Source organism: Plutella xylostella, chromosome 21 (genome assembly GCF_932276165.1).
Source record: "Plutella xylostella chromosome 21, ilPluXylo3.1, whole genome shotgun sequence".
Lineage (NCBI taxonomy): Eukaryota > Metazoa > Arthropoda > Insecta > Lepidoptera > Plutellidae > Plutella > Plutella xylostella.
Window position 1 is genome coordinate 7,224,886 of NC_064001.1, and position 118,790 is coordinate 7,343,675.

Genomic DNA, 118,790 nt, shown 5'->3' on the forward strand with positions numbered 1-118,790 from the left:
GAAACAGAGATTAGCCAAGTGAACAATGATGGGAACTATTGCTTTAGAGGCACTTTTTAGAAACATTGCAGGAATATCATCCCATCCAGAAGCGCTCTCTGATTTGAGTCCCATTAGAACTGTGTGCACCTCTTCAGGGTCAGTGTCTAACAGTACAAAGGATGACGACTGTGGTTGGTCTTTAAAGCAGGAACTGAGGTTGGGCTGTGAGTTACTTGTTTGAGTAATAGCATCTGCGAGATTGCTTCCTATGTTAGCAAAGAATTCATTGACGTGGTTTGCTGAATCATGTGGGCAAGATTTAATATTGAGCAATTTGGTGTTATCAGTTTTAGACCTTCCTGTGTGTGTAATAGTTTTTATACTATTCCACAGACTTTTAGATGATCGTTTTGAGTAATATAGTAACTTTCTCTCATAGTCTCTTCTCTTTTTAATTTCTTTATTAAGTTGTTGCAAAAATTGCGGTATCTTCTATAGGTGAGTTTTAGTATTTCATCACTGGTATTAGCCCGAAGTCTTTTTTGCATGTTATTTCTGTTCCTAATACAACGTAAAATCCCTGTAGTTATCCATGGTTTAATGACCCGTTGTCGCTTTGGAATGTGAGCATCATAAGTGTTGTCTGTAAGAGATTCTTTAACTTTATCAATTAACATTTGAGTGAGTAATTCTGGATCATCACAAAACAGCAAACTAGTTAAATTTTTATCAATCAATGACATAAGTGCCTTATCGTAATCTACAATCTTTTTAGTTTTATGAGATTTATTATTAAATTTTTGTTTAGCAAGACACAAAAGAAACGTCACTAGTACACAATAAAATACAATATAAATTTGTCTTGGAGTTACACATACATAAACACAAAGAAACAGACCAATATAAGAATACATACCTACATCTAAAATTAAATTAGGTTATATAATTTAAAAAACTAAGAGAATGCTTCGTAGTTAACTTAACCTTAACATTGTGATATATCCTCTACCATAACCGTTGCCACTAAGCCAGTGATGCCACGAAATTACGAACGAATGCCGCCCTAACAGCCTTGAAACTGCTGTGAAAGATATCGATATCGTTGGACTCGCACAACCTATTGACCATGATACTAGCCCTTACTACAAAAGAGTTGTGCCTGTAGTTCGTACTGCATTGAAGCACATGCAAGATGTCTTTTTTACGCGTCAATCTCTCTGGGACTCTAAGTTTAATGAGCTGCAACAACTGGGGGCAGTCTATTTCACCTCTGGCGACCTTAAGCACAAATATAGCGTCTGCCACAGATCGCCGAAGTTCAAGAGGTAAAAGGTGAAATCGCTCGCACCGGTGCTCATAGGGCCTATAGGGGACCTTAAACTCTTAACTTGACCTTTAACTTTATGGGAAGATGAGTCTTCGGAAAAGGATGCTCATCATTCACTAGGTATTCGCTTGAACTTCTGATGGTAACTCCGAGATAAATAGTAGCCTTAGAGTTAAGTTTACCATATTTTTTTTAATCTTATTTGCAATCTTAAACGATGGATCGATTACTTAATAAGTTCATTTTTCCATCGGCTCGTTGGTGTTCAAAAATAACTGACGCGTGACATCGACTTGGGTCGATTGGCAAAGAATCGGTGCGTCCACGAATACTATTCGATGCACTCTCGAGAGGTGAAAGTAGTTGTTTGAATTATTGAGGTCATAGGTTGTATTCAATGGGTGTAGCTAAAATACGCCTGTAAGATATTTATTGATAATGTTCCTGTAGTTATCCTATCTACGTTTTCCGACTCATACATATAATCCATGTATGTAGGTATATGCCATTATATACAGGGTTATTGGTAAGTAGACCGGATCTTTTCAGGAGGTGATAGAGGAAGGCATTTCCAGTCGATTGAACCCTATAATGCATTATCCGAAACTTAACCATTTACAAGATATTTAATATTTAAGTTTTTTTTAATTTTTTGCCAAAATTTTATGTTTAAAACCGAAAATAAAAAAAAACTAGCCATATTTCAAAAATTGTTTTGCATAAGTAACACTTTAATAAACTAATTAAAATAAGCAAATGTGCATTATTCGACTTAAATTAGACACAATACATCAAAATAATTAAATATTTTTTAAAAATATTCAAAACGCAAAACAAATAAATTAAATTAAAAAAGAATTTCATCATTTTGTGCACTTCAGCTTAAAAACATTGTCAACTTATAAGCTTTCAAATAAGATAATTCAATATCAAATTAGATTTAGATATCACCAAGATATGGCCAAAATAACCAGCACAGACGTACAAAATTCAACAGGAAAAGTAACAAAATTTGCCCAATTTAAAGGTAAAAAGTGTGATTGTTTTCAGTCCTGTTAACTTTAGTATGGGAACCCATGTTGAGTTTTCTCCGCTTTCTATGGTTGTTTTGGCTATGGTCGTTTTTGCGTTTTGAATATTTTTTTAAATGTTTAACAATTTTGAGGTATTGAGTCTAATTTAAGTCGAATAATGCACATTTGATTATTTTAATTAGTTTATTAAGGTATTACTTATACAAAACAACCGAAAAAAATATTTAAATGTAACAATTTTTTTTATTTTAGGTTACAGACATAAAATTTTGGCAAAAACTCAAATATTAAATATCATAGAAATGGTTAAGATTCGTATAATGCATTATAGGGTTCAATCGACTGGAAATGCCTTCCTCTATCACCTCCTGAAAGGATCCGGTCTACTTACCAATAACCCTTTATAATTATGTCCAGCGCGCCCTGGGCAATGAGCGACTGACGCTATTCTGACTGGCCTTTCACGACAAACCCTAGTCGAGTCTCGTGTTATTTGTCACCGCCGGTACGCAGATAATTAATTGTTTGGGGTTGTTAACTGAGATAACATTTTTCAGTAAAAATGTGTAAACACAAACATTGCAGGTATAATAAATTTATAACAATTTGCCATAGACCTTGACTCACGTGATGACGCCAAATATTTAGTAGCAAACATGTATTTAGGTGAATTGATTAACTTTCTAATGTTTTGTGAATTTAATTAATACATAGGTACAGGTTTTATACAGATATCCTATAGCTGATTTATATTAATAGGGCATAATACAATTATGTCTACCTATTTTATTTTCAATCGCAATTAGGTAAATAAAGTTACTTTTCATTACAGAACTTTATCTTACATTTAGTTATTATCACTTCAAACGATTTCTTACTGAAATACATTTTTTTTTCTTAACACAAACGAAAAAGTTAATTGATTCCATAATCTTGTCATTTTCCCATGATAGGGTATTTAATAGTATTTATTAATAGTTTTATCAACAACATATGAAGACAAAAGTCTTCAACCAGTGCGTCCTGCCAGTGATGACGTATGGTTAACGTGACCATACGTCCCGCTTTGGGCGGGACAGTCCCGCTTTCAAGCTGTGCGTCCCGCTGTCCCCCGCGAGGGCAAAAATGTCCCGCTTTCATAAACAGACCATACGATACCTAAATTTTGTAACTTCACCCATATTTCCTTTTTTTCTTTTAATCACTTGAGACAACTACCTATTTATCTTCTTATCACTTACTCACATAGACTACAGGGAGTAATATGAGTCCGAGTTTCACCGAGACTAAATTTATCTCGCTCACCTACCGATTCCTAACAAAGAAGATATGCGTGGAAGTGCACGTTTTCCTAAAAAGTAATCTGTTTAATACAGAATGAATTCTTTTATCAATGCGAAAATAATATTATATTAAAATATATAAGATGCACTATTGATAAGAACTTTAAATTAAACTACTCAAATTATAAAAAAAAAATCTAAGTATGATGTTTGATAATTTTGTAGCGTCTGGTATGAGAACACCAAAAATTTTTTCCGTATTTGTAATACCGACTATGTACCTAATTTACTAAATATAGTTATAACGTTTTTTTTTAAGATTGAATAGATATAATAATCACGAAGGTTTGTTTTTACGATTGTATATATTGTATACGATAAATAAAATACAGATTTATTATATCACGAAAATATCAAATCCGGACCGAAAATATGGTAATTCGTGATTTGTCAAAAAAGAAACGAACGTTTCAAAATCTTTAGAACCAAAACCTAAAGAAAGCGTTTAGGTGTCGAAAAAGAAAGCGGAGCGAAGCAAAAATAATGTTAAATTGTTAACTAAGTTACATTCGGGGATTTGTGTTTTCGGAATATTAAAACTTCGGGATTCGTTATTTAAACAGTTCGATATAATAAAAAAAACGTATATTTAAAACATCGAAATTATAACATTCGAAAAATTTACTTTGGTTGTTTTAATAAATCTGTTGTTTAAAATTTATTTTATCAGCTTTTCGTAATTCGGAAACTTAAAATTTACTAGAACTATGAAATTCATAATTTAAAAAAATCTTTATTTTCATATTCGTAAAAAAGTAATTCGGATTTATGTAGTGTACCCGTCTGGTATATTTATAAAAAGATAGTAAGCACCTAACTATACCAACTTTACAAATATAAAAAAATGGTCATTCACCATTCATGCATCTCTTTCACATTTCAGTGTTTCATCGTAGGGATTGAACTTTCAATTTATGCACTGAGCAAACTGAGCAAAAAGATAAGAAGATAAGAAAGAAAGGTAATATATGGATATGAAATTCCGCAGGTGTCCCGCTTTGACAAAAAAAATAAATGGTCACGTTACGTATGGTGCAGAGACGTGGACACTGACGGTAGGACTGGTCCACCGATTTAAAGTCGCTCAGCGTGCTATGGAGAGAGCTATGCTTGGGGTTTCTCTGATGGATCGTATCAGAAATGAGGTTATCCGTCAGAGGACTAAGGTTACCGACATAGCTGTCAAAATATGCAAGCTGAAGTGGCAGTGGGCTGGTCATATCTGCCGAAGAACCGATAACCGTTGGGGTAGACGAGTTCTCGAGTGGAGACCACGAACAGGCAAACGCAGCGTGGGACGCCCTCCTGCCCGCTGGACTGACGACCTTAGGCGGGTGGCGGGTAGTGGTTGGATGAGGAAGGCCGAGGACCGAGTGTTGTGGCGCTCCTTGGGAGAGGCCTATGTCCAGCAGTGGATGACTATTGGCTGATGATGAATAGTTTTATGATTGAAAATATAATTTCAAGTACAAAAAATAACCGATATTGTTAATATTACTGGTTGAACTTAGGTCCGATACATTTTTATATCCTAAGCTGTGTTAAACAATAATATACAGACCAGTTTGATGAGTAAGATGACCTTTTGTCGAGTGATACATACATAATACATATTTTTTATCAAGTATATTCATTACTTACAGGACCGGTTGCATTTAGTTTACATTAATATTAAACGTACTAGGTATTTATTTATAGCCGAAACAACTTCTACTTGTACGCAGTACCTTTTTTATTTAATAAATCTGTAACGTTAACTTTCCTTGACCCGAAGTTGGATTTATGAAAATCAATAATTTTCCATGAATTAATACAACTTCAAAGGAAATGCCAATTTAAATAAGCACTCTCTCAAGTACCTACGCCGCCTCCGCCACCGGAACGAAAATAAACCTTGATCTCTACTTACAAGTAGATCGCAATGAACTTTGACATAAGTTGATCAAACTTAACAAAATTATTATTTAATCTGCGAAATCCAAACTTAGTGAAACATATTTTTTTTACAATACCATTGTCAAAACTAGCTTGCATAGGCGATAAGCGCATTGCCCTCAAAAAATTGTTGCAATCCCGATAATTTTTTTGTACAGCACATGCTGAGTTAGAGCCATTTTACTGGCACAATATACAATACAATTATTGTTATTATTATCTTCTTCTATAACTTAACTGTACCAATTGATGTTGTTTTGTATTTTTGATGTGTATTTTGTGAGTAAGTAAGGATGTGTCTCTGTCTATGTCTATGTCACATTGGAGACTTTATATAACATTAAATGTACATTATACAGCGTAGAACAAGAAGTAATATTTACGAAAACAATGTAGTATCTCCATATATGTCCGAGGTAGCCGAAGGTCGGTCGGGTCGCAATGGGTTTTCCGTATAATATCGTAAAAGGTCAAAATACGATTTGTAAAGATTATCGCTTACATTGATTTATCGCACACATGGCCAGTAAAGAATGAAGTGGCTGTTTCTATTCTACATATTAAGCTGCGTACACACCGGGCCAACGAACGCCCAACGAACGCCAACGGTTATCCCAACGATGGATATTTATCATACATAATACAGGGCAGATTGCAGAAACGAAGGCCCGGTGTGTACGCAGTTTTATAGGCATATTTATTATACCTACGTGAGGGATGATTGAGAGTATTGAGACAGCTGAAAAACATCCTACACCCACCATTTGTGCCTTTAAGTAATGTTAACTCAAATACATTCCATATTAACACAAAAAAATATTGTACAACCATCACAGATGATTGAAAATGGACATGATTATAATGATTTTGGCAGCGTTTAGCATATATCTATAATATCTAATATAGCTTTCCCGTGGGAATTCCGGGATAAAAAGTAGCCTATGTTTTTTCCCAGGGCCTAGACCGTATGTATACCAAATTTCATTCTAATCCGTTCAGTAGTTTTGGCGTGAAAGAGTAACAGACAGACAGACAGACAGACACAGTTACTTTCACATTTATAATATTATTAGTAAGGAGATCAATGGTACGGAAGCCCCATTGGTAGAAGATCCAAGAACAAATACCAAAGAAAACCATATTTGATAAGCTATAAGGGACCACTTATTATAGGAGTTGTTCGGCTGATAATTAAAGGATATGTTAAACAAAAGAAAAAAAGGTATCGCATTATAAATCAATTATGCTACGCGAGCGGACAACAGCATTATCAACATCGGCCTATATTTACCGCCATTAGTGAGTGACGCATTGGTCACACCCACTATTATTTTCCTCTGTATTTAACAAAGAGGTGTCATTGGAGTAACAAAAGGCAACATACAATTCATACATCATTCGATCAACTTTCACTTACACATTGATGATGTGTTTTTGCTGTTGTTCATACGTATTGTGATTAAATTATGTACCGAATTGTGTTACTTGCACGTATGAGTATCATTACCATTAATGAACGTCATCATCATCAGCCCGAAATCGTCCAATGCTGGACATATGCCTTTCAAAACGAGCTTCACAGTACTCCGTCCTCAAAATTCCTCAGCGAGCCTTTGTATTTGAGTTAAACTAAAGCTACTGACCTAAGTATGCTATGACCTAATACGTTGTGATAGGTTTGAAAAACTAGTTTCAAAAACATGTTTTTTTCTTCCTAGGTGTTGTGTTTCAGTCACGTTCTATTGAATTTTTAAGGAGTTCCGCAATGTTCAGTTTTTTTCATTATTTTACGCACTAACCGCTTTTTATATGCTCACGTTTAAGTATCTGAAATACGATCTTTGTATGAGCATAAGGTAAGTATTATTACTTGATTAAATAGAGATAATTTAAAAAATACAGCTGTAGAACATTATTAACTTGTATAATGAGCACCACACATAAACTGTTCTACTGTTGCAAAATATTTATTTTTGAATATAAAAAACCTACTCCATTTAAACATAAAAATATATTTAAACATCTTTATAAATAATAGTAATATGAATGGTAATGATAACTTATCATATCACTTTCAATATGGACTATACCTACTTTCAATTTGGATCACAATTCATTTAGGTACGAAGGTGACAAAATTCGCAATTTATTTCAGTAATCCTGATAAGTGTGATAAAAAATATGGCGATTAGATATATATATTTTTAAACCCATAAATTTAAGAATAGAATACCAATAGTCGGCATGAGTTGGCACGAGGGCGTAGCATACTACCGAGATGAAGATCTACTTTTGGAGGCCTAGGATCTGATTTGTGTTATCCAGATTATGATGAAATCATTACATAAATTAGCTGAAGAAAATAAAAATAATTATACTCTGTCCATTATATTATTGGATTTTTGACATTCGAAAACCAACTTTACTTACCAGACTACCAGACATAAGGAAACGTCAAAAATACAATGACATAGTGGAAGCTCTATCTATAGTGTCAAATTCAATACATTTTGAATCTGAAAAACTTTGTCAAAACATGTTTGCGATAGGGGGCCTGAATAGTCGGGCCACCCCACAACCCGTCGCATTGTCAACAGTCATGAGCGAGTGTGAAGCTGAAAATAGGTAAAATTTATAGGTATTTTTTATAAACAAAGATTTTCTCAGTACTTACTATAACTATCAAGCAATTTAAATTATAACTTATTGTTATATTTATACCTGTTATTTCCTTAATTTATGGGTTTCCATTATTATGTTTTATTAATGGAATGGTAAATAGAATATTAGTTAATGTTAGATCGAATTTCATCATTTTTCTCGTTTATCGAACAACTAGTGGGTAGATACTTAAAGATGTCGTGCTATAGTTATTTTAATAATCGTAGACTATGTTTTTTTAGATTACCTAGGGATTATATATTTATATTTGTTTTTAGTACATACATACATTACATACATATGCACTCACGACTGTAATCCCCGAAGGGGTAGTCAGAGGTGGCTCACAAGCGAGCCACCCACTTGTTTTTAGTAATGTCTTCATATTCATTTTCTTTCGATATCTGGTTTATAAAATATGGTATGTGTATATCGCGAACTACTGTGAAATATCTAGTTAATCTACCTATTTTCGTGTAGTTCCAGAAGAACAAAACAAACTTTACCAAAACTAGTCAACATTGAAATTTCAAACAATATGAACAATATTCACACACAAAATTATACGAATTCAACTGCAATGGTTTAAAAAATCGTGAGAAATGGCATTGACCCCCATTAGTTCACGCTTTGTGCTTTGCAACCAACTGAAGCGAGCAGAGTAGAGCTATACATATATTAATACTATTTTTTATATTAAGCCCCTGTTTCACAATGCCTGGTTAGTAGCTACCTATAAGATAAAATACATGCTGTCACTCTCTGTTATTACTTTTTTGACCGTGACAGCATGTATTTTATCTTATAGGTAGCCACTAACCAGACGTTGTGAAACAGGGCCTAAATATTCAATCGACAAGCAGCATTGCTTATCCAACATTTTTTAACATGAAATCATTACGCAATAGACGTGAGATCCATGACCTTTTATTTCTTTATAAAATTATCAATAATCTTATAGACTGTCCTGATCTTCTTGAGAGTATTTCCTTCCCAATTCCTTTCAAATATCCGAGGTACCCAATTAAAAAACTAATGTGTGGACCTAAACCGCGTACAAATTTAGGCTCACATTCACCAGTAAATAGGCTATGTGATCTACATAACATTTATAGCAACAAATTGGATAATGATAATCTTGACATTTTTCACGATTCCTATTATTGTTTTAAGAAAAAAATTCAATGTATGAAAAAATGTTCTTAGTACTTATCTGATTGTTTGTTTTAGTTTTAAAGTATAAATATTTGTGTTCATACTGTGATCTCTGTACTTAGTACTTAGAAAAACCTTTTATATATTTTATTTAACTTCAAAAATTGTTAATTTTATATAAATTTTTATTTTAAGTTGTCATTGATAATTTAAGAATGTTGTGTACACCTTTAATTGGCTTGTACAACGAAATTATAATTTTAATATCTGTCTTAAAAATGTTAGTTGTATAAGCTGCTGGTGTTCCAGTTTAAATAAATAAAATAAAAATAAATAAAAACAAATCTGACGTAACTTGTATGGATCTGACGACAGTCGCTTGTGCTGGATAATTGCGCTAATGTGACGGTCGTAAGGTAGCTGTTGTTGTATTATTCATACATATCTACCAGTGGAAAACGAGCACTTTAATTAAGATACACATTACTTAGCCTTTAATTATTTTAACTTATGCACATACAATGCATGTATTACAGCACCGATTTATTTATTATTTCGTAATTAACTAATTTCGGGCATGTACCTGTATGACCTCCGCTCTATGCTAATGTTACAAATTCATACATGTTTTGAACTAACTGTAGCTCTATGTAGGGTCTTTATCGGTCGTAAATAGATGATACATGGGAAGTTACCCTGCTATAAAAAGGCACAAAATGTTGAAGCAAAATGTTTGATACAAAAACTCACGGGCAATGTAAAAGTTCCACTCACAAAATGCCGACACCAAAGGACCCCAATTTTTTCAAACATTTAGTTTTAAATTTGAAGAAAATGCCGTTTTTGTTGTTTATATGCTGATGCTCTGTTAAAAGTAATTCAATGTTGCAGAAGCCGTCATTAAGCTAGCCTTTTCCGTTTAGGAGTAATTTGGTTTTCTCAGTGGAACCTTTTCATTGCCTGTGAGTGTATTATATTTGTATGATATTGTATTAGTATGCGTGTTATTTACTGTTTTCTCACAAATGTATTGAATAACGTCGTTTGACACTAGTGCAGAAGGTCATCACAGTCTCCTACGGTAGTAGCCTCACCCATTAACTGCTGACTCTAATGATTCACTTTCCGCACTCGTATCACACACAGAGTACTATTTTCCAATCCTATTCCTTGAAAATTACATGCCACTATTGTTCCGAAACTCCTAGTATCGACACTTTCTCTACAAGCAGAAAGTGAAATTCATTCGGAGTAAAAGATGTTTGTGTGGGAGGGACCGACATTTGATATCAGCAATTGTAAGTAATGGGAAATATCATAGGATAATGATGCTAAATAAAATATTACTGTGTAAACGATATCGCCAAAGAGAAATGATTGTAGTTAAAATATTCTATGCACCATAGCAACACAGTCCAATTCATGGTAAGATATTTTATATTCGTTATTTAATAGAATTATACCTACTGTTGTTACGAGACTCTTCATCTTCCCTGCTGAAGACTGAAGGAAAGCCTGGTTGGAATTAGAGTTTTGTTCAGAAATGTTATATTAAATCATTTACATAATCGATTATTGTAGAATCTTGGCTACATACCTATCCGCTAACCGCATACCATAAGTATCATTACAGTTGTAGTAACGCTAACATAATAATATGCCTGTATTAGGGTGCTTTTCCACCAGAGATGTGCTATGCAGCTATGCTGCGAAGATGTGATATCTACGCTACGAAAATATGTGACCGTTTCCACCAATACTACGCTAGGTAGCTGTGCGAGGAAGATGCGCTACGAAGATGCGCCGCCGCAAAGTAGCTGTGCGAGAAAGATGCGCATCTCGAGCTATGCTATGTATCGATAGTAGGGAAACGACGGGGGCGGCGGCGCCATAGCTACACCACTCGCGATGGTCCATAGCACATATCCATAGCACGCATCCATAGCACACATCCATAGCACGCATCATTCCATACAAAAAACATATCTTAGTTGAATCCGTTTCCACCAGTGCTAAGCTATGTGCACCAATAATATGATTGGTGGATATCAAACGCATCCATAGCATCGTAGCATAGCACATCTCTGGTGGAAAAGCACCCTTATCGTGCTTTTCAGTTCTGAAACGCATACATGTACGTAATCCATCATTCATTCGTTTGGCATAGTTCCTGACCGTTCACTTGTCACGTTTAGAAATTGGAAAGTAATTTGCTGGTTCAGTTCAGCGCACGATATCTTTGCGAAGCCCTGACCTTGTAGGGAATTTGTTGTGTACTGACCTTGTTGGTAGACTAAAGAAAATTCATGTTTAAGGATAAAAGTAGGGTTGGAGGGTGAGGTAGGGGTATAAGGGTGGGGGTTGTTACGTTATTAGATATAAAAAATATATTTGTTTTACCGTCTAAATATTATTATTTATCACTGTAGGAGATATTTCTTTGAAAATGCTCAGCTATTTCATCATACATCTACATATTTTAGAACTTTCCTACTCTTCAACCGTGGCTTGTGCACAGCGTGCATAAATGCAGTATTTCATTGCTCAACATAAACATAAATATCTAGCGTGTAAAGATAAAGTATAAATTAGTTTGTTCAGTTGCTATTGCTCCATAGCAACGTATACTCTCTCCTCTTTCCTCTTACGTATTCGAAGCCAAGCTTCAGCTACCCATGTATAGGTACCTATGTATATGTTCCAAATACGTCACCATATTATAGAAGCAATAGTCTCATTCTGCTAACTATTATTCGTGGTAGTCGTGGTTGTCAACATCACTGTAGTTTTCGGATCGTATATCTACCTGTGTTTAGAAACTTCCACCTAACTGAGAAATAAGTTGGCTGGTAGAAATTTTTGATATCCCTGAAGTACGGAGTGCTCAGTGTAAGTTGGCCGATATGTAGCTAAATATAGTTGGCAGAATCGAAGTCTAGAAGCCATACCATCGTAAAAAATGATCGCATCACGCAACGCCTCGCGTCAACATACTCGACTACCTACGTAATGTACTACTTATGTTATAATTTTTTGGTGTGTGGTGCTAGACACCGAATAAAGACTTTTTATCTTTTATCTTTATCTTTTTTACTTGTGCACTATTCGTAATACATAAAACGTATTTTTTGAGTATGCTACCGAATTGACCATTTAAATAAGTAGGTACTGTAGATAGAATTAACTATCATCATCAGCAGCCCGCAATTGTCCGTTACATGACTTCAATAAATATTTCGCCTAAATACTACGCTTACTGACTGGCAATGTATTAGATTTAGTAGGATAAAATAATAATTAAAAAAAATTAAAAACCGACTTCAAAAAACCACTAAAATGTAAGAAATAATTTAAGGTTTACACAAATTCTACTCGTATGTGACAGTACAAATATACCTAAGCAGGAACTGTTCTTTTTTGATGTTGGTGCGGTGACAAAGTAATCTAAAGAAATATGGCACCAACTTCAAAAAAGAACAGTTCCTGCTTAGGTATATTTGTACTGTCACATACGAGTAGAATTTGTGTAAACCTTAAATTATTTCTTACATTTTAGTGGTTTTTTGAAGTCGGTTTTTTAATTTTTTTAATTATTATTTTATTTTATAGTTTTTAGTTTATTTGCAAATAATTTTCAATCAAAAGTAAGGTGCAAATGATACCAAAAAGTCCTACTAATCAATACGAATCATTCAAGCCTAAACACGAAGTATAGTTGCTATATACCGTTGAGGAGTTCCCCTGACTGCCTTCCGTTTCCATCATCAGATCAGCTCAAGGTCACCATCATATTTTTTTGTTATAAGAACTATATTTACGTTCTTAATTTCATTAGAATCGGTTAATATGTGCCCAAAATGGAAATTCATACCCTGTTTTTACCCCTTTACCCACCCTTGCGGGTGAGATAAAATTCTGAAAAAAAAAATGGGACCACCTGGAAGCTCAACCCAATACAACAAAAAAAGAATTTTCAAAATCGGTCCATAAACGGCGGAGTAATCGGTGAACATACATAAAAAAAAATATAAAAAAAAGATCCCGACGAATTGAGAACCTCCTCCTTTTTTTGAAGTCGGTTAAAAACTTAAATATAAATAACATTACAATAAACATTACCGCAAATCTCCATATTAGGTATGGAGATTTCTCTCATTCTCAAAAACATTAGCGTTAGACGCAGTGTGGTCTTTGAAGAACAACAACAAACTTTATCTGACATAAAAATATTTATTTTTTGTCATATCCAGTCAAATACTTCCCACAAGTAGGTATGGGTATGACGTGTGCAGTACAAAGTCTTCCGCTTCTAGCATAGTAATCTTAATACCTCGTTGCATAAGTCTCCGAGCTGCCTAGATACTTAACTACTAACTCTCCTAACCCATTATTTCCATAGTTTTGCTATATACATATCTATACTATGTTTCCGTTTACGTAACTGATTGAAAAGAGTTCTTGAGCGAAGGGAAGTGAGTTTTGAACGTGTCAAAGTGTAGAAAGTCGGTAATTGAGGAAATTTCAATCAAGATGGTTTCCAATTTAAATCGGCAACAAAAATAAGTTTTTAATTGTAACTTTAATTATTTTTGTTATCTACCAATAGACACAAGTTTCGCCAGTTTATAAACATTCTTCATAACAAAGGATTCTGTTCTGAACACAATCGACCTCTACAGAAATCATTTAAATGTTTAGCCCAATGCTGCAAATATATTCGCCTATTGGACGCTCCAGATTGAGTGCCCCAATAAGAACTAACCGGTGTGGAAAAGTCGGAAACTATAAAACATAAATATTACGCCATTTTAAACATATTTTTTTACATATTTAGAGCACTAAAGTAGTAAACAGGTCGACGACGTCGTAGTCTATTTTTATGTTCATAAAGTATGTTTTAACAAGGAAAATAATATGGTTATGATAAAGATACTCAGAATTCTAACGCTGTTAAGAAGATTAATATCAGTAGTGTGTTTCCTGTTGTTGTTAATTTAAATTCTTACCTATATTCCGAAAACTCTGTGACTTGGATCACAATATAGGACCAAGCCATATTAACTAAATTATGGCGTCACTACACTACTCACTATATTGTATATGTCTAGTATTTTCCTTTCGCAAGTGGTCATTACGATTGACGGTATTCAGTTCTGGAGAAATCAGGCGAAAGTGTTAATGCAGCGCGCAAGGCGAATTGTCCAATAGTTCATGATATCTGTCGTAATATTCGTAACAGATCATTATATTTCGTGGATAGAATTATCATATTCGTTTAAGATTTATGTTATTTTCATGTAGTCCCTAACCTACCCTATACTTCAAGAGCCTATAAAACGAGGTCAATGTCTAGAAGACTGCCATCTTTTGTACGCCTCAACCACCCGAAGAGAGATAAATTCACAAAGAAAGTGCCTCATCATGATTCAACCTATTAAAAAAAAACATGTGTATTTTTTGGTATACCTATATCTGATCTGAACTGCCATACTACATAGTAAATCATTATAAATAGGCCCCATGCCACTAATCTTCGGTTTGATTCTATTTGTAACACATATAGTATTTACTCCATTAGCATAAAAATCTTTTGACACGTATTTTTTAAAGTGATTCTTGTGTGAAATGATGTAATTGTGATCGTACCCTCCTGGGAACCAAGTTTCGAAACAGAAAGCCAAGCCGCAGTGATCGATTGAACCAAACCGAGCTAGGGACGAGAAAGTCTCGGAAACTGGGCTACTAGGGTACTCGGTGGCTCCTCTCCATGTACGGTACACTTATTCTTATTATTTCTAGTAAGATTATGTTACGAAGAATGTGCTAAAAAAGGGCCTGAAGGCAGGCGTAATAGAGGAAGAGCAAGGAAATATGCGTGCATTTATGGGAAAAAGTTAACTGTGATGTGAATGAGAGCATAGCATAGCAGAGTACATTGCGTGACATAACATAATCACTCGAAAAGCCGTCCCTAAATAAGGATTTAGATGTGTTAAAAAATTCAGTTATCTTTTTGGCTACTGGAGATAGATCTGTCTCCTGAAGCGTCATGTGGTCACTCTGTCATCAGACATCCTCATCCGGGTAATAATACAGGGGGGTCACCATATTTTATGACGAAAAACTAAGTTTCGGAGCACTGCTGCGCGAGCCACGACTCTGTCTGACATTGTATTAGGCCTGGGTCTCCTATTTACGCCGTAGAAGATCGCGTCCAGCGTCACGCCGTAGGCCGCGTCACAATGCTCATTATGTCTACGCGCCAACGTCGGCGTGTGAGGGAGACCGCATCAGTACATTTCTATAGTGAGCATCGTGACGCGGCCTACGGCGTGACGCTGGACGCGATCTACGGCGTAAATAGGAGACCCGGGCCTTAGACGTGCCGATTGCACCACAGCTCTCGTTCGTTCGTTTTTCAGTAGTGTAGAGTAACCCCCACCCCCAGCTCTAAAGTGAAGCAGAGGGCCCGATAACTACGTTTGCTCATTCGACCTCTACACTAGAAAATGATTTTCCTCAACAGTTACCGGCATTGCTATCACATAACTCTGAAAGACATTGAACTTTGAAAGACAGCGCTGTCCAATGGCTATTGCTTTGGTGGTATCACATAACATTGGTGAATGGTAGAGTGAACGACTGGCTTTGCCAAACTGAAAGCCATTTGACCGTAAATACACTTGTGCACTTTTTGTTTTCAGACATACCGTTGCGTTTTGTTCTCAAATTACATAATAGTTTAGATAGAAAAAAATCAGTCCAGAATAAATTATATTCATTAAATCCTTAAATAAAGATGATATCGAGCGATTATTTATCTTATAGATACTATAAGATAAATATTTATAATTTTTTTACGATAATAATTTATTTTTCTCAACATAATTATTTATAATGGTTAAACAAACCGCTTTACTAAATGTCAATTACACCCAACATAAACAACTAAGTTTTCGTAAATTTTCGTGTTTTCTTTTATCTGAAGTGTTTTCCACGTGTTTTCCTCTTTGTTTGAAATATATACGAGTAGGTATTTACTGCCGGAGCCGGATTTTATGCAAAAAGTAAGTAAAGTTTAGTTTGTACAACATATTTTCATTGTAGAATCATGCTACCTACTTTAATATCAAAATCACTTAAAATTACATTTACTAAATAACTTTCAATAGTGCACCTTTGCCTACCCCGTCAAGGAGCAGAGGCGTAGATGTGTCTGTTTATGTTAAGTAGGGTTATAAATACCTAAGGTATTTCATTATTATTTTTAAAATATGCTAGTGTCTGCCCTTTGATTTGAGACGAGCTAGCTCGGATTTTATGTGGTCCATTAAAAAATAAGTAATGTAACATATAATTTTTATTTTCAGCTGTTGGAAGGGGTTGGTTAGGCGGTACGTGCTCGGCTCGTGGAGCTGGAGGAGCGTCGGCTCCGCCAGAGGGATCGTCGCATCGACGTTGAGGAGCGTCGGCTGGCTGTGGAGACGCAACGAGTCACCGTGGAGACGCAACAACTCGCCGCCGTGGAGGAGTGACGAATCGCCTTTGTTCAGGAACGCCAACTCGCCCCCTATAACATGATATAATATACTTACTGTGATTTTTATTATTTAATTGTAATATTGCTATAATATACTGTGATTTTTATGTAGATCCAAGGTAAATTATTATAATGACTGTTTAGATAATAAATACAACAAATTAATACATACTTAACTGTGATTTTTATGTAGATCTAAGGTAAATTATTAAAATGGCCATGTTTAGGTAATAAATGCAACAAATAAATACATAATATTATAGGTACATTTTTATGCGAGAGGCCTATATAGTTAGGTGATACTAGGCCCAATTTTTTTCTGGTAAGTACATTCCATTCCCATAAAAGGCAACAGCAGTAAGAATCTAAAAAAAACAAAAAAATATTAAGATATGTTAAACAGATTTAATATGTTCCAGGGTTCTAAAATATTAGTGAATCGGTGACTTTTAACAGTATACAGTTGGGCAAGGGTTGAAAGGAATAGCCAGAAATAGACGAAATTAGTCTGTTTCGCGCCGATAAAATATAAATAACAATAATAAACAAACAAACACTCACGCCTTGTACTAATGTACTCCCTTGCGGGGTAGGCAGTAATATAATTCTATGAATACGGCGGAAAAACTTGCCTAACATATACGCACCTTTAAATCAGCTGCTTATTCGCACAACCTGCTAAATTGTAGTCGGGTGAGCCTAATTTTTTTTCTGAACTCCTCGTTGGGTAGATTAAGTGGCTCACTGCGTGCCCTTAAAATTTTCGGTTTATTGCCAATTCCCTCTTCAGCTTTTCGTTTTCCACCAACGCTATCAATAATATACCTATGTGCCATCACAACACAGACACAATCCAAACACTTAGTACCTAAATATTGAAAAATATTTGTTGAAAAACTTTGAAAGAAGTTGGTCAAGAGCAACTTCCTTCAATGGCAGAAATCGATGGAAATAATTCTTTCAAATCCATGGATATCAAAGACAGAATTGTTACGTGATACGAATTACTGTCAAAAACCGAAAATCGTTCATTCTTTTCAATGCTGGCTTTCCGTATTCTGGCTTTGCATTGACCATCATGTTACGTGATACGAAATTGACAGTTGAAAGCAAGGATTGCCTTCAAGTCAAAGACAGTGAAGTTATGTGATAGCCATGCGGTTCCTTGGCAGATAGCTAGTAGCCCAATATAAGTTTTATGTTAATTTTTCTCTGCATATCTAATTATGTTCTGGTAAACTATCCTGTGATAACATTTTATACGATTAGATCCTTCTGACGACAGTCATTTGCTATATGCTTGTTTACATTATTGTCATAAAATTGTTGAAATATATTCCTTAACTTCGTTTAGTTGTTGTTTGAGAACAATATTTTGTTGGGTTATTTCTTCATAGTCTAGATGGCATTTTAATTGTAACTCGTTATGGAAATCTTGGTATATCCTTGTAATGTAAACACGTTAACTTTGCGCACAAATTATGATTATAACTGGACCGTCTATTTTAGTTATATTTAACCAATAATGGACTGTTTGGTAATCATTTCACCGCCGACCAACCGCAATTACCTATAGAAATAGACTCCCATTGGACGCGATCAGAAGTTGTTGGCATCCAATCGATAGCAATGGAAGCTGGAGAGAGTATTTTTTCTGCAGATGATCGATGATTGTTATAGTTTTACTTTATGGAAATCATGAAAATGTATACAAATAACAGTAATAACTTAACATCTGCCATTTTAAAGAGCTGAAGGGAGCTCTTTAAAATGGCAGTATACTTCTTTACAATACTTCATACGTTTATAAATATTAATAGATCCTACCTACTATAGTAAACTAACTATTAAATTACTTATTGATTTGACATCAAACAACTTGGCAACTTACGTAAACATTGATTTATCGCTTCTGGAACGTTCTAGACTGGAAGGTGTGACTCGATGTTATCATTACGCAGAGGTACTTAGATATTCATGTTTGTTGTTGTTGTTTTTAATTATTCCTGGACAAGGAGGAATGTTTGTTTTGGATTACAACCCACGAATTACTGATCGTACGTCAAATCCGATGTAGGCATATAACTGCTACTGGCATTCCACCTGACAGCTGGGAAAAAGCTGCCCACAATCGCAACGAATGGCGCTCCACAGTCCACTCCAGAGTAAATGAGTTCGAAAAAGCCCGACTAGAAACTCTTGACTCCAACCGCCTGCAGCGCAAGACTCGGCCGAAGCCCACTGACAACTACACCTACAACGGCCGTGGCAAACTATTCTGCAATCCTTGTAACCGGACCTTTGCCACGAAGCTGGGTTTCGCGAGTCACATTCGCGCCCACCGCCGCAGAAGTCCTACTAGCCCCTGAGGTCGCCGTCATCGGATCACGATGAGGAGGACATCATCATCATAATGAGTCCCTCACTGTACAGGAGGGTTACTCTATACTGACAAAAACTAACGAACGAGAGCTGTCGTGCAATCGGTACGTTTTATTCAAAGAGATATAGGGGCTCACGCAGTAGTGCTCTGAAACGTTTTTTTAGTGTTTCGTATTATAGAGTGACCCCCCTGACCAAACATTGCTCAAAGTGTAATATTTCGTGTCCGTCATTACGATACTCGTATGTAAATATTTCAGCGTGCATTGATTGATTAGAATCAGTTTCGGCTTGCGATGTTGCCAGCGATAAACAAATGACTGTCACTTTTCATTTTGTTATGTTTGTCTATGCAGGAACGAGACGATTTTTTATACATCCTATCCTAAATATAATATTATAAATGCGAAAGTAACTGTGTCTGTCTGTCTGTCTGTCTGTCTGTCTGTCTGTCTGTTACTCTTTCACGCCAAAACTACTGAACGGATTTGAATGAAATTTGGTATACATACGGTCTAGACCCTGGGAAAGAACATAGGCTACTTTTTATCCCGGAATTCCCACGGGAAAAGTTTTTAAGGCGAAGCGAAGCGCGCGGGAACAGCTAGTACCTAATATATTATAACTCAAATTACAAAACATTGTGTCAAACTACCACTAATTATTGGCAAATATCACTATACAAAGGCCGAAGGATGATATAAAGTTATATTTCAACAAAAACCATCATTAAATAAAGTAAATCACTACGGAATCTGAATTTTATCTCAGTTTCCTTGTATTTGGGAAAACCAAAATGAGTTCATTATTTAATTAAATGTTAATCAGATCCATTCGTTTTCACCGTTTTAAACACAGGTTTTTGTAAGTTCTCATAATAGTTTCCTTATCGCTACACTATGGCGGTTCTCACACTAGCCCAAATCACGCTCCGTTTTGCGTGATAGCGTCCGAGTCCGAACGTTGCTTGTAAGGTAGTAAGTATCACCGTTTGTATAGAAAACACGCACTGAAAATGGTTTTATGTACATACAATACATGCGTTCATACAATTCACGCAACACGTGAACGTGATGCGGGACAATGTAATAAGATAACCGCCTATACATATATACTATCCCCCTTATTCATAGAAAAGTTACAAGACGTTTTAACTAATAAACTGTTTTGTCCCTCTCTGTCAAAGAACAAATTGTTCTTTGTCAGACAGGGACAAAACAGTATTAATTAAAACGTTCTGTAACTTCTCTATGAATAAGGGGGTAAGTGTGTAGGTACTATCTTTTCTTAACATGGTACAGTGTAATCCTTCATGCTATATTTGAATTTATATCGCACTTTCGTTGATATCCAATAGCCACTGCTGGACGTTAACCCCTTGGAGGCTCTCATCTCCATGTATCACATTTTTTGTACCCAGTCTACAGTAACTTTTCGCATTATAATCGCATAAATAAATCATTAACGAAATCTCCTCTGTACCAACAAAATGTATTTCATGGCCATTTTTTCTTAAGCTCAATTTGGGTCCTGTAATTGAATTTGTACTAAAATATTTATTTATTTATTTGGTTGCTATATGCCACGCCCTACGGCAATTTGTTCTCTTCAAGAGTCATTTAAGTGGGGGCGTCCTTTGAGATTCCTAAATTAGGATTGGATCGGTACGCCGGCCTATATAGTTACAGGGTCTAATTTCGTTCCTTTTGTAATTCATCAAACAACGAATTGAATTTTATCGAAGAACGTCTGAAAATAGTCCGGATCGATCAGTGGTTTTCTCGTTGTTTTAATGACTATAGAATGTTTCATTTAAAAGTGAATTTTCTTTTTTTTTTCAGGTAAGTGTCGAGTTGCGCAGGCTGTGCAACAAAATCATTAAAATGGCGAGCAGTTTGATTATGTGTTACATCACAGATAATCAAAGTGAGTACTAATTTAACAGGCTATATTGATGCAAGGAACACTTTCACTTATCGTGTCCTTGGCCATTTCGGCCGCATTACGCGAGTCCGTGAATGTGTGTCATCTACATAAAGTTCATTGGCTGCCGGTCGAACATTAACGAAAAAGAACGAAGTTTTTAAATCTCGAACGTTGCGCCATTAATTTAAAAATAGAACCTAAAAGTTGATGTTCTAAATTTAAAGTGTTATCAATCAAATCTAATAACTGATTTACATACTCGTTGAATTCGAGAGAAAGGGGGTCAATAATTATTGATCCGTGTTTTTACGTGTGTTTATTTTATAGCAACATACCGAATACGATACTTTGTAAATACATACATTTGCAGGCGCTCTGTAGTAGTTGCTTGAATATAATTGAAGCCCAGTGCCTGATCTTTTGATTTAGCTACAGACGATTGAGTTACTCGGTCAACGATTTATTATCAGGCGCTTCGTTAATACTGGCTCGAAATTAAGTTTTGTTATTAACAGATAAGCCATTTTTCGAATGAATGTTCTTCTTAGTATATCTGCTGTGACAAACGCTAGAGCTGGACTAGCGTTTGATCGCCGTAGTAAAAGTATTAGGTAGCCACTCAAATTATTTAATGTAACTTTATATATCTCTCTGTATCTGTACACTTACACTTGCAAAACAATTTATTCAAGTACTAAGGTAAATCGTAATAAAAAATATAAGTAATTCAGCAAACTGATTAAGCCTCAACTGACCCAACAAGTGTTACTTGCCAATCTGCAACCTCAAGGCTGCGTTGCGACAGCGTTGCACCCGCGGCGCGGCGGCGGCGGTCATCAAACCGAACATTTCGGTGGAACGTTCGTGTTACGCGATGTTGTCACCATTTCTTCATTATTTAATCGGCTTGTTTTCGTTTTTTTTTCGACATGTTGTTTTCAGCCTGTGTTATGAACATATCGGATCTCAAGACAATTACAATAATTGTTCATTACAAAATATTTTTATTGCTTCTCAGAAATCTGTCTTATTCATTAACATAAGGATTCGAAGTTTCTGGCAAATAAAGATCTCATCCTACTACATACATAGGTTTTAATTGCACTATTTAAAAGCACGCAAGCTATGAACTATTCAAATATTGCATCTGCAGAGTCTGCCATAATCGTTTGTCTATTTTATTTTAGGTTTAAGTTGAGTGTAAATGCAGATACTGTACTTCTGATTGAAAATAACTATTATGGGGGTCGAGGTATGAATAAATTTTTTAGGCATCTGTATAGTTTTCCAATGCTGTTATATATATTTTTAAGTGTGATTACGCATATAACGCAAATTATCCTAATCGAATTGAATTTTGAATTTTGTATACCTAGAGGTATTAATCCACTCTGTCTAGTATCTCATTTCGGCAGATTCCATCAATTACTTTTATGTAAGCAGTAAAACCTCTCAGTTGCTGCTAATAACCGCTGTGCATCGTACAGTGACCGTTACAGAACATCGAAAAAATGCAGAACAGACTGGACATTACATTCTCTACATTCGCTGTTGCATAAACCACATTTAAAATATATTTCCTGCACTGTAAATTAAAATATATACGTAAAGCTGTAATATCTATCCATAAATCGTAACGATAATTATATTATAAAAGCGTATATCTAACTTTACTTAACTTCTACAGTTGAGAATTCATAATCGTTACGTGTGCTTAATATAATTATGTCTAAGCCAGTAAAGATATCGTACATAAGCTTCTCCGGAGGAGTATTTCAGCAGTATGTAGTTGGCCTCCCTCATCGAACCACCACCACTTGTCTAAAAGTCCTTGGTCCAGCGGGCCTAGAGCCCCTAGCTCCTGGTGCCGTGGTAAAAGGGTTAGCCAATCGGATCAGTTGTCCGTCGCTGATAGCCCAGGGTGCTCAGGGTGCATGAACAAACGAGTACCATTTTTTTACTGCTTTGCTACTGGTCCACGTAATTTATTACTGCGTTGCTATTGGTCATAACAAAGACCCATCTCATTCTGTCAATATCGGTAATGTGCGAGATACATACTCAATACTCAGTACCTACATGTTTGTTAAAAAATAGACTAGATACAATTATAAAGCTGAGTTGCCAGATTAGATGATGTGCTCCATGCATCGCTGCGTCACAACGATCCGGCTGTGAATGCTGATGAATCAGGTGATTGTCTCGTCTGCCGCGTGTTGCGTCCTTGTCAGCTTCCTTGTACGCTTTGTTATAATGATTTAACAGTTATCACTATCGCTGTTGCTCCAATTTCTTTATTAGTGTTGTTTAGAATGTTTAGATGAACAGGCGGTCTTTGACCCTATAGTGTAGTGGCGTTTCATGTGGTGACGAGCCTTTATCTCGTCACAGACATCGTCATATTGTATACTGTAGAATAACTATTTATTAATCTATCGAAGAACTGTTGTAAGTAGTTTTTATTACATGGAGTACCAGGAACTAGTTCATAATTATTAGTTTATTCTGGAAGCGTACCAGTCATCAGATAACGATCTACGTAACGCAAGTCATTTCTTCCTTTGTAATCGTAGATCGTCAAGCTAATTAATTACTACTGTGCTAAACGTTTTATTTTATAATTATGGTGATTAATACAGGATAATCCTTAGTTATTCAATGTCTTCAACCTCATTAGTTATGATCCTTGTAAATTGATGTTGAAATATTTTCCCATTTCATGGCAGCTTGCGGCTCCATTTCCGTAAATGAGTCGCGTTGGTTTCCTTCCTTGTTCCGCCGTGGAGAGAAACCTCAAGAGTCGGCGGGCAGGTTAGGCTTGCGTCAGGCCACCCGATAGGCCTGCTTGTGTATCGCATGCCTCATTTATTATTTATAAAATTATAAGCACTAGAAGGCAATTATTATTATGCACTGTTGATTTGAAATGGTAGTAATCTGACGTCGCTCTTTAGATCGAATTACAAAATCAATCTCAAATCAATTACCATTCATATCAATGTTTGGGCACAGAACACGATAAGACAATTCAACAATCAAACAATGGGCACCAATGATGTAACCCAGCAAATACCGAGCCTAACATTGACAACAAGAGCCGATCAGAGAGACACAAAAGCTCCCGGTTACGTCACGTTGCAACTTTCAGAGGTTGTGTAACAAGTGGTCGGGTGAAAGAGGCCCGCGGCCGGCGGCGTCCCTCCACTCGCTGCACGTTGCAACAGCGCGCCAGTCGACGCGCTAACGTGACGCGGACCGAACGCAGCCCCCCGCGCGCCCGGCCCGAGCCACCCCCGCACTGTGCCCTCTCACCCACCCAGTGCCCAGTATTCGGAAACCCCACCCCGTGCGTTCGAAACTCCTACGGTTCACATACGTGCGATAGGTGAAGCAACAACTCGGATTCAAATGTTATAAACAGCCGCGCGCCGCGGTGAGAGTTCGTGAATGGCCCTGACCGTTATATTCATCCTTGCCTCATGTACTTCGAATGTTGTTTACAACAGAAGTGCATTGTGGGTGCTGGACGCGGCCGCGGCGGCTCGCTCGCCGCTGCACAAGGATGGTTTATAAACCAGTATGAAAGCTTCACTTCAAGGATTTACCGCAACCAGTTTTCTATTTTAGAACGTCCAAGTTGAACCAACTCGGCCGTTTTATTGTTTTTCAGTCTTTTGTTTTCAGTCAATGGAGTTCGTAAAGACTACGTGTTCTCTATTCATTAACTTTTGGTATAGGAAAAGTATTTTTTTAACAGCCCATTCGAAGGTGACTGGTTCTGCAAGTATAGTCTTAATGCTAGTTGTTATAAGAGCTACGATGCCGCTGTGTATGTGTTTGTTGTTGAGAACCAGGCATAATCGACTAGTTTTTCGAAGTTCGTGTTTGCGAATGCTGTGTACACGTGTGTGTTTACACTCCACGTCATAGCCTCAAATACACATGGTCAATTGCTATCTAACGTTTTAAAGTTATCGGATTTTCAATTCATATTTTCGTTTATACGCCGTAAAATTGCGTTCAACCTGGATTGATTCACACCATATCTTCCACGTATTTGTAATCGTCAGTATCGTTCACGGGTTTCCCCAGGTTTGATTCTTTATAATGATTCACAAAGTACCAACATACATTTAATAAATACTTTACAAACGTAAGGTTCTGGAATTTGTACCTTCGAATGCTTAGTCAAGCGTTGCTGACTGGGCACGCAACTAAAGATCCTCCAATTGGTTTTAGTTAAGTTTGAGCTCTACACGTCAATACATAAGTCAGTATTTTAAATGCTATCCTGTTTTTTCGGATGAAACTTGGTCAATAGAACTCGAATTATTTAAATTCAGCAGTTTAGACTCGTTTTTAAGAATAATTATTAAATTTGTTAGCTATGGAATCGATATAATATGGAACAATTTGATTTCAACTGCATTAATAAATTCAATCTTTATAATAATGTATGTATTATTATATTTTTTAAAACAACAAAGTTTCCGCCTTTCCCATTGCCATGCTTCCTCTTCATAGGCACTATTGTTTTACTAACTACAGACTTATCTAATGTTATTTATTTCAATGGAAACTCCATCTCTTTCGGATTGCTAACTGTTCACTTATACGCCTATACGATGTACTATCTCCACATTCCTTTCCACTAGCAGACATTTTGATATTGCAGTCTTATTAGAGCTTAAAACTACGGCCAAAGGATGTATCAGCCTCCTCAGATTTTATCAATATTATGTAGTCATTTATAACCCGTGCATTCACTTAATACCAACAACTAGTATGTATTTGATTCGTTAGGAACCATAGAGACCTCATAAACGCAGCATTTATAAAACTCCTTGTGAGAAATTCCCATTAAACAATAGTAGTAAACAGTGAGATGCATTAATCTCATTAATGCGTAGATCTAATCTGATGTAGAGCACCAAGCGGTACGTTTCCACGGGAGGGCCGCAAACGTGACTTTCAACACACGTGACGAGCCACTGTAGATCCCACTTTAATTGTACACGACATGCACAGGTTACTGTTATCGACAGTTTTTAATACTTCTGTTGTAGCCGTGATGGCGTCGTTTCACAATCTGCCGCGAATCTAATTGCCAATTGCTTTGGCTGTAACTCTCTAAAACTAAGATCTGAGACTAATGGTAGAGGCTGAGTATTTTGGGCATCTGAGGCTCAGCATAAAATAACAACTGTAACCATGAATATGCATACCTGCCATATTCAGTTAACACTGTAACAGCTGTTGTTCCATAAAAGTTAACAAAACCATTTGTGCCGCCAAGCTTTCACTCGAAAGCGTTCAGAAAAAACTTTAAAACCGAAGACATAAACATCAATCATGTAATTTCATCCCACTGCTGAGGATCAAAGTGACAATGGTGGCTTAGAATAGATGCCGATGCCGACCCGCGTCGAATCGAAATAAACATAAATATTTTCTTGTTGTAACAAGTTAAAAACGAATACACCGCTCATGAAGTCTATTTTTGGAATGCGTAATAGTTACTGTTGGAATTAAAATAATCGGTTTTACAATCCCCGATAGAAGCTGCTCTCCGTTATGTCATAGAGAAATTTGTTTACACCAACGTTAACCATAGACTGCACTGTTTATTGCTCTGGAAAATTTTGCTGGTAAAAATAACAGGTTCAAGACAGTTCAATAACTGATTTCGTAATGGTTTGATCTGTTGAAAGAGTCGTGGTCGCGAGACGCAGCGTTTTGACGGTGACCGGCCAGCCGGCGGCCATTGGTAGCATTGAACCATTTCCTAATATTTTTTTGTTGATTTTCCTCTTGTTAAATCCGAAATTTGTAACAGATTATGTATTTTAAGATTTGAAATATCTGACCGCAACGTTGATCCTCAACTCAACAGCATAAGCGGCTGATGACTTGTTGAGTCATCGTTTGAACGATTTGTTTGATTTACATCTTGTGATTTGCAAGTCATGTTCCATTTAATTCCACGAGTGTTAGCTACTCGAGGGAGTATTAATTGATCTCTTTATATTTCCTTGGAAGTATTTTCTCGATTTCTTATCCTGTTTTTGCTTTACCTAATGCGGCTAGCGGTGTGTTGTATAACACGATACTGTACACGTGCCCGGGTTCCCGGTAACGAAACAGACGTAACATACTTGCGGCGTTTCCATTAGCATCCATAATGTATCCTTCCCGAGATCCGCCAACACAAGTTTGGTCGAGGAATTCCCTGCGGTTTCCACGCCACTTAATTGACGAGATCTTTCTTGCAGATGAATTGTAATTGCATGAAAGAATTTTTACAGCAATCCTTGGCATTACTTTTAAAATGTCATTGTAAAAACGAGAAATTATGCGGTGATTAAGTTAACATTCTTGTCTACATCGAGATAGGTTAATTCCCATATCGGTGGGTTGAAGTTGAAGCTTTCTCTTTGTATGAATCATTTGGTATTTCTCAAGCGTGGTATATTTGGCCTTGCCGCTTCCTCTGGCAATATTGCATTCTGTGTGGTTCACCTTTCGCACGAACACGTCTGGCAATAATTAAATTTTATTCTTTTATTATCTGCACCGTGAAGTTTTCGAACGCACTTTAACAACCTCTTTGGCACAAGCAGTTTTTTACCACGGAGTCCGCAGCCACCAACCAGCATCTTCGCGTCGTTCTGAATTTGAAAGTGTTCCATTGTGGATCGGAGGAGTAGTGTGTGTTGTGATGTTGTGGTGACGATGTCCAGTGTTGTGTGGGACCTGATGCCGGCGCGATGCCGCTGGATCGAGACGCTCCGCCACTGCGGCAAGACGCTGCTCCGTCGCCAACGGAGACTACTTAGGCGAATAAAAAAGGTAACTCGCCACGACGTGAATGGTACAGCAAGATAGCTGTGATTAAATGATTCGTACTCTTTGTTTTTAATACGATTAGGTAGTCGTAGCACATTTATAATTAGTTCGTTGGCATTTAATGAATTGTGAATTATCTGAAATTTTATGTTTGTATAAATCCAACACTTTATCGACCTTATTATGTGCCTCACTATATTTTTCGTACATTAAACAGCGTCGAGTGCATTGTACAAGTTTCTTTATACGGCAATGTCTGCATGGCCGCCTCCAGCTGTGATCCCCGATATAACCGTTATTCTGGTTTGCACCGTCGGTTCATAATCCGGCCTCAGTCGCCCCCACAGCAGGCATCTCGTGACCGGTTGCTGTATGCATTTCCTGTACCCTTAGTTGCGGTTTTGAGTTCAAGCAAATATGTAAGCCAGAACCTCACTTCGCCTTATGCGGTTTACTCGTGGAAACTCCTGAATATAAAGTATAACATAATACATAAACAAACAACATGCCTGGGCGTAATCTGTAATCCCAACATTTGCAATTTTATATTCACCCAGCAGATTATTAAATGGTTACAAAGAAATAAATATTTGCATTTACGCTATTATTTTTACCTAATACAGAAGTAAGATGTTTTAATTTATCTAAGTATCTTCTTGGTAGCTTTGTCTTCAGTTAACATATCTGAACTAAATAAGTTTTTGACTGCATCGGTAGCTTTTTGGCTTATGCCTGAACTAAATACCGCAATAATTTTTCTAAAGTCCTACTTTTTCTAAAAAAGTTGTTCATTGCAATTACATATATAGGAATTGTTTTGTTATCAAGTGCATATTTTAAGCACAATGTACAAATGTACATGTGTGTAGGTACTGTGCATCGCATGCCGGACGCCCAAAGATAACTATTTTCAGTTTGTTGCCAAACAATCGCGTGAGTTTGCTTAGAGAATTGTATTTATTGGGCTTCGCATCTCTATACATTATACTAAACAATATAGATACTTAAACTAATTTATGAAATAGTTATTAGTATCAAGCAGTAAAATCTTGTTTTGTGTAAATATATTTACTATGTACCTACATACCTTATTAACTATATTTTATTGATGATTCCTGAAATGCGATATACAGGGTGCTTGATTATTAGTGGCTATCCTGTTGGCATAGGTGAATGTACTCGACATACTGTACATTCATACAATCTCTAGGTACTTCTAATCTACTAAATTATAAATATCTACTTGATTTGAATTTACACATAATACTTCATGATTTTCACGATTGTAGTTTAATCATATTTAGTATATTGACCTCAACCTTTCAACCAATGCATAAAAATTATAAAGGACAGCATTACATGGTAAAAAACGGTGGGTCAATGCCCTGGCAAGGCGTCGGTTGATTGAAGTAGCATTTTACAAACTTTACCTAAAGGGTTATTTATTTATATGCGTACCTTTATGTAGTTTCTCGATATTAAAATTACAAGTCTCAATATTTACAATATTTCGATTTAATAAAAATACTTTTTGGTTGGAATAGTATAGTGTGTGTGTCTGTGTCGTTAAAACAGTATTTAAAATATTAGATTCTTGTGATTAGGTATGTATAAATTAATCTAGATTTTCCGGAACTTAATGCCTGTCACCAATGTGAAGGTCTGACAACCAAAGCTGTCCAATTAACATAATTATATTACTCACAACGAAAAAAAACCTTCCTCTGGAACGGCCTTAAATATTTAGAACAATTGAACAGAAATAGATATAATGATCTCGACATTGAACCCCATTGCGACACAAAATCGAACCCTCGGCATTACTCATTGTCTTACAAAGAACACTGAACAATACAGATTCTTATGAAATCCGCGCTAACCTTACTCTATCGTGGCCTGAGGTAGGTACCCGACTGTCTTAGCCGGTGTGGTTATTTCTCAAAGATATAAGAGTCAGATTGTGTTGTTTCTCGTATCAAAACCTTCCACCTTGACTCTGCGTGGTATTGTATAAGGCGGCACCAGACCCGCGACCGGCGCGGCCGCAGACTCGGGCGTCGGCTTACTTCAATGTTGCAACATTCTTCGACGCAACACCAGATCTTCAACCAGAGCAGTCCGTGTTCTGCGCAGGCGCCTCGCGGTCGTCCGTGTGTGGCGGCCTTACCTTCCTTGTTCCGAGCATTTAATGCAGTGATATTTGGCCGCGTGTGCACAGTTATCGGTGTTATCACGTTATCAGTGACGCTCGTGTTTGGATCGCGGTGTTCGAATTTTAAATACACGCAAGGAGGTTCGTTGCACTTTTTTGTCATTAAAAAAGTTTATGCTGTGCGGTTGATTATTATCTTGTTTGATAACGTTAAATTAAATCGTTGTTTTATTATTTCACTTTCCAAGACTAATGTAAGTCAATGGCATGTTATTAAAATGTATTTAATATGTACGCTCTGGCCCATCTAATACTTATAAGCAATTATATTGTCATTGTAGGTTCCGGAAAAGTTCGATTTACTTTCTAGTTACATCGCTCTATGTGACTATGATGCATGAGTACATTGTAATAGTACAGATTTTATAAGAAATATAATGTGACGGTGTCTATGGTTATGAAACTTATGACATAATATCGATATATTTACGGTATTCTGCTCTAAAGATTTAAAGTGTTGTTTCGTAGACAAAATCAGCTTCCATTTGATAGAAAGCCGCACCATTTCTAATATATGAAGCACCTCTAACTGAACTCAAAGCCTGTAATTGTCCACTGGAGGACTGTCCCAAGGAGGGCCATAACAGTCTGACCATGGCCTTCCTCATACAGCCACTATCGGAATCCTGCCTATAAGATCGTTAGTCCAGCAGGCCAGAGGGCGGACTAGAAAAAATAATAAGATGTTATTTTGTAAAGTTATTATACAGTTTGTTATCCCTAGATTCAATATACAATTCTGTGGTACCGTTTCCAATGAAATAAAGTTACCTTAAACCAGATTTCCAGAACTCTGCATCAATTATGATTGTGGATGTTCATTTTATGAAGTCTGGTGAAGGTTATTGCTTTGTAATGTAATTTATAGTGCACTTTGAACTGCACCTTTATTATTGCAAAAAAAAATCAGCTTTTCATTCAATCAGGACTTCAATAAATATACATTTAATAAGGTTATGCATTTTTTTATATCATAAGTAGGTAGGTATCATATTTTTGTTGCGTTGAGGGAAAATCTTTCAGATACTAAGCTCGCGAGGTATAATAAAAAAGCAGAATATGTGTAAAAAGCAAATCAAGGTTACTTACGTTCTGTGCACGAGATAATTTGTGCCATTTTTGAAATACACTCTACCGAATATGAATGGTCGTGTATTTAATAATAGAAGTAACTGTTATCAACTGCGTAGCCGAAATCTGTATCACTAAAACAAGCTGACTGTAAGTTCATTCCGACTGTGTTAAGATAAAGGTCCGTTTACAATAATTTACTTTTTTATTTAATAAGCACTAAGGTTAGCTGTGATTAAGTGCATACGTGCATATGTACATACGTACGCTTGGTGCAACCCTAAGACCTTTTGGATCACAAAGAATTATTTTAACTTGGGTAATTACAGTAAAACCTTCGTAATGGTTTTTAAATATGTATTTATTTATTAGAATATCAACAGATGATACACTTGTAACATACTTCTGTTGCAGTGATACAATAACATATGCCCCAAAATTGAGCGAGCGGACAACATGTAAACCGAATATTATGTTGATTTGCATAGTGGGCGTGTGCTGTGTCCCGATTTTTAAACTTTTGTTTAAAGTAAAGTAAATGAGTCCACACCGAATACTCGATTCAGTCCACGTAAGGCCACAAGCTCAGCGCAACGGTTGTGGCACTGTTTATAAAAAAAAGTTTACACATTTTGTACATACAAACACAATGGAGAGACGTTTTTTTGAAAATTCTGTAAGTAGACCATTTATTTCGTAATTACCTCAATCAAAATCTATTGGTTATAAATAAATCTGTAAAATGAAATCAGATAAATTATTTATCATGACTAGTGTGTATCTAATTGACCTAGGAGATTCTTGTTTTTTTTATAAATTATAAATAAGTTCCTAAAAACTTCACAGCCTCGTTGGTAATAACAAGATCACTTCCTTCCGTTTTGTCAGTGGTCGCAAATTTAGTATAATATGTATTAATAGAAAATGTCCGGAACTCATTTTGAGAATTCTAGCCGGTTTTTGTATCGATTGATTTATCATAAGCGGTAATTTAATGTCACCATGGCTGACCATGGTGACCTATTTTAGTTGTTGTGTAGGCAAACAAATGAAATCTTTGAAAAAATTACATATTATTTTTGTTAGGTGACTTCTATTTGTTTATCTTGATTTACATGTTGATTTTAATAACAATAAACTGTATGAAGTAGTATTATCAGTTTTAAGATAATCTAAGTCTAATCACGTTTACTTGAAAACATAATTATTGTTTATCATAAACAAACAGAAAGAACTGCGTAGTTATTTATAAATTCACACATACATAAACATTTATGTATTATACATTAAGTTCGATAACTCTTAGCGCGTGCCCGCATTTTGACCGTATGGTGAGTCAAACTGTGTTGTTGTTATTTCCTCACACATAGATAAAACACTACGTAAACTTGTAAGAATTATCAAGCAATAACTTTCTAACAAATTATTTTCCTTGGGTTATGCAAATGTTACAAATTACAATAATTGTTCATTTAATATGCCACCAAATGGGTTCAAAGCGCATAGCATGAATAGCATCAAACAAAAACATCCTAGTCCGGCGGAGGGCTGACATCAGTTTTCCACCACCTGTCGGAATCGCAACATGACTGTCATTGTATTTCCAACTTTCAGCAACTCCGTACTGATTGAATGAATGGTCTTCTTCTTCTAGCTCTATCTGTGTTTGATTTAAATCGACCTTTATAATTATGTAGTACTAATTTAATTATTTATTCTCGAGCTCTCATAATATCACAAAGCATTATGGATATGGATTACCGCACAGACGCCAGTTTTTGCACGTCCGCGTCTGATTTGAAGGTGTTAACTATTAACTCATCAATCAAACATGGAAATAAATTATTTCTTTATTATTTGGTTCATTACTTATTTGTCGGTCACGGTGTCGGGGCACGTGTGAACTTGTGGCCGAGTGTGGTTGCGTGTGTTTCTTATTGAGTGTTACATAAGGTTGTTTTTGCGACGGACAGATTGTGGTTTTGCAATGGCCACTTAATGTCCAGTTGGGTAAGGCCGGGATAGGATTGCTAAATGCCCTCACGTTGTTACATCGGCATTGTAGCCTCAACAATTAGTTTCACTATAGGAATTTGACTTGACTTTAATCCTAGATTAAGATTGTGTTTTTTCTTTAATTAGGTACTAGCTTTTCCTTTAAAATTCATTGACAGACTTTATTTAGAGTGAGGTAACGCAGCAAAGTTAATCCATTTCTCACAGTATTCTTATACTCAATCCTTCGCATATCACTCTACTTGAAGCTATTTGATCTCATTAAGATAAAATAGTTATAACCTCGATCAATCAGAATGGAGCTGCTATTTCGGTCAGATCTTAAGTACCTACATAAATAAGGTAAAGGTGAACTGAAAAAAATACATTTCTTTCTTCACTTCGTCTTTAATTCCTGCCGTAATTTTTTCATCTCTGCTAATTTGCGAGACTATTAAAAACCGGTGCGAGTGCTTTATGGAAATGTCAAGGATTTCTTATTCTTATTTCACATGTATTCAATATCGCGTATCTCCATTGGTTATCGCGTTTTGCACTCAACATTTAATATTGACTTATTGTGATTGGAATTGGTTGGTATTACACGACAAGTAGTAAAGATCTAGAGATATCGTGAGGATAAATTCAGCATGACTTTATACGATAACAGTATGCTCGGGCCAAGCTCCTTACTGGCCAACTCGTTGGAAATTTACAGCATGATTGACTAGCCCGCTCGTAAGTTTAAAGCATTATCCGACTCCGCCGATTAACGAGCTTTCGTAGTCTAATAGTGCTCACATCACGTGTCTACACATTGCGAGTTACGCGGGCAGCATCCGAACAGTCAATCTGTTCAAGTCAACTGTGCATCTGTCAGTCCCTCTGTTCCCCAGATTATGTGTTTACGCGTTATGAGTAGCATTCTTATCTTGTTACATCCGCTCAAGAAAACGAGTCAACATCCAATATTAACCACCCCCTCTCTTCCCCCCAGGTGTACCTACACAGTTGGCGCTCCGCAGATGAGCTGAACATGTTGGTGGGTGCGAAGGTGGGCGGCGCCACGCCGCTGGTGATCGCGTGCCGGAACGGGCACTACGACGTGGCCGAGTACCTCATTGAGCGCTGCAAGGCGGACATCGAGCTGCCTGGCTCAGGTGAGGAATATGTGGGGACATCTCACACACGGCCATCCGATCCCAAGCTTGGCAAAGCCTGTAATATGGGTGTCGGACAGCTGATATATCTACACAGATTCATAGATAGATACATATTAACACCCTAGACCCGAGTACGAATATCTGTCTTAAAATAAATATCTGCCCCGGTCGGCAATCGAATCCGGGACCTTCGGCATAGTAGTCAGGGTCACTAACCACTACACCAGTTGGTCGTCGGATGTTGAGACTTAGGGCTTAAAGCATGAGAAGGTGGGCGACGTCATCATCTGCTGCTGATCGCTTGTTTCCTCGTCGGACGGTGTAAGGTGGTCATTGCGGTGCTTCTGTTGTTAAGGTTTCTGAGGATGAGGGTTAAAATTGAAGGTGCTTTGTGCATCGTCGTACGTTGGTGATGGTTGATGTCCATGAACAAATAGTTAGCTCTGCTCATATTATTATAATAATTATTATTAAGCTTATAAGTATTGTATACTAACTAGTATTAAGTCTTTTTTTGAAAAGATGGCTCAGGAGTTTCTTGCCTCCGTTCTTCTCCTTAGACAGAAAGAGCCCCCCTTATCGGAACGGAGAGTAGTTTGTAAAAATTGACGTTCATCAGAAAATTTTATATTTTTACGATGATAAAAATTTTTGAGTTTGAGTTTGAACGTGCTATGACACTGCCGTCAAGTCTATATCGGGCATTCTAGGGGGATGGTAACCTCGGGTTACTTACTTATAGTTATTTCTAGAAAAATCCACCAGTATTAAAGTTCAAAATATATGAGATGAATGACTGTATCGCGTGAATCACTCTGTATGTACAATAGAAACAAAACAAAGAGGTTATAAATATTCAGATATGTTCATTAATTGGGTAACCCCGCAGACATATTCATCAGTCGGCAACTTATAAATAAATTAATGGTTCTGCAATTCGAAACATTACTGTGCAATTAGTTATATTACTTATCTTTCACGTGAGAACTAAGGAGCTGTAAAAACTCATTTATACGAGATAGCAGAAATTGATATGGTAGTCAATTAAATTTTAAATGGCTATCTGCAGTTTATCCTCGGAAATGGCCACCACTCGCTTTTGAATAATTCAATGGTTTTAGATGGTAAATTCTGATAACTGTCTTAATGTTCCTATTTTTGCACATTTTACAAAGTCACGCGAAAATTTGATTGTACTAATTCTTTTGACGATGCATGGGCTGGCCAATTGTCCATGTAGCACAATCAAACCTCACCTTTACGTCAATAACCTCAAGCCTCCAACAAGCCTCACATTCGACGGCAAATAATGTTCCAATAAACACAAATTCATCATAGTATTTGGCCAGAAGCAAATCAATCCAGCACATTCAAACCTAAGCTCTACGCCAATGACTAACCCGAAGCTTCACATTCCAATCACGTTCAACGGCAATAAAATTATGTTCCTATAAACTGATCATTCGCATTTGCCACAAGCTCATTCAAACCTCACCTCACATAGTGATAGTATTTAAGTTATTGTCATGTGTATGTACAAATAAAGAATATTCTACTTATCTCCGCCAATAACCGCCACCTCCCTCATTCCAGTGACATTCGACGGCGAGACAATCGAGGGCGCGCCCCCGCTATGGTGCGCGGCGGCGGCGGGTCACCTGCCCCTGGTGCGGCTGCTGGTGCGAGCCGGAGCCAACGTGAACTCCACCACCCGAACCCACAGCACGCCGCTGCGCGCCGCCTGCTTCGATGGACACTACGAGATTGTGAAGTTTCTCGTGGAGAATGGAGCAGGTGCGTTGTTTTTTGGAGTGACTTGTTTTGATAATAACTGTGATGTTTGGCTTCAAGGCTTGACAGTGCAGTTAAGGCTGTTTTTAACAGCATGCGGATTTGATCACGCACGCGGGATTGACCCGCACGCGATCATACAAGTATTCATTATAACGCGTGGAATATGCACGTGTAGGGACGTGTATGATCCGCATGCTGTTAAAAACAGCCTAAATTAATCTTGCAATAAATACAATAAGTACCTATACCTACAGGAGCAATTCATGAATAAGCGATCAACGTTTGAGCTGAACTCCGATGAATGAAAAACGCATAACATGAGCCCTCATTTTCTCAAGAAGCGCATAGCACTGTCCTCAGATTAACTCAGCGAGAATGACGATGGTACATGTAGAGTCATCCCACGCTACGTTTAACCATTTACCAACTAATGCTACTAGCTTCCTTACAACCTTCTGAGAAAGTTTCCACTGCCAAACACTAATCCAATCCTTGTCTCTTCTCCGCAGACATAGAAATAGCGAACCGGCACGGGCACACATGCCTCATGATCGCCTGCTACAAGGGCCACATCCGCATAGCCAAGTACCTTCTATCCCTCAACGCAGATGTGAACAGGAAGAGTGTGAAGGGAAACACAGCTTTACATGATTGTGCTGAGAGTGGCTCGCTGCATATACTCAAGATGTTGCTGGGGCATGGCGCGACCATGGATGTGGACTCTTATGGTGAGTCTTTGGAGCTGTTATTGGTTGTGTCTTGATTAGGGTTGACAGCACATACATATTGACACCACAATTGCACTCATTTCTATGAGAACCGGGCGTGCCGAAACACTGATAATGACAGCTGGACAGAACTAAATGTATGAACCAAAAGTTGATCATAATTACATGCGCAGTACGCAGTACTTGGGAAATTTAGTTTCATATATGTATGTGGTTGACAGTGTAATTAAGATGTTGAAGATATATTTGTTAGACGATTAGTAATGTTTGTAACAAACGTAAATTGGCATCGGTTTGGATAAAGTTAGTTTTGTTAGTTCAAAAAGTCCTAAGAATATTTAATTTAGTAGTTCTACAGCTCAGTTTTTATTTAAAGCACACTAACCTACCTTATTTAACCTAACCTACTAACTTGCTAAGCTCAATTTACTCGAATGTCTGGTCAGTGCCTCCCACTCAATACATTAATTAAGAATGGCATGTTATGTAATAAATACTTATATGGTCCTCTTCACAATACGCAATCAGCATGCAATATTCTTTGCGGTCGCTACCTACCACTCATTCAAATGTCAATTCTTATTTAAAAAAACTCAACATTATTCATACTCAGTATTATAAAATGTGTGTGGTTGCGAAACAGTGACATAAATAGAGCCACAAAGAGCCTGTTTTACAGTTTCTGGATAATGGCTACTTGTGTGATAAAAAAAATGTAACTGTCTAAAACATTGTTTACAGAGATAGACGGCATGTCTTTTATCCCACAGGTAGCCATTATCCAGGCATTTTGAAATGTAAAGAAAAACCGTTTTATTAGCGACTAGCTGTGTTAGTAGTGTTTAGGTAGTCCTAAGGAACCTACCGTTTGGGCTGTGCGTTGATGCCCAATAAGTCACTATCTTCTTTAATATATTATATACATAGATAAATAAAGTAAGCCGTTTCTTTTCCTTCTCATAAATTTCAAATCGTTTTCAAAAACTAACACCACCTTAATCATTCCCTCTCTCCCTTCACAGGAATGACCCCGCTCCTAGCCGCGTCAGTCACAGGCCACACTCACATCGTGGAACACCTGATCAAGTGCGAATACGGGCTAGTTTCCCGTGAGCAGCGAATCGCGGCTCTCGAGCTGCTGGGCGCCACGTACGTGGACAAGCGGCGCGACATGGTCGGCGCGCTGGCGCTGTGGAAGCGCGCCATGGACGACAGGTGAGCACTGCAGTAGAGCACCTAGTGTAGTGTGAATACGGGCTAGTTTCGCGCGAGCAGCGCATCGCGGCTCTCGAGCTGCTGGGCGCCACGTACGTGGACAAGCGGCGCGACATGGTCGGCGCGCTGGCGCTGTGGAAGCGCGCCATGGACGACAGGTGAGCACTGCAGTAGAGCACCTAGTGTAGTGTGAATACGGGCTAGTTTCGCGCGAGCAGCGCATCGCGGCTCTCGAGCTGCTGGGCGCCACGTACGTGGACAAGCGGCGCGACATGGTCGGCGCGCTGGCGCTGTGGAAGCGCGCCATGGACGACAGGTGAGCACTGCAGTAGAGCACCTAGTGTAGTGTGAATACGGGCTAGTTTCGCGCGAGCAGCGCATCGCGGCTCTCGAGCTGCTGGGCGCCACGTACGTGGACAAGCGGCGCGACATGGTCGGCGCGCTGGCGCTGTGGAAGCGCGCCATGGACGACAGGTGAGGGTCTTGTTCAGATCAAGAGTCAAGGAGAATCATCTTATGGCCATCCAGACCTGTTCACCTTTTAAAGACATAAACCAGAATCGTCTATTCATAGAAAAGTTTAGAAGGAGTGGCTTCGTACTCGTAACTAGATGAACCCTAAGTGACCCATAAGAAGTCATTTTTTTCATCAACATGACATTTGTGTGTTATTTTTTTATTGCGGATTTGCAGCATTAAAAAATGGTTTAATATGAAGCAAAAACGCATTATACCACTATACTAACCCCACAACCCTGCCAATTCCAGATTCCCCTCCGACGGAAGCCCCCCAATCCCGAAGCCGAAGGACGTGCCGCGCATCCCCGCGTACGAGCTGGCCGCGGAGCCGACGGACGCGCGCCAGCTGCAGGAGCTGCTCGCGGACCCCGACGCCATGCGCATGCAGGCGCTCGTCATCAGGGAGCGCATATTAGGTAATAATAATAATTATATGGACATCTCAGCTAGGCAAGACCTAGACCCCAAGCTAGGCCTGTATTGTGGGTATGGGACAGCTAATATCTCTACACAAATACATAGATAGATACATATTCATTATAAATATCAGGTGGTTACATAGAGACCCCGACGCCATGCGCATGCAGGCGCTCGTCATCAGGGAACGCATATTAGGTAATTATATCTCCCATCCTACACATACATATCGCTCCAAAAAGCTACAGTGCAAACCGACCCAACAAATATCACATGAATCATACTTGGCTTATGCCCGTGTGGTTCATTATACCAGTTATTTGTATAAATACCTGAGCTGAACAAAATCAGAATCATAATAATAATATGTGGGGAAGTCTCAGCTAGGCAAGAGCTAGACCCCAAGCTAGACAGAGCCTGTATTATGGTTTGATCTCAGCTGGTTACATAGCGACCCCGACGCCATGCGCATAAAGGTGCTCGTCATCAGGGAGCGCATACTGGGTAATTATAATACTAATAATATGTGGTGACATCTCACTAGCTAGGGACCCCAAGCTAGGCAGAGCCTGTAATATAGGTATCGGACAGCTGATATATCAGCTGATTACATAAGAGACCCCGACGCCATGCGCATGCAGGCGCTCGTCATCAGGGAGCGCATACTGGGTAATAATAATAATAATATGGACATCTCAGCTAGGCAAGAGCTAGACCCCAAGTTAGGCAGAGCCTGTAATAGATGTAATAGATAGAGCGGTCATAGATGGCGCTCTGTAAGGTTTTATTAATTACACAAAACATGTCATAGGTTACCCCTGAGTCACCCACTTTCGGCTAAGTATACTACATCTATCAAGCGAGCTGATTTACCGCATTTAGCCTCTAAGGTGGGCCATTATGCGTGAAATATGTCATCAGAGAACGCATACTAGGTGAGTGGGCAGTGTGCCCGGCGACTCATAGATGGCGCTGAAAGGTCTAATACACAAACATTGTCATAGTTTTCCCTATTTGTCACCCACTTTCAGCTTAGTATACTACTTTATTTACCGCATTTAGCCTATAAGGTATGCCATTATGCGTGAAATACCTATTGGGTAACTTGCTATTAAGCCACCCAAGCTCACGCCAGAAAGCCAGTAGACGAAATAGGTTGGTTATGACCTCCCAAAGGGACCCCGGAAATCCGAGGGATATTGATCGTAGTATCTTCACACCCTTGCAATGTAACAAGACGTATACCACTCTTGCCACAACAAACCCACCTAACCAACTCCCTCCCCCACAGGTCCGGCGCACCCCGACACCTCCTACTACGTGCGCTACCGCGGCGCCGTCTACGCGGACGCGGGCCGCTTCACGCGCTGCCGGCAGCTGTGGCACCACGCGCTGGACATGCAGCGCTGCGTGCTGCCGCCGCTGTCGCCGCTCACGCAGTCCAGCCTGTACAGCTTCGCCGAGCTGTTCAGCTATATGCTCAGTGAGAGAGCCAGGCCGCCTGTTAGAGGTGAGTTTTTGAATCATGTCGGGGTCACCAAATTGACAAAAAAGTCATCTAGGTAGACTACCTTCCTTTACTTATATGAAAGCGTCTATTAGCTCATCCATTAGCTGTCTAAAACAGCTGTAAAGGCAATATAGATCTAATCTAATCTATATGCTCAGTGAGAGAGCCAGGCCGCCTGTTAGAGGTGAGTTTTTGAATCATGTCGGGGTCACCAAATTGACAAAAAATTCATCTAGGTAGACTACCTTCCTTTACTTATATGAAAGCGTCTATTAGCTCATCCATTAGCTGTCTAAAACAGCTGTAAAGGCAATATAGCGCTGCCGGCAGCTGTGGCACCACGCGCTGGACATGCAGCGCTGCGTGCTGCCGCCGCTGTCGCCGCTCACGCAGTCCAGCCTGTACAGCTTCGCCGAGCTGTTCAGCTATATGCTGAGCGAGAGGGCAAGGCCGCCTGTTAGAGGTAAGATTTTGAATCATGTCGGGGTCACCAATTCGATAAAAAAGTCATCTAGGTAGACTAGCTTCCGCACATAATTATATGAAAGCGGCTGTAAGCAACAATTTACCAAAAAGTCATCTAGGTAGACTATAGCTACCACTCTTATACGAAAGCGTCTATTAGCTCATCCATGAGCTGTCTAAAACAGCTGTAAAGGCAATATAGCGCTGCCGGCAGCTGTGGCACCACGCGCTGGACATGCAGCGCTGCGTGCTGCCGCCGCTGTCGCCGCTCACGCAGTCCAGCCTGTACAGCTTCGCCGAGCTGTTCAGCTATATGCTGAGCGAGAGAGCCCGTCCGCCTGTTAGAGGTAAGAGAATGAAATAGTTAGTTTATATCATGTTGGGGTCACCAGTTTGTAACTAATAATAGACGGTAATAAAAAAGCGGTTTAATGCCCACTGGTTGGTATTCAGGTTATTTAAATATGAAGTAGCTTGTTAGTTTTACATGAATAATAATGTAAGAGCAAGTCTTAGAGGTAATTTACGTAGGTCTTTTAACAGCGTCTTAGCTGTGCGATACTAAAATATCTTTAGGTAAACGAGCAATTCAGACATGCTGCTTTAATGTTGATGACTATAATGAATTAATTATAATCTACAATTCACATCAATATGTGAAAGATTTAATACTCTCTCTCTCCATTTAATAAGGCAGGCATCAGGCATTATCACTCATTCATCACTCAATAATGGAAGTTTACTAAATTATGTAATTTGTTTGCCCCGCAGGTCGCATAGTCCCGCCGGTGACCTTCGAAGACATCGCCCCTGTGTTCAGAAAAGCCCTCTCAGAAATCAACAGAGGCGTAGATCTCCTAGAAATGAAGTCGAGCATCGACCGGGAACAAACGCTCACGACGCTACAGAGGGTGCTAGTTATATCGCTACATTTAGCCGCACTAATGGCCAGGTTATTAGAAGAGCCGGAATGCGATGAGACGGTGTCCAGAAAGATCCATGAAGCGGTTTACTCACTTGTTAAGTTAGATATTAAGGTGAGTCTTTTTAATTATTGCTTGTTACAATGTCCTTGTCCGTTCAATCCATAAAGTCCTCAAAATACCCGAAAAGTGGGAAAAAAATTGGATCTGTTACGAGCTACCCAGGTCAATAAATGGCCTAAAATGGCGTTATATTTATGTTACTTTAGTTTATTTTACGTGACGCTGTCTTTAAAACATCTCTCTTAGCGACAAAGCCTCCTATTTTACATCATTCCTATTCTTTAAGTCTCATTTGAGTGATGTTGTTGTAATATAACCTATTCTATTCTAAACTCCTTCTCCTTCCTTCAGGTACGTCAAGGTCGCTCGGCGCTCCACATAGCGTGCAGTGAAGAGGGCACTCGCGCGCGCGGTGCCCTATTACCCTCTCCCGGAGACGCTCAGCCGTGTTGTCGAGCTTTAGTGGCCCTCATGTTGACCCTGGGAGCCAAGCCCGATGCCAGGGATGCTGCTGGGAACACGCCGCTGCACCTCGTGTGCAAGGTGAGCACTAGATGGCGTTGTTAACTGTTTTATAGAATAAAATGGAAGTTCGCGAGTCTGCTCATAGATGGTGCTGTTAGTAGGATTGTAGATCGCGTTCCTACTGCATGACGGAACACAGCGCCCATGAATGTGTGCATAATTACAATGAAGATACCATACCTTGTCTAAAGAACTTTTTGGTAATTTATCGGTGTTTTATCACATAAATGTAAAAAAAGGCTAAGATACCATTTAGAATATAATAGAATAGAATAGAATATATCTTTATTGAACACCACAAATTAAAATTTACCAAACCCTCTATTCATTCCTCAGTTGAACCCGTGCCCGGCGGACGTGGTGCGCGAGCTGCTCTCTCACGGCGCGCACATCGACACAGTCAACTACGACGGAGAAACGCCCGAAGAACTGCTCAAGGCCAACCAGCAATCACTGACCGCCATCGTGAACCCACTCCGCTACACCTCGCTCAAGTGCCTCGCCGCCCGAACGGTCAAGAACTACCGCCTGCCCTACCGACACATCGTGCCCCAGTGCCTGCACTCGACCATCATCACGCACTGAGACACACAGTTTGGTCTACCTCAGGACGTGGTGGTTCGCCGCGCTGCCGGTAGATGGCGCTGTAAGCAGTTTTGGGGATCGTCAACTGTTTTGATTTGCATGGCTGTTGTGACGGCGGGTGTTCTATTCCTGATAACTGGTAGCCAATATTTTCGTAACCAAAGCGAAAGTGAAGTGGTCGTTATACGACACATTGACTTCTGATTTTGATGCACAGAGTTCGCAGGAATAAGACAACGGCGCCAGTCACGGTAGCCATCTTGTTTGGAAAGGTTGTAATGTCGCTGAAATGTTCGCATTGAATGGCACTGCCAGCTCAGTCCTCGCTTCAATAACTTTGACAGTCACATTTCTATTGATATTCTTGGTTTGGATAGTAATTTTTCACATTATTTTGTTTTGAGGCTATTTAAGTTTTACTAAACACGTTATACCACCGGGTAGTCACTTTCAGTCATTTAGATATTATAGGGAACATAACATAGACGGTTCACAGGCTAAATAATAAATACAGTATAGTATAAATTTCCACCATTCTTTTAAAGATTATCGTCTGCATGTACCGTTAGCCAAAAGATTAAATTGCATCATAAAATAATGAATACTTACTAACTTGAGATGTTTTGTGACATTTCAACTTACAAATTTTAATGTCCATATTTTAAGATATCGTATTCTCATTGTTATTGCAACTATATTGGTGTGAAATGTAGATGTAAATTTTTAAAGATACTTACATGATATACTACTAGCGCACATATGCACATATGGGGCGGTATTTTAACTATTGTATGCTCAACTATCCACTCGGTAATTTAATCTCCATGTAATAAATAGTCGGCAAGGAATTGAATGACTTAAATCTTAATGCCAATTACTATAAGATCATGTTTTTGTTAATGAAACTGCATTTCAATTAATTCATAAAACTAACTTTGTACTTATAGAAAAAAATATAAAAAATCTAGTAACAAGTTGTATGTGGAAGTGGTGTCATAAATGCTATATATTTTATTAACAAAGATATATGTACGTAGAGAACCATAGATGTAAAATTACTATTACTATACGATTATTGTTGTGCTCATGTTAGAACTGTTTGTAGTGGCGTAGAGAAGATGAATCGAAATGTCTCGTTTATAAGTTGTTAGCGCGTCTGGGGAAATCCCAATATGGCTCCTGTTAAATTAGCCTTCTAATTTCTGCCGAGTCATATTTGGATGGCGAACCGGTGTGGCCCACTAACTGTTGAGTACTGAGGGGCCATTTGTGGCTGACGTCGGACACATGTGGCCCCAGCCGGCCCGCGGTGGGCCAAGTGATATTTGCTTTTAATTGCTTCGATAACGTTGAACTGACAACATCACTCTGTTACCCGGCTGCTCGGTTCAAGTCGACATGTCATTTCACTACTAGTCTCCTATTATTTTTAGAAACATTTCTCATGCATGACTGTTGTCTCATTTTGTATAGCCATTTTTATTGACTTCTTATTTTAGTAGATAATAATGATCGGTGTCACTAAGTGATCGAAATCATTGTGGGATATTTTCTTAACGATTAAAAACAAATTAGCGTGAGTAGATGATGAAGTAAATGATGGATTATTCTAGGTGTAAATTGGTAATTGTATATTTGCTAGAGATGATTATTACGACAAAATATGTGGATAGAAAATATTGGAACTGATTTGAAATACAAATAAAAATATGATAGTTACTATTATTTGTAATTTTGATGAGCATTATTGCTTTTAATTTGTAATGTGTGTAATTTCTCATAGTATATTTTAAATTAGTTATATCGTGTGAATAAATATACTAGTTATTTTTGAAATTAATAAAAATGCTTTAAAATAAACCATTCTTTCATTCATTCCCTGTAAATTCAGTCAGCAGTGCAGCTGTCCCCCTTCCTTTCAGCTAAGATTATTCCTGTAAAGCCCCATCCATACGCTTGCTGTTTGTCACAAACACGGCAAACAGCAAACAAAGTCACAAACACCAAACACAAACACCGAACACAAACAGCCATCCACATGCTCGGCGAACGCTCATAACATTCCGAACCGGCAAACACGGCGGACGACGAGCTATTACTTTCGGGTTGACATATTTTTATTATATAAATTAAAGCAAGAGAAAGAAAAAAGGAAAATAAGAAGAAAGCAAAGACGATGGTGGGATAATAACAATAATTAAAAAAAAACTGACTTCTTCTTTTTAATTATTATTTTATTTTATAGTTTTTAGTTTATTTGCAATAATTTTTAATCAAAAGTAAGATGCAAATGATACCAAAAAGTCCTACTAATCAATACGAATCATTCAAGCCTAAACACGAGGTAGTTGCTATATACCGTTGAGGAGTTCCCTTGACTGCCTTCCGTTTCCATCATCAGATCAGCTCAAGGTCACCATCATATTTTTTGTTACAAGAACTATATTTATGTTTTTAATTTCATTAGAATCCAAAATGGAAATTCATACCGTGTTTTTACCCCTTTACCCACCCTTAGGGGTGAGATAAAATTCTGAAAAAAAAAAATGGGACCACCTGGGAGCTCAAGCCAATACAAAAAAAAAGAATTTTCAAAACCGGTTCATAAACGGCGGAGTAATCGGTGAACATACATAAAAAAAATGCGCGCCAACGAAAAAGTGTAGCAAGTTGATACGTCCGCCTCCCGCAATGCTAGCGCGCATACTGACAGCTGCCAGACGTGTGGATACGTAGCGAACTGTTTGCCGAACATCCTTTGATCTGGCAAGAAAAACCGACACCGATGCCGAACACTGGCGAACACAAACACAAACAGGCAAACAACGACAAACACCCATCCACACGTCAGTGTTTGCTGTTTGCCATTGTTCGCCGAGCGTGTGGATGGGGTATAACGTTATGGGAAGTTTTTGAGTCGAACGGCTTTAGATATAACCATAGACTTAGTATATACTAGCGTATAGACGAACAAAGCGAGCGAGGGAGAATAAAATCCCTTACGGAAATTTGGCAAGATAGAAAAGGATAGCGAATCCAATGAAACTGTGACTGGTTTTGAATGACAGAGCGTCACAATTCAGCACGCGGAAAATCAACAATCAGTATTTTGGATTTTTTGCGTACATCGTGGTTTATTTTCAGTAAATCTAATTGTATTCAACAATGGTAACATCTTCTGCGAGTGATTGTGGCGTTAATCATAGATATAATCCTGAAAATTGCACATTTCACAGGTAAATACGAAAATCGTCATCCATGCCACGACGCGTTTATTTTTGGTTAAAATTTGTCTTTTATCCTGTATGAAATATAAAATAATGCCAATGCTGTTGTTTACTTTCATATTTTGTGTATGTGGAAGTCCATTTGTTAATAATTTTCATGATTTTAGTGGATCTATTTTTCATCAATTTATTTTACATGTACGCTAGGGATTGACTCAAATTAATCGATATCATTATCGATATTTTATCTTGAATGTTACCTATGAAAATAAATGCTAGCTTGCGTTTACCGTCTCGTATCTGAACCATTTTGTCAGGGCAAGGCACATCTTTTAACAAATACATAAACTAATTATTTTCTATAATTTGTCCAACAGATTCCCTCTATAGATACTATAATAAGACGAAAGTGTTTGAATTTAGTTGGACGCGTTGGTTGGAATCCAAAGAAGAACTCTACCATTTGCAGCAATTCAACTTTAGAATGAATGTAAACTTAATAATTTAGGAAACGAAACTGTAATGAACCAGTTAAATAAATAAATATGTGGCAACATCTCAGACACGGCCATCCGAGGCAGAGCCTGTAATATGGGTCAGACAGCTGATATATCTAAGATTGTTCTGTTTAAAAGTCAATAAAATAAGGAGCGATGTGAAAAGTGTTATTATTTTTATTTATGCATTTTTTTACACTATGTCTAAATTATAATCTGGACAACAACAGTCTATGGAACAACTCTCTCCAAGGGTCGAACATCGAACTTCAATAACTTATCGATGGTCCTCCAAAGTAAAGAAAGGTAGGTACATCTCTAGCTAATGCACACACTGAAAAATCAAAATTGGTCACGTTTTACCGAGCTGTCTGTTCGTCTATACGCTAGTATATACTAAGTCTATGGATATAACTCACATAGAATTTCTATCAATTTTATCTATCGACGAAAATATTACAGAAAATGAAACAGACTTGTGAAACTACTAACGCCATCTATGATTTACTTAGTTCTTTTTGAGCTGTAAGTAATATCTTTCAATAGTATAGACCAGAATAATTAATGTACTCTGTAATAATTAATGTTCTCAGAATAATTAATGTACTCTGTGGTATAGACGAGGCATATTAATATTGGCGAGTTGAGGGTAGAACTAAATCTCCACGTTAGCAAGAACCGCGTGAGGGTGCGGCCACTGTTGTGATCGCAGAGCGCAGTCGACGTGAGCAGGCATTGAAATAGTAAGCAGAATCGTGCGTGCAAGCGAGCTGCATGTGGTGTGGAGCCGAGGCGAGGAGGCCGTGGAGGCGAAGAGGACGTGAGGACCCGGTTCGGACAGATGCAACTTGGAGTGCGAAGCTAAGTGACCTTTTGTATTTACTGTTTTCTGTATTTTATGATTGATATGACTTGTGCCACTTTGTGTAGGCGATAGGCTTTTTATCCTGCCATTCGCAATTTCGCAAGCGCGTGGATATTTCCCAGAGATTTTGATTGCTAAAACGGGGTATAGCCGCACAGTGTGCTATCCGAGGCACGTGGTGCTATAGGGGAGGTTGGAGGCCCCTTGTATCTCTATGATTCTGATAATATTATGTTGGACCTCACGTGTGCCGCGTGTGCGTGAGATATTTACTTTGAGTATTTTAGTTAATTACCCACCTACATATAACGGTTGAGATAGTAGACACCAAGTACCTAGGTACCTACCTAAGTGCTTACTTGGTATTTAGGTAGGTATAGTATAGCGAAGAAACAATCAACCGGTGAATTTTATAAATCAAACACCGTCTTACTTAAATCAAGTCTGAGCAAAGAGGTGTTTACTAAAGGTGACCACATCTGATGATCACCCTTTGCTAACAAGGCGATTGTCTGAAACTTCTGAAAGCCATGGGTAGATAATATAAAAAGCTCATAAAAATGTATGAGATGTCGGCAAGGGACGCGCACGAAACAATAACGTTGTGTTGACATTGAATTGATGTGTTTGTTCACACAATTTATTGCAAACTTAGATTAGACATAGTAAGTTCTAGCTATACCTACCTACGCCGTCCTAACTTACATAGGTACCTACTTTAGATTGAGTGCTTGTGCTTGTTTACATACTTACTAGCTTGAGTGTAACAATTATCCAACATCGATAACCAGGTAAACTATGATTCCGTCATAGTCATCTGTAAAAAACTTAATGTGAACTACCGACATCACTAAATCTGGACACCGTAACTTCATAATCCTATATAATAATACAAGAATAATACCCACCTTTTCCTACTTACTGTATCATTTGTGGCGGCGGCGGCGGCCGTCACCGTCTTGTTATTCCGCGTGGTCGGTAATTTTGACAAATGACTGTGCTCTCTGTTATACTTACAAATGGGGGTTTCAGGGCGGGAAAAATACAATCTATAGGCGGGGGCGCTTGAAGAGCATTCTTCTTTTTGGCTTTTTTTGTTCATATTTTTTCTTGGACCCATAATATTAGGGGCTATAGTTTTAACCATAGGAATGTTAACTATCTAAATACCGTAATTTATTGCGATATTATGTCTTTATATAAATAAATCTTTAATAGGTAGCACAATAAACTAAGTTGCATCAAATCATCAGCTAAAGCTCATCAAACTCACCATCCATACAATCCAACGTAAACACTTAATAGGATTATAAATAACAACCCTTAAATTGTATCTAAATGTCGTCTATTGTACCATTGCGACTCCGCTCACGTGCTCCAATCGCTGGGGCCGTCAATAGATGTCGTTAAACAAACAAAACAACGTGGAACGTATCCCCATTCGGCCCCAAGAGGGCAGTTATTGTATAAATATGGCTGATTCGGGGAAATTCAACGGAGATGCTTAAAAGTTGCGGAAAAAATGTTGCGCTTCAGCGGACGAAATTGGATTGTGTAGCGATTGCGGTAGGGTTGCGAGTGAAAGGGTACTGGGGGCTGGCGCATGTCTGTCGACGTTTCGGCACATTATAATAGAAGTTGATGATGTTAATTGGACATGTGTATGTTGTTTATGGAATCTATACAAGATGGTAGGGATAAGGGCATTCGGTTTCACTATTTGAATCGAGATTTTTGGAGAGATTATGTTATTTGATTATTTATCGGTTACTATTTTATGTAAGTACCAACGTAGTTTGTAAATAGGTAAGTACAGTTGGAGTCCAAGAAACCTGACCGCTCGTGGTGAAAAACCACCGTATACCTATATATTTCATTAAAAAGGGCAAAATGTTAACTTAAGTACTTATGTCATATTCTTAACAAACAATGAGAAATGCCTTCAATAAAGTTAAAATCACTTTCTTTAGTAAACATAATAAAGAGCACACATTGCCAAACCCAATCGCTGAAAGTACATACTACTACATACACTAAGTAAAAATTTAATAGATATGGTATCGCCGGTGTCCCAGCCCTACGGCTAACCCGCGTTGTTATTAATAACGACAGCATATTACAATTCAATTTGAACATCCGCCGCCTCGGCTAGGTCGATGTAATCCTCGCTTTACCCCCCACCCTACCAGGGACTACCCTTCACCCTTATTCATACCACTACTAGGGCAATTTTCGCCTAACAAGAGGTAGCCCCAAGTTGGTCGGTTGAACGTAATCCGTGGTATAGACAAACTGCACAATTATATTAAAAGCAGACATGAAAATTTTCGTAAATCGCTACTAACAATTGTCGATAATAGCTCCCGTACAAACGGCTGGGATTTGGAGGATTCGTTTTGTCATTTTATTTCTTAATCTAAAGCTGATTCGAGGTTTCCGTTTGGATCAATTTTTGGTTAAGTTTATTGCCTATACCAGTTATATTTGAGAAATACTGTCTTTACGGAAATAAAATAAATCATTTCGAGTGTTATTAACACAAATATTGAACTTACATACCTTTACTACTTATAAATATGTATACTTTGTTAGTGCTCTTATTCCTTTATACACTACACACATGTACCAAAACCGTTTTTTTATATCTACATAGTACTATTACTTACTTACTTATACCTACATAACCTTCTCCATCCCGCCCGCCCTGAGATTTAGTTACGTGAGCATATTTACAAGAAAACGACGTTTACGCTCCCGCGCACCAGTATTGAGTTGTTTCGCATTTGCGGTAATCGGTTTATCGTAAGTAATGCCGTTTGTCGGTCTGTCGGACTTCGCAAGTTGCGTGGGGCAAGGTTATGAGCGAAGCGGGGTGTGTGGAGCAAGGTTATGAGCGAAGCGGGGTGTGTGGGGCAAGGTTGTGAGCGCAGCGGGGTGTAAGGGGCAAGGTATGAGCGAAGCGGGGTGTGTGGGGCAAGGTTGTGAGCGGGGCGGGGTGTGTGGAGCAAGGTTGTGAGCGGGTTGTGTGGAGCGAGGTTGTGAGCGGGGCGGGGTGTGTGGAGCAAGGTTGTGACCGGGGTGTGTGGAGCAAGGTTGTGAGCGGGGTGTGTGGAGCAAGTTTGTGATCGTGTAGATAAAATTGTCAGCTATTAGTAGTAGGTACAAAATAGTTAGTAAAAGAAGAGAAAGCAGAAAAATAAGATCGCAAACATCATGAATCAACTTCAAGCAATCAATCATCAAGCAATATCAATCGGCTTGCAATTACAATACCCTTTATCTTTTATATTACCCATTCTTCGTTACCCTGTATATTTATTTATCATTATCACACTTTGCACTCAAGCCAGTCGCTTTGGTTCACCGAAGACCGACATCCTAAGTTAAAAACCTATACATATAAGTACATAACCGCAACCGTAGCTACATACATATAGGGCGTCCGGTCACCCGCCTGTCTGTCTATTTTGGGCGGTTTAATCACTTTGTCCATTACGTTGTTTGCGGCCACCCTACACCGCGGGCATGGCTCCGGCCCGTTTCATTAACTAATCTATTAGTTTAGTGGCATTAGCTTAATGTCAGCTCTTGTTTTTAATTTTCCGCCCCATATTTTTGCCCTACTTTAGTTACCTGTAGTAGGACATTGCAAAAAGTTTCGCTGATATTTATTATGTACATACAGCGTGGAAAAAACGAATAGACCATGGTGGGGAAGCATCTTAAATCCATTAGATAGCTTATCAATCAAAAAGGACACATTCTCGTAAAAAATGTAGGTATGCGATAAAAAACAAAAAAACTGCCTATAATACCTATATTTATATTATATCTTAGTACTTAATTACCTGCATCAAGATTGTTTACCTTTTACATTAAAGATTCTCAGAAACGCAGTTAAAAATAATAATGATGTTTAAAACCCCCTTTTATCGACGGTGAAGTGTGTCGGTAGCGGCGGCGGCGCGTGCGCAGTGGGTAGTTAATCCTTCTATTGTGAGAGTTAGTTCTGTACCTGCGCTATAACCGCTTATTATATCTACCACAAGAGTGCAAACTAACATAGGGGGATGATTTGATGTTGACTGTTAGTTTGTTAAGAGTAAAGCTGGTGTTTAAACTAATGTTTTAACTCACTACGGAAAATTAAGGATTATGATAAGCAATATCTATTAGTTATTAATCATAATTACAGTATAATCGAGCGATTTTTTATTAGGTATAATATATTTCTGTTCAAAAGCTTATTTTATCAAGATTGTTCTTACCAACAGCGAACATATAAAAATCTTGCTGAGCTGTACTAAGGTACTACTTATTAGACATTTAAGTAGTAATTTTATAATCATTTGCGTTTTATTTCTCCTATTTACTAAACTCTAAATAAGCTAATTTATAAAAAAGACCCTTGGATCTTTCTCTCATATCCTCTGCGGCGAATTCATGTGAATTTTTCACAAGAATAGAAAAGAGCATAGTATATTTAATCTTATACACGTGCACATACAGGTTAATTAGGAGTGTGGCGGCGATCAGAGCTAAACTACCATTGTATAGGGTTTACCATTAAGCCGCTAACAGAGATATGACTGGTGGTAAAATAATTTATACTTTAAGTATTAAAATACTCAAATGTAGATAGGTAGGTTTCAATTAACAAATTTTAGTGTAGAAACCAGGAACAGGTATGCGTAGTGTGCTGGTTATCCTACTAAGTCAGCCAAAAGTAAATTAAATGCGGTAATGATGAGGATATCCATTACATTGGCCAACCCTGATAAATGTCGATACATTTTGAGGTATATGAGGTCCAGTCCAGCGATGAGCTTAGCATGAATTTCTCAATGAATCACCTATCCGACTATCTTGTACACATACACAATGATAATAACAGCGAGCGTATGCACCGTGACAACACTTCATTATGCCGACGCAAGGCCGTAGGGGTGGGAATATAATAACAGATAGATCTACTATCGATGCAAGTAGGTAATGGGAGTATAATCTTAGATTTACTATCGATGTAGGTAATTAACTGGTTATTGATATCAACAAACTATAATTTTGCTGTTTAGATTTTTTATTGATGATTCCTTACCCACTATTGCTACTTTAATAGAAAAATATTGAAATTGTTATCAAAAAAATATGTAACTTAAGTAAGTAGGTATGTAAAAAAACTTAATGAGTCCATTGAATGAGTTTAAAATATCGCAATTATAAAAAGAGTGCAGCATAATTGCTTGCGCCATTTCAGTTAGAAAACGGAATTTTCTTTTAAGTTGTTTTGTGAGCATTATTATGGCCAATCTAAAATAACATGCCTAACAGTGTGTCTCATAGTACCTTTCTAACCGTAAGTTGTTTTCATACTTACATTAATACTTACTTCATAACATGCAGCACTGCAATAAAATTAACTGCACAATTCTCAACATAATATTTATAAACGGCACGATATCATAGATAATCAACACCCGTTAACCCTTAAACCCTTAAACCGTTCAATTGTGGAGGGCCAAACTCAACCCTTCTCTCCTAATGCCATAATTGAGGGTTAAATCTCTAAGCAGATGTCTATTATGACACGTTCCGTACATTTTATTGAAAAGGCAACTTTATGGTTGGAAGTCTCCTGCTGGTTCTGAAATGTCACTGCATTGTGAGGGTTGAGTGTGTGAAGATCTGATGATCTGATAAAGGGAATTGTACAGATTTTAATTGACTTGCTGATCAAGTGTTTGTTAAAAAACAGCGGTTGTTTAGCTTGTTAACTTGCTGAAGGGTGGCAATTAACACATAATTTTTTGTGTTGATTAGCTTCGAATTCATGTGTAGCTAGTACCTATATGTTGTTTTGTTCCAGCCACAAGATAATTAATTGGTAAAAAAAAGTTAATATAAGCCCTAAAAAAACATGCCGCACGTAATTGCTGGCTCATTAGGCACTTCATTGGTAATTCATTACTGTTGTACCTACCTGTCTAAGGGATCCTACACATTCGATTTGGCCTGCCGTCGATTTGATCCAGGTTTGAATCCGCTGCAATACTGTATGATGCCGTCTACTTACCAGATAATTTTTCCTTCAGACGCATTCCTCATAACATTCCGTAATAGGAATAAATCATCAGGAGTACCTACGTAACCCCATAAATATGTATGTATAATTGTTTATCCACTTCGTCTGCTTATGTACAGTTGGCTACATGCAGAAGTTATTAAAATCAAAGCCACCGACCGTAACAATAGACATGGCCGCCGCAATTTCATTTTACACGAATTAATTGAACATAAACCGGCGCCAACAAATTAATACCTTCATATTTGTATTTTCAATCACAAAATTAATTCAAGCGGCGACGCTTAAATAAGTGTCGGCAAAACCTCCGCCCAATCGATAAGAAAAGGGCGGCAAACGGTATACGGTAAATAAAGTTTTAGATAGCACGCCATTGGCTGGCGCTTGGCTCAGTGGGCGGGGCTCGAGCCAAGGGCGGGGCTTCCATTGGTTGATTTGTGTAGTAGTTAAGGCTGGTTCAGTGTGAGTTATACCGTGGCCGCGGCGGTGGTCGGTGGGACTGCGCCTTAACTAACATATTCTTGTCCTTGATTGTCGCGTTGTTTGTAACTATGATTTGATTTAGTTGATGTTAGAAGTGTTTTTGTGTAAACATTTGCTTGGAATTTGGGGTAAGATGTTTTTTTAATTTAATAGAAATCATTTATATAAAACAATATATTTTTATTAAAAAAACTAAAGTTAATTTATATGAATATAGAAAAAAACTTTAAAAAAATATGATGTTAGAAGGGACGGCTTATATGAAAGAGAAACTCCTAAAATAAGTATCAAATTCGTGCTATTAGTTAGAGGTCTCTTTTTAAAATAGAACATCAGTGTAGCTTAAAACCATGTAAATAATTATAGTTACCTAGTAAATTCACTATTTTTATCGGTTAATATACGTTCAGTGATGTTCATTTGTAAACTTCTCGAAAATGCATTAAAACAGCTGTTCCATTTCTACCACAAGAAACCGCTGTTTTTATTCGCATTGTTTTACAAATTGTACTACAATAGGTGTTTTCCCCTCATAGGGGATTAATAGGTGAGTTGTGATCCACTTACCTGTCTACCCTACTAAGCAATTTTTAAACAGCTGCCGTTGTATATCACAGAACAACGCGGACTCGGGTGTACCCGTATGTCGATATTTCATCTCCTCTTTCATCTTCACTTCCTCTTTTGTTTATTACAGGACAAAGCTCAAAAGATTGCTTCGTAAACAATATTTATTCGCGCTAACAAGGTGGCATGCAGATAGTTTTTATTTATGTGCTTTGATTCTTGCATTTTTTTTCAGTGAAAATAACAGCATTTTTTAACTTACTTTAAAGTTCCTTTGTGCATTGTTTAGGTACATTATTTTATTTTGATAGGATCCAAGAGTTAATTGAAAATCAAACTGACGTTTTTTTATATAATTAAAATATTTCTAGACATTTGGTAGATAGAATTAGGATCTAAATGTTTGAATTTAGTTTGACAAAGTTTTAGCATTTTTCCACCTCGTTTTACAAAATTACTGTTGTGCAATAAAATAATAAATAAAAAGTTTAGCAAGCATTTTTGGGTAAACCAATTTAAGTTATATTTTTTTCAATTGGCTCAATATAATGTGGTTATTTTAAAATGCTGAAACATAATCATATTTATCAAATACTAGCTGTTCCCGCGCGCTTCGCTTCGCCTTAAAAAGTTTTCCCGTGGGAATTCCGGGATAAAAAGTAGCCTATGTTCTTTCCCAGGTCTAGACCGTATGTATACCAAATTTCATTCAAATCCGTTCAGTAGTTTCGGCGTGAAAGAGTAACAGACAGACAGACAGACACAGTTACTTTCGCATTTATAATATTAGTTAGGATAATTCCGTAAGTCTACGACATTTCGTAGCAGGCTGTAGCGCTACGCACCACCTATGCTACGCGCTACTACTGCTACGAGCGTGCTACGTCCCGCGTAGGCCTGCTGTAGCTATACTATCAAAAATACGTATCAAATATTTTGACGGGATATCGTCGTATTAGTATAATCAAATTACCTACTTATTGTATAATTTCCGTAATCTAATAAATGCTTATCCTACATCTCCTAGTTCTATTCAATAAGTGATTCCTACAGTGAACTACTAAGCTTTAGCTTGTCTGGAAGAGAACGCCTTTAACTACTTAGCTCTAGTTTTTTGTTGTCTCAGTATCCTCACATACTTTCCTTATACATATTTAATTTCGCCATTTGTAGCAAAGCGCCGCCGCCACCGATAGACCAAAGAAGACCGTACGACCCAACGTCAATTCCATAGTCACATTTACTCACCTACAAAAACATCCACATTATCATAGGTATAAGAACTTAATTTTAACCTACAATATACTTACTCACACAAACTAAATCAAAAGAACTAAAATCGCATCATCCGCTCACCGCGCAAAAATCAAAATCATTGTACAAGAAAATTACAGTGACGGCGCGACAGATAAGCGCGAGATTTAATTTCTTTGCCCTCTTTAAATATAGATACCGTTGCTGCGTTGTGTTTAAACAGGGCCGGGGGCTCCCGGGGGCGCGGGGGGCGCGTAATTGAAAGACAAACAGGGCGGGCGATTCGCAGCGAATTAATTATTTGTACATTAAGTTGGCGCCCGCCCCGAGTGAGCCGGGCGGCGGCGGCGGTGTGCCACCACGCGGGATGCTGTTGTCTTGATTTGTTACTGTTACTTATATGTAGTACCTTTTAATATTTGTTTCTGGGGAATATTTATGGAATATAATTTATAATTATACCTATGTATATATTTATAATTAAATGAATGATGTGTCAGAACAGCGAATAGATGGTGGCGTACATGCGAGTCACCTTTGCCCACTTCTTCAGGGAATACAGTTTACCTCCTAGTGACTACTATACCATGTCACCATCAGCCCTCTATTACCACTGGGTTGGGTATAGGACTCTTTTTTTATTCACGCTTAGTTTTTCGGTCCCTCTTGTATACATACCATACTCATACCATGTTGGATGGTTTATTACGTTGATTATTTATAAATATCTTTACTTACAAGCTCGTGACTCACTCGCGATTCACATGCTGACACACTTGCAGAATCATTATTTGCAAAAGCACAATGCAATGGTATACAGCAATACACATCACGAATAAAATAAATTGCCTTCGAACAAGATTGATTTGTTTCTAGAACTCTTGTAACTTAATTTTATTTGTTCGAGTGCTTTGTAACGTATTGAAGAACAACGCAAAAAGCAACGGAAAATTTATTCATACACATTTTCAGTGCCGTATTTTGTATTAAGTAATAAAAATTACAAAAACAATGCGTATAACTAAGTCTCGGAGGCGGAGGGCGGTAAAGTTAATAAAGCAGTCTGGCCAAAGTCATTTTCATGAAAATCAAAATGGCGAATGTCGTTAGCGTCGACAATTCAATTACTTTTATAAGTAAAACTGGTGACAATTTACATGTTTATGCAGTCGGAGGGGGGAGAGGTAATGAGCGGAAAGTTAATACCCACGGTTCCTCATTTAATTTTGCTGTAGAAATAACTAAAGAAGCAATGGCAGGTACGAAGACTTTTTGATGAGAAAATATTTATAACAGTATTTGTGACAGAAGATGTTAAGGCCTAGTTTCACCGTACTCTGTTAGATCATTAACACCACTGTTACATCATGACAAAAGAGTTGTTGGCTTTTGACACATCTGTCAAGAATTTAAGATGGACATGGCGTATAATAAATGTAACAGGGGTGTTAATGATCTAACAGACTTTGGTGAAACTAGGCCTAAACGACGTAATATTTTAATCATAAAGTTACAACTGTATTATTTACTTTTAAACAAATCTTGTCTCAATTTTGGTTTTGGTTCCGTTTAAACATTCTGTCTGTAAACATAGATCGACTTACCCGGAGGATACTCCATTCAGTCGCCACCGAATTAATCCCAAGTAATTATTAAATCAAATCAAACAGACAGTGGATTAGTTACGAATTCAATTGTTTGAAAAATCCCCTGAACGTGTGGGGGTGATGTGCGGGGCGCGGGGGGGAGAGGTACACATCGCTATTGTCGTTCCGAGAATAGACCCGCTCTGCATTTTAATTTTAAATTTCGACTGTTAGATACGTTTCAGATTCATATCTGGTTATTTTATATACAGGGTTGTAAAAAATTGGTATACTTAGAATCTTATGATTGGATGCGGAAAGCTAAAGATCGCATACAGTGGCGTGCTTTGGGAGAGGTCTACGTCCAGCAGTGGACTACTATAGGCTAATGATGATGATGATGATTATAATCCGAAAGGGAGTGTGACACAAGAGCTCATTTTTAACAACGGACTTTTTAATTGTTATACGCCTTGCCAATTTTTCAAAGACGGCTTTCTACACCACTTTTCGAAGACACCGTATTATGTCGCCATTTGATAACTTAAACTAAAAGTAACGAGAGTATATTCTTGAGAATGGTATCTGATGTACCAACTTATAACTTTTTAAATGATTAGTAAATACGCAGCATATTGCGGATATCATAATTATAATACAGATTTCCAAGTGTTTTTGGTACTCACTAGTATTATTTACGCATGCACAAATTTGTACCAACACAGTTACTAAGTATATTTTAGGTTTGTTATATACTTACTTAGGTCTTCGGTATAACTATTATTATTCAAAATACCTACTTACTAAAGCTCTTCAGAATATTAAATTAATGGAAAGTACTTACATAATACAACTTAACACAGACTTAAAAACCCATTAATTTAAACTAAACAGTTGAAACATAATGAAGCGGATTCGACGTGCAAAGGTTAAAACATAATACGAGTCCGTCGTCCCGCCGAGAGCTCGACAATAGACATGCTTAAACAAACTCATCTTGTACAATAGTGATGTGCCGTCGGCGACAAATTAATGGGGATTTTCTTAGTTTTTTAACGTAACGGAGGACCTAGGACAAAATCTGGATGGAGTCTCGTATGTTTGAGGTCTAAATGTATGTACTTACAAACAAATTACATTTTTCAATTTGTTTGTAACTGTCTCTAAGGACGACAATGAGCACGGTGTGGCTTCGTGTACTGAACCTAGATATTAGGACATTTTTAAGTTTTTTAAAATATTGTGCTTAAGTTCTTATGCCCTATTGATACTTGTCTTTGATACCTCGGTCTTTGTTAAGGACGTCGACGTCGCATCGCAAAAAACTGTCAATAATCAAGCATTTGCCCTGAAAAACTATCAAAACCATAGACTTAGTATATACTAGCGTATAGACGAACTGACAGCTCGATAAAACGTGACCAATTTTGATTTTTCAGTGTGTGCATTAGCTAGTGATGTACCTTTCTTTACTTTGGAGGACCATCGATAAGTTATTGAAGTTCGATGTTCGACCCTTGGAGAGTTGTTCCATAGACTGTTGTTGTCCAGATTATAATTTTGACATAGTGTAAAAAAATGCATAAATAAAAATAAAAACACTTTTTTCATCGCTCCTTATTTTATTGACTTTTAAACAGAACAATCTTAGATATATCAGCTGTCTGACCCATATTACTGGCTCTGCCTCGGATGGCCCTGTCTGAGATGTTCCCACATATTTATTTATTTAACTGGTTCATTACAGTTTCGTTTCCTAAATTATGAAGTTTACATTCATTCTTAAGTCGAATTGCTGCAAATGGTAGAGTTCTTCTTTGGATTCCAACCAACGCGTCCAACTTATTTCAACCACTTTCGGCTTATTATAATATCTATAGAGAGAATCTGTTGGACAAATTATAGAAAATAATTAGTTTATGTATTTGTTAAAAGATGTGCCTTGCCCTGACTTATTTTTATAGCTAAAATTCAAGATAAAATATCGATAATGATATCGATTAATTTGAGTCAATCCCTAGCGTACATGTAAAATAAATTGATGAAAAATATATCCACTAAAATCTTGTAAATTATTAACAAATGGACTTCCACATACACAAAATATGAAAGTAAACAACAGCATTGGCATTATTTTATATTAAATACAGGATAAAAGACAAGTTTTAACCAAAAATATACGCGTCATAGCAGTGATGACGATTTTGGTATTTACCTGTGAAATGTGCAATTTTCAGGATTATTTCTATGATTAACGCCACAATCACTCGCAGAAGATGTTACCATTGTTGAATACAATTAGATTTACTGAAAATAAACCACGATGTACGCAAAAAATCCAAAATACTACGGTGTTGATTTTCCGCGTGCTGAATTGTGACGCTCTGTCATTCAAAACCAGTCACAGTTTCATTGGATTCGCTATCCTTTTCTATCTTGCCAAAAGAGGATGGGCAAAAATATATGGGAGCTGGGACCACCCTCCAATAGCAATAAGACTAACATCGTTGGATAGGTCTTGTCAATAGGAATAACTTTTGCTTTGACAGCTTTGTTGTCACAGTTGTCCGTTCAGAGATATTTGACTTATAAGTTCCGATACTCGTCAGTTCATCTTACTGCTATTGGAGGGTGGTCCAGCCTCCAATAGCAGTAAGACTAATGTCGTTGGATAGGTCTTGTCAATAGGAATAACTTTTGCTGTGACAGCTTTGTTGTCACAGTTGTCCGTTCAGAGATATTTGACTTCTAAGTTCCGATACTCGTCAGTTCATCTTACTGCTATTGGAGGCTGGACCACCCTCCAATAGCAGTAAGACTAATGTCGTTGGATAGGTCTTGTCAATAGGAATAACTTTTGCTTTGACAGCTTTGTTGTCACAGTTGTCCGTTCAGAGATATTTGACTTATACTTATATCCAACGACATTAGTCTGACGATTATCGGAACTTATAAGTCAAATATCTCTGAACGGACAACTGTGACAACAAAGCTGTAAAAGCAAAAGTTATTCCTATTGACAAGACCAATCCAACGATGTTAGTCTTAATGCTATTGGAGGGTGGTCCAGCCTCCAATAGCAGTAAGATGAACTGACGAGTATCGGAACTTATAAGTCAAATATCTCTGAACGGACAACTGTGACAACAAAGCTGTCATAGCAAAAGTTATTCCTATTGACAAGACCTATCCAACGATGTTAGTCATAATGCTATTGGAGGGTGGTCCCAATCTGCCCATTGTCATTTCCGTAAGGGATTTTCTTCTCCCTCGCTCGCTTTGTTCATCTATACGCTAGTATATACTAAGTCTATGATCAAAACCGTCGTACGTTTTTACGATGCGACGTCGCATTGCAGTTTTGTGTTCAAGCTCTAACTCAGTCACCGTATTTTCTACTGTGAACCTGTTCGTTGTACCACGGAACGCTCCCATCCCTAGCTCGGATTGAAAAGGTACAAAATTAATTCTTGTTATTTACTCTGGTACTTTGTGCGCTTAATTGGAGCGAGGCGCAAGACGCGGGGTTAATTCGACGATTCATATTTAATCAGTCCCGGCGGGCAGCCGTGCCGACGGATATTTGCGATTCGAACTTGGCTCTTACTTAAATAGCTTTAGTAATCTGTCGAATTAGTCGCTATACTTCGGAAAGATTTTGATGAAAATAACTTAACAGTGTACCATATCACTTAGGATGTCCAGATCTTTCACAGGTGAAAAGCCTGGAGAAGCACTTTTTTGGATAAATTGCTTTTCACAGTATAGGTCTTCGCACATTATAACAACTCACCGGCGACTCGACTCTATGCTAGACATTGATATTTAAGCCCTGTGTCATATGTTCAAGGTTTAATTTCAAAAAAATGATTATAAAGTAGTGTACAACGAGTGGCCTACGCATCGTACACTAAGGGCCTTACCACAAAAACTTAGACAATATTTAACAGATGTTTAGAGCTGTCAAACGCCTACAAAATGTGTCAAATTTTCTTTTAAACACTTGTTAAACTGTGTTTAAAGTTTTTTGTGGTAGCACAGTAAATGTCTAGAAAAACTAAAGGAGTGTGAGTAGAGTTGCTGCCGCGTTGGCGTGGAGTTGTTATAATGTGCGAAGACCTTATATCGACAATATTACAATACGTATGGCACTCTATTGAGAGAAACCCGAGTCTATTACATTTTGTCATCGACACGCTAAGTAAGAAGTAAGTACCTATTTTATCGCCATACAGAATTAGAAACTTAAAAATCGGATAAGCAACACGTCTTCAATTCACCCCAATGGTCCTCCGAAAGTTGGCAATAAGCAATCAATTGAAACCGCGTCCGGATTAGCCCTCGCACGGGCAGGGTCGTGGCGACATGTTGTGCATTTCACCGGATAAACCGGGACTAAAGGGACACTCGTCTGTCATTGTAGCACCAGTAGGGTGAACACGGGGTTGCGAAGATAAGAACTGAAGATATGCGGTTACGGCTTCGATTAGTGTGCGTTGTAGTTGTAGTAGAGTTTCATACTTACAAATTATACTGAACGGCTGGAGTTAAATACGGTATCCTTAAGTACCTATATACGAGATCGATAAGATCATTTTAACTGTCTGTATCTTTCTAATTCATCTCTCCGTTTTTATACTGCTTATTTCCAGTAATTTTATTTAAATACGGTTTAAATAAAAATAAGTCTATATACCTATCTCCGTCTTATTCGATGTTCAATATTGGTCACCGTAGTTTCAATAGTTGCCATACACAATCGTTCCTTGTATAAAGTGTTCCTTTGAGAGAGCTGGCAACACTGCCGTGTATTGAACCGCCGGGGGCAGCAGACGGGGGCAGGTGGAACCTACCTAGTTACAGGTGTGTAGGTAGTTACGTGGGATAGGTAAGAAGAACTTTGTAATACTCAGAGACGTGGAAAAGCATTATATGTATTGTAGAGTTGTGTTTTACTAAATAATTCAGTATTCGATATTCAGTTTATTTTATTTGAGTGTCTACTGAGATTCGGAACGATCTAGGTACTTTTACTGTTTATCTTGTTTTTTCGAACTAAAAAATATATACAGGGTTTTGCAAAAGGGGTATGTATACGTTCTAAGCCGAAACCTACGAAGCTAGAATCTTTGTCATTCTTATTTCATTTCGGGCTTAGATATAACATGCAGCATATAATATACTCTTTTGAAAAGCTTTAACATCATGTTCATGACAAGTCCAGGAATCAAGACAGAAATAGATGAACTTCATCAACTCAAACAGGTGAACTTTCCTTAAGCCGTAGGGAAAATATGCTCAATAAACTTTTACACAGGTACACTACAAACATGTGTACAATTATAAACGGGTTTCAAAATCGTATAAAACCAAACAAACAGCTCATAAAAATAATAACCGAAGCGATGACAACCATACCAAATCTGGGCAAAGAGGGCACTGAAGAGGCCTTGAGAACGATTAGTTCCGATACGAAACACGCACATGTGTCTGTTGTGCCATCCCCAAAGAGCCCTACTGTTAACTTACGATTACTTCCATGCCAAAAGTAGCCATTAAAGACTCTATTGCGATTCAGTAAAGGTAGCAATGGCGTGGCGAGTAACAACTGCTCGCAAGACAAGGCCTATTTCGAACCCGGGCCATCCCGATGAACACCATATGGCGGGGGGGCTACTATAGTAATTCTAATTACAAGTAACGGGATTGTCTGTTGTGTTTTTTTCCGCGGACAGTTGAACCGTGAAATTTGAAATTAATATTAACAGGGGAGACACAGATTTGGATACGTCACAGTGCTGCTTTTTAAGTGGCTGCACTTGTAATGTAATGACTTGTAAGGGTAGTTCGGCTTACGAAGAATAATAAATATTGGAATATGTAATTTGTAAGCTTTTATTTTTCGAGCTACTCCTGAAAAATCGCATGACCGATGCTCATGAAATGTTGTATGTAAGTAATATAGTCGGTAGGTCGAATAGAACAGTACATATTTATTGTATATGTAAGTAATAATTACAACGTAATGTGTCCAAGTTAAATATGTTATTAAAACGATGACATTATTAAATTAAATTTTGCTTGCTTTCGCTCGCCACGATTACAAGACAATCCCGTGAAACTTACAGCCGCGTTAAAATAGTCATTAAGTATTTAATCAGAAAACTGAATCTGTCCTTAAAAAATAATGCGGCAAAAAGGAACATATGCATCCATTAATATAATGTCGTTTAATGCAATCAATTATTCCGGCGGGTCCGAGCCGCCGCGCCGCCGGAGGGCGACACAAGCAGTCACAATGATCCCTGCAGCAGGAGTAGGGCCCGTTGTACCGGGGTTTTAGACCCTAATTTTTGACAGCATTTGACTAAATTTCTATCGGTTTAAAACGGTACGTAAACAAGAGGTTAATGTTGAGGATTTTTCCTCATAAGTATTTTTATTTTATTCTCAATCAGATCACCTACTTAATGTTAGAAAAATTTAAAACGAAACGGCAACGTGAATATTTGAAAATAACCTGCGCACATCACTTTGCGTCTAATTTGAAGGCGCCTTAATAAAGCTGCAAAAACAAACGATTGTAAAAGTTTTTATTTTTGTGTAACAAAAAAATGCTATTAAAATTATCGGTCAAACAGCACCGAACCCCGATCATTGCACAGGGGTGTGCACGATACACAAATTGACTAATCACACCCCATAATGACTCGTTTGGCTTGTCACCGCGCTGGCAACCCTGCTTTGTTCTATGATGTAGGGCTGACTCAAAAGTTAAGTGGAACTTTAAGTGTTTCTTGTCTGTAAAAGGTTAATGTTGAACTTTTAATAGTCTTTTTCATTTATGGCTATGATCATTGTATGTACTAGGTACCTAGGTAGGTAGTATATGTATTTAATTAATGGCACGGAGAAAACCTTTTAGATACTATTACTAATTATACAATTATAAGTTAACTTCTGATCGGTAAATTTTCCACCTCAATGAATAAGCATTTTTTTACTGAATGAACCTCTAAGAGTGAATTTTATTAAGTAATCTCGATACCATAATTATTATTACTTCACGCCCCTCGCTACATGCTATTGATGCAGTCAATACCACAAATACGCCATTTGTGTACTAAATGCGCCGTTTTGTTCTCAACCAATAACACAACAAAAGAACAAAAGACATCACAAATATCCCCTTATTTCGCACATTTCTGCTTTATGGAGCGGCAGCAGTAAATGAACATACAAATATTGCCAGAAATTGCCTATTATTTTTGGGGAATTGGGTAAAGTTATGGTGTGCGGTAATTTTATGCGTGATTTGGCCAGCGAGAGAAATAATTATGCCTAACACATTCGCCTACTTTAATGATCCAATGTTTATGTTCATTTTTATCACATGATTATTTTCGTTTTGTACATCATTCTGGGTACTGGATATATGGTACATGTATGTACGGTCGCCTGTGCCTAAAAGTATAATAGGCGGAGTTTTTAAAATAGCGATCTCAAGGTCACATTCTGCTCAAGCACATCCACATAAACACCACTGCTACACACATCACACACAACACGTCCCCGGATTTATAACAGATGTAGCCGGTCCCTTCATCATCAGGGATCGCTATTTTAAATCTCAGCCTGTATACTTTTAGGCGCAAGCGACCGTACCTACTATTCATCTATAATATTTATGTATGTATTTTTACCTACCTAATTTAAGGTGGAATTTCACTTTAGTGTACTATAGTTAAATATTATTGTTTAGAATCATGGAGGCCACGAACCTGACTCTGTCCCCGCGCGAGGGCATCAAGTCCCGCGCCGAGCACAAGACGCTGCAGCTCACCAGCAAACCTAACCAGGTAATATACCAACTTCTACATTTACTTCAGCCGTTTAAATATTATTTTGAACTTTCTGTAATATTACCTACTGAGAAATTTACAGGGTACAGTATACAAACAATCGAAATAAGTTGTTAATAATTTTATTATAATTATTTACTACGGATCCATGGGAGTTGAATTGAACTAGAACTATTTCCAGCTGCTAAACACAGAATTATAATCATGCATACATTATTATTCTTAGCGTGTTGGTGCCAAACACGGCAAATAGACTAGCGTTGGTCACCGCGATGACTAAACATCCTTTCACACCCCCAGGTTGGCACAGTCCTCTTATACGGCGTGCCGATAGTCTCCCTCGTGATCGAGGGCAGCGAGCGGCTGTGCCTGGCGCAGATCTCCAACACGCTGCTGAAGCAGTTCTCGTACAACGAGATCCACAACAGGCGCGTGGCGCTGGGCATCACCTGCGTGCAGTGTACTCCGGTGCAGCTCGAGATCCTGCGCCGCGCCGGCGCCATGCCCGTGTCGTCGCGCCGCTGCGGTATGTAATGTTTAGTGTCTGCTATTGTACGTACAACGAGATTCACAACACAGATCGACGATGTATCGCCGCACTGGTGTTTTTTTCCGTGTCCTCTATATAGGCGCTGTGGCCATCGATATCTGTATTTACTGCAATAGCTAGGTGAAAAGGTTTGTGATTTAAAGCCACATCTTGAATCAGAACGCCAGGTTGAAACTGCAACACCATAATGTTCTATTTTTGACCAATAATTATGTCTCGCTTTGTGACGCTAGCTTCTTTCGGCTAGAAATCTTACATTGGCAATTTGACAGACTTATTTACTTTGACTTTCTACCCTTAAACCCCACTCACACCCTGCCCCCACCACAGGCATAATAACCCTTTACGTGTACTGTGATTCCACCACATGCGTGTACTCTGCTCCCACCACAAGCATGATAACCCTTCACGTGTACTCTGATTCCACATTCCACCCCACCAGGTATGACCGCATGATAACCCTTCACGTGTACTCTGCTCCCACCACAGGCATGATAACTATTCACATATATTATACTCTGATTCCATCCCACTAGCATGATAACCCTTCACTGATACCCTACCTCCACCAGGCATGATAACCCGTCGCGAGGCGGAGCGGCTGTGCAAGTCGTTCCTGGGCGACAACGCGCCGCCGCGGCTGCCCGACGACTTCGCCTTCGCCGTGCACCACGAGTGCGCGTGGGGCTGCCGCGGCGCCTTCCTGCCCGCTAGGTGAGGGCATCAGAAGATTATGGTTGTCTGTAGAAAACAACAACATCTTGTTCTTAAGGTAGATTGAAGACTAGAGCGACGAACAAAGCGTGAATGGGCGAATTTTAATAGACGGGTCTATTTCTGTTTATTTCTATGGATTTGCCCTCGAGCGAATGCTTCGAAATTAATAACACCGCCCACCACTCCTATCACCTATAGCGGTGACAAATACTACAGCGTTTGTCACCGTGGATAAATGGTGAAAGGATTCAGTCGCCGGGTGATCATAGGGTGTGCCGGAAGTTTATGAGGTACAAACGGTTTAAAAAAACAATCACTCGTGGAGTTCATATGCTCATTTACTAATACCTTAACATTTACCACTTTATAGAAGTCTAAATAACCCCTCATCCGCAGATACAACTCATCGCGCGCGAAGTGCATAAAGTGCGCGTACTGCGGCCTCTTCTTCTCTCCCAACAAGTTCATATTCCACTCGCACCGCGTCGGGCCGGGCGACAAGTACATCCAGCCTGATGCCGCCAACTTCAACTCCTGGCGGCGCCACATGAAGCTCAGTGGGACGCCCCCGGACGAGGTGGTTCATGCCTGGGAGGACGTAAAGGCCATGTTCAATGGAGGGACTAGGAAGAGGATGCTGTCTGCTGCCAGGTGAGGACTGAGCTGATAGGTTAAGCCCCAGTTTCATCATATACGGTTAGATAATAATCAGGGATTAGTTGTTGACTTTTGACAGATCCGTCAAGAGTTAAATATGGGATGACGTATAATTGATGACATTACAATGTAATTGGGGTGTTAATTATCTAACAGAATTAAGTGCCAATTTGTCCATAGTCGGTTAGAGCATAACCAGGTATTAGTGGTTGACTTTTGACACATCTGTCAAGAATTTTATATCGAGATGACGTATAATTGATCAACCAATCCCTGTCGGTTAGATAACCGACTATAGAGAAATTGGCATGGAAACTAGGCATTATGCATTTAGTTTCAAAGTATCTTATGACATACACAGATAATAATTGTCCAAGCTTAGAGTAAGTACCTACCTATGATTTGAATAACAAAAAAGTAGAGTCCAAAAAAATATCCATAATACGTTGTCCAAGGCAGAATCCGATGGATGATCTTTCTTTCATCCACCAACTAACCCCCACACCACAAACAGTCAATCGGTAAAGTTCAGCCAAAAATCGTGTCACAGAAGGCTCCCCCCCCGCAGGCCAGCGGAGGCGGGCGAGGGGGAGGGGGCGCGCGCGGGGAGCCCCCCCGCCGCGCACGCGCCGCCCCCCCGGCTCGCTGACTACGTGTGGGGGGCGCGGTTGCCGCTCCCGTATGCGCTGCCGTGGCTGAAGCCCACGCTTTGGAGTCCTGGTATGTTTTGGTGCTTTTGTTTGTTGTCTAAGTCATAGTATCTTATGGCATCTCTGAATATTTGAATTTTTTAAACCATATTAATGACTTACTCAATTACGCTCGTTCTCCTTTTTTCAACCCTATACCTAAACCCTAAAATATGCTGGGAAACTTAAGTATTTTTTTTCCACTTTACTGCTTAACCTTCTCTGTAGGTTAATCTCTCTTAAGTATTCTATGTCTTTCCTCGGCCAGCAGGGGCGCTAACAGCACTAAGCAGTGTCGGCTCAATCGAAGAGCCACGCGCCTTCCGCCCCGTGCGGCGCCTGGAGTCGCCCCCGTCCCCGCTGTCGCCCCCGCGCTCCACCCCGCCCCGCTCCCCGCTCCGCTCGCCGCTCCGCTCATCACCCCGCTCGTCGCCTCGCCCGGCGTCGGCTAGGAGCCACAAGAGCGACAGAGACAGTGACGAGAGCGTTGACGTGGAGACCACGGAGGAAGAGGCGCCGGCTAGAGATATGGTGAGTCTAGTCTTTTGGTCACTGTATTCTGTGATCATAGTGATCACAAAAATCATTCTATCTCGTTTTTTCCTTCAATAGTCACTATATATGTACTTACTTCGAACTCGATAGCTGAAAATTTAGGTATTTGTAACTCTTACTCCGTCCGTACGTCCGTAGGCGTACCTAACAGGTCCAGTTACTTAAATCTAACAACGGCCAACAAGATTATAATAATATACCTATGTACGTAATGTAATTACCTACTTAAGTACATCTTACTTCAATAGTGATGTCGGTACCTCATAAGTACATAATGTAATAACGCGAACCTGGTATAAATATCTACTTACTACAGTTAATCTCTTTCAAACAGTTTAAATAGGCAGGTATCGAAAAGTACTTATTTCAAAGATGCAATTTAATACACTAAAGAAGTAAAGTATAAAGTGGTCTAAATCGCATTACAATCTAACGAAGCGGGCGCGGAGGCAAACGGAGCCACGACGTTGATCCAATTTAAAAACTTTGAAAAGGAAAATTTTTCCAATCACCTGACGACGTAGCGCTGTAATCGGCCAGTCTCAGTCTCCAATGTTCTCGAATCTTCCTTTTTAAATTTCAACTTGTTTAGTTTTCATTGCAGTTGGAAATTGTTCAATATTACTTCGTTCGTAGTTTCGTAGGTAGTGTTGATGAGCTTTGTATGTTAGCGATGTTGCTCGTTACCAGGACCATGTGCTAGACTTATAACAATCATAAGGTATATTTGTTTAGGTATTTATTACAGATACCTATACATAATAACCGTTAATAAGTAGGTATCACAATAATACATACATACCTGCTGGTACCGAAGATTGACTAACAATCAAACAATTGTTCCGTAACTACAGCTACGATAAAATCATTAGAAAACATCAGTATCAAAAGAAGAATGTCCTAGGTAGGTAAGTACCTACTTAGATAAAAATATGAAAATGACAAACTCCCTAACGATCGTTTAGAAAGTCCTTATAAAAACCTCCCATTAAACAGAGTTTACCCAGTATTCCACTTAAACTTTAGTAATTAATGCATTGATTAATATAATTTAGTTGCAAACATTAGCCATTTGGTTTCCGAACGCGTTTTCTTTTTCCCGCGGGACGCCACGATTCCAATATGGCGGACAAAATGGCCGCCGCCGGACCGTTGCCACGTCGTTTAAACTCTGTAATTACTGGCGACGAATTCAAATGAACTTCATTTCGGTTTTAAATAAGAGAAAATGTTTAATTTAGTGCCTGAATAGGCTGCCGGTGACCAATTAATTGAGGATTTGCCGATCGATTTCGGCTGTTAGGTTACCGCGAAGCTTCAATGGCGGTTCTCTTTTATGTTGCTGCACGTTAGGCAACGCTCCCTCAGTTTTATTCAACCTTCTTAACATAGATACATTTAAATGTTATCTTTCGGATCTACTATCTACCAAAATAACAACATCAGTGTATATTTTTTCATAATTTAGTTAAATTATGAACGTCACAGGCATAGACAGTAGCAGCGACATTAAGTTAAAAAAAGTTCTCTTCATCCTCATCTGACTACTACCGGCTATTTGTTATGGTGAAGGACTGCAACAGACTGAAAGCGTCCCACTCTAGGTACCTACCTAAGCTAATTTTGGCCGTCGTTGGTATGTAAAGTACTCAATTAGTCATTATGAAAAGATTATTTTTAATATCTAAAAATGCAATCAATATAATCTAATTTACAAAACAACGTAATACTACCTAATATCTACCTAGTTGGTGACTGGTCTTATTTAGAAAATTTAGATAATCTATAAACTCAATATACCTCATACAATTTAATCAGGTCGATACCTAATCCTTCCAATCATTATTAATAAGCAGCTACCCGTAGCAATAAATACTTTGACTATAATACAGTCTTGAGCACCTCGTCAGGATAATTAACGCAAGTTTCCTTTCAGTTTTCAGTAAATAAAAGACTTGGCAAAGCTTCTCTAATGATTGGTGTAAAGTGTTTGTAATTAACACGGGCGGAGGGCGCTCCGCATAATCTCTTCAAATGACGAGATAGGGTTGTCGATGCTGATTATGTGTCTAAAGCGGGGTTTACACTAGCGATCATTATTGCAGAAGTCTACTTCTGGAAGTAGACATTATATTAAGGCTGAAGCATGCTTGCTAGATCATGCACCATTGCATAAGCCGACTTCTGCTGTTTTAACTGCCAGGTGTAAACATCGATTATACGTAATAATCTTGTATGTTGATTTACCAGTCAACACTCAATAAAATATGCTTTTAATAGTATCACGTAGTATCTCCACCTTTTGCACTTTTAGGTATGTTGAAGTGCGGTGCGACGAATTAAATGTTTTATATTAACGCAATAAAAAACTATCTAAATATAAATTCTAATGGTGTAGTTAACTAATTAACAGTAACGGCATACGGTAACGGCATTGGTGCAAATCACGGACGACGTTCGCCAGGGTATGGAGAACGGTGAGCTGACTGTGCTATCACTGCTCGACTTCAGCAACGCCTTCAACACAGTGGATTTCGATATCCTATTGGGGGTATTACGTTCTCTTAATGTATCTCCTACGGTAATTGACTGGTTTCATACTTACTTGCATGGCCGCCGGCAGCGAATCCGCATCGAAGAGTCCAACTCTGTCTGGTGTAGCACCACAGCCGGTGTCCCGCAAGGTGGCGTGTTGTCTCCTCTTCTCTTTGCTATATTCATAAATAGTATTTCCGACAATATCTCTTCTTCCTACCACCTTTATGCAGATGATCTACAGATATATAACCAAGCGTCAATTTCAGACCTACCACTTGCAATCCGCAAAACAAATATTGACCTTGACCACATACTATTATGGAGCAAAGATTACGGTCTGAAGGTAAACCCGACCAAAACGCAGGTCATAGTTTTAGGGAGCCCCAGATTTACGTCACTCGTTGACCTAAATACCCTGCCTCCAATAGTTTTTAACGGAGTCCACATACATTGGAGTAAATGTGTGAAGAATCTTGGGGTTCACATGGACAGCGCTATGACTTGGAAGAATCAGCTCGACGAGGTGAGCCGGAAGGTGTTCGCTTCTGCAGGCTCACTTCGGAGATTGCGGAATTTCCTACCCACGGCCACCAAAATTGTTCTTTCTCAATCCTTACTTCTTCCTATTCTAGATTATGCCGACTCTTGTTACACCGATCTTACTGAAGAGCAACTTAACAAACTTGAGCGCCTCCAAAATGTTTGCATACGGTTCATATTTGGCTTACGCAAATATGACCATGTTTCTGAGTTTCGCACTAAGCTCAAGTGGCTCCCCATTCGCCTCCGCCGGAATACCCACATTCTTTCTCTCTTGTATTCAATACTGTTTAACCCATCATACCCGGCTTATCTTAAAGAGCGCTTTCAGTTCCGGTACGAATCACACAACCGCACACTGCGCTCTGCTCACAACTTACGCCTAAATATTCCTCCCCATTCTACAAAATTTTATAGTAATTCGTTTACTATACAGGCGATCACTTTATGGAATGATCTCCCATTAGACATCCGTAAAGCACCATCATTGGCTTCATTTAAAAGAATGTTGAAGGAACACTATCTTAGTATTTAACTGCATATGTTGTCTTGTTTTTGGAGCTCTTATTATATTATTTCAGACTTACGTATATATATCCTATTAAATCTGATTATTATATTTATGTAGGTCTATGTAGTCTATTATAAAATATATATCCTTATTTTAGGTATATAAGTATAATTACATGTAAGTTTATAGAATTAGTTTGTAGGGACTTATAATATAATAACTAAATCATTATTTTAATTTTTCCTTTACATTTCTTTAGTACACTTGACCCCTCTTTAAACAAAATATCCTTCCACCCTAAGGTTGTCTTGAAAAAATCGCTTTAAGCGATAAGACCGCCATTTTTGTACATATTTGTTAGTATTTAAGTTTTTGTAAGTTTCTTTTATGTGTACAAATAAAGAATATTCTATCTATCTATCTATCTAACAGAAGCATCATTAGGTATGTACTTAATCCTGTCAAAGCAATATATTGAATACTAATTCGTTATAAACAAATTATTACGTGCGGTATCATTCTCTTACTCATGCAAAGTACGAGGAAGCATTAAACTAATGGACCGAAAAGTTTAATAATCCGCAAAGTCTAGATTAATCTGTAATCGGTCAAAGGGCTGGCAGGCTAGGCATCGTATTGTAGACTAGATCTTAATCGGCTTAGCCCAGGCGCCGCGGGCTGCTACTCGGCCTGAATGAGGCATTGTTCGGCACAACCCTACCTGCTAGGGTTGTTACTTATTGGTTCTGTTTTCATAATTATAAATACGCTGATGAGCAATGAAAAGATCCACCGGTCATTGACGTTATATATTATGTCTGATCTGAGCATTGAAATATTTATTACATGGCATGGCCCTGGTTTCGGGAAGTAGACTGAGAAAAGTGGGTGCAGCAATGCACCTCTGCCTACCCCGCAAGGGAGTACATTAGTACAAGGCGTGAGTGCGTGTTTTTTTTTTTTTTTTTGATAAAAGTCCAGCCCGTATAGAAAAAGCTAGTGGATACCTTTACGTAGGTACTCCAGCAGTAACAAACAATTTTTAATTAAACGAACATAATAAAAGGTTCCTATATTATCTTATAAAAATATCTACCAGGCAATTTTTGGGTGGAGGAGATAATTATAATTATGTTATATTATTAATATACCCTAGGTAAGTTTATTCAGTATGGGTCATACTTAAATAAATGAACCTGTCAACCATTTAAAACAACATAAAAACTAAACGAGCCGATGCTACCCCTTGTTTACATAACTTGAACTAAAGCACTTAATTCGATGGTGAATAAAAGGCAAACAAATATTGACAACCCTACGGCGGCACAGTGGGGGGCGCGCTCACAAATATTTGTGCTCAAAGTGACAGGGTTGCCGCGATCGACAACCGATTTGAGCTCTATGCCAAATTAATACCGGCTACCTGATACCTTTAATAAGTATTACCTATGTTATTTTGTATCAGTAAGTACACTTCGTACCGATCATTCTTTAATGGTAATTACCTAATTAATCTTTTACTTACTTGTGATAGGCTATAGGCGTGAACAATTGAACACCGTCGAAAACCGAAAACCCCATTTAAAAACGAAATTAATGTAATTACATATAACCCACTAGCTGTTCTCGCGCGCTTCGCTTCGCCTTAAAAAGTTTTCCCGTGGGAATTCCGGGATAAAAAGTAGCATATGTTCTTTCCCAGGGTATAGACCGTATGTATACCAAATTTCATTCTAATCCGTTCAGTAGTTTTCGCATTTATAATATTAGTTAGGATGCATGCAACTGGTCGTGCGACCATGTGAGACTTTGTAGTGTTCTAACAGCCGATTTTCCGATAGTACTTTTTCCAGATGGATCATTAGGCATGTTTTTAACCCTTAACCTCCTTCTTCCTTGAAGAAAATTTAATCATTATAATTAAGACACTGATAACGATGCCATGTAAGCACTTTTGCTACCACATTACTACATTTACAAACAAAATCTGTACAAATGAATCATAAAAGTAAATTCCCTGTGTACTCATCGGTCGTTACAAGAAAGTAGAAAAACCCGAGACGATCATTCAACAAAACATAAGTTCTGTACGTGAGTACAACTGACTTGGCGAATGCTATGAAATGAGAGATTTTATAAGCGTTTAGGTTCAAAAGCGTTTCTGTTTCGAAAAATGAGTTTAGTTAGAAATACTAAGTTAATCAGTGTCGATTAATTGCAAAGTCACTCACCTTATGTAAATGTATTTACCTCTTATGTAAATTAAAAGAATATTTTATGAGATTTATTCTAATAAATTATTACCAACTAAGACGTACGTATTCTGCGTTATTATTTATTTTAATAAATTATCCAACCCTTATACTGCAGGTCTCTCTCAGGCTATCTCCACTTTCTTGCCTACTCGCAGGCCGACTTAGTTCGCAGTGATTTATACCAACATCAGCGCCACAATTGAATCGTCTCGCAATCCCCGCTAAAGTATCTATTAACTACGTGCCCCGTGTTCCAAAAGGGCGTCCCACAAGGGCCCTGGAGCCCTGGGGGTCACTCTATATGATGAAAAACTAAGTTTCGGAGTGCTGCTGCGCGAGCCACGACTCTATCTCGTTTTATTAAACGTGCCGATTGAACGAAAGCTCCCGTTCGTTCGTTTTTCGTCAGTATAGAGTAACCCCCCCCTAGCGGTGTTCACGCGGTGTCATTTTTATTGCACGTGGAGCGCGGGGCGCCGGCACTATTTGTCTTGCTGATTGGCCGAGATAAACATGAGAGTGTTGCGTAGAGACAACTTGTAGCTAATGCGATTTAATAGATGGATGGCAGGTATTCTACTTACCTACGTGCTCACTTATCCCATCTAGCCATTTTTTGTAGGTAAGCACTTAAGTAATACAACAACTAATTCAAATCGACAAGTGAAACCGAAATCAAAATCCATCCCCCACCGACCGCCATAAAATTAATTTACAAAAATTGAGCGTCACGCTGTCGTCAGAGGACAGTATTAATAAAGAATCAGGTTGTCCCGTTGTGTGTGAAGCGTGTAATTAACTGCAGTCGCAGGCGGGTCCCGTGGGACGCCCGGGACGCGAACAGTCCCGTGGGACGCCCCCGCCCGCAGTCTGTGAGCTCTGACTAGATCGCGTTGGACTTAATTATTGCAGTTTCAATTTGTATTGTTTGGTTGGCCGGATTGAGATCCTGTCTTGCTGTTATAATTTATGTAGAAGCGAAGTACTTGCTACTATAACTTACCTTTGTACTTAATATTATTACAAGAGTTTTTATGAAACATGTTTCAGAAGTACCTAATTAATTTTATTTAAAACAAATTAAAGGACTTCATCTTAAACTGATCTTAGATTTTTAAATTCATTAGATTTTATATTCTGTTAGTAATGTCACACTTTTCAACAGTGTATAATACTCGCAACTATACATACGCCTATTAAATTATTCATTTCCGCCGTCCATTATTATGAAAACGTCCGTGTAAAAAGCAATTTCTCCGGTATAAACAAAACTGTTTTACCTCACCAATCGTTTATTTATAAGTACGACTTTTTATCTATCCACATTTAATTTACTTAGATAAGATCACTGTTTTGTTACCAACATCCAAACATTATCGAAAAGTAATTTGATTATTACTGAAGTATTGTCATTTGAATAGAAACTTCATGAATTGTATATGAGTAGAGCGGAACAATGGGTGTTAGAAAGAGAACAACGCGCACTCGACTGAACCACCCTCCATCCTCAATGTTAGACATTTGATTAACAAACAAAAAACTGAACTAAGAAAGATTGTTATTGAAAACAGATATTGAACATGGGGTTTCATTATAATTTTTCGTATTTTTTCCCATTTACCCGTGGGAATTCAGCGATGAAAAGCTCACCTAGGTCCAGCGTGTTAGCATCCTGCATTCAAAATGTAATGAAAATCCTTTCAGTACTTTTTTAATAACTTTCGCGTTTCATAATCGTATTGAATAAATCTACATAGAAACCAAGTAGGTACAAAAAATACCGCATATCCGTATTGTTGGTTTTTACAGCAAACCTAAGTAAATAAAGCTTTTATTTTCAGCATTGCAGTGGTATTGTGTAATGTTTAAAAAGCTATTCAGCTTTTCTGCTACTGCTATTCAGTTTAAAAAGATTCCCAGTCATGTGCCATATGTGCAGTGTGCATCCGAGACAAAGCTTTGCAAGCTGAACAAATGCCTTGCATTGTGAGCCACGGAGAAGTAGGCCACCCTTGACAATAGAGTATCACCTTACTATTACATAATATTTATTGAGAACGGTATGTCGTGTGTGGGTTGATAGTTTACGTAAAAGTTTCCGCTTTCTTGTAGATCCTTGAATGAATCACCTAGTATGGACGTGAACAGATTTTTTTGTCACAACTCAATAGCTGTGGGTAAAATTCATTAGGTACTTGACACGTTAATTTTTTTAATGAAAATAATAGAGAGAGATTAAGTACGAAATAGTTAATACTTATAAAATAAAACAATCATCAAGCTTTTTCCTAACTTTATTGCGATTGGGAACCTAGAACCGTCTTCGCTTAAACTTTTCATATAATGCTTCATTTTAAGTACAGATATAATAGGTATCTACCATTGCAGCGATTAAAAAGCGGAAAGTATGTTAATCGGGCAGTGGAGTGTATTATTGAATGCCGCCATGACGTGTGGCGGTGTCGGGATTACGTAACAATTATAGCGAGCGCCTGCATCATTGATGAGCTGTGGCGAGCGCCGCACGCAGATACCTTTGTTTTCTACATAATAACATATGACCAACTGGAAATTTACTTTTAAATTAAAATTATAAACTGCATATTTTAAATTGACTGAAAGCTGTTTTTTATATAAAGTATCACTGAAAAATCATCGTATGTGTGCTACGGCGCGACGTAGCGTTAATTCTGCTACGCCGTCGCTACGGTGCGCGGCGTAGCGGCTGTGTAGCACATACGAATGTGCTTTCAGCAAAACATTCTTTTCATAATTAATTATCAATCTTTCAAATGATGAACATTTCACATTTTGAAAAACTGCAGCAGATAACACGAAAACTAATTATGACAAATAGATAGTTAAGTGTGCTTATCAATAAACAAAAAAGACTTCTTAAAAAAACTTTCGTTTAAATTCGATTTTAAAATGGTTATTAAACCCATAGAAATCGTGATCCGTGTTCAGTAATACAAGGGTTATTATTTAAGCGCCGGTCGAGCCATCGAGTGTCATTTGAGTAATTGTACTCACGCGAGGACGATCTGATAAACGAGTGGATTACAATCACATGAACCATAAAATAGGGACATTGTTATTTGTTTAAAAATATTTTACAATACAGCGTTAAATAGTTAAACGTAACATTAGCGTGTCGTGGAAAAAATATAGCAGCAGAGAAATTCTATACTATAGTTGTTAGGTATTATTACATTTCCAATTAGGTATTGTTACACTTAAGTACTTGTTACAATCCCTTTCAAAACAAGTATGTGCTTTGTACTACAGCGCAGATATAAGTAACTAAAATCTTACGTAGAAGTTAGCTGTCTTTCACCAAGATCTACTAAAGCGTTTTAAATGCAGACTAAGAACTATACATATGCCGCGTCGATCATTGATGAAAATCCACCCTATATTAAACTGACAGGGGTTCAAAATTACCGTTCCGGTGATTCCGAACAGTCGCACAATAAAACGAAGCACAAATGCCACCTCCCAAATGAGGTAAATAAAAAATAGCATTTCTAAATGCCACTCTGACCTTTGACTCACTCCCATTTTTATAGCGGGACTCGGGAGGAACCGCTCTTGCGCCCCAATTCTTTCAGTATGGTTTAATTTTACGTAACATATTTTATGGTGAATTGATGACCCCAATACTTAATAGTTTCATAAAGGTTCATGTATAGTCATTCATAAGTTAGGGATCAACCTAAATATAAAATGTAGGTATAAACCACAACTAAATTTTGGATCATCTAAAAGTATTTTAAGCATAATATGACCACAACCATAGAATAACGAGTACGAGTTTCAATGAATGAATACCTATAGGCGATGTGTGAAATTTACAAAGTACCTACAAAAGAAACATAATATGTAATATTATTAAGCTTACCGTACATGCTATTTAGCATTTAGGGCTGTTTCACACTGATTAGTGCGAGTGCGAGAAGTCTGCGAGTTGCAGATTCAAAAGCTTTGCAAATACAACAAGCCCAGCATTGTACGGTCAGCTTCATAAGTACCTATACTCTTTTGTTCCTTGCCAAACTAGCTACATAACAAACTGACAATGTTTTAATAGGCAGTTTGTTAGTTTGACAAGGTACAAAAGTATATAGCTACTTATGCAGCTGACTGTACGTCTACAAACACTCGCACTAAACAGTGTGTAAATCGGCCTTTAAAGCTAACCTTATCCCCTCCGCAGTCGTGCCCCTGGCCGTGCCGCACGGCCGCGGCGCGCAAAGAGTGCTGGGGCTCGCTGGTGCCCAAGCTGGAGCGCGAGGACGAGCCGCTGGAGCCCTGGCGCCTGCCCGACCTGCGCCCGCCAGCGCACTACCTGCATGACCCTGGTGAGTGACTGCTCTGAGATCTTGACTAATCCCAAAAGTCTGTTTTTTAATTTCAGATACTAAATTGAAAGATTCTGAACGGTTCATCAACAGTCGATTGTCCCGCGATTAAGCGACGTATCGTTCTATTAGCGAAACAATCGCCAGTAAAGTTGATGAATCGTTCAGAATCTATCAATTTAGTAGCTAAGATTCAATAATAGACTTTAGACACTATTCTATTCTATTATCTGCAGGGGTGTACCTAGGTAAGTACCTGCACTTGGCTCTTTCGAATGGAACCTTTGTGCACATCCTCAAGGTCTAAACTGCCTTCCAAAGCTTGAACCATTTCCCACCACGCTGGTCCACTGTGTTCACACATCTAGATGTGCTAAATCTAGAAATTATGCAGGTTCGCTCACAATGTTTTCTTCAACGTAAGATCAATGGTATACAATGTCACTGTGGTGTAAGGATTAGCCAGCCTAGGGTGCGCCGCATATACCTATGTTAGGTAGATACTTACAGTTGATAAGGCTATACGTAGTGAGCATATTTCATATCTGCTGTCCTTATAATATCATTATAAGGACAGCAGATTCATTAGCAACAGCTTACTTGGTATTTACATAATAGGTACTTACTTACACGATTTCGCAGAATACACTTTATTACGATTCTTTGAATATTTTCCTCAACATTCGTACGTAACGGTGGCGAAAGCCGTTTGTAGATCATTTAATTAAACAAGCTTACTTACTTGTGTAAGCCGGGCCTCTTCAGTTCGTCTCTAATTGCAGCTTCCTGTGAGGTGTAGCAATTATATGCGGATTAGATGTTAGATGCCGCCCGATCGATTGAGGCTACTCCTGTGTGCCCGTGGGTGTACATACCGTCTACATAATACCTACTACCAATGGGCTGTTGCTCTTGGTAACCTGTGAATGTAATTAATTTCCCTTTCATGTTTTATTTCGGTGCTCAGGTGTGGGTACTTTTTATGGGACGGAGCATTTACAACTGTTATTGCGAGACTGAATAGGTTCATCGGTTTAATCATAGACTTAGTATATACTAAGTCTATGGGTTTAATACTAAGTCAAACGATGACCTAATACACTCACGGGCAATGAAAAGGTTCCACTCTGAAAAGCAACTAATTATTCCTAAACGGAAAAGGCTAGCGAAACGACGCCTTCTGCAACATTGAAGTACATTTAACATAACAGAGCATCAGGATACTATCAACTAAAAACGGTAATATTTTGTTAAAAATTTAAATTAACATGTTTAAAAAAATTGGGGTTGTTTGGTATCAGCATTTTGTGAGTGGAACTTTTTCATTGCCCGTGATCGAGTGTATAATATCCTTGCATGGGCGTACCCAGGTAGGAGCAGGGGGGACGTGTTACTTACTGTGCGCAATATGAAGTGTTGGAAACAAAGTATCTTTTCTTTTTAGTCAGATATTTTGAATTAATATATATATTTTTTTTTTATTTATTTATTTGGTACACAAAACAGAATAAAATCATTACAAATTAAGAATATAAGCATTGAAGTACATAGATCTAGATTTCATTCCAAAGCATGCATACACATGATCATATTAATATAAGGAACATGCTACATAATTAATTTATCATAATATCTATCAAGTGTTCATAATTTCATTCAATAGGTACAAACAATTTTACATAATTTACAAACATATTTCAATAATTATAACGATACAATTTTTGTTATTTAAATTTAATTAAAAATTTAAATCGATATAAAATTTAAAAATGTAATAATACTGACAATTTTCTATACTATTCTATTAAATTAAAAGTAATTTTGAAAAATAAATAATCAAATTGAGAAAATTTAATTTATAATGGCGTGCTATTTTTAAAGATTTTGGTTAAGCATCCTTTGAATTTATACCTACGGCAGTCAAAAACATCTATGTCTGGAAATGATTGTATGGTTTCATTATAAACTCTACACATTCTCACTATTGGATTGTAATAGGAAGTGTTGTTAATGTACACCCTCAGGGTAAAAGGTAGGTATTTGCGACATCTATTGCGTGTATTGAAATTGATTAGGGATAACAAGTCGGGACAGTCTATCATGTTGTGTATGATTTTGTGTAAATGAATTAAGTCAGATTGTTTTCTGCGGACATCCAAACGCATAATGTTAAATTTATTTAACCTTTGGTCATAACTAGATAGGGTGCGTCCAAAATTACACCTGTACGACAATATCCTGAGAAATCTCCTTTGTACTCTCTCTATGCTATCGCTATGAACAACGTAAAACGTTTTATCTATAATGTTTCAATATAACCCATCATCTCGGAATAGGTATGAGCTGCCCCCCCTAGCTGAAATCCTGGGTACGCCCTTGTATCATAATTACCTAGTTGTCGTACATACACACAGCATATCGTCACCGTGGTGAAAGGATCAGCCAGTGAGAATATCCTTATAGCCATAGAGCGGTGGTAGCTCAGTCGGGTAAGCGCCCGCTTCTCACGCCAGAGATGCGGCTTCGAATCCCGGCGCCGAAATGTACCAATGAGTTCTTTGAATTTAAGTACAATATACCATCGCACTTACGGTGAAGGAAAACATCGTGAGGAAATCTACATATCTATGTAGATTTAGATTTAGCGCATCGAGATATGTGAACCCACCAACCAGCAGTGGACCAGCGTGGTGGGAAAATGCTCCAAGCTTAGGAAGGAAGTTAAGTCCTTGGGGATATGCACAAAGGTTCCATTCGAGAGAGCCAGTTGCAGGTACTAACATCCCCTCAGAGAATAGAATAGCCGTATATATTCCGACGTGATTCCGACTGCCCCATCATCATCATCATTGGCCACGACATCTTGATCAGATGATAGTTGCAGCGTCAATCCATTCGATGGAAAGAGGTTTGTGCGCATCTTTTTCTATGGCTGTAGAGTCCGATTGCAGCTCGACACCTTCTGCCACAGAGATCGCAAGTGTAGCGTGAGTCTGCAGACGGTTCTTGAACTGCACGAAGTCTTTTCTGCCTCAAGCCATCGAGCCAGGCTTCGTCGTGGTGAGCTACTCCATCACACAGAAGGCCTCGCCATTCCGCTCTTGCGATGGCTGCCGTTTCCCAGGTGTTCGGGTTAATGCCAAAGGATAACATGTCACGTTTGCAGGAATCCTTAAAACGGAGCATCGGGCGACCTACTGGTCTTTTGGCGTCTGCGATTTGGCCCAGCATCACCGCGCGAGGAAGTCTATCTGGGTCCATACGTAAAACATGACCCAGCCATCGCAACCTTCGTTGTTTCAGTGTAGCAGTGATACTGATAGTGTTACATAATTCTACGTATGTATTGTATGAAGCCTATGTCTTATATTTTCAGAGCGAGACAGCTGCGTGGCTTGCGTGGCGCCACTGCCGCTGGCCCCGCCCCCCGCGCCCGCGCCGCACTAGTGCAGCAGCGATCAGCAGTTGCAGCACTAAGATATAGCTTTCCAATAGTTGAGAATGTTTAATTATTTATTAGGTACTGTAACAGCTCAGCCGTTAGATAAATTCCACTCCACCTGTTCTTGGTTTCACTAGTTTAAAATAATAACAAGACTAAAAATTTAATTACAATAAGTACTTACCTTGTATGATGCTCCCTCTGTGCTTCACTATTTGGCACTGCTTACCCGTTTGTCACTGCCCAGCTCATAATAAATAAATAAATAATAAATATGTGTATCTCAAAAAGGGTTATTAACTCGAAATGCTGTAATATGAAATATCCTTGCACTTCATTGATTGTGAAGTGGTATGGTGATGAAGTCGCCATTGACGCTATATGATATAAGGACAGTAAATCGTCTTGGTTTTAATGTGTAAATAATTTTATCTTCTTCCTAACATACCATTAATGTAGATATAACTTAGAAATAAGGATAAAACATTTTAATTTAGAAACAATTAAGCAATCAGTCTAGTCAAGTATAAACCTAGTCATGTATACCATATCTTACACTCTGTATTTGGAAGATAGTAAGGTATTCTTGTATGTACAGTATTCGCATAATGTGCTACCTAATCAACTAAAATAGCGATGCTAAGCGCCTTCTTATAATCTTGTACAGCTTACCTAATGTTACTCGTTTCTGAAAGTATATTACTTAGCTATTTGTTTCTATAAAACACCATTATAATATGACTTAAATTAAATACATATCATAATGTTTACTATGCAAATGTAGATAAACTTTCAATAAGTAAGCTCCAATTCATTATAGAAATAATTGTTAGAGGCACAAAGTTATCATAAAATGGTTCTGAATAGAGAATTAATTCAATAAAATGTTTTTATTCCACCCTACGACCCGCATAATTATCAATGTAAATTTTCTACACCATGCATCACTTGGAATATCAAGAATCGCCTCTCTATCTGCCTTCACCTTTCAGGGTTATTCTAGCTTTAAAAAATCGAACAAACAAAAGGGCTGTCATGCAATTTATTGGTCTGTCTGCAACGAGATAATAGGTAAACTCAACAGCCCTCCGAAAGTTCGTTTTCTGTAACCCAGCGCCTTGGAATCTCAAGAAAACCGCGATATGCGTTTTAAAAGTCATTTATTAACCTTACGGCCTATTCCCTCATCATCTTCTCCTTCTGGCGGGCCAGCTTCTTTTTGCTGAGCTTCTTCTTAGCGGGGGCGGTGTCGGCGGGCGCGGCGCGGGACACGGCGTCCTCGCGCTCCGAGAGGCACACCTCGATGTGGCACGGAGACGACATGTAGGGGTTGATGCGACCGTGCGCACGGTATGTTCTTCTGCGCAGGCAGGGCGCGCGGTTCACCTGAGGAGGAGTGAATGGGAAGGGTTAGTTTGGTTGTTGATTGGTAAGGTACTGCTATATGAAAACGGGAAGTACCTATGAAATGGGGGATATGAGGACTTGAAATGGCTCTCAATCAAAACGGGAAATATTAAATAGGGGATATGTGCCCTCAAATAGCCCATACCCATTAAAATTTCATAAGTATTAAGTAGGAGACTAGGAGAGTAATTAATATGTCAATAATGTATCAATCAGAAAAACATGGGTCATTCTGAAAATATTCAACACTATTTTTGCTTTTTGCCTTTCGAAAACATTCTGTTCACATGAGCAGACTGTCAAGCAAAAAAGGCACACTTATAAAAATCACATCACACATACAAATAAAATTAATATTCTACAAATTTTATGGATTTTTCGATGCTGCATAAGATTTACCATAATGAGATTAATGAGTGAGAGGCAATGTACTACAAATGCACAGAATGAAGAAAGATTTTTGGAATTCTGATATTATGGTGAAAAGGTATGGTAAATTTGATTTATTATTTACTAAATTTATTGAAATACCAATACCTTACAGTGTGTAGCCGCTTTTAAGACAACCTAAATGCTAAAGCAAGCTGAAGAAGTGTTCCTTTGTTTACACTACACCACAAATATTTTGAGATCAAAATCATTCTAAAGTTGTAAGCAGACTAACAAACATCAATTTATTTTTATTTTTATAGATATTTGATTGATCTAATTTACACAAAAAGTAAAATTAGGAATATTTTATGATTTTAGGTATCTTTTATGGAGGTACAAGGGAACAATATAGAAATCGAACAAATCTTGTTGCATTAACCATACTAATTCTAATTTCATTTCTAACAAATGTTTGTTTGTCTTTCTATTTAGTCATCATGGGGTCACCCCAGTGAGGAAGGCTCAAATTGTGTCATAAACTTTTAGTCTTCATCGGGTCACCCCAGTGAGGAAGGCTCAAATTGTGTCATTAACTTCGCCAACAACTTTTAATTTAAAGCATAACTCACCGGAAAAGTTAGCAAAAATAAAATCATTATGAATTTATACTTTGATAGTTGATAATAAAATGATGAGATAATTTAATGAAAATGTAACTTTTAAATGATGGATTCAGTGGTGAAATTATAATTCACTGACCACTGGCTTATGGCATCACACACAAGACAAAATAAGAATTTCCTAGGATGTGACAGTTTAACCATGAAATTGAATGGTAAAATTTTACCCTCAAATATCTAGAAAATCTTCTTTTTTCTCTCAATGAGTAAGAGCTCTTCACAACTGTCTTAGCACACATAGTAAAAGATACATGTATGGTGCAGTCAAGGGAACACTCTTGTTGAACTCTCTTAAGCATTTAGCTTCATTTATATGAAAACTGGTAAAATTATAATTGGGACCTAAGGCTTATCCCTAATAATGACTTGTGCAGTACATAGGGAAAGATAGTCAGACAGTTTGTAAGTATGATTAAGTCATTCACAGCCCTCAAAAGCCAGATAATGCCATGTAAACAATGTAATTAATCCAAAACATAAAAGAAACATACCTGAATGTGATCAATGACGAGCCTGTCAACATCAAGACCTTTGTAGTCAGCGTTGGACTCAGCGTTCCTCAACAACTGGAGCAGGAACTCGGCTGACTTCTTGGGCCAGCGTCCCTGTGTGGTGCCGAACTGCTTGGCCTGCGCGCAACGACCAACTCCACCGTTGAAGCGGCGGAAAGGAATGCACTCCTTCTGTTCAGTCACATTCTTCAGGTACCTCACGGCACGGCGGAGGGGCAGCTTCTTGATAGCCATAGCGGTCTCATATGTGTTCTGCAAGTAAGAGACGGCAGATTTAAGCACTGAGAACTAGGTTTCAAAGATTTACAGAGCAAGTAAATAGTGCATGTGGGAATAGTGTTGGCTGAACCAAAACAAACTGTTATTACCTTGAAGTGAACACGGAGGTTTGAGCCACGCGCCTTGCATGACTTCGCTGCGTTATCCGGTTCCCGAGAGTAACGACCCATCTTAGCTGAAACACAGTTACTTTCATGTAATAAACGTAAAACACCAACTTAGGTTAACCACTTTTGAAACACAATTTATCACTGTTGTTGCAAAATATGAGTATAGATCGCTAGTTAAAGACATTCTTGATAACACTGAGGGCGGATTTAATTTAAAACACAGGATTTTCTCTGATTAAAATAGATATTATAAATCACGAAACCAACCTCCCTAGAAATATTTTGCAGGAAAAGGGCAAAGACAAGATAAACTTCAATGACATTGACGTTTGTCAAAAGTGTTGCCATATGAAAAAATATTGTATGCGGTACTGTCTATTTTACTGTCATAGGCACTGTACTAACCTGAGACCATTATTGTCCTGAGGTGTTACTAACCAATCACCACAAAAATTTAATAATCATTCATCACACTTTGGTCCTTGTGTCTTTTCAGTAGGTACCCTAAAGAATATTCTATCCAACTCCTATTCTACCGCATTCTATAACCGCTGAGGAAAAGGAAGCGTATGCTGTTGATGCTGAAGGGAGGATAGCTCGCGGTCGCGGTTGGAGGGTAGACTCCAATTCAACCATGAGTGTCCATGCCATGACTATCAACCAACTCCTCTTAGATCATACATCTAGATTTTATTGAAGGAACTTACATTACAAGTAGACGCCATCGGAACATAACGTCTATTCGGCGGCGAGAGAAGCATAAATTCACTGTAGTATTTTCATTGAGGCTGGTTTAATTAAGAGCGTTATGGAGGCTGATGGTTCAATAAATGGTCTAGGGCCTAGGTTTTATATACCCGACACGCTGATAGCACTGACATGACAATCCGAATCATTGTGACCCCAGGCAAAAGTTTATATGAAAAAAGCACACTGTAGTGTTGTAAAATTTAAGTTTTATTTAAAGGAATAAAAACGCTTGATGAGGGTTTTGTTAAGTTGCCATCCCCTGATTTGTTAGTTTTTCATCAATAAATTTGAACACCGATTCTATACATGCATGGGATGTCATCTCATGCTTTGGGTGACCTGAAATTAAAATAATACAGGTATTAAGATAAGGAACTAGTAGAAAAAGGATACCTAGAGTTTCAAATTTTCAGAATAGCTATAATACCTGCTGAAACTCTGACAATATCATGTTGTGATGTCTTCATTGGAGTGTCTAAAGGCTCTCCACTTGCGACCCAATTTTTTGCTATCTGTAAAGTAAGTTATATGCGATTAGAGGTCATTTGAATACATCATAATATCTACTTATATACAGGTATACTCAAACACTCATACATACTCAAAGATACTGTACTGTATACAGTTGAACAGCTATTACTTTACAGAGATAATACTAAATAAAGACATACCTGTTTCAGATGTTTCGTAATTTTGAACTGAGAGAATCCATGCACCGAGTCTGTGAAGGCTATAGCTTTAACTCTCTTCTCAAAGTCTTTAATTTTATCAGCCAACGCAAGTGTCACCACACCTCCGTAGCTGTGTGCTACAATGGCCACTGAAGATGCACTGCAACTGGCTATGTATGTCTTCCACACATAAATAGCATGTTCTTCAGGATTACTGCTGTGAGGTATCTTGTCTCCTTCACTTGTGTAGTTGTCATTAGTGTTCAGGATGATGACTCCATAGTCTTTAGCTATTGCTTTTCTAATGTATGGTATCTGTGTGCCTGAATTTAAGCTGTCGTTTATTATTAGGCTGGAACAGAAAAGGATCATACTTTACAAGGAATTTGGTGGTTTGAGGACAATATGTACATGCTGTGGATGCTGTTACCTATAACTTAGTAAAGGTTAAAATTATAATAAGTACAGTAAACAATTAAATTTAGTATAACTCTGAGAAAGTCAAAGCTACTGGTGAATACCCAAAAGATGCCGCAGGCAAACTGCTGAAAAGCTCGGGATCAGCCAAAATTAATCTCGATCCCCAGAATCAAAATAGTGAGGATGAAAATGACTGGCAAACAATCCCAATACTCCGTCAACATCAAAATAGGTACAAAAGGAAGAGACTAAGTACACCGTCACCAGAAAAACAGGATCTGCGATCTTACAATAGATACTCTGCACTCAATGTTGATGATGCTCCTCAAGTTGAAGTTACGTCGAAAACGCTGAAGCCGCCACCAATTATGCTATATGGCATTAAAAATGTAACAAAACTGAAAGAAACCATTGAAGTAGTATTAGATAAAACGCAATACTCATTCAAGATTGTCACCAAAAATCAAATGAGAGTTTCTACTGAAAATATGGAGGCATACAAAAAGATAATGGCAGTGGTTCGTGAAAAACAACTCATTGGTCACACCTTTGTGCCAAAAAGTGAGAGACCGTGTAGGATTGTCATAAAAAATCTACACCATTCAACACCTATTCAAGCCATAAAAGACGTCATAGAGGAAACCGGAAACACTGTTAAAGGGGAAATAATAAATGCACGTCATGGATCCACTAAGACACCACTGTCAACATGGTTTGTTAACCTAGAACCTGGGCCCAATAATAGTGAAGTAAAAAATATTAAATACATCTATCACACGAGTGTCAAAATAGAAGATCCAATACGGAAAAACACAATCCCCCAATGCAAGAGATGCCAACAATATGGTCACACCAAGAACTACTGTATGCGACCATACAGGTGTGTTAAGTGTGCTGAAAGCCACAACACAGCAGACTGCCCTAAAAAGGACAGACAAGAACCAGCCAAGTGCGCCCTGTGCCTAGAAGATCATGCTGCCAACTACAGAGGATGCAGAGTTTTCAAAGAAATTGAGAAGAGGAAATTTGGCTCTAGACCAAACAACAAACCAGCCAAGCCAAACCAACAAGAAAGTAAGAACCCCAAGGAACCAAAATCAGGCACCGACGAATACACACCAAATCTGGGAAACAAAACGTATGCCCAAGCCACAGCGGGAGTGACAGGTAGCCTTGAAACAATACTTTCAGAACAAACAAAGAAACTAGATCGCCTTATTGATCACATGAGTACCTTAATGGGTCTCTTGACAACCATCGTGAACAAGTTAGTCAAATAATATGGCCCTACGAGTTGCAACTTGGAATGTGAACGGACTGATTGGTAAAAAACAAGAAGTTAAAATATTATTGAATATTCAAAAACTTGATATACTTCTTATATCTGAAGCTCACCTAACAGAAAAAACATCTTTTAATTTGGAGGGGTATAGTACCTATGCTACGTACCACCCTGATAACACCTCTCATGCAGGCACTGCAATTATTATAAAAAATACCATCCAGCACCAATTACTTCCAGAGTATAGATCAACAAAAATTCAGGCAACTTCAATATTGATACATGATAAACAAAGTCCAATCACAATAACATCCATCTACTGCTCGCCAAAACAAAAGAGAAACCCGGAGACTACAGAAGAGGATTTCAATAGATTCTTCGAGTCACTTGGTCATAGATTTATTGTCGGGGGGGACTGGAATGCAAAGAATCTACAATGGGGATCACGCCTCACCACAACACGAGGACGCAACTTAAAAAGGAGCATGGACTACCACAAGCTTAATGCCCTGACAACTTGTGAACCAACATACTGGCCCACTGACCCACAAAAACTCCCAGATCTGTTGGACTTCTTCATCTACAAAGGCGTGCAGACTCACTTTCTGTCAGTAGAAAGCTGCCATGACTCATCCTCGGATCATACACCAGTCATAGCGACTCTGAGCTATACCATTATTGAACGTCCCGTCAATCCGTACCTGTGCAACAATCACACAGATTGGGAAAACTTCAGGAGACATCTTAATGATAACTTAAATCTCAAACTTTCACTGAAAAGTGAAGATGATATAGATACTGCCACCGAACATATCATAACATCCATTCAAAGAGCAGCATGGGCAAGTACTCCATCCCAGAAGGAATCATCTAATAATAAAGCACACTCCAATCTCCCGTTTATTGTAAAGCAGAAAGTTTTAGAAAAACGTAGACTTCGACGCATTTGGCAGAATAGCCGGCATCCAGCAGATAAACGGGAATACAACAAGTCAGCTGCAAGCCTCAAAAGGTTTCTTGTGGAAATAGAAAATGAAACATTGCAACAGCGCTTAGAAAACTTGACAGCCAAAACTCCAGCAAAAATTGAAAACTCCCTGTGGCAAACTGTCAAATCACGAAACAAACCACAACTGGCTCAACATCCCCTAAAAACAGATCGTGGCACATGGGCAAAAACGGACCCCGAAAGAGCTGAAGCCTATGGCTTATTCCTAAGTGATGTGTTCCAACCGAACAGCAGCATGGGAACAGAGACATTAGATGAAGAAGTTAGAAAGTTTCTTGAATCTGACCTACAACTCAGTCTGCCCTTACAACACTGCACACCGACAGAGGTCCGGAATACCATAAAACTACTGGAACTAAAAAAGGCACCAGGATTTGATCTTATAACAGCAGAGATACTGAAACAACTTCCTAAAAAGGCAATAGTATTCATAACCACACTGTTCAATGCTATATTGAGAATGTCATACTTTCCTCGTGTATGGAAAGTTACCCAGATAAAAATGGTACCTAAGCCTGGGAAGCCTCCGCACCTGACTTCCTCGTACCGGCCAATCAGCTTACTACCAGTGCTATCGAAAGTACTAGAAAAAATTATCAGTGCTCGATTAAATCAAAGCCTTAAAGACGCCAGTACTATCCCTGACCACCAGTTTGGGTTTAGAAAAAACCATGCCACTGTTGAACAAGTACACAGGGTCTGCGAACACATTAGGGAAGCTCTGGAATGTAAGAAGTACTGCTCAGAAGTATTTTTGGATGTTCAACAAGCCTTTGACAAGGTTTGGCATAATGGCCTGCTCTATAAGTTGAAAAAGTCACTGCCCCACAACTTGTACCTACTACTAAAGTCATACTTAGAACATCGCATATTTTATGTCAAGATTAATGACTCAGTCTCAGAGTTCTACGAGATCAATGCAGGAGTTCCTCAAGGCTCAGTGCTGGGACCGTCGCTGTACCTACTGTATACTGCTGATGTGCCTGAATCAGACAATGTTATGACCGCTACCTTTGCAGACGATACCGCTGTTCTTGCTTCGGATGAAAATAACTATTTGGCATCTGAAATGTTACAGAGCCATTTAGATAAAGTTAATGGATGGATGAAAGATTGGCGAATAAAGGCTAGCGCAACTAAGTCGAATCATGTCACATTTACCTTGAGGAAACAAGACTGCCCTCCAGTGAAACTTGGAAATGAAGTGCTCCCCCATCAATCTACTGTAAAGTACCTGGGCTTCCACTTAGACAGGAAACAAACTTGGAAATGCCATATTCAGAAGAAAAGAGACGAGCTAAATCAGAGATACCGATCACTGGAGTGGCTTATGGGTAGGAAATCCAGACTATCACTTGAAAATAAATTGTTGATTTACAAAACAGTCCTGAAACCCGTGTGGACCTACGGTATTCAACTGTGGGGAACAGCAAGCCAAACAAATATTAAAATCCTACAAAGATTTCAAAACGGAGTACTCAAAGCCATAGTAAATGCACCCTGGTTCACCAGAATGGATGAGGTGCATGAATATTTGAAAATGCCTACCGTGAGAGAGGAGGTTGCAAAACTTACAAGAACCTACCGAGACAGGATTGTAAATCACCCAAACAAACTGGCCACTGACCTTACCAGTAATGTACCCACCAGAAGACTAAAAAGAAAAAATATCTGGGATAACATAGACCTATAACACATTAAGAAGGCAACCTGACAATGGGAGGGTATGCCTGCAAAGCCAAATAAACAATTAAATAAACTGCTTATGGTTATATTAAACCGATTGCAAGTTGGCAAACAAAATATGAAAAAAAAAAAAAAAAAAAAAAAATTTAGTATAAATACTGATTGCATGTGAGCAAAATAAAATAAAAACTATAGGAAAGATAAACTACCACTTACGATCTTGCCCACTGGCCAGCTCTGACTACTCCAGAACCATGGATTAGCACCAACAATTTATCTTTCTTGTCATAATCTCTGGAAGCGTACACAAAAGTTCTTGCCTTACTATCTGTAGGTACGGGCAACTTGACAAGGTTCTCATTTTCTTCAAGAAGCTTGTACACATACTCCGTTATCACTTCCCCCAGTTCTTCATAATTCTTCTGACATTCTTGGTGGTTCTCACTTATGTTAAACTGGAATGGAGTGTCGCCAGGTTCACCATTTGCTTCCAACTTTCTTAATTGGCCGCCTTTAAAATATCAAGAGTTGTTAAGAACTAAGTTTTTAATATATATTTGTAAACAAACACTAGATACTTCCATTAAGTTACATTACCTGTGTTGAAGGCATATCCCATGTCACTGATACTCTTCGTTGAAGTCATTACTCTGCTGTGCTGCCTCCTGCAGAAGTTTGTGAATGAAAATTGCGAATTTAAAGATTCGAAGTTAAACTTAAATATTAATGTACGGAAACGTTTCATTTGCCCGATACAAAATTACATGGATAATGTTTTGCCCTATGCAATTTATTACTTATCACTAGTTATAAAGCTATATGTAGCTAATATTATAATTAAATGCAATTTATTATACACAAGTTCACTACAGAAAATTAATTCACAACAAGATAAAAACGGTGTAAAAAAAAACAAAAGTCAAAACAAAAACCACACAGGACAAAAATGTATGATATACCTATATACATCTTCAAAATAATAACGGCCTTTCAATCTATCTACAAAATATGTATTGTATCGCTGTCGCTGACTGCAGTGGCTTGCTTTACTACTTACTTCCACTTCGCTCATGTAAGTTCGATCAACGAGAGTATTTTATATGTATTTTGGTCTGGGATAGTTTGACTTTGACAAGTTTGACATATCCTGTCATGTTTGTTATGATTTTGTTTTGCCAAATCACAGCCCGGTGTGAAGAGGATTTTGTTTTTGTCGCAATATTAATCATGCTTAGAGGTAAAATACAATTTTAATTTAGGGTACGTGTAATTGGTTTGTGGTCTTCGAATATATTTACATAATTAGAATGGCTGAAACTGATGCGGTGCACCCACGGTTTTTAATAAAACCCTTACCTAAAATTGGCGGTATAGTATATTTTATAAATAAAGTATCGTATTTGGCACAGGCAAGTCTAGAATTAAAGCAATAACTGACTTAAAACCACCCAAAGGCAATATAATTTAAAAAATATTTGACCTATACAGGTTAAGACTTAAGAGGTACCACTTCCAAATCTTAATATCATTACAATTGTATTTGTATGATTATTACATTGTAAAATTGTATTCATTATGGTCCGAAACAATACAAGTGATAACCATAACCACACTGTGTAAACAAGCCTTATCATTCACCCACAAGTCACAACCCTTATCTCTGACACTGATACCTATGTTCACACACAACTCAATATTTTCAGCAATATGAATGAATGAACTTTAATTTCAGCTCTGAGGATTGCACTGGTGCAGCTAGCTGTGGGTTCAGATAAGAAGAAGAACATTGCGGAAGCCGTGAAGCAGATCCACGCAGCCAAGCAGCAGGGTGCCCAGCTCGTGGCCCTGCCCGAGTGCTTCAACTCTCCATATGGCACAAGTATGTTACATGTAGCCCAGTAACTGATGATATCTGTATTTAGAAGACTAAGGGAAATACTCATATACACTTCCAGTAATCAAATTATAATATGCCACTTAAAAATAAGAATTTGTACTTACATACATGATACTTAGGTAACATACATATCTAAATCTTATCAAGATGTACAACTCACTCCTCACATTGATAATTTTTCGACAGAGTACTTCAATGACTATGCAGAGGAGGTCCCCGGTGGTGAGACAAGCCTGGCACTCTCACGGGCTGCAGCGGAGGCGGGTGTGTGTGTAGTGGGAGGCACCCTGCCTGAGAGATGTGGGGACCGCCTGTATAACACATGCACTGTGTGGGATGGCTGTGGAAAACTACTTGCTCAGCATAGAAAGGTCTGGCTCAGAAATGTATACAGCAGAACTTATACAAGAAAATGTGCACAAATCCCTTCATAACTTCTTAGCATGTTGGTAAAACGACCGAATGGCGTAGTAGTTAGTGACCCTGACTACTGAGCCGATGGTCCCGGGTTCGATTCCCGGCTGGGGCAGATATTTGTTTAAACACAGATATAAGTTGTATGTCATGAATAAAGCAAATTTAACCACAAACCAATACTTACTTACTACAAATTAAAGTTAGTAGTTGTTTATATCATAAGCAGAAATAATGTTAAAGTGTTGTTATTTTATGCCTTATCATTATTCTGAAAAGCTTGCATTCTTCTGACAGGGTATAAACAATAGTTATTAGATGTGGTGAAACCTGTAAAAGCATTATTTTGACACATTCCAGATGCACCTGTTCGACATCGACATTCCTGGGAAGATCACATTCAAGGAGTCGGAGGCCCTGTCTCCGGGGGACCAGTTCACCACATTCGACTATGAAGGTGTGAAGATCGGCATTGGCATTTGCTACGATCTGCGCTTCTCTGAGATGTCTCATGTGCTGGCTAGCAAAGGTGCTATACCTAATTTATTTGTTTTATGGAAACCATAGGGAAGAGGTTGAAACCTTAAATATTTGCACTATGACTGAAAAATGCATCTTCCTTAGAATAAATATACTTACTTGATTTTACCGTCTTACTGTCTTTGCAGAAGTAAGCTAAAGAATTGCATACTTATAACTTTATCATCTCATCTTACCATTCATCTCTGTGATGTTATAATTCTGGCAAGTTCCCAGCCATATTTTTTCTTGCAATAAATACTATATTTCTTGCTAAAACTGCAGATTAAAGAAGTCAAATTGCAATGAAAATGGAGATAAGAATTAATGACTTTTCTACTGCCCTACAGGTTGCTCCTTAATCATCTACCCGGCAGCGTTCAACATGACGACCGGGCCCAAGCACTGGGAGCTGCTAGCGAGGGCGCGCGCGAACGACCACCAGCTATACGTGGCCCTCGTGAGTCCGGCCAGAGATACTGAAGCTTCGTACGTAGCCTGGGGCCACAGTACGCTGGTTGACCCGTGGGGGGAAGTAGTGGGGAAGCTGGATGAGAATAGCGGGGTGCTGGTGTGTGATGTTGGTGAGTTGATGTTGTTTTGTTATTTAGTTGAATATGCTTATTGGGCTAGTTTGATGGTTATGTGGTTAAGGGCATTGATGAGCCAAGTAATTAAATTAATTCCATGGCGATCCCACAAGTGTAGCGTGGGACGGTTCTCTCACTGAAAGGAATAGAAAGACGAGGACCGATTTAAGGGTCCCACCTTGGGAGATGCTTATGTCCAGCAGTGGGCTGACGATGATTGATGAAACAATGCTTCTGCTTATGTGTATCAAGTACCCTTAACATTTAACTCACTGATTTCGACGATAATACAGCTTATGCTCATTGAATTCTAATTGCTCCTATAAATACATATCTAACACAAACATTTTTCTTTCTCAATAGATTTGAACAAAGTGGAAGAAGTGAGAAACCAAATACCGATACGGTCGCAAAGAAGAACTGACCTGTACGATACTATTACGAAGTAAGTTAACAAATCCCTGGATTTTATGGACTATTGGGTAAAGATCTATTGGGTAAAGATCTTAAGTGATTCCAAAGCCACTAATATCATAGTTGTCATAGTCGTACATAAGTACATAATATTAGTTAAGTTTTATAACTAATTACTCAAGAATTGCAGTAATATGTATAAGTAAGTAAGGAGGTAGCATAAAACAAACTGGGTCCATATTATTTAATAAGCATTTAATATTTTGCAATAATATATTACCTAATATGATGTGATAAATATATCTTTATACAAGCATGAAATGTATCTATTTTGTTAGAATTGTTTCTGTATATTAAAGTTTAGATATCACAGTGCTTTTTGCGTTTTTTAAGTTTTGCTCCAAAATCTTCACTACATCTGTAGCACAGCCCCAAAATAAGGTCAATCCACTGCCACCTAAAATAAGACACGAGATGAACGTTAGCATACCTCTAGCTAGCCCAGTCGTTACGATACATAAGTAGCGACCGATTTCGGCAACTGTTGTCCCCGACGGGATAGTCAGAGGTGAATCGCAATCTTACTATCCACTTTTTGCTGTACTTGTACTCAAGTGATAGGTTGCTAGCCGTATCGCCACTTTGTATTGAGTACAATGCAACTAGCCGGGCTCATAGTTTTAATTTTAGTAAACATCTGGTGTACTTTAAGTACATAGACTACATAGTGACAGCCGTAAAGTTTCATCTTACCGTGTCCATAGTTGTGAATATAAAGCTTTCCATTTCTGTGTTCAGCTTCCAATCTCACCGTGTCTCGGCCCGGCCGCAAACCGGCCCAGTTTTCCAATATTTTAGCATTCTGAAACAAATAAAAGTACGACCACATTATTGAGTGGCTCAGGCAGACAAGAATGAAGGTAGTTAAACCCGTACTTTTTTCATGGTTGTTGCCCTTAATTTAAACGTGGTTCAAAATAATATGGCATCTTCACAATAAACAGATAGAATTTAATGTAAGCAGGCCGAATAATCCAACAGTTCTTACCTTCAAAGCTGGTACAATTTTATAGCAGCCATTTTGTATGAAAGCTGTATCTTCATCATTTACTTTAGTACTGTAGTTATGTTCTTGATGAGTCCCACCCATAACGGTGCTTTTATAACTGGAATTTAAACAAATGAATTATTTAAATAATAGTTAATTTACATAATCATGCTAGTCAGTGGTCAGTGTTAAAAATACTTAGGTATTTGTAATTGTTATTTAGAGGAGAGAAGGTAAAAATATATTTAAATTACTTCGGCAAGATGTAGTGGTCACCGTCTGCATCAATGATGGCGTGATGGAGCCAAGGGGCGTCCACCTGAAATAGTCAATGAACTATAATTATATCCAGGACTACATCGGATTTCAATCATCATTACATACAATTACAACCAGTATACAATAGTTGCTGCTTCGAAATAGACCACTGAAGTAGTGTAATTTGGAATTCTGTAAATCTTACCCACCTTTAGAATCTGCCCTCGTATAGGAAACACTTTATCATCGGGCACGACAGTCCTAGCGTTTAATCCGGTGCAGTTGACGATGACGTCATAGGGATCCAACATGGCGTGGTCGAGTGACGTCACAGTGGCGCGGACCAATCGGCCGCCGGCCTTTAGGAACCTCTTGGTAAGGAATGGTAAGATTATCGGCGGCGGCACTATGAATGACGTGAATGTGTAGCCTTGCCTGAAACAGGGGAGGCACGTGTTAGATAAATTTATAAATATGTATTGTACACCAGAAATGCCAAAAGTATTTTTTTTACTTGTACCTCCTGTAGGTTGACTGGGAGAAAATGCTTTTAGCATTAAGTCCACCTTTTGTACACTTATATCTCGTGTGCAATAAAGTAGTAAATAAATAAAAGAATACTACTCACACATAATCGGAAGAATACAAGTCATTGAAATATTTCAACTGCTTAGGACTCAGAAGGTTGAATCCAAACACGTCTTTAGCCCAAAAGGGAGTCTCTTGGAAGTTGGGGTCTTTGCTGATGTTGTGTCGGAGCGAGTAGAACGGCAGCAGGCAAATATTGCAACCTCCTTCCAGCCATAGCTTGTGGTACAGTTTGTAGGTCTCACCGCCCCATGCACTGGGAAATAAAATTTATATTTAAAACCGCGACGAAGGTAGATTAGGTAAAGTCTTCCTCTTCTTTATCATTTAGGGCGAACAGTCAAGAAAACACTCCCATCTTTTACCAGTTCCAAAGTTAGCATTGTCGGACTCTACCTACGCCGTAGATACGTTAAACAACCGCAGCCATACTAACACACCTTTGGTCATATTCGGTCAATACTCAATACATAGGTATTTACGGCCTATCTGATCCTGAAGAGTAAATATTATGCACTGGAAACTAAGCTATTCTGAAGTAGGTATGTAACAATTAGCACTTACCTAAGCTTCTCAATTGGTGTGCTGCCACAGAGATACGGACACCACAGCCCTCCCGAGCCATCACCCGTCGTGTCGGGAGAGAACTCCTTAGAGAATATCACCACCTTTAAACATTTATTATACCGTAAATGTTTAGAGAAGACCTTAGCTTGTGTCCACTTTACAAAACAAACTGTAGTTTAGACTCACTTCGGCATCAGGAAAACTTTCTTTTATTTTCACGGCAGCACCTAAACCCATGCACCCTGCACCCAAAACAGCAATTTTCACCATTTTATAAGAATTTTAGAATATACTGTGGTAAATAGCAAGATCAGTAGATGTAGATGTAATTCTCACTTAACGTTTGACCAATGGGAAAGTTATTATGAAAAGGACTGCTACGAGTGAATAAATAAGATAACGTTGCTTGTAATGAAATTATACATTTGTTTATCGGTCTAAATGTTTATGTAGATATTTACCTAACTATGTACATATCGTATCTGCTTAGGTTAAAGGGTACCAAAAGATTGGAAAAGGATTGTACCAGGGTCAAGGGCTTCGCAGGGGCAAGAAGAGAGAATATATGGAATAATTTTTAATTTATTTGCATACCTATCAGTTCATTAAATAGTATCCTAGCATTCTTATTACATTAGAAAAAAAAAACAATTCTACTCGTTTACATCAAAACGTTATCGATTACACAAATAAAATTAAGTATCTCATTCCTTGTAATATTTAAAGTTACAGTCCATTTCATTTATAAAACAATATTAAAATATATCCTATTATTAATAATACTTCATAGAGAGGGGTATCTATTAGTGCTTTTAAAAGCTTTCGTACTTTTTTCCCAAACAAATTATGGCACTAACGTTACCTACACATTAATATTGTAATTTATTAAAAAAGTTAATGTCTTTTGTACATAACTAACAGTACAGTACTAATACATTACATTTCAGTCTCTTAATTTAGTTACACAATAAAAATAAAACGATTAACGCAGCTTCCAAAGCGCTATTCAAAGTTAACATTAGATTAATTAATTTCAATCTCTAGGTACGAAACTTCGGATGGAATTTTGGGGACTGGGAGTATAGTATGTTTAATTAAAAGGCACAAGTATCTACCTATTGCCAAAAAGTCCTTGTTTATAGTTTCGTGATCTTAATTAGCTGATGATATCTGCACTGCACCGGTGGCTTCAACCATAATTGTATACCTGTAAAGTAATTATGAAAAGTTATTGCAGGTTATGCCATTTAAACACTCACTTATGATTCATCGGTCTAAGTACTATTTTTTCATGATTCGATTGGGGCTTCATCCTTTAGTGTATGCGTGTGTATCTGTCCTCACGTGTAGCTTGCGACTGTTGGACTGTGTGTGTGTATCTGTCTGTCACCTCTGTGGCTACGTGCGGCGTCGCTCCTGCCTCGCGCGGCTCACGTAGGGCGCGGGTTGCCTCAGGTGCACCGTCCTCACGTGTAGCTTGCGACTGTTGGACTGTGTGTGTGTATCTGTCTGTCACCTCTGTGGCTACGTGCGGCGTCGCTCCTGCCTCGCGCGGCTCACGTAGGGCGCGGGTTGCCTCAGGTGCACCGTCCTCACGTGTAGCTTGCGACTGTTGGACTGTGTGTGTGTATCTGTCTGTCACCTCTGTGGCTACGTGCGGCGTCGCTCCTGCCTCGCGCGGCTCACGTAGGGCGCGGGTTGCCTCAGGTGCACCGTCCTCACGTGTAGCTTGCGACTGTTGGACTGTGTGTGTGTATCTGTCTGTCACCTCTGTGGCTACGTGCGGCGTCGCTCCTGCCTCGCGCGGCTCACGTAGGGCGCGGGTTGCCTCAGGTGCACCGTCCTCACGTGTAGCTTGCGACTGTTGGACTGGCCGAACGATTTGCCACAGAATTCGCAGGTATAGGGTTTCACGCCAGTGTGACTCTGCGGAAGATAAGTCTATTTAATAACTTTTATAATGGCACTATTACAATTATCTCAGGGTAAAATGTACAAATAGGATATCGAGCAGGTTTTTAAAAAGATAAATACACTTTTTCTATTACATTCGCTTCCGTTGCTACTTCGGCGTTACTAGGGCTAACAAAACGCCTTTAATAAGGAAGAAAACCCACACACCCTCACATTCAGTCCTCCTAAACTCACCCTAAAATGCCGATCCAAGGCCCCTTTACACTTGAAAGCCTTGATACACACCGTGCACGGGTACGGTTGAAGAACGCCTTGGGTCATTCGCTGCTGTTTCGGAGTTAGAAGAAACCCGTCATATTTCAGTCTTTCAAAACTCACCCTAAAGTGTCGATCCAAGGCCCCTTTACACTTGAACGCCTTGAAGCACACGGTGCACGGGTGCGGGCGGCGGTCGCTGTGCGTCTTCTCGTGCATCTGCAGGTTGCTGCGGCTGAACAACGCCGCGGGCACGGAGCTTTTATTACACTATCTTCCAGTGCTATTTGGGCGTTATTAGGGCTTACTAAGCGCCCGTTATATACAGGGTGTTGCAAAAATGGTATACTATGCCGAAACCTATATGAGCAGCATGTTATATCTCAGCCCAAAAATTAAATAAGAATATCAAAATTCGCGAAAAAAATGACATTTTCTATAGAAACAGAATAACATAGTTTCTATGGAAAAAAACTTTTTTTCCATGCTGCACATGTAGGTTTCGGCTTAGTATACCGTTTTTGCAACACCATGTATATATCAGTTTTTCAAAACTCACCCTAAAGTGTCGATCCAAGGCCCCTTTACACTTGAACGCCTTGAAGCACGCGGTGCACGGGTGCGGGCGGCGGTCGCTGTGCGTCTTCTCGTGCATCTGCAGGTTGCTGCGGTTGAACAACGCCGCGGGGCACTGCGCTCTTATTACACTATCTTCCAGTGCTATTTAAGGTCTAACTAAGCGCCCTTATAATACTTACAGAGGAAAATCAGCATAATCTCGCATGAGTTATTCCAGGATTGACTTATATATTACTAGCGGAAGGACCGGTCCAAACGCGCCAGAAAATGGCACCCTCGCGCTGGCCCTAAAATCTCATATTTCTGTTATAATTGGTTTGAATTAGGGCCACCGCGCGGGTGACATTTTCTTTAGGAAAAATGTTCTTACGGGCGCATCCTTCCTCTTGAAATCATTGTATTCCAGTCTTTCTAAACTCACCCTAAAGTGTCTATCCAAGGCCCCTTTACACTTGAACGCCTTGAAGCACGCGGTGCACGGGTGCGGGCGGCGGTCGCTGTGCGTCTTCTCGTGCATCTGCAGGTTGCTGCGGTTGAACAACGCCGCGGGGCACGGAGCTTTTATTACCTTATCTTCTAGTGCTATTTTGACGTTGCTAGGGCTAACTAAGCGCCCGTAATATACAGGGTGTTGCAAAAGGGGTATACTAAGCCGTAACCAACATGTGCAGCATGCTATATCTAAGCCCGAAAATAAAATCAGAATACCAAAATTCGCGAAAATGTATTTTTCCATAAAAACATAAATAACATACTTTGTATGGAAAATGTATTTTTTTCCATGCTGCACATGTAGGTTTCGGCTTAGTATACCCTTTTTGCAACATCCTGTATATCAGTCTTTCCAAACTCACCCTAAAATGTCGATCCAAAGCTCCTTTACACTTGAAAGCCTTAAAACAAACAGTGCAGGGGTACGGGCGGCGATCACTGTGTGTTTTCTCGTGCATCTGCAGGTTGGTGCGGTTGAAGAACGCCTTCGGGCACTGAGCGCATTTGTAAGCGCGTTCCTCGAAGTGCGTTCTCTTGTGGTAGACTAGGAACGCGTTGCCCTGTGGGGGAGGTATTTTGATGTAAGTACCTAATTAATATTTTGGAAATAATTGGATGTAAGTAATCTATCGAAATCGAAGAAGAGATAACGGAAGGGTTAGATGATTTTTCGGATATACCGACTATCTTATACATGATGAGGGAGGCAGACATTGGCCTTGGGAGAGGCTTACGTCTAGGGGAGTCAGCCTAAGGACAAAGTTTTGGAGCTCCACTGCATTAATCACGACTCTAACCGTACCTACTGATTGTATGACAGCTTTCGTACGTCTTGTTAGCTATGATGAACTTGCCGAGGTAATAAAATCGTTATGGTATTGTTACCTAGCAAATGCTAATACTACCTACTTATTATATTGCTATTGTTTAAGTGCTCTACTCACTCGGAAGCTCTTGCCGCAGATCTCGCAGATGTAGCTCTTCTGTATGGGGTACTGCCGGTCCGGGTGTGCGCGCCGGAAGTGAGTCCAGTACTCGCGCGCGTTCGGGATCTCTTCCTCACACTGCCAGAGAAGAAGAAATATATTATATTATTATGTTACTAGCCGTTCCCGCGAACTTCGCTTCGCTTTAAAAAGTTTTCCCGTGGGAATTCCGCGATAAAAAGTAGCCTATGTGTTAAAAAAAACCAGGGTGTCAGTTAACTCTATACCAAATTTCATTAAAATCAGAGTCCAGCTGTTTTGACGTGAAGTAGTAAAAACATAAAATACATACATAGGTACATACATATTTTATTTTATTTTATTTTATTTATTAGCGAAACAAACAGCAATGTACAAGGGAAAATTATCACAGAATAACTTACAACTATAAATTGCCAATTATATGCTTCGACTATACACCAAAAATATTAGCTTAAATTAGTAAATAGTTTAAAAATTCAAGATTACCATAAAATTCATAATTAATACAAAGTTTAAAACATTACAAAATAAATAAAAAATTACAAAAATTTATATAAAATTCAAAATTATTATAACACAATATTTAAAACATTACAAATATTAATATAAAATTCACAATTAGATACTTAATACAAAATTTTAAAACAAGAATTAATATAAAATTCGTTAAGTACCGTTAAAAATACAAAATATAAAACATTACAAAAATTCATGATCATTTAAAACATTATAAAATTAAAAATTAATGCAATAATAAAGAAAAAAAGTTATAATATACCTACATACGCAAGCAAGTGTGAGTGTTGGTGTGCTGTGTATGTGTGTATGTGTGTATGAGTGTATGTGTGTATGAGTGTGGTTGTGTGCGGTTTGTCTGTAACATAAAATATGTCCATCACTCATCGTTTAAAAAACCTTCCGAACCCGGTGTGTTTGCAATATTTATTCTGATATTATTAGTAAAAACATTTCTTGATGTTGAAAATATCTCTAGGCTACTGAATCTTTTATTGTATGTTGTCATAATTCTTTTTAAGGCGTTATTGGAACAGTAGTTGGTATGGTAGGGCAGTGGTCTAAAAAGCTGAGTTACTCTGGTACGTTTTCTAGGAACACACCATTGCAATAACGACAACAGTTCAGGACAGTCAATATTAGCATGAACAATGTCATAGAGCAATCTCATGTCAGATGCCACCCTACGGTTTTCTAAACTATCTAAACCAAAATAATTCTCCAAGAGTTTATAATTATTTTTGTACGAAATTCGCTTCCTATAAGCCAGATGCCTAATAAATCTGTGTTGTACTGCCTCAATTCTCTGTTTGTAAACGTCATACTGGGGCGACCACACTGGTGAGCCAAATTCCAGAATACTTCGGACGTGAGTCATGTATAAAATTTTGAGGGTTTCTGTACAAGAAAAATCACGACCTACCCTCATAATGAATCCTAACATTTTATTAGCACGAGTTATTATGTGGCTAATGTGTGCATCAAACAACATTTTACTGTCCATAATGATACCCAAATCCCTGAGTTTGGTTTTCTCCGTCAGAACTGTATTAGCTATTGTGTAATTATATACTATTTTATTAGTTTTCCTCGTAAAAGATATTTTGAAGCATTTATTAGCATTAAGTTCCAGTTTGTTATTCTCACAATAATTCTGCAAACGAGTTAAGTCATCCTGTAATCTAATGCAGTCGTCACTAGAATTGACTATAAGAAATAGTTTTAAATCATCTGCGAATAGATTAAAGTGCGAATTTTGAAAGCAATTGCAGATGTCAAATATATAAGCGAAATGTCAAATATATACTCACAAACTTTCGCATTTATATATAAGTAGAAAGTAGGATTGATTTATTAGATACTCGTAACTATGTTATTTAAATTGTATATGGCGCCACTAGCAAAATAGAAAATAATTAAGGATAATGTTGCGTTCTCAGTAGACAAACTGTTCCTCTGCTATACCCGCAAAACTACCAAATGTGACTCGGCATAATGAACAGATTAGTCGCTAACTCAGTGGGCGGCAAACAGTTTGCCTACTGGGGACGCAGCAAAAAGCTGATTGTTTTGATTTATGCACTACAAAAATGAATAATGAGTTCGGTCAGCGTAGTAGCTTGATTCCATTGTATTTAATTAACAATTTGAATTATTTAGCGGCGACTTACTTTTAGGGCGTCTTGCACAACAAAGTTAAATAAAATTAAATAGTTTGTCTATAGTTTGTTAGAGCAAGAGGTCATAGATTTAATTTTGATTAACTTTGTTGTGCAAGACACCCTTAGAGACTAGGTACTTACATGTTCACACTTAGAAGGCCACGTCATGATGGGAGGCTTCTTGCCGTAGTTCTTCGGTCGTTTCCTCGCATGTTCCTTTCTATGGTGAATTCTCAACTCTTCCGGAGATTTGAAACTTTCACCGCAGACTCGACAGCCATTACTGAAAATAACAATGTGTATTTATAATAATTATGTAACTATGCATTTATAAACTCAAAGTTTGCAGTCGATCACACAATAATTTAAGAGACTGGCTTTCTTCAAACCGAGTCTGGGGCTCTATCACGAAGTCATAACTAAATAACATTTTCGAAGTAAGTGTCAAATTTAATACATTTTGAATCTGAAAATCGTTGTCGAACAAGTTCTCGACAGGTACACTGTGGTGACAATCACTGACCACGGTGACACAGCTGGCCCAGGGTTTGTCACCGCGGTGACAACCTACACTACTCACTTGAAGTGCGTGGCCTGCGTGTGCTTGACGGACGTGACCATGTGTCGCTTCCACGCCTGCGCGGACGTGAACTGCACGGAGCACAGCTCGCAGTACGGACCCCTAGTGTCTGTACCTACCTTGTTCCTCTTCTAGAGCCTGTTGAAGGTAGGTTGAAGGTACTCACTTGAAGTGCGTGGCCTGCGTGTGCTTGACGGACGTGACCATGTGTCGCTTCCACGCCTGCGCGGACGTGAACTGCACGGAGCACAGCTCGCAGTACGGACCCCTAGTGTCTGTACCTACCTTGTTCCTCTTCTAGAGCCTGTTGAAGGTAGGTTGAAGGTACTCACTTGAAGTGCGTGGCCTGCGTGTGCTTGACGGACGTGACCATGTGTCGCTTCCACGCCTGCGCGGACGTGAACTGCACGGAGCACAGCTCGCAGTACGGACCCCTAGTGTCTGTACCTACCTTGTTCCTCTTCTAGAGCCTGTTGAAGGTAGGTTAAAGGTACTCACTTGAAGTGCGTGGCCTGCGTGTGCTTGACGGACGTGACCATGTGTCGCTTCCACGCCTGCGCGGACGTGAACTGCACGGAGCACAGCTCGCAGTACGGACCCCTAGTGTCTGTACCTACCTTGTTCCTCTTCTAGAGCCTGTTGAAGGTAGGTTGAAGGTACTCACTTGAAGTGCGTGGCCTGCGTGTGCTTGACGGACGTGACCATGTGTCGCTTCCACGCCTGCGCGGACGTGAACTGCACGGAGCACAGCTCGCAGTACGGACCCCTAGTGTCTGTACCTACCTTGTTCCTCTTCTAGAGTCTGTTGAAGGTAGGTTGAAGGTACTCACTTGAAGTGCGTGGCCTGCGTGTGCTTGACGGACGTGACCATGTGTCGCTTCCACGCCTGCGCGGACGTGAACTGCACGGAGCACAGCTCGCAGTACGGGCCGCCCGTGTCGGCGCCTTGTGCCTCTTCTTGAGCCTGTTGAAGGAATATTTTTTTCGTTGTTATGTGGGATTTTTTGGTGGACACGGGTACGCTTAGATAGTTTAGTGGGTCTACTGGGAGAGAGTAAACTTCTGTGATTCAAACCTATTTGAGCCAGTTAGCGCCGTGGGAAGCTGGCATGGCATTTACCTTTATTTTTAGTCAAGTAGAAGTATAAAACAAGGCAAGTTGAAGATGGCGCCAAGAGAAAGTTTTAAAATAATACAAAACATTGTTTGTGAAACATTAGTTGTTACTGAAAATTTTACCCTATGTTTATTGGAATAGAGACCTCTGACATAACTTCCGCAAATAAAGAAACTAAAGCCTGTCTATTGGCCGCCATTTCCACATTCTTTCTTTATTTACCCGCATTATACTTACAATGACGTCTTATTTATTTAATTTCTACAGTCCCTCTTTATTTATGCGCTCTTCTCTATTTCTACATAACGTTATACTCACAATGACATCCTTATGCATCATGCTCTTGTGCATAGTAAGTCCCAGTTTGCTCACGAACGAGTACCCGCAGACGCCGCATATGAACTCTGACGGGTGCTTGATGCGCACGTGGCTGAGGTAGGAGGTCCATTTGCTGGGAAGGTTAAATTGTAGTGTGGCAACACCTTCCCTCCATACATAGGTACCTAATACGTACTTCATATTAATAATAAAGACCATTCGCACATCAACCGTGTTCTTGATTGCTCGCCTCATTACATGGCGACCGTGCCAGCCGGCCTGCCTCCGTGGCAGTGCCGGCGGACCGAATAATAAAATAAATTAAAAACAAAAGACTTTTACAAAAAAAAAAAAAATTGTGTGAGTGATAAAATGAAAATGGACGATTCATATAATCTAAAGGATAAAAATTCCAATAAATAATAATAATTAATTAAATATAAGAAACTTGAAGAAAATAAACATGACAATCAAGTGGACAAAATATAATAAAATTCTACAAAAACATGGATGGCGCCGGGAGAAAAATTGGCTGCTGAGGAGAAGGCGCTGGGAGTGTGCGAGTCGGGTAGCAGAGGATGTCCTCCGAGCTACAGCTGCGAGGCTGGAGGAGGATGTCCTCCAGGCTGCAGCTGCGAGGCTGGAGGAGGATGCTGCTGCCTGATGCTGCCCAGAGGGACGCGAGGAGCTGGACGCGCCCACAGTTGGATCCCCGCATGTTCTACCGCCGCGCCACCCAGATGAGAAATTTATATTCTTTCGGAACATTAATTAGAAATTCAGGTTTGCAAATTATTTAAATTCTTTTTTTTTTTGAGTTGATTTACATTTTTTCAGTTAAATTCGTTAAATTCGTAATGTTATTGTTGTCAAAATATAAGTAAAGTATTTTTGTAATTTTATGTAGAAGATGAATACATAAATATTTCAGTAAGAATAAATAGTATTCGAATGCTTAAATAGTAATTCAGTTCTAAAGTATTCATATTAGTAATTCAGTTATAAATTGTTGCATGTTTATTTTCTTTGGGAAAAGATATATGTAATTAGTTATTGACGCTTGTTGACGACTAGGTAATTTCATCAAGTAAATCTAGTAAAAATTATAAGAAAATCAAATACTTATCGTGCGTGTCGATACTTATTGTCAATTGTTATATTACCTACATAATATTATATTTCATTTCAGGATATTTTATTTTACAGGTTTAGAGTACCTACCTACATGCAAAATTTCATTTTTTCGAAAAAAAAAAAAAAAGACTTTGGTTTGAATATTTAAAAAAATAATATTTTGATTTCTAAAAGATAAACATATTGATACCGATAAATAATGGAACTCATAAAACTACCAAATAATAAAATATATATAATAATAGAAAATCTTAACTTATTTTTTATAATTTGTACGAAAATATTTTTTAATTTAAAATGTCTAAATTCCGTCAAAGTACTATTCAAATTTCAAAATTAAACTGCTAACCTAATCAAATTACAATAAATTAAATTATATACTTAAATAGATACATTTTTGTTTAAAATATAAAATAATCCAAATTATAAATTCAATGCATTGCACAATTTCCTATTTACTTACTTAATCACTTAAATTCAAAATATTCTTTGGTACTATAAAACATTCCTTGACTAGCCATTTTTTTTTTACCTATATTTAAATTGATTAGGTATTTGCATTTAAAAATTAAACCGCTATTCATTTATTAAATCACATAATATTATAGATACGAAGATAAGAAATAATAAATAAAATATTATAGGTATTGCACTTAATTTACAATTATAAATACTTAATCAAATAAAAAGTAAAATAGAAAAATAAAAATCAATTATTTAAATAATCCACTATGAGCCACATATTGGTCAAATGAAATTAATAGTACGTAAATATGCAATTCAATAAATACAAATCTTAATATTTCACTAGTGACAATTAAAAACAATACCGTTTAAATGTTTCATACTTACGAGTACCTATACTAACAATTATAATCTTTACAATATAATAAATAAAAACCGTAATATAATGGTATTTTTCTTGTACCTAACAGAATCGCATTCATAAAGAGATATTTTATATGTCATAGTTTCGTAACGCTAAAACCGATAATATATTTTTCCTATTTATCCCATTATCTTATACTAATATCCCATAGAGAAGATAGCAATAATTGTATTAGACCTATTCTTATAAACACGTATCAAAGTTCAATTACATATTTGGAGCGATGCATAGCATTATTCTTTGAATCCATATAACAAAAACATACTTCTCAGTTCATCTACAAAAATGGTCACACGCTCAACAGATATTGTTTTTCGATCCGCCGCGCATGCAGTGAGGAATCTGATGATCATGCATATTGGGAAACTATGTCATGTCTCGATGCAACAAAAAATATTTACGTACAGTTAGATTCAGAGAAACCTGACCACCTGTACAAATTTCACAAAATAAAATAATTGAAAAAGTCGGCATTGGTATTTTTTTCTATTAAATATCTCAATAGTATAACGACGTTCCAGTATTAACATAACTTTCAATACAAATTATTCGAAATGTACAGTATCTCGGAAAGACACGTTATTATTATCGTTTTAGACATTTTATTGGCCGAAGGATTCTAAAGGACATGAGTAATATAAAGAAGGTAATACGAGTAAGGGACATACAGAGCGCAATTACCAAGATAATTAGCGATTACGTATGGTCAGAGGACTTATATAAATAAAAAGTAAATAGAAAAGTCATCGAAGGTACATATGGTAGGGTACAACAAGGTGTCACGTCCTTATTTCTGATCATAGTGCGGTCGAGAACCCTCCGTGAAGAATTTTGGAATTGCCTAAGAGTAGAGCTAGTTTAAATGTGCCCTTGTAATATTTATGGAACATGTGTTTTTTATATAATAATTATTATAGAGTCGACTCTCGTTGTTTTGCGTACCCTACAGATAAATATATAAATAAATAATGAAGACCAGCGCTGGCCCACCAAAGAGTGGAAATAATTATATGTACCTTTCGTAAATGTATGTGTGTGAAATAAAAGTATAAATAAATAATAAAAGGTGACTTTGAAAATAAAAGAATATGAATGATGATAAATATACGGAAAATAAATAAAATATAGTAAATGTTTAAATTAATATTAAAAAAAAAAGGAAATATGTATAGAAAGAAAAATTATTATGGTTTAAATTAATAACTTACGTCAGTTTGGTATAAAAAAAAAGGAGACACGAGAAAGTTTTAATCATGATGTAGTAAATAAATCATATAGGTATAAACTAATAATTTACATTTAAATATATTTACAAGTCAGTGGCGGATTTACAAATTTGCCGCCCGTAGGCCATTCAATTTTTGCCGCCCCTACTGACTTCTGAAATTCTATTGGTTAGTTTAATCCCGTTATTAGTATGATTGTGAACTTAATGATGTGGATATTTCTATGTCTATCTGTCACCAACTTCAAATGTTTCATCAAATCTTATTTAAGGTTCCGTACCTCAAAAGGAAAAAAGAAACCCTTATAGGAACACTTTGTTGTCCGGCTGTCTTTTTCTCAGAAACGGGTAAAAATATCAAAGCTGACATTTCGCAAAGATATACAAGGTGGGCCAAAAGTAATCACCCTATTGGAAATTGCTCTCATTTGTACAAATGGCCGCCAATTTCAAATTTGTTTTGATATTGGTGGACTAGACAAATGCAGAATACAAGTTGACAAGCCATGGAAGCCATACTTCCCAAGAACGCCAAATTTTTGTTTTATATGTCATTTTTCCCCGCCATATCGCCCGATTTAACCGTTTCAGACAGTTTTTGTGGGTGTTTTTTCAAGACCTGTGTTAATGTGAATAAGCCCGTGTCTCTGGAAGCCCTTAAGGACAACATTCGACACGAGTGCGAGAATCTCTCGCCCGAAGGTCTCGCTGAATTGATGAGAAATGCCATAAAAGCCCGTAGGGCATTCAATTGTGACGGCGCCCATTTGGCCAATATCATCTTCTAGACTTTACCAATAAAATTTTAAAGGTTCAAATAAACATAGTTAATAAAAAAACAGAATCGAAGTTTTTCATTTAGAAAAAAATTAGAGCCAATCAAGATAGGATGACTTCTTTTGATCCACCTTGTACAAATGTACGGCATCGACAAACAGCTGGTAAAATAAATTAATGAAAAAAAAATGTTACCTACCTTCCATACATGTTAAATGGCGATGATTTTTTTCGTTGGTGTAAGGTATTGTACAGGTCTTTCAAAAATATCAAAGGTCTTCTCAAACCATTTTTTTATTCAGTGACTGGTTTGCGAAATATTAAGCTTCAAACTGCGAATTCTTGGTAGACTCAAGTGTCTGTTTGGTCCAAAAATATCACTGATGTACTTAGTACATATGACAAAATTCCACATTATTTACATATAACTACCATTACAGCCGTTTCCAGTTTCTCCAAATTCGAAAGTATTCCCGCCGCTTCTTGTCGCGTTACAGGCTTTTTAGTAATATCATATTTGATTGCTTTCAAAGAATATGCATGCCAAGAATCTCTTTAACTATTAAATGCTTCTTTTCTGGCTGACCATCGGCATCGTCTCAAATTCACTCTATTCTGGGTTTTGCCTTTCCGGATTTCACTCATTTATTTAAGCCAGCGTTGTGTCCAGTTTACAAAAAATTCCTGTAGCAGCATGAAAAAGCGTCAATCTTGGCTAGTTTAAGATGTGACATAAGTTATGCATCGCGCTCACTCACATCGCGCAGCCTCAAGAGCGAGCGCGACGACGTAGAACTTTTGTCACGACTTAAATGCGCCTCGTACTAGCCCTTCTGAGCATGATTCAGCAGCCACAGTTGCCACTAAATTCAAAGAACATACTGATTATATAAAAAAAAAAAAAAAAAAAAAACACGCACTCACGCCTTGTACTAATGTACTCCCTTGCGGGGTAGGCAGAGGTGCATTGCTGCACCCACTTTTCGCCAGAGTGTATGTTAGTCCCAATGTAATAGGGGGCGGGCCTATTGCCATTTTACGGGCACATCCAAGACCCGAGAACAAATATCTGTGTTTAAACAAATATCTGCCCCGGCCGGGAATCGAACCCGGGACCATCGGCTCAGTAGTCAGGTCACTAACCACTACGCCATTCGGTCGTCTGATTCTATGACAGTGCGTTTATTTATATGTAGAGTGTGTACACGTAAATTTAAGTATATTAATAAAATCTGTAAAATAAAAAATGCTAAATTTGCCGCCCCTCTAAATCTGCCGCCCTAGGCACTGGCCTTTTTGGCCTATAGGTAAATCCGCCACTGTTACAAGTACAATCAAGGACAAATCCTTCTATAATCATTAGATAATTTTGAATTTTAGTTGGACACAACTTGTGTTAAATGAGTTTCTTGTAGAGCAAGTATGTACTGAGTTTTAATAATATTGAAACTAAATAACTTGAAATAATTAATATAAATACTTATTCAAAATTTTAATATTAAATCTAAAAATATGTTTGGAGTATACATTTTAAGGGTACCTATAAATGGATTTACTTATACATATACAGCTATACAGATGTAATAAAAATAAAAGATTTTTAAATAGAGATTTATTAATGATTAATAAATACATTTATGTTTGGGTAATCAATTATCAACAAGCGAGTCGTCAACAATGCGTCAACATTACTTTATGTTAAGATAAAATATATGTTAAGTTTTGAGGAAACTTATAATAATTGTACTTATTGTTTCATTTTATATTGTATTAATGTGTGCACTATCATAATAATAAATCTTTTCAGAATCAGAATTTGCAATAGGAAATTAATACGTAATATATTATGTTAATACTTGGTATACATTAAGATATCCATAACTAAAATTGTATTAAAAAATAAATAAAACTAAAATATTAATAGTCCGGAAATTATATTATTCTTTGTTGGATATAAAGTGCACACTTAAATTCTTTATGTTAACTTTACGTGTTTAAGCATGTGTAATCAATGAAAAAAAAAAAAAAGCTTTGATGTCAGCGATGTGGGCAAATTTTTGTGTTCAGTACAAAAACACTTGCAATAACTTATTTCTATAAAATCAATTTAAATTTTAATGTTTATACATTTATATAGAGTTTGTACGTAACTAATAACATACCCGAGTTTTCATATTTTTTTAAATTAGGATTTTCCTGTATATAAAAAGATTCAAAATGTATTTTTTTTTTGTTTAAAAGCAACCAATTTTAAGTAATTTTGTGAACTTAAGTAGTAACATATTAGTAACCTTGGAGAAGAACGAAATTTAAATGTCTGATTATTCTGTATCTGTAATTACTTGTAAAAATCTATTTTAACAATTACCGACTCATATTAAAAATTGAAAAAATGTAGTTATGTAACATTTTTTATTCGAAAAGGGGGAAGGTGTAGTGTGGCAACACCTTCCCTCCATACATAGGTACCTAATACGTACTTCATATTAATAATAAAGACCATTCGCACATCAACCGTGTTCTTGATTGCTCGCCTCATTACAAAATTATAATAATATATATTATGTACGTTTTATAAACTTTGTGTGAAGATAAATACAAATGGTACATTCATACATGGGATATTAGCTATAACTTTTATGATGATTAAGGGCATTTTTCGTCGGAAACTCGGAAACTGAAATAAAAAGATCGGAAAGCCAGACTAGGTTTCTATACTTTATCCGACTATAATCGGAGTAAGCTTACTAACTAGTGCTGTTTTGTGACTTTGTAAATCGGTGCCGATATTTTATTCAGTGTCACTTTGGATTCAATCGGAGTTTGCTTGCTAGTTCTTTTCTAGTGTCTAAATCGGTTCTGATATTTTTATTCCGTAAAGGAGGTTGGAATAGACGAGTGTAAAATATGTAAAAGTAAAGATAAAAGTTTCACTTACGTAGAAACTTCGTCACAGTATTGACATTTGTACGTGACACCTTTATGCCACCTATGATGTTGCTTTGCTTGAGTCCTGGAACAAATGAAGATTCTTTGAGCATAAAAACACGCTTTGATTCTAGTGAGTATACCAAGATCTAATAGACAAGAGGCGACCGGAGAACAAAATGATAACAGATATAAACAATTCAGTGTTGGCTGTAAACGACGACGTGAGATTTTTATGGCTCCACCCGTACTCCTTGAGTGGTCTACTCACGTGGTCTTGGACACGTATGGACAGGACTTGCACGCGTACTTCTTCTCGTGGTTGGCGGCGTGCTTCTGCAGCGCGCGCTCTGTGAGTATAACGTACTCAGTGTACTCACGTGGTCTTGGACACGTAGGGACAGGACTTGCACGCGTACTTCTTCTCGTGGTTGGCGGCGTGCTTCTGCAGCGCGCGCTCTGTGAATACAACGTACTCAGTGTACTCACGTGGTCTTGGACACGTAGGGACAGGACTTGCACGCGTACTTCTTCTCGTGGTTGGCGGCGTGCTTCTGCAGCGCGCGCTCTGTGAGTACAACGTACTCAGTGTACTCACGTGGTCTTGGACACGTAGGGACAGGACTTGCACGCGTACTTCTTCTCGTGGTTGGCGGCGTGCTTCTGAAGCGCGCGCTTCGTCTTGAAGCGGAACTTGCAGATGGGACACTCCACGTCGCCCGCGCTCTGGGGATATGGGAGGATATTTAAATAAGGTCTTATTCTTAGCGTATCGGTGAATACTAGAGCTGGTCAATGGTTTAACACTGGATTGAATTTTAGATATGTTGGAAGTCATTGAATGCCCAGGGTGCGCCGGACGTTTATAATAAGGTAAAATTGATTCGTCACTAAGGGGAGACTCCTTTCGTGCATTAGAAATGTATTTTGGTACTTACCGCGTTTTCACCTATCTATAATATCTCTTAGCATACTGACCGGTAGAGGCACTGCATTCTTTGCAAGAATACGGGGAAAAATCTCTCACCGATATTTTCTAATTCTTTACGAATTCAATATGGTTTCTTTATGCGTTCATAGTACGTACATAATAATATAATAGTATACTAACAGGCCCATGTTTCCCCACATGATGCTTCCAGGCGTGCGTGTCTATGAACCCCTTGTAGCACAGGCTGCACTGGAACGGGGCGTTCAGGTAGTTGGACGACTGCTGCCGCGAGGTTATCTCTGCTATTTGCTCCTCTACCTGTGGAGAATTGAGATTTAAGAAACTGTTTAGGGTAGTAAGTACAGACAGATGGTAAACAACAGTTGATTCTCGCCTCCACGCTTGCTTTATTTATTTATTTAATCATTTATTGCACAATTATAAAAATAAGTGTACAAAGGGTGGATTTAATGCTACAAGCATTTTCTACCAGTCAACCCACAAGTAAGTAGTAGTAGGTAATCATACTATTTAGGGCAGCAGCTCAGACGACACTCGGGGGGCAGTGGGCTGCATTGACATTATAAAAACCACTTAAGTGATGAGTGATGAGATTGCTACACATACGACCCCAACTTTTGCCTAATGTAAGTAATGACAAATAATGTTAACAAAATTTATACATATAATATCACTAATAATATACTTACCGATAATTTAATAACATTAACATATTCCTCCAAGTCAGCTTCATCAGCCGCCACGCCGCCGGTGTTGGTGGTCCGCCGAGTCTTAGCTTTGGGCTCCACAGTCTTGGCCTCAGTCTTTCTTGGACGCCCTCTCTTGGCCTTCTTTACTTCAGGCTCTAAGGCTTCTGTTGGCAAAATTGGCAACTCCACTTCACCCTGAAAATTTTATAAATTAGTTTCTTATAGATATCACTGTTTTGAGTACCTTCTCACGTCAGACATGCGGGTTCGAATCCCGGCGCTGACATGTACCAATGAGTTCTTTGAATTTAAGTGCAATGTATACTATCGCTCTTACGTTGAAGGAAAACATCGTGGGGAAACCTGCATAACTAGATTTAGCACATCTAGATATGTGAACCCACAACCCACCAACCCGCAGTGAACCAGTGTGGTGGGAAATGGTCCAAGCTTAGGAAGGCCGTTCAGACCTTGGGGATATGCACAATGGTTCCATTCGAGAGAGCCAGGTGCAGGTACCTGCACTCCCACAGAGAATAGAATAGAGTACCTACCTATATTATTATTTTTACTAAATAGTTTTATTCCATTACAGGATTACAAAATATCAATATAATATATGGAGAGTTATTAAATTTTACTCACATTAATTTCATCAAATATCTCCTGAGACAAATCTAATTCTTCCAGTTTAGTAATGGGTTCTTTCTTCTTTTTCTTACCATCTTTTTTCACTTTCTTCTTCTTGTCTTTCTTAACAGATTTCTCTTTAAGGCTTTTGTGTGTGGCGAGTGGTTCATCATCATCTGTGGAGTCTGGCCCTAATGATGGCAAGTCTGCATAGTCATCTTCAGTCTTCAGAAGCTTCACTTGTACATCTACGTCCACATCAAACTCAAGATTGTGGGGCTCGGTCAGAGGAAGGAAGTTTTCTAACAATTCCAAGTTTTCATTAGCAGTTTCCTGTTTGACATGAGTTTCAGATTCCAAGTCAGTACCCTGTACAAGCAACTCATCTTTGAATAAAAGGAACTGATTATAATTGGAAGAAAGATTGAGTTTTTCTCTATCAAGTTCTTTAATGTTGTCTAATGTTATCTGAAAAGAAAAAATAAATGAATTGTATCAAAAATATTATTTATAGTAAGAATATTTTAATGTTAATTTTAGTACATTCACATTTAAAAACTTACTTGGCCATGTTTCTGCAGTATAGTATACAAAACAGTTTGACCCTTCAAACATTTTTCTCTGAAGATATTGTACTTTTTTATGAGTGCTGCACATTCATAGCAGGCGTACAGTGGTAAATCAGCAAAATACAGGGGCTGAAAATAAAATATAAAAATTCGATTATAGTTTTAATTAGTATTTGAATTGATTTAGATTTATTTTTTGGTAGGGAATATGGGGAAAATAAACAAATTCTTTGAGGTAGGCAATAGTCATGAAGCTTTCATTACAAACAAAGGCATTGAGCTGTAAAAAAGAGAAGATGATTTGAAATATGTTTTGAACTTACATTCATGCCAACGATAGCCTCAAAATAAGCTTCAAGTGGATATCCTCGTAAGCTATGTATCTTCACATCGGTGGCGAGGCACACTCTACAGGCTTTTAAATCTACCATTTTTTAATATCCTATATTGAATAGTTTTAACACTTTTGAATAATTTGAATTTAGTTTATTTCGCGGTCTAGTCGATAGAGTTATAAAATAATAGAGCTCCCTTCAGCACACAACATTCTGATTTCACTGAATAATGTACTCAGTATTACGGAAAAGATCACAGTATCGGTAATTATATCAAAATGATTGATTAAAAAATGATACACAGCGATGACTGCAAATATTCATAGATAAATTTAAGAATTTAATAAATATTAGAATGTCTAATTATACGCAAGACGCCACCTATCTGCCATTTTTCTTTGTTGATGTACTTACGTTTCGTTATACGAGATAATTCGATACGTTAATCTTTATCGTTAATACTTTGGTATGTTTGAACACTTTGCCATTCCCTGAATTATCATTGTCTTTATTTTCTGAATTTGTAATTTTATCAAAAAGTGTAGTAGTTACCTAATATATATTTTATAAAATGTAGGACTGAAGTAGGTAATATAGCAAGTAAAACGAAACGTAAAAAAACAATGTATGGGAATAACATCATGGTAAATTTGAATCTACTATATCACTGTAATAAGAGTGATTTTAGTGACTACATTAGATTCATGGGAAGCAAGGCATAGTGGGATCAATCTAGTATTAAAAAAATTACAACGATCAGTTCAGCACTTCTGACTGTACATAGCTCTAAAAAACATTTCCGTATTTAGCCGCTGTTCAGGGTGGTGTCACCAATTTTTCATTTAAGTAGGGTAAATCGTGGTATAACTGGCATGTGTCAGTAACTGGCACTTTGACTATAAAACTAAATATATTAAGCTTTTGGATATAGTAAGACCATTTTTGATGTGTTTACAGCAATCTCCAATTATTCATTGATATTATAGTTTAATTTTACGGCGCTAGGTGGGTATTTTCCGGCGCTGGAAATTATCTCAGTCAAAGCGGCGGGGATCGCCAAAAAAATGCACGTGCGTTAAGTTTTTCTTAAGGAGACACCAAAATTTGTATGGCCTGTTTTCGCGAAAATAAATAAGTTTTTGATAGTGTGACAATAACAAGGAAGTAGGGGAAGGTCTAAACAATATCATAATAGCCCGATTCACTGTGATTTTAGTTGCTTTTGAGTTATATTTGAGGGTGCTAGTTACTGAAATGTAATTTATATCTTCACTTAGTAACTGGCACCCCCCTGCCAGTTACTAATATTTTGGGTTTTGTGATTTTAAGCTATTTTATACCTTCTATCGACAGAAAATACGATTTAAAGTGCACTGTAAAAACCCCCAGTGTCTAGGCAGCTTTATTTCAATAACTGGCACGGGGCTGCCAGTTACTAATCTGCATACATTTTTTTACGCACCAATAACTGGCGGTAAACATTTCTTTCATGTTTCTTTTCAGAAAAATGACTAAAATCAAGGCAATCTACAGTAGTCTGTAATTGTCCACTGCTGGACCTCTCACTAGCAGTGACACTGCACTCTGTTCTCGACCTTCCTCATCCAGCCACTACCGGTCAGCTTTATAAGGTCGTTGGTCCAGCTGGCCCGAAGGTATCCGCCGCTACCCTTGCCTGTTCGTGGTCTCCACTCTAGAGCGCGTTTGCCCCACTGGTCATCGGTTCTTCGGCAGCTATGGCCTGCACTTGAGCATACAGAATTTAAGAGCTATATCGGTTACTCAAGTTCTCTTACGGATTACCTTATTTCTGATATGGTCCTTCAAAGAACCACCAATCTTTCCAATGCCCGCTGATCTATTTTGAATCGGTGGACCAGTCCAACCGACAGGGTCCACGTCTATGATCCATACGTCATCACCAGTAAGACGCATTGACTGAAGACCTTTGCCTTCAGGCATTTATGTGAAAATTTGTCAAATCTTCCCTTATGCAGTCCAATCCAGTAATACATATTTTGTTTCATGCACCTTACAGCTTCGTTTTCGAAGTTCCTTCTGCCTAGTCAAATAGACTGTCCAAGGTAGACATAATATACTGTTGCTGCATTAAGGCCGCTATGCATGTTACAACGAGGGAATTCCAGAACTGCCTAGGTCTAAATGGAATCAAAGGCTTTCTTCAAGGACTTGAAGAACTTGATAACACAGCTTGAAAACATGACTTATAAACAA

At 38.2% G+C, this 118,790-nt stretch overlaps 7 protein-coding genes and 1 long non-coding RNA gene across 12 annotated transcripts; 4 read left to right on the forward strand and 4 right to left on the reverse strand.

The window, feature by feature from the left end:
- The first annotated feature begins 15,964 nt into the window (after positions 1–15,964).
- LOC125490145 lies at positions 15,965–17,088 on the forward strand. Its single transcript, XR_007267499.1, has 2 exons — positions 15,965–16,504; positions 16,808–17,088. It is a non-coding gene; the product is annotated as an uncharacterized LOC125490145 (long non-coding RNA).
- Positions 17,089–26,738: 9,650 nt separating this feature from the next.
- Positions 26,739–45,176, forward strand: LOC105398393 (protein fem-1 homolog CG6966). Its single transcript, XM_048628438.1, has 10 exons — positions 26,739–28,134; positions 34,407–34,569; positions 36,166–36,366; positions 36,876–37,094; positions 38,117–38,309; positions 39,078–39,244; positions 40,537–40,755; positions 41,992–42,257; positions 42,558–42,749; positions 43,068–45,176. Exons 1-10 carry the CDS (start codon positions 28,018–28,020, stop codon positions 43,314–43,316), a joined length of 1,986 nt encoding a protein of 661 aa, XP_048484395.1. The 5' UTR covers positions 26,739–28,017; the 3' UTR covers positions 43,317–45,176.
- A 9,290-nt stretch (positions 45,177–54,466) lies between these two features.
- On the forward strand, positions 54,467–82,666 carry LOC105398411 (SKI family transcriptional corepressor 2). The gene is made up of 9 exons (XM_048628439.1): positions 54,467–54,598; positions 65,640–65,736; positions 66,040–66,265; positions 66,862–67,003; positions 67,403–67,657; positions 68,214–68,383; positions 68,624–68,883; positions 78,968–79,112; positions 82,489–82,666. The coding sequence occupies exons 2-9, from the start codon at positions 65,644–65,646 to the stop codon at positions 82,557–82,559; spliced, it is 1,362 nt and encodes a 453-aa protein (XP_048484396.1). The 5' UTR covers positions 54,467–54,598; positions 65,640–65,643; the 3' UTR covers positions 82,560–82,666.
- A 1,031-nt stretch (positions 82,667–83,697) lies between these two features.
- On the reverse strand, positions 83,698–86,306 carry LOC105398392 (60S ribosomal protein L17). Its single transcript, XM_011570477.3, has 4 exons — positions 86,182–86,306; positions 85,894–85,979; positions 85,505–85,777; positions 83,698–83,940 (listed from the first exon to the last, which is right to left on the reverse strand). The coding sequence occupies exons 2-4, from the start codon at positions 85,972–85,974 to the stop codon at positions 83,731–83,733; spliced, it is 564 nt and encodes a 187-aa protein (XP_011568779.1). The 5' UTR covers positions 85,975–85,979; positions 86,182–86,306; the 3' UTR covers positions 83,698–83,730.
- Positions 86,307–86,908: 602 nt separating this feature from the next.
- Positions 86,909–92,625, reverse strand: LOC105389515 (FAM172 family protein homolog CG10038). Its single transcript, XM_011560640.3, has 5 exons — positions 92,330–92,625; positions 91,949–92,243; positions 87,336–87,687; positions 87,092–87,176; positions 86,909–87,003 (listed from the first exon to the last, which is right to left on the reverse strand). The coding sequence occupies exons 1-5, from the start codon at positions 92,475–92,477 to the stop codon at positions 86,909–86,911; spliced, it is 975 nt and encodes a 324-aa protein (XP_011558942.3). The 5' UTR covers positions 92,478–92,625.
- Positions 92,626–92,874: 249 nt separating this feature from the next.
- LOC105398390 (omega-amidase NIT2) lies at positions 92,875–95,641 on the forward strand. 2 transcript variants are annotated; one of them, XM_038115750.2, is made up of 6 exons: positions 92,875–92,969; positions 93,465–93,611; positions 93,816–94,000; positions 94,404–94,572; positions 94,913–95,146; positions 95,516–95,641. In XM_038115750.2, the coding sequence occupies exons 1-6, from the start codon at positions 92,885–92,887 to the stop codon at positions 95,599–95,601; spliced, it is 906 nt and encodes a 301-aa protein (XP_037971678.2). In that variant the 5' UTR covers positions 92,875–92,884; the 3' UTR covers positions 95,602–95,641. The 2 variants fall into 2 exon arrangements, with proteins under 2 accessions (XP_037971678.2, XP_037971677.2); XM_038115749.2 differs by having other exon boundaries at positions 92,898–93,100.
- Positions 95,642–95,819: 178 nt separating this feature from the next.
- On the reverse strand, positions 95,820–98,319 carry LOC105398389 (D-amino-acid oxidase). The gene is made up of 8 exons (XM_011570473.3): positions 98,214–98,319; positions 98,025–98,128; positions 97,501–97,716; positions 97,082–97,307; positions 96,869–96,933; positions 96,615–96,732; positions 96,320–96,428; positions 95,820–96,023 (listed from the first exon to the last, which is right to left on the reverse strand). The coding sequence occupies exons 1-8, from the start codon at positions 98,295–98,297 to the stop codon at positions 95,920–95,922; spliced, it is 1,026 nt and encodes a 341-aa protein (XP_011568775.3). The 5' UTR covers positions 98,298–98,319; the 3' UTR covers positions 95,820–95,919.
- An 804-nt stretch (positions 98,320–99,123) lies between these two features.
- On the reverse strand, positions 99,124–117,269 carry LOC105398388 (zinc finger protein ZFP2). Of its 4 annotated transcripts, XR_007267498.1 has the most exons (15): positions 116,544–117,269; positions 116,215–116,349; positions 115,667–116,119; positions 115,022–115,216; positions 114,492–114,629; positions 113,979–114,106; positions 113,391–113,465; positions 106,428–106,560; positions 105,823–105,956; positions 104,554–104,695; positions 102,212–102,331; positions 101,630–101,827; positions 99,871–99,953; positions 99,418–99,744; positions 99,124–99,234 (listed from the first exon to the last, which is right to left on the reverse strand). XR_007267498.1 is itself a non-coding variant. In XM_048628435.1 (14 exons), exons 1-13 carry the CDS (start codon positions 116,649–116,651, stop codon positions 101,222–101,224), a joined length of 2,040 nt encoding a protein of 679 aa, XP_048484392.1. In that variant the 5' UTR covers positions 116,652–117,269; the 3' UTR covers positions 99,820–99,953; positions 101,197–101,221. The 4 variants fall into 4 exon arrangements, 2 of the variants coding, with proteins under 2 accessions (XP_048484391.1, XP_048484392.1); XR_007267497.1 differs by having other exon boundaries at positions 99,418–99,953; XM_048628435.1 differs by lacking the exons at positions 99,124–99,234; positions 99,418–99,744 and adding an exon at positions 101,197–101,302 and having other exon boundaries at positions 99,820–99,953.
- Positions 117,270–118,790: the final 1,521 nt, after the last annotated feature.

Coding starts and splice junctions, on each gene's coding strand:
- LOC105398393 (XM_048628438.1), top strand. CDS start 28,018: ATGTCCAGTGTTGTGTGGGACCTGATGCCGGCGCGATGCCGCTGGATC. Junction 28,135..34,406: donor TACTTAGGCGAATAAAAAAG/GTAACTCGCCAC, acceptor TCTTCCCCCCAG/GTGTACCTACACAGTTGGCG. Junction 36,367..36,875: donor TCTCGTGGAGAATGGAGCAG/GTGCGTTGTTTT, acceptor TCTTCTCCGCAG/ACATAGAAATAGCGAACCGG.
- LOC105398411 (XM_048628439.1), top strand. CDS start 65,644: ATGGAGGCCACGAACCTGACTCTGTCCCCGCGCGAGGGCATCAAGTCC. Junction 67,004..67,402: donor GGCGCCTTCCTGCCCGCTAG/GTGAGGGCATCA, acceptor CCTCATCCGCAG/ATACAACTCATCGCGCGCGA. Junction 79,113..82,488: donor GCACTACCTGCATGACCCTG/GTGAGTGACTGC, acceptor TTATATTTTCAG/AGCGAGACAGCTGCGTGGCT.
- LOC105398392 (XM_011570477.3), bottom strand. CDS start 85,974: ATGGGTCGTTACTCTCGGGAACCGGATAACGCAGCGAAGTCATGCAAG. Junction 85,778..85,893: donor ACCTCCGTGTTCACTTCAAG/GTAATAACAGTT, acceptor TCTTACTTGCAG/AACACATATGAGACCGCTAT. Junction 83,941..85,504: donor TCGTCATTGATCACATTCAG/GTATGTTTCTTT, acceptor ACTCCTCCTCAG/GTGAACCGCGCGCCCTGCCT.
- LOC105389515 (XM_011560640.3), bottom strand. CDS start 92,477: ATGAAACGTTTCCGTACATTAATATTTAAGTTTAACTTCGAATCTTTA. Junction 87,688..91,948: donor GCTGGCCAGTGGGCAAGATC/GTAAGTGGTAGT, acceptor TTTCTGTTCCAG/CCTAATAATAAACGACAGCT. Junction 87,177..87,335: donor TTACGAAACATCTGAAACAG/GTATGTCTTTAT, acceptor CTTACTTTACAG/ATAGCAAAAAATTGGGTCGC.
- LOC105398390 (XM_038115750.2), top strand. CDS start 92,885: ATGTTTGTTATGATTTTGTTTTGCCAAATCACAGCCCGGTGTGAAGAG. Junction 92,970..93,464: donor AATATTAATCATGCTTAGAG/GTAAAATACAAT, acceptor CTTTAATTTCAG/CTCTGAGGATTGCACTGGTG. Junction 94,001..94,403: donor TACTTGCTCAGCATAGAAAG/GTCTGGCTCAGA, acceptor GACACATTCCAG/ATGCACCTGTTCGACATCGA.
- LOC105398389 (XM_011570473.3), bottom strand. CDS start 98,297: ATGGTGAAAATTGCTGTTTTGGGTGCAGGGTGCATGGGTTTAGGTGCT. Junction 98,129..98,213: donor AAAGTTTTCCTGATGCCGAA/GTGAGTCTAAAC, acceptor AAATGTTTAAAG/GTGGTGATATTCTCTAAGGA. Junction 96,429..96,614: donor AAATTGTACCAGCTTTGAAG/GTAAGAACTGTT, acceptor TATTTGTTTCAG/AATGCTAAAATATTGGAAAA.
- LOC105398388 (XM_048628434.1), bottom strand. CDS start 116,651: ATGGTAGATTTAAAAGCCTGTAGAGTGTGCCTCGCCACCGATGTGAAG. Junction 114,107..114,491: donor ATGTGGGGAAACATGGGCCT/GTTAGTATACTA, acceptor CCATATCCCCAG/AGCGCGGGCGACGTGGAGTG. Junction 104,696..105,822: donor ACGCAGGCCACGCACTTCAA/GTGAGTACCTTC, acceptor TGTTATTTTCAG/TAATGGCTGTCGAGTCTGCG.